Below are 144,179 nucleotides of genomic sequence, written 5' to 3' on the forward strand. Positions count from 1 at the left end.
TGGACCGAGTAAGGACATATTTCAGATAAGCCTTTCCAAATTTGGAGAATCAATTCTGAGTTAATCATCCTTTTAAGAGATTAAAAGACAAGTAAATGTTCCTTGTCTGTGACCCTTAGGAGCCAGATGCTGAATAGGTAAATACTTAACATCCTGGCAATGGTGAAAAATAGAGTTTACTCTTCTCGAGTGCTCATTCCTGGTTCTAATCCAGATCACTATATCAGCTTTTTTTTGTTGAAGATCAGTTTAGTTTCATTGTATAACTCATGTATACTTCTGCTGTGTTTGTCCCTTAATTATTTTTCTTCTAAACGGAACCAAAACAATGGAACAAAATCTTTGAATGTGGAGAGCTCCCATTGTGGCCCAGCAGGTTAAAAACTCAATCAGTATCCATGAGGATGCCGGGTTGATCCGTGAATTAAGGATCTGGCATTGCCATGAACTGTGATGTAGGTTACAGACTCGGCTCAGAGACCATACTGCTGTGGCTGTGGTATAGGCCAACAGCTACAGCTCTGATTCAATCCCTAGCCTGGGAACTTCCTTATGCCACAGATGCGGCATAAAAAAAAAAGAAAGAAAGAAAGAGAAAAGCTTTCAATGTGCATTCAGCATTTCTAGATAAGTTTTGATGCTTGGTGTGCTACAGGACCAATCTTGACCTAATAGGACAGAAACAGAACTGCTTTGGGACGCCATGCATTTTTTTCTTATACTTAGATCCTCTTGCTCAGGACACTGTCTTGGGTCTCCTGATAGATGGGAGATGGCCTCAATAAGCTCTTTTTGCACATCTTCCTCTTGACTATCTGTTCTATGTGGACAGACATGTGAAAGAAAAACACCCTGTGACTCATTAAATTGGGGAGCAGATTAGTCTTTATTAGAGAATATTAGCCTTTCCCCTAGCTGGTTGCTTACCGATTTTTACTTGCCCTGAATATCTATAAGAAGTATGCCCTCAGTTTCATGGAATTTAGCACATTACAGATTATGCTATTTTTTTCCGCATTTCAGTCATCATTTATCCCATGACTATACTGTAAGGCATTTTCTTTGTATTCCTTTCTTGGTTTCTCTGTTTCTTGATTTCGTTCTTTTTTATGAGGCTTATGTATCATTTTATTTATCGAAATGTGGATTCTCAAACACGTGTATTACTCTTTCAAAAGCAAATCTGTTTGCTTTTCTCAATACTTGACATTTATATCACCTAATGCTTAGTAAGTGATTTTCTATATATGCCTATTTAAATCCTGACTGTCTCGATCATTCTAGGTCTTGTTTTCATTTCCTTATCACTAGGAAGCTTTATCTTCCACTACTATACATTTGCCATCCCTAGGGAAATCTAAACATTAAAACCTACGGAATAAAATTACAGTATAGTAATTTCAAATCTTAATATAATTTCCCTGGACTCTGAATCGGGAAATCAATTTATTTCTTTCCTTGTGTCAACATCATGCTTTATGATTTTCAGTCTTGTTATGTTAGCTATATTTTGGAAAACTTTGTTAATGCTAGAATAATACTGCTTATTCATTTATCCATTTATCCATTCGTTCACTGTTTTCATAACATTTTATGTTCTAAGCATGTGTAAGATAGTGGGAATATGGTGTCCTTACCCTCTTGGAATTTTCAGTCGAGTAGTAATAAGTATGCATGAATATGATAAGAGGAATGGAGAGAAACAAAGTATCCTTGGCATACATTTGGCCTCCATAGACAATGGAAGTGTACTAGTTCAACTCAATTAATTAATTCAATAAGGGGATGTAGCACGAATAGAATAAAACCTAAAAGCAGTGGCCTGATCCTCTGATGAAATAATCATTCTTTTTAAAAATTCTTGTTCAGCACATTTCAACATAAACACACTTTAAATATTAAGGTTAAATTGGACATTTAGCAAAATTTACAATGATCTGTATCCTGCTATCAGACATAGAAAAACCTGCTTCTCATGTGGTAGGACAAAAATTTAAGCACCAACACTACATAGTCTTCTCTCTGAAGTTCTGCTTTTAATGAGTCAGGATCCAGTACATGAAAGTTGGAATCCTTTAATAGACACATTAAAGTCTATGCCAATTTGGAAATGTAGGCAGAACACAGCCACATTTTCAACTAAAAAAAGAAGAATGCATGTGTATGCCAGGTGAAATTAGATGGATAGTCAAAAAATACATTGTGCCAGACCATGCCATATATCTGCATATGTAGAACTCTCTTTAAATCTCACCAATAACACGTATTATCCATATCAAGTTCTGAGTTTAAAAACAGTGTGGAATGGTAAATGTACACGTAGAAAAAGAGGAACATTTAAGGTCTAACTCTGGACAACGGTTCTCGACCTAGACTGCCCATTAGAATCACTGGAGGAATTTCTTAAAATCCCCTGTTTTAGTCTCTGCCACAAAATACTTTGTCAGAAATTCTCTTTGATGAGGCACAGGCATCACCATTTTCCAAAACGTCTTAGATGATTCCAATGCTGGAGCAAGTTTGAGAATCCATGCTTTAAAATTCTTCACGCATCCCCTGCTCACCCCAGAGGTGGAAGATTGGAACGAGCAGACATCAGTGTGTATCGTGTATTGTTTTTCTTCCCTTTGCTCTCTTCAGGGATTGTCAGACTTTATCTGGCCTGGGAATTACTTCCTAGCACAGCAGACTTAACTTATAGTTAATTCATCATACACTTTGTTAATGGTGTATGAGGAAGAACACTTTATGCTTTCATCTGAGTTCTTTGGCTGGTCTAATAATTAAATCGACTTATGGCAGCTCAACCAGAGAAAAACGAATTTAATTCATATGTAGGGGAGCTCATAGAAATATGAGACTCAGAGAAGTAACCAAATAGGCAACTTTTATACTTTTTAGACAAAAAAAAAAAGTCTGTGAAAATTGACATATTTGGGGAATAATCTGATGATCAATTTTGAGTCTGCTATTTATATATTCCTGGGTTGCTGATACAGATTTTAAGGACTCAGAAAGTAGTTTCCAGGTATCTTGTAATTTTTTACTCAGTGTGATCTTAAAAATGTTAGGGGCATCTTATTCTACTTGCATAAATGGTAGTATGTGTGTATTTTAGAGGCCATATTTAAGAACAGATATGTAAATAACGCATTAAATGATTTCAAACAATGTTTTTGAGTTGGGAAGTGACTCTTCGGTAATTTCTAACTTAAAGTTAGAGAAAGCAGTAATGAACGTGCCTACAGAAAAGTGACGTTTGTAACTGTGCATAGATATCAGGAATTAGAGTGACTATTCATGTGATACAGTAATTAAATTCAAATGAATGATTTCAGAAAATAAAATTTTAAAATTATGATTTGTTTTCTGGTGTTGATTGTTATGAGAGATCCATCATTTCATAATGTGAAGTTGTTGATAATAGTTCCAAAGGATTTAGAAAAAAATTACTTATTTTTAACTTATTATAAGAGTGTCAACATAGGAGGGCAAATTTTAAAATTTACTCATGTAAGAAGATTATGGTGAAGTCTGATCCAATTTCCTAAAGATTAATCCTATTAATTCATATTTAGACATTTAATGGTGGATTCTGTTAGAGATGAAGGACTTGAAAGGAGAAATTTTACCTTGTGACCGTATCTTGTATATGCGTTTTCATGCATTTTTATCAGTGGGTTACAATAAAGATATGTTCTGAATCACAGAAGAAGGACAGATCACAGGCATTATGTACATTTCTTCATTTTAACAACCATGGGGTTTTTATTTTTATTATCTTTTATAAAGGTATTATTTAATTAGCCATTACATCCCCAAGCTGATAGACAGTGCCTTGAACTGTAAACTTACCAGTAAATGCTTATTGATTAAATTAACATAATTGCTTAGAAAACAAAACGTTGCTTGCATTTTGCCTGGTCTCGGAGATTTATAACTAATGGATTTTAATTTGGAATCTAAAGTAAGGCACAAATGAACCTATCCACAGAACAGAAACAGATTCACAGACATGGAGAACAGCCTTGCGGTTGCCAAGGGGGAGGGAATGGATGGGAAATTTGGGGTTAGTAGATGCAAACTATTATATTTAGAATGCATAAGCAATGAGGTCCTGCTGTATAACACAGGGAACTATATCCAATCACTTGTAATAGAACATTATGAATGATAACATGGGGGAAAAATGTATGTGTATGACTGGGTCACTTTGCTGTACAGCAGAAATTAACAGAACATTGTAAATCAACTACACTTAAAAAAAAAAAAAAAAAAAAAAAAAAAAAAAAAAAAAAGGCCTCTGGTTTCTCCTTCACAAAGCCATCCTTGAAAACCAGTGATTCTCCCAGAGCTAATGCCACCTCCTGGCCTGGGACTGTGGATCTCCTCAGGTCAAAGCAGTCATAGAAAAAAATGTAAGATTTCACCCCCACATGATGGACAACAGGGGCTCTTTCTTTAGTTCCTCTGTCCCCACCCCCACCCCCCAAAAAAAGGAACCCCTTTGGGACAAAGTTGCCCATGCCAAAGCTGTGCCAACCTGTCATTTTACTGTTGCCACTGTCTGCATCTCTGCAACTATGGCTAATCTTTGGGCAGGGCTGAAAGAGAAAAAGAAAATGAAAAAAGATAAAAAAGAAAAAATTGTGATTTCCTCCCACATTTTCCATTTGTGGGAACTTCTTTTTCTGGTCCTTTGACTAGAAATTGGATGTTTATGTTTGAGCTTTTGTTGGATGCTCATGCAGGTCAGAGAAATGAGTCTTCCTTCATTTTAGCCAAAGCCAGGAAAGAGAAAAGGAAAAATAATTCCACAAAACTATCCTCCCTTGTGGGCAATTATTCAAGTCTTAACTTCTGGCCTCATTTCACTTTCTATTTTAATTTTTCACCATCCTCACGTAGTTCCTTTTTATGGTCAGATCAGAGTTTTCGGTTGTAATCTGTAGGTAAGACGGACTATGGAGAATGTATTCCATTTCGGCCAGTGCTAGAGTTAATACAAAACTTTAACATAGGCAACAATTCTTGGATGCTTCCAGAGATGAGGGCATTCAATTGCTTTTTAATAATCCCTAAGCAAATATCTGAAAATCTAATTGTAGTGTCTTTTCTACTACAACTTCATAGAAATACATTTAATCCCCAGATTATCCCCTAACCAATTTTCTCTTTAAAGAGAGCAAAAGAGGAGAGATGGAGGGAGGGAGGTGGGGAGAGAAAGGTTGATTTAGATAGGTAGATAGATGATAGGTAATAGAGACATGGATATGAATATAGATACAGATTATATACATGTAAAAAATAGAAAAAGAAATTTTCCTTGTGATGAGATCTCTTAGAAACTGCTATTCTAACAACTTTCCTATTATCACGCAGTGGTGTTAATTATAGTTATGGGAGTGCCCGTCGTGGTGCAGTGGTTAACGAATCTGACTAGGAACCATGAGGTTGCGGGTTCGATCCCTGCCCTTGCTCAGTGGGTTAACGATCCGGCGTTGCCATGAGCTGTGGTGTAGGTTGCAGATGCAGCTCAGATCCCTTGTTGCTGTGGCTCTGGCATAGGCCGGTGGCTACAGCTCCGATTCGACCCCTAGCCTGGGAGCCTCCACATGCTGCGGGAGCAGCCCAAAGAAATTGCAAAAAAAAAAAAAAAAAAAATTATAGTTATGATGTGGGTCAATACATCCCTAAAGAGATTGATTTCAATGTCTGATTACTTTGCCAACTTTTAAGATCTAAGTCAGTAACACTCTTTGAAATGAAATTTGTTGATAACTTGGATGTTATGTGTGTTAAAAAAAAAACAAACAGGATTTGTTGTTCATCCTTGAAAAATGTATATTAAAGATCTTTTTGTTTTATGTATCTTCCTTAAAAATACTATAGTATCCAAACATCTAGGTCTTATTTTGTGGACCACAATAACTCTAATAAAATATGTGTAGATTCCCAGAATACTCTGTACATCAGTGAGAACTACTTACAGTAACACTGAGGAATCAGATCAGACACAATCTATATTTTATCAATTAAAATGAATTTCTGAGCCCTGGGCTGCTGAACAATAACTTAATTCACTTCTTTATTTAATATTTGTCATTGTTTTCTGAGCTACTGTGTCTACATTAAAGTAATATTTTTGGTTCTATAGCCTTTGCTTTTAAGAGTTTTCCTATATATTTGGTTTTTGTTCAAATATTTTTTGGATGTCTCCCATATCCTTAACCTGGTGTGTCATTCCTAGAAGAAAAGAAGCCCTAACTCTGTTGTGAGTTTTACAAAGGGAAAGAATAAACTGTTTTTGAAGTCACATTATAATTGACATAATAGGAGTCCCCACTGTGGCACAGTGGAAACGAATCTGGCTAGGAACCATGAGGTTGCGGGTTTGATCCCTGGCCTGGCTCAGTGGGTTAAGGATCCAGCATTGCTGTGAGCTGTGGTGTATGTTGCAGATGCAGCTCAGATCCTACGTTGCTGTGGCTGTGGCGTAGGCTGGCAGCTGTAGCTCCAATTTGACCCCTAGCCTGGGAGCCTCCATATGCCGTGAGTGTGGCCCTAAAAAGCAAAATAAATAAGTAGTAACAATTGACATCATAAAGTTTGGTAAACCGAGGACTAGGGGAGGAATAGGATTTCACCAGAAGAGTGAAGGAAGAAGAGAATTCTATACTGCCCTTGAGTTTTGACAAGGACTCTCTGGGAAGCTAATCCTCTAACATGGTGTTCATGATCTTGGCTGCATTTCCACACCCTTATATTCTTTTTGTCTCTAGCAAGTTCACAGAGCAAATGAAAAGTACATATATCCCACCCAATAAAATAAGAGGTTACTTTTATTTAAATAAAATACAAGTGACAAATGTACATCGTTAACATTATCACTACTTTAAAAAATAATGCAACCTTTATATCCCCTGGAGGTAAAATGACGTTAAACACAGTGAGGTATAACTCATTTTCCCTAGTCTAGAAGTCACCAGGATAAAAGCCTCCTCAGTTATTAGAATTTCCGTGACCCTGGTCAAGTATGTGACCTGGTCCTGATCATTTGGGTCCACGCCAAATGAAAGGTCTGAGAGGGAAAGAGAAAGAGCACGAGAGGAAATTACAAATGAGGGAACTTTTGGCAACATTAATAAAGCTTATTATGCCACATTCATAATCTAGAAACACCCCTATCCAGCCCTGGGGTCTTTGAATATAGTAGGGTAGCAGCGGAGACGTAGAAAAGAGATGGAAATTGTCATCCACTTTGACACAGAGAAGGAGAAAAATATCCTCTGAGTTAAGCAGCATATCATTCCTACTGGTCCAGGATTCCTTGCAAAGACCTATAATCCAATTACAAGAGACTCCCACATCCACCTCCCAGTAATGTTTGCCAGAGGTGAAGGTCTGAGCGCCCCAGGAAGGCGTATACTCTGAACTTGCTGGGTTCCGGGGCGTGTCTCCATGGTCAGGCCGGCATCGCAAACGTCTCATGTCTTCAATCAGAGCCACGTGACAGTTTTGTATTTTATCATCCAAAGTAACATCCACTTCAGTAAAAAGAAAACAGCAAAGTCATCCAACAGAGTTTAAAAGTTCTAAGGGGCAGACAAGGGTAGCGCTGCTCTGGAATGTGTAACAACCTCATCTCTGAAACAAAACAAAACTGGTTTGTTTTATTTGCTGGGAACAGGCCACCCCACCGGGACCACTTTCTAGGTGCCAGCCATTTAGTAATTGCTCACAAAATTCTGGAATTTAAAACAATTAGCTCTCATGAGTGAATCGGTACTAGCTAACTCCAGAATACTCTTTCATCACAGGTGACTATACAGAGTATGTTACTGGAAATACAGAGAAAGAACAGAAAGGGCCTCTTCTCTATCTAAAGAGCTAGAAAAATCTCTAATCCTACAACTAGATGAGGGGAAACTTTGAGACTACATAAAAGATGTAGGATGTTAGGTTCTGGCTTATTTTCACTAATGCATTGAAAATTTGGGAGCTTGCGCATAGATGTCAACAAAATAGCAAAGTGGTCCTTGATCCACTGAAATCCTCTTGTTAATTGTCACAAAAAATATAACAGTAATAAATATACTATACATTATATTTCAAATATGATATTGTTATATTTAGTCTTAAATAGTGATCACATTGCCCAAGATAATGAGGACTTAACATTTAAATAGCAAAAGTAAAATGAATGAAAAATCCGCAAGTGCCTTTTTTTTTTTTTTTTTTTGGGCTGTGCCCACGGCATGCAGAAGTTCCCAGGCCAGGAATTGAACCCATGTCATGGCAGTGACCTAAGCCACAGCAATGACAATGCCAGGTCCTTATCCACTAGGCCACCAGGGAACTCCTATGTACATTTCTTAAAAAGTGATTTCTCTCTCTCTCAGAATTCTACTGGAGCCACCACTGAATTAGAATCCAATTTATCCTATGTAAGGCCTGGCTTCTTTATGCACCAGGCTCACTCTCAAGTTTCATTTGCTTTAACTTACACTCTACACAGCAAATCATGGATTCAGTTTGTTTTGTGGTTAGACTTGTATATAAACATACTTTTAAGTTTTTTAAAAAATCTTGCAATTTTTCAAATATAATCATTACATTCAATATTCAGGAAACCGTTAAGATGAGTCTAAGAATGTGGTCATCTGTGTATAACCACAGTGAACAACGAACTGCAAATTGAAATACACTGAATGAATATGCAGTTTTATAAGCCAGACTGTTGCAGTTTTCTTCTTTAATTTTAACTTACTGAAAGTAATTATATAAGAAACCACTTGTCATAATTTCGGGGGGCTGGGCTCATGCCTTTTAGAAGTTCCCCAGCCAGAGGTCAAACCCTGGCTTTGGTTGCTGCTGGGAGAACACTGGATCCTTAAACCACTGCACCACGAGAGAACTCCCTGCTTGTTGTATTTGTTTGATTGTTTTTGATAGGCTTTCATTAGGTTTTTCTGACAGATGATCAACAATAAATTATAAAGTTAATTATGAAGGTTTGCACATTAACTTGCTTCCCTGTTTTCTGAAAAGAACAATAGAGCAATGACTAGAGATCATCAGCATTTGTCCATTCATGTAGGAAAAATGACTGCCTTCACACAGAGTGCTACCTCTCACCTTGGAAGTTGTTAAGTCTTTCCAGCATCCCGGGGATGCTCCAAGTACTGAGCTGTGGGTCCATAGGTTGGGGCACGTGCTGCTGCATTAACTGACTCCTGTAAAGAAAAAGACCCACTCACTAAAAGACCCATTAGCAGTCCACTGATGATGCTTCATCAGAATTCTCATAATTAGGTTTAAAGGGTTATGAACTTAACTCCACAAACGGAGCAATGCTACAGTGGCTGTTAGATTTTATAACCTGCTTCCCTGCCCTTAGCACATTAATCCTAGCAGGATAGGTCACTTCAATCATAATTGTGTCTGTTTCCTCCCTTCCAGCTTCCCTAGGGGATCCACACAGCAATTCTCGTTTAATTCCTAAAATCTAATATGTGCCAAAATGTTGGAACTTGCCGTCTGATAAGTATGGAGCATTGGCACTATAGTATGTTCTTGCATGAGGATTCTACATCACTTCTCAGCATCCTTCTACCTGCCGCTTCTCTGAGCTTATCTGCCTTTCCCATAGGAGACAATGAAAAATCCTCAAGTCATTAGGATATGGAAATTAAAGGCAGGAAAAATAGTTGTCTCGTTTGCAGCTTCTACATTAAGCCTTACAATTGAAACTACACTCCACTCAACCCTACTGTCACCTAAGGATAGACAATATAAATTGTTTTTTTGTATTGAAGCCTTTCAGAGAAGAAAGGAATAAATACAGAAAGAAATTTCTCATTAAAAAGGGAGGGTCCATCTCAACAGAAATAGCTTGTTCACTGTCACAATTACTGTGATTTGAATAGAGGAGCAATCTTACCTTTTCACTATGTCTCCTACATCCTATAAAGACAAAGAGAGGAAGGCTTAGTTTTCAGCACAAGGTGGCTCTCCTGTTTAACTTTTTTTCTTTCTTTTCATGGCTGCACCCAGGCTAAGGATCAAATTGGAGCTGCAGCTGGGGCCTACACCATAACTCGAGGCAACACCTCAACCCACTGAGTTAGGCCAGGGATCAAACCTGCACCCTCATGTACACTATGTCAGGTTCTTAACCTGCTGAGCCACAGCAGGAACTTCATGGCCCTCCTGTGTAGTCTAGTTTGAGGACATGAGATTATACTAAGAAATTCACCATCTCCAGTTTTTGTCATTGGGAAAAAATAATTTGTCATTTCCTTTATCCTTATAAAGATGAAACCCAGTCTCACATTTACATACAGTTGATAAAATCATAATCACGATAAAATTTAAAGATAGGAGATGTTCTTAGGGTGCACAAATGGCTGTGATTTGTTGTAACCTACAGCAGAATTCACGGACTCCAAATTTAGAAGTTCAAAATAAAAAGAAAGCATACATCTCACATTTACACCTGTTACTAAGTGCAGATACAAAGTTAAAGTACCTGTTCCCACGCTGCTCTCCTGCAGTTGGTCAAAAACTGTAGACCCAGTAGTTCCTTAGTGTATGAGGGAAATTCATTCCGATACCAAACTCTGCAGATGCTCAAATCCCTTATATAAAGTGGTATAGTAAGGAATTCCCTGGTAGCTCAGTGGGTTAAGGATCTGGCATTGTCACTGCTGTGGCCTGGGTCACTGCTATGGCACAGGAATTTTCACATGCCATGGGAATGGCTAAAAAAAAATGGTCCAGTATTTCCGCACACCATACATACATTTTCCTATATATTTTAAGCATCTCTAAATTACTTATAATATTTAATATAAGGTAAATGCTATGTAAAGAGTTGTTGGCATTGGAAAATTCAAGTTTTGCTTTCTGGAAATTTCTGGATTTTAAAAAATATATATTTTCCAGCAGCGATTGGTTAAATCCCTGGATGTGAAACCTGTAGAGATATAAACGGCTGACTGTATAGTATAAGAATTTAGCAGGAAGGTTTTTTTTTTTTGTCTTTTGTCTTTTTTGTTGTTGTTTTGTTGTTGTTGTTGTTGTTATTGTTGCTATTTCTTGGGCCGCTCCCGCGGCATATGGAGGTTCCCAGGCTAGGGGTTGAATCGGAGCTGTAGCCACCGGCCTACGCCAGAGCCACAGCAACGTGGGATCGGAGCTGTGTCTGCAACCTACACCACAGCTCATGGCAACGCCGGATCGTTAACCCACTGAGCAAGGGCAGGGACCGAACCCACAACCTCATGGTTCCTAGTCGGATTCGTTAACCACTGCGCCACGACGGGAACTCCAGGAAGGTTTTTTTTTGTTTTTTGTTTTTTTTTTTTTCCTGAATCTGTTACTTGAACCTTTCCACATGGTCATCTTTCTTCCACATAAGGCAAAAGTGATGTTTGGTCTCCATATTATACTGGAGGAGCAAAACCTACGGTCAGAGAGTCAGAAGAGTCAGAACCTGGACCTTGGAACCAGAAAAACAATGGAGACCAAAGAGGATATAACTTCACTGGATATAAATACTTTTCAAGCAGCCTGGTATTCAGCACCCTACTCCTTCCTTCGTCCTTACCTGGAGCATCTCCACATCTGCTTTAAGGCACATTTCCTTCAGCTCCCCATATATTCTTCTCAGGAGTTTCCCCATGTGAATCATTCTGGTTACATTCCCCCTGAGTCGCCGAAAAACAATCTTGCCTTCAGTTGCCAAGATCTCTAAATGTCTTCGCTTTTCTTCCTGGAGATATTGACATACTTTCGGGTATTCTGCCCTTATCATCATCATCCGGTGATTTACAAAACCCTGCAGGGACATTGGATGAATCAGATCATGTATCTGGATGGTGTTAGCCTTCCCTTATCTTTTACTGTCTATGTGTTCTGGATCACAGACTTGTCTTAATTCACTTGGGCTGCTATTGCAAAAGCACGAGAACAGCAGACATTTATTTCTCCCCAGTTCTTTAAGGTGGGAAATCCAAGATCAGCGCCGGCAGACTGGGTGTCTGGTGAGAGCCACTTGCTAGAAGGCCATCTTTTTGAGTGTTCTCACATGGCAGAAAAGGCAAGGGACCTCTCCAGGGCTTCTTGTATAAGGATACTAATCCCATTCATAAGGGCTCTGCCCTCATGACCTAATCACCTCCCGAAAGCCCCACCTCCTAACACCCTCACTTTGGGGGATGAGAATTTCAACATTTGAATTGGGAGGGGGCACCCAAACTGTTTTCTCTGTTCCAGAAGAATGTGTTCTCAGAGAGCTGCTGCTTCACTCTCTTTGCTCCTGTAGATCTCTACCCAATGTCACCTTCAGATGGGGCTTCCCTGACAGCATACATTCCCTTAACCTGTGTGACTTATATACACCCCTGATTTAATTGTCTCCCTCACACTTCACAGATATGATGTATTATAAATGGTACTCTTTTATTTGCTGTATGACTTCTCTTGCTAGATTATAACCTGTGGAGGTCAGCGGGTGTTCCTGTCCATCTATCTCTTTGTTGGCCTACAACAGTGAGGAACACACCATGCGCCCACCTTTGGATGAATGGTTCATTAGGAAATCATCCTAAATGATCGAGATAATTTTATTATCACCCTTTGGTATTCTCACAGCACTATATATAGATTTCTGCTTAATGAAATAGTATTCTCTAATATGGCCAGTTGATAGGTCGTCTTTAGAAGTGATTGTGTTCTTCAAAACTAAAATTAGAGCTTCCTTCTTCAATTTCAGGTTCTCAGTTCACATATATGAATCAATGAATGACACAACCCCAAATCCTTGGCTGGGCACTCACAATCTTGCAATGGCCCTAATTACATTTCTAGCCTGCCTTTTACCCTAGGTACTAATCAGTAGGAGCTACTTGCTGGCCCCAGACAATTCCATGATTTGTCTCACTTCCATCTTTCTTGTTCCTTAGGTCTCTGTGCCATGAATACCCATGGACTTATAGATTCTACTAGTACATTAGCATCGGAATGGTTTTCACTTGTTTGAGAAGATTTTCTTCACATTCAAAATTTACTAGGCTCCTACAGAACTCTATTTGAACCTCCATCTCAGTGACCATTGCTTTCTCTTTTGTGATACTGCATTTTCTCTTCCCTGCTGAATTATTAGTGATAAATATTGTTTTATCAAGAAAATCAGGAAAAATCTTTTAGTCACGTATTGGGTTCATCTGATATGAAATCCTACATTGAAGGTCATGTTTTCCCACATGTAGCTCTCTCTGATCACTCTCTCAGGGGACACGGTGGTTCAACTCAAGTTCTTCCACTGTAAGTTACCAGGATATTTGTCCCAAGCTGGTTCCCAGGGATACAGGGTCTACGGCTTACCTCCCATACTCTGAATATGCTGGTCACTTTTTTTATATTTCTCTGATTTTCCTGTTTCTTTTTCCAAATAGACTTCATATGAATCAGAAGGTTCTCCTGCAAAAGAACTATAATTTGGAGCACTAGAAAAGCAAATGTAGTACATTTCAGATACTCAAAAGAAGATATAAGGGAAGGGATATGGGACAAACAATAAAAGAGAACAAGGATGTCAGTGATTTTCCTTGGGAAAACTAACAGTCAAATCTGAGAGATCAACCAAAAATAGAGTTCCTGAATTTGGAAAATGTAATCTATTATCTGAGGAATCTAGCCCTGATATTATGGTAACCTGGTCCATTTTCAGAAGTGAATCTTACTTCATGTTTAATTTTGAAATAGGAACCCACAGTGGGTCTATGGTATTATTAGAAATCACTGGCCAGTGTTTCTAAATCTGCTATTGTTAGAACAAGATCGTTGTAATCATGATTGTAGTAGCCAATACCTGTTCTTGAAACTAGACACTTATCACCATGTTACTTACACCGAAATACCAGCACCCCAATCCTCATTCACTTTATCATCATTCCTCTCTTTCAGCCCAGCAGAATTTCAACCTCAGGAGAGCAAGGATGTGGTCTAGGATCTTCACCGTTTATCCCTAGATTTTAGAATAGTACCTTCCACATGTGTTCAGAAATTCTATTTGTGTATTGCATAAAATCATCATTATCCTCAATGTATTTTCCTCCTTGTCTGTCCAGTACAGGGTCCTCCCCATTTGAAAGTGCATTCAGAGATATCACTTACCCTGCAGTGCTCTGCAGCCTGCTGTATTGGATAGTGTACATGAGTGGCATGTTCTGGGGAATGAGAGCAGCATAAACACAGCAGGCTCTTGTTGGTTTGACAGAAGTAGTTCTTTATCACTTGGTGTTTCCGACACATCCACTTGGCAGAGCTAGGTAATTGGCAGACAACTGATTTTCTGGTAGGAAGAATATGTTCCTTAGCCAAAATAGTGCTCTTGAAGTCCATTGTTGGAGATATTGCCTTGCACACAGGGCAGCAAGTAGGTGTGTGGGCATCTTCCCACATGAGACAGAGACAGGGAGTACAAAAGCGGTGCCCACAGCTAATGGTGACAGGGTCTGTGAAACAGTCCTGGCAGATGGAACAGATGAACTCACTGGGAAAACACTGCACAGACGTAGATTTCATGTTTCTGAGAAAATAAAAGGAAAAGACATTCTTTACCCTGGGCATGTGAGTTGAGTTTAAGTCTTCTCTCACTCATACACATATGTACTATAGCAGGAGAGGTCATGTTTTGAATAGGATGGGGAGGCACAAAAAGAGCCCTACAGACTAATAAAAAGTGTTATTATTTTCCATCATTTCCAACATTCCATCAGTTCCATATTGGAAATTCACTATTTTTCACATGTGTTTTCTCTTTCACAAAGATAAAAGAATCAGAGGTTCTTGGCTCATTCATTGGCAATGGGTTATATTTTGTCTAAAACCATCACAATCTTTCCATTTTTTCTCTCTCAGATTGGTTAGCACAAGGTATTTGCCCCAATTCTGGCCAATGAAATAAATTAAGACTCCTGGGACAATACTATAGTTTTCTTGCTTGAAAAGAGATGCATTGAAGAAAAAACTGCTTTTTCTGCTTCTGGACATTTTTTGGATACAATACCCATCTGCAGAGCCATTGTGTGCTCACAACATGAACTAGCTTAAGGAGAAAAGCCAATATTCTAAGGATACCAAAAATATGAAAGAAAAAACAAAGGGTTCTGGATGACACTGAACAATAGTTAGCTACTTCTAGATAAGTCAGAGTTAAAAAAAAAAATCCAAGAGAATCCAATAACAGAAGGGGCCCTACAATTTGTATTTTACCTCCAGGAACTCTACCAGATATTCAAAGTAACTGTTGAGAAAACTCCATCCTGCTTTGGGGGTGGGTGGGGTGGGGGGAAACAACCATTTTGAAAAATGCCAGAGCATTCTTCTTAAAAAAGATAGAGATGAAAATTCTAAGAAAGTATCTTTTTTAAATTGTAGAGATAAAAACAGTGTAACAGAAATGTAGAATGGTTTTAATATGCTCCTTAGTAATCTAGACATACCTGAGCAAATTTTGATTTTAAGAATGTCTTCATAGAAATTTTCAAAATTTCAAACTTTTAAAGGAAAAAATGGGGAAAAAGAACAAAATATCCAAGAACCATGGGACAACTTTAAAAATAATAATATTTGCAATGAGAATGCCAGAAGGGGAAGAAGGAGAGAAAGGAATAAATATATATTTTATGATGCTAAGGAGAAGTTCACCAAATTAATTTGTAGCCAAACAACAGATCCAGAAAGCTCAGAGAACATCAAGTTAAAAAGAATAATAAATAAATAATAAAAGTTACATAAGAAATCAATGAAGATGAAAAGAGAACAGACAAACACAGAAAATAATTGAATCGAAAATCAGACAAAAACATTACAACAAAACTACATTATCCATCCTTCTTGAACATAGGGGGAAAAATCCTCAACAAAATATTAGCAATAAATTTAGAAATAAATAAAAAGATAATATATTATGACAAAGTTTGTTTATCCAAGAAATGTGACACTGCTTCAACATTTGAAATATAATCAATGTAAATGACCAGTATTAACTTACAAAAGAAAATCATATTGCAATATTAATAATGCAGAAATATTTAGCAAAATTCAACATTCATTCATGATAAAATTTCTCAGCAATCTAGGAATGGAGGGAAACTTACTTAACCCAATCAAGTGTTTCTATGGAAAATCTAAAGGTGACATCATTCTTAACAGAGAGAAAATTTTTTTCATTTAATAAAATAAGTTAAGATGTTCTCTCTCAGCCTCACCACTCCTAATTAATATTACACTGGAAGTGCTAGCTAGTGCAATAAGGTAAGACAAAGAAATTTTCAAACGTTTGTGAAGAAATAAAGTAAAAATATATGGACTCATTGATGGTACAACTGAGTGTGGAAAATCCCAAGGAATCTATTAAAAAAAAAAAACCAAAACTTGGAAGTAGTAACTTTAGCAAGATCAGAGAACAAAAAGTCAATATATAAAAGTTGATTTTATTCCCACATGTCTGTAATGAAAAACTTGTATTTAAAAATTTTTTATTTACTTATTTTTTTGGTCTTTTTGCCTTTTCTATGGCCGCTCCCACGGCATATGGAGGTTCCCAGGCTAGAGATCGAATCAGAGCTATAGCTGCAGGCCTACGCCAGAGCCATAGCAACACAGGGTCCAACCTGTGTCTGCAACTTACACCACAGCTCACAGGAACACCGGATCCTTAACCCACTGATTGAGGCCAGGGATCGAACCCACAAACTCATGGTTTCTAGTCGGATTTGTTAACCACTGAGCCATGATGGGAACTCCAGGGTGTGAGTTTTAATTGGTACATGGAGACCTGAAGCATAATCATCGCCTCGTGTTAGACTAGGAACAAAGGAGAATCAGGTAAGAAATGCAGTTCTGGCCAAAATCCAGAGTACAGTGAATCTGTAGGGTCTGTAGACTCACCTTGTGGTCATTCTCACGGCAACTGAGTATATACTGGAAACATGAAAGATTTCTCCTGTCACAAGTCTGGCAGGTGACACAAAGTCTAGGTTTCTTCAGCTGAGGTTGTGGTCTAAAGTGTCTTCATATGGCCTCTTCGTGTGGCTGCTTGGGCTTCCTCACAGCATGGTGATTAAGTTTCCTAGAGCAAGCATCCCAATATCGTCAGGTGGTAGTTTTGGGCAATACAGAATATTCTTCTGTTATGGTCACAACCCTACCCAGATTCAAAGGGATGGAGCACTCTCAGTGAGGAGCAGTATTGATATTAACCTGTAGGAAGAGAAGGAGGGATTGGATGCATTGTTGAATCTTTTTGGGGGTGGGGAGGGGGAGGAATAAAACCTGCTACATCTGTTCTTCCTAATAAGTTGACCTCAGGGATCTGGATCCAGAGACGGGGGGCCCCGGGTATAGTGGATTCGGTGAGCCTCTTATAGATCCACATTTCAAGTTCCAGATGTCTATTAAATGCCTCTTTAATTTTCTGAAAAATTGGCACAGTAAGTATTTTTCTCTTTTGGAGGGGTCCTTCAAGGATTTGGTGTCAACTGGACTCTGTAAACAACGTAGTAAAACAGTGTTGACACAGACACGCACAATACGGGAGTGAGAGGGATGGGAGTGAGGATCATTTCCTTATTGAGCCTCTGGAGCAGACTTGGTAGTTCCAGGGCAGTGGAGTGAAGAACCTCTCCTTGGCAGGAAGTCCCTTCTAATGTCTCCATATTTCACTGAAAAACCCCATTAATACAGCCCTTGTGGATTGCTGCCCACATAATTCTGAGGGTGACCACACCCTGCCTTTAATAACCAGATGTTCAAAAACCCATAGCTGAGTCATCCACTGGACTTTAGCAGCCAGCGTGGCCTGAGGAGATATAAACCTTGGCTCCAACCTCAGACAGAGGCTGTTCTATTCTCATAGCCCCTGTGCTTCTCTTATTCTGAAGGGACAGTCAGGCTAGTTCCTATTACCTCCCGCTCTTCTGGATTGGGGAAGTTTTTTGATGCTGGCTCAAGGACATGGCATCTCTTTGCTAAAATCTAATGTCTGTATTAGCATTATGCTGTGAAGGAATAGAGCCTGTCCTTGTTACCAGCTTATGACTGTTCCTCTATGCATCTCTACTCTGGCCCCATTGAGACGTGATGTCTGATAAAATCACTCTGAAATCCGTTTCCTTCTTCTTCAGTCTTCTCTCTGGTCCAGATTTCAGTACAGAGGTCTGGAATGTCTCTACCCACATACCAGGGCTCTGCTCTTGCTCTTCACCTTCACAGCATAAGATGGGTTGATCATCTAAATATCCCAGAATGAGAAATGGGGGCTGCTTGTTCTTACCTGAGACCCAGCAGTAAATTTGTAAGATCCTAAGGGAGGAGGTGGCAAAAGGTCCAGTTTCTCAGAATGCTCAGTCATATTTCTATGATGGGACTTCATTTCAAGAAGCTGATATGAAGGTTCTCCTGTCCTGACTGATCCCATGAATGTGTGAGGAGGTCATATGTCTAACAGGACAGGTAGTATTTGTGGTTATATAATAAGAAGAGCGAAAGAAGAAAATAAAGTCTAGGTACAGGATCAGAGATAAGGGTAGAACACAAGAAACATCAGGAGTAGAGAGGAATTTAGAGAAAGCAGTGCAAAATAAGAGATGCAGCTGTAGAGAAATTTGCAAAATAGGCTTACAGGGACCCTGTGGGCAGATGTAGAGAGAAAGAGGTTTAAAGAGTGCCTGGCCCAAAGTAAACTACCCCTACACTCACTGAATGCACCAATGAGTCCAATAAAAAATAATCCTTGGGGACTATCAGCCAAATTGTAGAGAATATGAGATACTGATAAAAGAGACAACAGGCAAAACTTCCTATGCATTTCAAAATTCTCAGTGGTGGAAAATCCCATTCCAAGGCACTGGCATGAATCTCCTGCTCTTAATTAACATCCAAAGTGAAGAGACAATGGATTTTGCATCCATTAACGTCAAATTCCCAATCCATCCCACTCCCTATGATGGAACATGGTAATATTAAAAAAGAATGTATACATGTATGTGTAACTGGGTCACCTTGCTGTACAGTAGAGAACTGACGGAACACTATAAACCAGCTATAATGGAAAAAATAAAAATCACTATAAATGTCAAAATAAAAAAAAAAAAGGAAAAAGAAAAAGACAGTGAAGAGTATCATGGCTTTGTGGTCAAGAGTATAGGCCCTGAAGCTAAACTGCTGAGTTTGATTCTCATTTCTCATTAGTCTGGTCAACTTAAGATGCATGCATGCCTCCACTTGCAAAACTATCTATTTCAAAGTTGGGGTAATTGGATCAGTGCCTTGCTGAAGCATTTTATTATTATTATTAAGTACATGAACAAAATGGCAGCAAAAGAGAGAAGGAGCTCACACATGAAAAAGGCAAAAATACAGGAATTGGAAGAAAGAGAGACTTAAGAAGTTAATAAAAACAGGGCAAGAGATAGAGAGAAAACCCAAATTTGAGACAGTAATTGGTGAAAGAGTCTGGAAGAGTAATTAAAAACTTTTCAAAATTTAAAAATTTATAATGCAAGAATAGCAGGAAAGCAGACACATTTATATATAACACAGGTTGGGGATTCCATCTCTTTCTCATACTCAGGACTCTAAGTCCCATCCCCTCACTCATGTCCTGACCCACGGTAATAACAGATCTCAAGTATCTGAAGGTCTTCAGTCTGGTTCAAAAGACACAGTAGGGGGAGTTCCCTGGTGGCACAGAGGGTTAAGGACCCAGTGTCATCATTGCTGTGGTGAGGGTTCAATCCCTGGACCCAGAACTTTTGCATGCCACAGGTGTGGCTGAAAAGGTGTGGCCGAGAAAAGAAGAGAAAAAGAAAAGACATATTTTAAAAAAAGAAAAAAAAAAGACAGAGTAGGAAATGGCTAGACGTCTCAGCTAAGGAATTCAGGAGTTGGGCTTTAGTTAGTTGGACCTTTGTTTAGTTTTCAATTTGGAGGGTAGGGGCAAAATGCTTTTGCATGCTCCCATACCCCCAAAATGAATCCCTTGACTATGCACTTGAACCTTCTGATCCTGCCCTTAGAGGTAGGTGACATCAGGTCCTCTTCAGGTTCACAAAGAGATGGGGGACTTACTGAAGGTGTGTGAGGACCCTAGCAAAGTATGAAGCAGTGAGCTCCTGTGTCCTGGGATCCTCTCTTCCCCCAAAGACTTGACTCAGCCCACAGCCAGAACTCAGCTTCCCCTTTGTTCCATGGCTCCCTAGCCTGTCAAATTGTGAATACAGCTCCCTTAGATCAGGCAGTACTGGATCTTAGTTCACATTCTAGCTCAGAGAACCAGCACCCCACTATTACACAGAGCAGAGCTTCTTAGAGCTTCTCCCCATTCCTCATTCTCTCAGAGATTTGGCCACTACTGCATAAATACAATATTCTAAGCCTCATCCTGGGTAATACTTGAAAAAAGACATTTAAGCAGCCTCCTGGTATCAGAGGTTCTAAGTGGGGCTCTTCTCCCCTCTGTTCCTTGGAAGTAAGCAATAAACTTTCAGAAATGGGGAAGAAATAACAACAAGAACAAAACGAATGAATTTCATCTTTTGTACAAACCAACTTAGTGAAAGATAACAATAAAAAGAATCATTTTTGCTATACCTTTCAAAGCCATTACATGGAATCTTTCTTCAATATTCACCTCTGCTTAATCTTTCATTTATCTGAAGCCAGCTTCTCACAATAAAAGAAAAAAATGCAGAAAAAAATTCCCAATTTCATTCATCCTTGAAAAACATGGCCTCTTTTTTCTTGCAATTTTTTTCTTTTTTTTTTCCAGAGACAAGATCCCCTCCAAGATTACAAAGGCTTTTGGAAAGGTAGGACTATCTGACTTTCTTCTCTCTTCTTATGTGCACAGGTGCCCGAAGCTTGTACACACGCATTCAGATACAGAAGTTTTTCAAAAATATACGGAGATTACTGTGTTTCGTGAAATATGTTTTAACACATTATTCAATCCCGAGAAGCTTTGTTCTGAATTTTTCCCAAGAAGGATATGAACACTGCAACTGATTTCACACCACGGGGATCTTTTTCTATTCTTCCAATCCTTTCAATAAATATAAAAGCAACTCTACTAGTCGATCCCAGTAAAAAAAATTTTTTTTTGGCCAATTTTCTTAATAAAATTTCCTCCAATGGAACACAAAATTAAAAAAAAACTTAACACCAAAAATATTAACAAGCATTAACAAAATCATTCGCAAAGTCTGTTTATGTATTATGGGTTAGTTTATTTTTGTTATTTTTATATTTTATAAATTTTTTGCAAGTAGCAAAAATATGAATGCAAGCCTTATCACATCCACAGACCTTTGAATGAACTATAATAAAGCCTCTTTCATTAACAGAAGCAAACTCAGAAGCTTCCAAGGTGTTCTGGAGGGGAGTCTCCAAGTGCAGAGGGCAGTTTTCCCTCCAAATCTACTTCTTGGAAGGTTTTCTGGAGAATCCCTGTTACCATCAGGGTGACCAGAGGTGGGGTTTTTCCATATGTTTGTTGGCTCCTGGTCCTGGTCTCATTTCTATTTTCACAGGGGCAAAGATGAGGCTGGAACTTTGATTAAAGGCTTTATTAAAGATAAGAAGCCTACAAGCAAAGACAAATGGTAACCAGAAGCAAGCTTGTTTCATACAACTCATTAGTCTCACCTTCCAGTTGGTGCATCTTCTCAAGGTACCTCCATTGTCTCTCTTTGTCTGCCCCCAGCACCAGGAACTGATTCTCGGTATCTCTGCCCAGACTGTCCACATTCAGGGAGGGGAGGGAATGCGAGAGGTCGGAAGAAGCTGCCCTTCCCTGCGGTGCTTTATTTCCAAGAAGGGATCCCAGACAGATTCAATGTTAATCATCAAAGACTGATTTAGCCTGGGAGGTTCATCAGAATCACTGCCCGGCTCGTTAGCACACAGATTGCTGGGTTCAACCACAGTGGTTCTTGATTGAGTACGTCTGGAATGGAGCCACAGAGTTTGCATATCTAACAAAGTCTGAAATGCTACTGCTGGTTCCTGGACCCTAATTTGAGAATCTCTGACTTAGCCCATGTCCATAAAAGGTGATACTTTGAGGTTGTACAAAGATGGACAAGTTTCGTCTTGTTCTGCTCTTTAGGGCCCCACCTGCAGCACATGGAAGTTCCCAGGCTCTGGGTTGAATCAGAGCTACAGCTGCCGGCCTACACTGTAGCCAAAGCAACGCGGGATCTGAGCTGCCTATGTGACCTACACCCCAGCTCAGGGCAACACCGGATCCTTAACCCACTGAGCGAGGCCAGGGATGGAACCTGCCTCCTCGTGGATCCTAGTCAGGTTCGTTACTGCTGAGCCAGGACGAGAACTCCCTCATTCTGTTTTTTAAATATTATCTGAAAGCACAAGGCTGGGACTACACACTGCAGACTTGCAGCTATAGCTCTGGTCTGCGGTGGGGAGAAGGAAGTGGGGGGAAGTGGGGGAAAGCGGCAGAGAGAACGCTCACACGTGTGAGGATACCTGGATAAGACAGCGCTCTGTGAGCCAAGAGGCAAGCCTTCACCAGACATCGAATATGCCAGCATGGTTGACCTTGGACTTTCCAGCCTCTAGAATGGTGAGAAATAAGTTTCTGGTATTTATTTTTATTTATTTTTGCTTTTTTTTAGGCCACACCTGCAGCATATGGAAGTTCTCAGGCTAGGGGTCACATGGGAGCCACAGCCACAGAAACACATGATCCAAGATGCATCTGCAACCAACACCGCAGCTCATGGCAACGGAGTGAGGCCAGGGATACTAGTCAGGTTCATAACGTGCTGAGCCACAACGGGAACTCCCAGTTTCTGGTGTTTATAAACAACTCAATCTATGGTATTTTTGTTATAGAAGCTAGAATACACAAAGGAAATGTCCTCATTTGCCATCCAGGTATCTTCTTTAGCGAAGTGCCTACTCAAGTCTTTAATATTTCATTGGATTATTTGTCTTATTGTTGAATTATAAGAGTTCTGTGGAGGCAAATCCCTTATCAGATGTATGTTTTACAATTTTTTTCTTCTCCCAGCCTATGGCTTATCTTTAAATTTTGTTAAATGTCTTACTTGAAAACTGAATTTTTTTTTTTTTTTTTTGGTCTTTTTAGGGCCACACCCATGGCATATGGAAGTTATCAGGCCAGGGCTTGAATCGGAGCTGTTGTTGCCAGCCTACGCCAGAGCCACAGCAACGTGGAATCGGAGCTGCGTCTGCAACCTACACCGCAGCTCAACACCGGATCCTTAACCCACTGAGTGAGGCCAGTTATTGAACCCACGTTCTCATGGATACTAGTCAGGTTTGTTACAGCTGAGCCACAATGGGAACTCCTTTTTCTTTTTGTGTGTATATCTGTTATGGATTTTTGATTTGTGATTATCATGAGGATTTCCTATTGCAGTCTGTATAGATGCATGATTGTTTTAAGCTGCTGATCTCTTAATTTCGAAGTCATTTTTAATACCGCATTTGTACTCTCCTCCCCTCGTGGTTATTAGTTTTGATATCATATTTTGCATCTAATTTTTGTGTGTCTCCTTTAACTGCTTATTGTAGATACAGGTGATTTTACTGCTTTCGCTTTTAACTTCCCTTCTAATTTGTGTGTGAATAATTTCTACCTTTAACGTATGTTTGCCTTTACCCATGAACTTTTCCATTTCGTAATTTTCTTGTTTCTAGACGTGGCCTTTGCTTTTCCACCTAAAGCAGTATCTTTTTTTCTTCCTTTTTTTTTTTTTTTTTTTTTTTGTCTTTTTAGGGTCACACCCTAAAAAGAAGTTTCTTTTTTTCTTTATTTTATTTTTTTTGTATTTTGTCTTTTTAGGGCCACACCTGCGGCACATGGAGGTTCCCAGGCTAGGGGTCTAATCAGAGCTGTAGCTGCTGGCCTGCGCCAGAGCCACAGCAATGCCAGATCTGAGCCGCGTCTTCAACCTACACCACAGCTCATGGCAACGTCATGACGGCAACTCCGTCCACCTAAAGAAGTTTCTTTAGCATTTGTTGTAAAAGGGGTTTGGTGGTGCTGAGTTCTTTTAGCTTTTGCTTGTCTGTAAACCTTTTGATTTCTTTGTCAAATCTGAATGAGAGCCTTGCTTGGTAGAGTATTCTTGGTTGTGGGTTTGTTCCTCTTGTCACTTTACATATGTTGTGCCACTCCCTTCTGGCCTGCTGAGTTTCTGCCAAAAAATCAGCTGATGGTATTGTGAGAGTTTCCTTGTATGTTATTTGTTGCTTTTCCCTTGCTGCTTTTAATCTTTAATTTTTGTCATTTTGATTACAATGTATCTTGGTATGGTCCTATTTGGGTGAATACTGTAGGGGACTCTGCTTCCTGGACTTGGGAGACTCTTTCCTTTTTCAAGTTAAGGGAATTGTTCAGCTATTGTCTTTTCAAATATTTACTCCGCCCGTTCTCTCTTTTTCTGGAAACCCTATGGTGTGACTATTATTACGCTTGATGTTGTCCCAGAGGTTGCTTAAACCATACTCATTTATTTTCATTCATTTTTCTTTTTTCTGTTTTCTGTTCTACAGCAGTGATTTCCACTTCTATGTCTCACAGATTACTGACCCATTCTTTTGTCTCATTTATACTATCAGTTCCTTCTAGAGTGTTTTTCATTTTAGTTATTGTATTCAACAACTATGGTTGTTCTTTATACTTAAACTCTTTGTTAAAAACTAACTTCTCACTCTGTGCATTGCTCTGAACTCTTCTTCAGGTAGCTTGCCAATTTCTACATCACTTACTTCTTCTAGGGATTTATCGTCTTCCTTGTCTAGACCATATACCTCTGGGACTTCATTTTGTCTAAATTTCTTTTTTCTTCTCTTTTTTTTTTTTTTTTTTGTCTTTTCTAGGGCCACACCCACAGCATATGGAGGTTCCAGGCTAGGGGTCTAATCCGAACTGTAGCCACCAACCTACACCACAGCCATAGCAACGAGGGATCCGAGCAGCATCTGCAACCTACACCGCAGCTCATGGCAACGCTGGATCCTTAACCCACTGAGCCAGGTCAAGGATTGAACCCACAACCTCATGGTTCCTAGTCAGATTTGTTAACCACTGAGCCACGATGGGAACTCCTAAATTTATTTCTATTTGTATTTTTATGTATGTAGTGTATTACCTAGGTATCTTGACCTTGGAGAAGAGGCCCTCTGTAGGGGACATCCTATGTGTCACAGCACTATACACCCCTCTTGTCACCCAAAGATGAGGGGCCACCTGGTCCCAGGGGAGGGTCTGTACTGCATTTGCAGACTCAGTTCCATAGGCTGTAGGATCATAATTTTCTAGCTACTAGTGTTTGCCCCCTGGTGGGTGTGGCTGGTTTAAAGGCTTGCAGGCTTCCTGGTGGGAAAGGCTAGTGCTTGCCCACTGGTGGGTGGAGCTGGGCCCTGGCCTTCTGGTGGACAGGCCCATGTCTAGGAGTGTATCTAGAGAAGATGGTGGACGTGGGAAGACTTTAGGCAGCCTGTTTACTAGTGGGTGGGGCTGTGTTCCCTCTCAGTCAGTTGATTGGCCTTGGGCATCCCAGCACTGGAGCCTAAAGGCTATTGGGTGGGGCCAGGTCTTGGTTCTAATAACCCAAGAGAGATAACAGCCTCCAGGGGAGTTCATGTTGAGGAATACTTCCTTGTAGCTGGCCACTAGCCTTTATGTTCCCAGAGTGAGCCACAACCACCTGCTGCCTCCCTAGGAGACATTCCAAGACTAGCAGGTAGGTCTGGCTCAGGCTCTGACGAAGTTTCTGCTTTGTTCCTTAGCCCTGGTGCTTGTGCGATTTTGTGTGTGATCTTTAAGGTAAATTGTATGTTTTTCCAGTTCTGTGGAGCTATTACAATTAAGCCCTGCTGGCCTTCAAAGCCAAATGAAGTTTTGGGCAGCTCCTCTTCTCAGTGCTGGATCCCCAGGCTGAGAAGCCTGATGTAGGGCTCAGAACTCTCACTCCTGTGGAGGCCCTCTACAATATAATTATTCTCCGGTTTGTGCGTTACCCATCCGGGGGGTATGAAGTTTGCTTATCTCATGAATGCATCCCTTCTACCATTTTGTTGTAGTTTCCTCTTTTTTTTTTCTTTAAGAGGTGCACTCATGGTCTATGGAGGTTCCCAGGCAGGGGGTTGAATCGTAGCTGTAGCTGCTGGCCTATGCCACAGCCACAGCAATGCCAGATCTGAGCTGTGTCTGTGACTTATACTACAGCTCATGGCAATGCTGGATCCTTAACCCACTGAGAAAGGCCAGGGATTGAACCCATGTGCTCATGGATACTAGTCAGGTTCATCAACCACTGAGCCATGAAGGGAACTCTTCTGTGGTTTCTTCTTTATGTCTTTAGTTGTAGAGCTTTCTTTGCAGGTTCCAATATTTTTTATTGATGGTTATTCAGCGGGTCATTGTGATTTTGGTGTGTTTATGTGATGGGGTGAGCTCAAGGTCTTTCTGTTCCACCATCTTGGCCTAATCCCCTTCATCTTGTCACATCCATTAAGTTTATGGCTTCTAGATTTAGCTTCCTAAAGTAACCTACAATCATGTCTCCTTTCTGTTCAAAAGTGTTCTGTGACTTCCTTATCCTTTTTTTTTTTTTTTTGTCTTTTTAGAGCTGCACCCATGGCATACGGAGGTTCCCAGGCTAGGGGTCAAATTGGAGCTGTAGCCACTGGCCTACACCACAGCCACAGCAACATGCAATCCAAGCTGCATCTGTAACCAATGTTACTTCTCACAGCAATGCCAGATCCTTAACCCACTGAGAGGCCAGGGATCAAACCTGTGTCCTTATGCATGCCAGGCAGATTCATTTCTGCTGAGCCACTACGGGAACTCCTCCTTATCCCTTTAGTTTTCAGCAGTTCAGCAGCTTCTCTGGTTTAAAGAGATGACCTTTGAGGAGTTCCTGTCGTGGCGCAGAGGTTAACGAATCCGACTAGGAACCATGAGGATGTGGGTTCAATCCCTGGCCTTGCTCAGTGGGTTAAGGATCTGGGGTTGCCGTGAGCTGTGGTGTAGGTTGAAGACATGGCTCGGATCCTGCGTTGCTGTGGCTGTGGTGTAGGCCAGTGGCTACAGCTCCGATTTGACCCCTAGCCTGGGAACCTCCATATGCCCCAGGAGCGGCCAAGAAATGGCAAAAAAAAAAAAAAAAAAAAAAAAAAAATGATCTTTGAATGTTTTCATCCTGCCCAGTACTCTGTATCAGGTGCAAAATCATTGTGCTTGTACCATGAGAGCCCCTTGTCTCAGTGGCAGTCACATTGCCTTCTAGCCAGAACCATCAAGTCTGTACCATCTGGCTGACTCCCTTTGTGATGCACTGGAGCCTGTACTTATTGTGGAGACGCTGTTGAGAGGGGCACAGTCACATGCAGGCCCTTCCATAAGGCTGCCTCCACACAGGTGCAGGCCCTAGAGCCTGACTGTCTCAGCTTAAGCCCAGCTTTGTCCATGACCCATCTTGTGACTTTCGATAAGAATCTTCATTTCTTGTCCTGGAGATCAGTTCAAAATGGATCTCACTGGGCTAAAACCAAGGGAGGTCTGCAGTCTTTCCTAGAGGTTCTAGGGGGGAAAAAATCTGTTTTCTTGCTTTTTCCAGCCTCTAGACACTAACCCTTTCTCCCTAGCTTCAAAGCAAGAAATGGCCCTTCTCACAAGACACCACCATAACATTCAGTTTATTGATTGTCTATTGATCCACAGGTTTTGGTATGATTTTCTCAATTGTTTTTGTTGTGTCAATTGTTTTCTCAGTTGCTGTGTTTTGGAAATCACTGATTTGGGCTCAGATTATGGTTTTGGTGCTTCTTTGGGCTTAATTTCTATTTTTCTAGATTTTTAGGGTGGGATATGAAGTCATTTTCTTTACTAGTATAGAGTCTTTTAATACTCTGATTTCCCCCACTAAGTACTGCTTTACTAGCATCCCATATATTTTGATGTTATATTTTCATTGAGTTTAAATCTTTCTAAATTCCCTTTTATTTCTTATTTGAATCATAGGTTATTTAGAAGTACATTAGTTTTCAAGCACTTGGGGATTTTCCAGATCTTTCCGTTATTGATTTTTAATTTAATTTCATTAAGCTCAGAAAACGTATTTCATGTGGATTTTCATCATTTCAAACTGGTTAAGATCAGTTTTATGGCCTAAAACATGAGCAATCTTGTTAAATGTCTATGCACAATTGAAAAGAATGTATAATTGGCTGCTGTTGGGTGGTGTGTCCTGTAAGGATTAATTAGCTCAGGTTGGTTGATAGTGATCCTCCATCTCTATACCTTCATTGATTGCTCATCTATTTGTTCTGTCAATAATTAGTGGAGGAGTATCAAAATCTCCTATAGTTGTGGATTTGTTATTTCTTCTTGAAGTTCTGTCAGTGTTTGATTCATGCATTTGGAAGGTCTATTAGTGGCGCATAAGTGCTTAGGATCACTGTGTCTTCTTAATGAAGTGACCCTTTTATTTTTCTAAGATGACTGCTTAATCACAATAAAAGAATTGGGGAATTTTTAAAAATTGAAATAGCAGAAAATGTAATAAGATAAAAATTAAAAATTTCGAAAAAAAATTCAATAATTTTTTTACCTTAGTGCAAAATATAAAGTATACATACTAAAATAAACATAAATAAAAATAAAATGACCTGCCTATCCCTGCTAATATGCTTTGCTTTTAAATATACTTTCTCTGATATAGTACAAACCAATCTTGCTATTTCTCTGCTTAGTTTTATCGTTACATCTTTTTTTCATCCTTTTGCTCTTAACTAAAGTACCCTTATGTTTCGTGTTCTTCTTATAGGATGCACATAAGCCTGTTTTTGTATATCATTTTTTATTATTTTAAAAATTTTTATTTATTTTTATTATTTATGTATTGTGCTGCAGTGTGCAGCAGCTTGATGTGACAGCTTAGGTCCCAGATAAGGGGCTGAACTCAGGCCACAGCAGTGAATACGCTGACTCCTAATCCCTAGACTAGCAGGGAATGCCCAAAACCAATTTTTGGAGTGGACAGTATACAGCAGTCACCCCACTCTAAATTCTGTATTTATAGATCTGATTAAATTTGATTTCACCAAAATTAACCAAATAGTAAAGGCAGGAAATTTAGAAAAGCTGATTGCCCATGAAGGTTGAGTCTATGGCCTTGGCTGTATTTTGTAGGGGTGGGGCTAAAGGTTCCTTCAGGCCAATAAACTGCAAGGATAGACTCTTTCTTCTATAAGCAATACAGAAAACACAATGTTTTGATATAAGATGCTGGCTTTATAGCATGCCTTCCACCACACAGATGACAACAAAAATTACCAGGATATTGGTCCTAGATTTATCTACCTTTCCAAGTTGATTGGAGTTGATGCTTTTTAAATATTTTTGATGAAGAACTTATGACAATGCCTAATGTCTGTAGTTGGCTATAATCATCCTTTGATTTTTTTTTTCCTTCTTTTTTTTTTTTTTTTTTTGGATGTACTTGCAGCATATGGAAGTTCCTGGGCTAGGGGTTAAATGGGAGTTGCAGCTGCTGGCCTACATCACAGCCATAGCAACACTGGATCCAGGCAGCATCTGTGACCTACACTGCAGCTTGCAGCAATACTGGATCTTTAACCCACTGAGCTAGGTAGGCCAGGGATCGAACCTATATCCTCACAGACACCATCTCAAGTTCTTAACCTGCTAAGCCACATGGGAACTCCTTTTGATTTTTTTTGACACATTTAAAGTCCAGCTTTACATATTTACTTTGTTCTAGTTTTTTTTTTTTTTTTAATCCTATTTTCAATATGCAAGCTATGGTAAGGTATTCCATTCCAGTTTAAAGGAGTTTTATAAAATATGCTAATAACATTCTTATTTGTAAAAAAAAGAATTTCAGGAGAAATAAATAAATTGTCTATGTTGGTTAGACGTTTAATTTTGCTGTGGAAAGACGAGTATTTTCAGAAATGGTATAGACTAGTTGTTAAAATTTTATGCTAATAACATTCTTATTTGTACAAAAAGAATTTCAGGAGAAATAAATTATCTATGTTCGTTAGAGATTTAATTTTGTTGTGGAAAGATGACAAGTATTTTCAGAAATGGTATAGACTAGTTGTTAAATTTTAGAAAGGCAGAGAGCATTACTTGAGCATTATTTCACATCCCCGTGCACCACACCATGAATCTCTTATCCTCTGTTTCTACTTTCCTTGATTTTTTTAATCCCCTTTCTCTGTATGAACCAGAGTCTACAATAACTTCACCACTCGATTATCTGAAAACCTTTTTCACTTACTCATGAATAGCCTTATTTGTCTGGATCTAAGAAAAAAGAAGAATTCTGCATGAAAGCTGCTGTTAGATGACTAGCAAAGGCCCGAAAGACTTTCTCAGGGTGGCCTGAGATTTAGCAGAGAATAAGCTCTGAATCATAAACATTGGCAATGCAGTTTGGGTAATTATAGGATCAATCCTCATTGTACATAGAGCTTTCAAAGTAGGAATTATATTGCTATTACTACAAATTATAGTATCCTTGGTCACTCTAGCTGGTCAAGAAAGGGTTTCAGTTAATTGAAGAGTCTCAGCTCCTTGGAGTAAAAACAAGAAATAATTTTAGCTTTTCCAATAAGTGCTTCCAATTATAAAACTGTTGAATACTTCTTTCTTGCTATTTTGTTTTATGAGCAAGCCTTGGACAACACTATGGAAGGCGGCCAGGGACTGTCTTGGCCATTGGCCATTTACCAATGCTGTCATCTGTAGGCATATGGCCATACTACACTAGCACTGGGAGAGCATAGTGCCACAGGCCTCCCTTTGGGATTGTCTGCTTCTTTGTGATGCTGGTGATTTCTGCTGATGTGGTTGTTTCCTGGTCTCTGTGCATTTGGTTTGCATGTGTGTCCTTAGGTCTTCCCTTGAAGGGAGGCAAGAATCAAAAGCCCGAGCAAGTAGGTTTGGTTGCCACTTTAGAGTCTGAATTTTGTTTTGAAGTTTAATGATGAAGCTTTGAAGGATTTTAATAACAAGATCTGAATGCTACTTTAGGAAGAAAGCTCTACTAAGTCAAAGATTATGGGTATAGGAGCAACAAAGGAGGAAGAGACCAGTTAGGAGGGCTGTTGCAGAAATCTAGATGAGAAGTAACTGTGGCAAGGATTAGATGAGTACTGGTGAAGCAGCTGGATTCATGGTATACTTTGCAGAGCCAATAGAACTTTCTGGTGGATTAGATGCAAGGTGTGAAAGAAGAGTAAAGGGCCAGAGGTGCACCAAGAATCTATAAGACAGCCAGTAACACCTTTGCAGAAGGTGGGAGAATATCGTGGTGCTCACCTGAGGACAGTGATGGGAATAAGAAGCAAATGATATAATCAGGGGGTAGCCACTTCAAGAGAACACTCAGTGAATAATGGGGGATGAGCAAAGTTCATCCTTCCTCTCTGACCCCATGAGGGACTCATTTCTACTTCTCCATGAAGTGGAAATTCTCCTGGTTTTAGGGAAAAGGGTATCATCGAGGAAAAATAGGTGTCGGGTAAAATGGACTAGAGAAAGAATTGGAAGATGAAAAATCTAGAGAAATATATTCAAAAATCTAATGATACTGAAGGCACACAGGGACCAAGGATGTAAATGAGGATAGAGTGTTGGAAGAAAAAGTATGAGGGGTCCCCTGATCTTCGCACTATTATGTAAAAACTATCATGGGTAATAGGCTGAGGTACATGTTAAGGATAAGGGATGGGAAATAGTAAATAGGAAAACATGGTATAAAGGCCAATAATGTAACTTACCAGAACCAAGGTTCTGCTTGGAATCTGAGCATCATGGTACCCACACCCTGTACCGATAGGAGGATGTGGTGGGAGTCCTCTCACTGTTTTACACTTTAACTTGTTGGGTCTTTTCTAATTTCTACATTCCTGTTGAGTAGAGTAATTGTGACATCAGAAGGAAGTCATCCAATCATGGTTTTCTGCTTTTCTTTTAAAATTTCTTCTCGCTTAGTTTTATTAGTCTTTTACACTTTTCACACGACACTCCTGTCTCACTTTTCACCTGCTCTATAGTTATGGTATACGCCACATGTATTAACGTTCTAACATTTTAAGCTTGAAACTGATTTTGGGTAGTTTTTGGACCCAGGATTTTAGAAATACTCAGTTGGAAGGTATCTCTTGTCAAGAATCTCAGCCATCATGACATGAACCTTTCGCTTTTTTGGAAAGTGAACTGCTGTCTGGATAACCAAATCATTATATTACCTTGTGCCAACATTAATGGCATAATATTTTTATCTGTACAGTGAGCATCTAGGCAATCCCTCTTTATGAAAGATAAAGCAACATTTTCAGACAAAACATGAAAGCTGACACTCAGCCTTATTTCTTCTTAACTAAATCTTAATTATTGGTATGTTTATTAAGAAACTTCCATATATTGCTTTATTAGTATTAGTATTGTTACACACATCACACTTTGTTTTCAAATCCTGCTGTGACCCATTTGATGGGATTTGAACTTTGAAGGTACAAGATGGCCTCTTCTAGGATATGAGAAGAGGGGGAAAAAAGATTACATGAGAACAAGTTGACTTTATAAATGGAGAAGACAGTGAGTTCTGCCATGTCAGAGGCTCTGAACACTGAGCAGATAAAATGTGCTAAATAGTTTTCCTGAGAGATTCAGAGTTCCTGTTGTGGTTCAGTGGCAATGAACCCAACTAATATCCACGAGGATGCAGGTTCGATCCCTGGCCTTGCTCAGTGGGTTAAAGATCTGGTGTTGCCGTGAGCGTGGTGTAGATTGCAGATGTAGCTTGGATCCAGCATTGCTGTGACTGTGGTGTAGGCCAGCAGCTGCAGCTTTGATTTGACCCCTAGCTTGGGAACTTCCATATGCTGTGGGTGTGGCCCTAAAAAAAAAAGACACACAAAAAATTGTTTTGCTGAGAGCTTGATTTTTCCAATACTAAAAGTTTCCTATGTTTTTTAGCTGTAAAGGAAAGACTGAAAGGGTGTTTGGGATTAACACATATGCATCACTACATATAAAATAAGTAACCAAAAAGGACCTACTGTATAGCATAGGGAATTGTATTTGATATTTTGTAATAACCTATAAGGAAAAAGGATCTGAAAAAAAATACACATATATGTATGTATAACTGAATCACTTTGCTCTACATTTGAAATCAACATTGTAAATGAACGATACTTTCATAAACAAATTAAAACAATGATGCTTTATTAAGTATGCTTTGTAAGGTGCATATATTGTCTAAAATGCTAATAACTAGTAACTGTGATGGCAGCCTTCTGTTATAAGCTTAATTAAGAAGGAATATTGACTCTGTATGTCCATTTTTTTAAAAAGGCCAAAGACTTCTGAACCAGCTAACTGGACTTTTTACAATGGATCAGCAAGATAAAGATTCCAGAAGCCACCTATTAAGGCAGCGACAACCTTCACATTTAAGGTAATACTGCTCCTTAGAACTTCTTACATTTAATTATGTGTTCAATATTTGCCTTCTCATTGTGGTGTAGACTCCTAAAGGCAAGGCAAGAACCATATCTTCAGAATTTTTCACAGTGTCTGGAGTACTACAGCCTCATTGAATGAAGGAATAATCTAATTTTAATTTGGGAAGATGAATCAAGTTGGGAAACTGCTAATTAATACACTGATTTTTCTATGAGTCAACATTAGCTACAGAAATTGAGATAGGAGCAGGAAAAAACAAAGTTCACAAATAACTTAGTTTTTTTTTTTTTTTAACATGAAAAAACCAAACAAAATGTAATAACATGCATACATAGGAGAGACCCAGAAGAACTGAGTAACTCCCCACAATGGCCAAAAACCTCACCTTAAATACACCTTTAGCTAAGGACGAAAGGGAATGTTGGGGATAGTGGCTTGGGACTTCAAAGGGGAGGAAGGGAATTCACATGGAGATAAAAAGCAAACTTTGGTTAAAAAATGTTTGCTGAGCCAGGCAGAGACAATGGGATACCGAATGGAATTTAACGGATTTTGCAGGTTCCTTCCTATCTACCACACCTAGTTCATGCTCTAGTTATCTATGGTGATATCTCCATTCCTGAAAAAGGTCCTCTATTACATTCTTTTAGGGGAGGTCAAAATTTATTCTTGATCTTTAGGGGCTGGATTGTTTCCAGTCACAGCCCAGAAGTTGAGTTGACAGATTGCTTTATCTCACTGAAGCAGTTTCTTCCTTCTGCCAATAGGTCAAATCAGTTACCCAGTTCAGGAGGCAGTGATGCCTGTGGGCTCTCAAAGTGAGACTGCTAGGGTGCAAGCCATCAGGTATTTAATAAAATGATTTCTATGGAGACAAAAGAAAAACAAGGGTAACAGTTGGAGGAAGTTACAAACCCAGTGTCTGAGTCCTGAGAGTTGCCATCGATCTTAAGGTCAAAGCATCTTCTGTAGTTTGAAATGTCTCTGATGATGTCATCAGGTTTTCAGGTAAACTTTCTGAGCAGCTTACAAAGCAAGAGGCATCGAGATTGTCTAAGCGTGGGCTATTGTAGTGATCTTTCTTGAGTTTATATCAGACTGTTCAGCTTCAGTTTGCAGGGCTTCAGGAAAAGGGCAGCTTTGGTTTTGAATGATTGCAAGTCAAAAGTGGGAGAAAAACTGGAAATGTTAGTTTGAAGAGTTGTTGCCAAATATGTGAGGAAAGTAAAATAGTTTGGGATCTATTCCAGTTTCCAGGTAGAAGAACAAACCTCAAAAATGACTAAGTATTCTAATGTGATATTTATAACAGTGTTTACAGTTTCTTCTGAAAGACATTTTTTCTCTCTCTAAAATCCTCATTTCTACCAAAGAAAGCCACATTAAAACTAATTTATTTGCAAAAATAAATTTCATTAAGATTGGCCTGATTATTTACATAAGTTCAGCAAGAATGGCAACTGAACACATAAACTTTTTTAAATCCTCTGGTGGGAATTTCCACAAGGACTCTCCAGACTGAATTTTTTTTTTTTTTTTTTTTTTTGTCTTTTGCCATTTCTTGGGCCGCTCCCGCGGCATACGGAGGTTCCCAGGCTAGGGGTTGAATCGGAGCTGTAGCCACCGGCCTACACCAGAGCCACAGCAACGCGGGATCCGAGCCGCGTCTGCAACCTACACCACAGCTCACGGCAACGCCAGATCTTAACCCACTGAGCAAGGGCAGGGACCGAACCCGCAACCTCATGGTTCCTAGTCGGATTCGATAACCGCTGCGCCACGACGGGAACTCCCAGACTGAATTTTTAATAGCCACCCAAAGGCAGCAAGCCAGGCCAAGAATTTGCCATCAGACTTGCATGTAATACCTATAGATTTGGGAACATTTCTCTCTTCTTGAGGTCCCCAAAATATTCTGAGGTTCTTGATCTGCCAGGAAGTGACCGTCCTTACTCACCTGGTAAGGCTGCTGGGAACTTTGTAAGTAAGCAAGATACCAGGCTGAATTTCCAAGGGCTTTATGGCTTTTACATCAATCTTAGTTCCTTAAAGATGTCTGGACATATCTGACTCAATGCCTATTCTCAAATACTGCATTCTAGTCAAAGACTTGGTAATGAAATCAATATTTCCAATTGTGTCCTGTTACAAGGAGAGCAGATTCTTAGTGAATTTATGTAAATAACTATATTGCCATAAAATAAAAATGCGCATTAAGAGTTTCCAAATTCTGGAGGGACCAGGTAGGGAAAAAAGTTTCAATTCTGCTTACAAAAATATAATTTACCAAATGGTTGTTATGTCATAGCCTAAGAAGAAAGGTTTCCTCATACCTGGAAAACAAAGATTAAAAAGCCAGTAATATTTCAAACAAAAAGTCATAAAAATTATCAATCTTATTCATCAGTTCAATCATTACTATAATTGATTTGTCGACTTAAAAACATGCACAACTTCAAAGTTGAGAGTTAAGTTTTATTTAGGGTAAAATGCGGACTATAGCCTGGGAGGCAGCATTTCAGATAGCTCTAAAATACTGCTCCAAAGAGGCAGGGAAAAATGCCAGTATACATGTGATTTTGGTGAAGGTGGAGGCACACGTAACTAAGCACCCACATTGCAGAATGTCGTTGCTAGTCTGGTGAAGGTCACTGTTAGTCACAAGGAGCAGCTGTCACCATGAAGGATTTTAGTGCTTTTCTAGATATGAGGAGATGCAAGCATTGGACTCATAAAATCTTCTGAAAATATCTCTCTGAAGACCTGTTCTGCCCGCTTTCCTAGAGGGAAGTGCCTCACTCCTGATCTCCTCTCTGAGCTCTTTCAGGGGGCATTCAGGGTCAGCAGCTGCAGTGGCTCATGATTCAATCTGTATGGAGGCAGATGGCAAGTGCCAATCTCCAGTTCACAGATTCTTGTTGATTCTTAATCTTTTGTTAGCAGTTTTAAGGAAGCACCTCGTTTTTCCATTAGAGTTCTATAATTTGTTATCCAGTTCAGTAGTATGGTCTGAAAGTTACCAGAAACCTACATTTCTTCTACATTACTTCTACAAGAGTCTTGAGGGGAAAAAACAAAATACATCTATCAACAACTACAGGGCAAGATAAAGAAGTTAGATTCTTCTGGCACCTTGTTAGGAGCAAAGAAAAGTGCCTTACCTAAGATTACCAAGGCCTCAGGCAATTCAGTGAAGATGGGGGTAAGCAGAGAGGTTCTCTCCTCTTCATCTTCCCCTCCGGAGGCACCTGTGCTGTGGCTGCAAAACTGCTTTTGGTTGGATAGGGGGAATCCAGTCATGAATTGCTAAAGACTTCCTCCTGGGGTAAACTGGGTGGATGCAGGTGTCCTATTTACAAAGCACTTTCATCCCTTTTAAAGAGAAACACTGGGCTTAATGGAATTTGTTGAGGAACCACCGTCGGTGATGGGGCAAGGCACTTTCAGTGGTGAATGTGATTCATCTGAATCTACATTTTAGTGAGGCAGGCAGAAATCCCAGTTACAGAAGAAGAAACCGACAACAGAAATTCAGAGACGGTTCAGGTAAAGGAAAACAAAAGCACCCAATCCCATCCGTGTCGATGTTGTATGTGGTTAAGAAACTGTGTTAGCATGGAGCAGCCAGGACCAGAAACGCCTCCCAAGTGTAGCCAGTTAGAAAGAAATTAGGGCAGAATTGGGAAGCGGTTCATCAACGGGGAAGAAAAAGCTGTAGTGAAATGCACTTGGCTGCCTCAATTCACAACTCCTGGAAAGAGGCCGGTAAGGAGCGTTCTTTAGGTAACACTTAGGGACACTTTCAGTAGACACCCTACCAAAAACAACAACGACAACAACAAAACAAAACAAAAAACAACAAAAAGCCAAAACCAAAAACCCCACCGCTGGCTGTCCAGGATCAACAGAATGGAAGTTGCCTGCCAACCCGAAGAATGTCTCCTCCCTTTGCAGGGGTTCCTCTCTCCCCTCGACGGCCCAGGGGGATCACAGGCGCCAGGACTTTGGGCCCCACTTCCCTTCCTCGCCGGACCCACCTGGAGAACAGAGGCGGGGCTTGGCGGAAGGTCAGCAGCCGTCAAGGTCTCCGGCAACTTGGGCGTTCCCCGCGTCCCCGGGCGCACTCCCTCCGCTCGCCCGCGTTCCAGAGGCTCCTGCCAGCAGCCGGCGCGGCTGGCTCAGTCCCGCGGAAACCATGGCCAAGTCCAGGGCTCGTCAGTACCTTTGGTTGTGCGTGGTTGCAGCGTTGGCATCTTTCCTGGGTGGATTTACGGTGGGTAAGTGAACCGACCCCTTCCCCGGATCCCAGGGCCGCGGCTTCTCCGCGGGGAAAAGCAGGAGAGCCCGGAGCTGAAGGGCTGGGCTGAGCGCTGGGCGCCCGTGCAGCTGAGCAACCAAGGCCAGGCGAGCTCCGCCAATTTCATCAAAATTCCAAATCGAACGGAACGCATTTCGGCCTTCCTAATAAACGGTGGCTGAAATTCAAGTTTATTAAATGCTCACCGAGTTCAGGGCAGTGTTAAGGGCTGCTGGAAAGGCAGTTTAGAATTGTCACTATTGGCAGGGGTGAAAAAGGTGATTTCATATTCAAGCACCATTAATGAGCGCAATGAATATGGCAGCGCTGCAAAAACTGGCCTTCTGTAATCATTTGTGACAAATATCTGTGGAATGCACCCCGTGTGTCAGGCTTTGTGCTTGAACCATACCCCCAGGAGATAACGAGATAGAGGTTCCTGCCATAATGCATAACACAGGGGAAAATGAAGAGACGCTCCCTCATCCAAAACTCGTGTAACCAGCTCGTCAGTACACATCAGAATTTGAAGCTTTTCTGCATTTATATGAACTTTTTTGGCTTTTAGTTTTTATAAAAGTCAAAAGCAACTTCATGTGTATGTAGTATGCCTATGTGTGTGTATTCTTCCCCCCCTCCCAGGCTGGTTTAGTAAACCTCTCAAAGTAGCAGTCACTTCAACGGACTCTCCCCAAAACTTAAGGTCGCAACTGTTATCTGAGATGAAAGCTGAAAATATTAAGTCATTTCTTCGGTAAGTTTGTTTTGCTCTTCGGTAAGTTTGTTTTGTTTGATCGTAAGTGTTTAAATATTGCAGAATGAGAATTGTATGAAAACTGATTATATTCAGGTGGGTAATCTGTGTGAAATTACATGGTATCACATTAACTCGTGGTGGTTTAAATGTCCCTTGATTAGGGGAAAATCTATTTGAGTGTTGCAGGAGTCTTTCTTTCCTAGCTTCATCTGCAGAAAAAATATGTGGTTGCTTTATTAAGAGATGTGTCAGCTTCATGCAACTTTGAACAGCCACTGAATGTTACTCTTTCTTCCCCATGCCCGGCTTTAATCAGGGATTTTATTTAACAGTCAGAATGACTAAGATGGTTGTAAATTCTGATGTAGAGGAAGGGAGATTAAAGTTGCAGATTCTGTCTGCCACAAATTAAACTTTATCTCATGTGGATAAGTAACACAAATAGGATGAAATGAAAAGGATCAGTGCAAACCCACCAGTCTCTTGGCAAGAGAAAGAGGACATTCTGGGGAGTGATTATGAACTCCTTGAAGGCAGTTGCTAGGATATTTATTTCCATATTCAGACTCTTTCAGAGGAGTATCATTAAAGTTTTATTGAAGTACAATTTACATAAAATAAGGTGTATCCATATAAAGTCTACAGTTTGAGAGTATGGATAGACGCCTAATGTACTCAGCAAACCTCCTCCTCAGGCAAGATACAGGAAATTTACATCAAGCCTTTTGCAATTTCTTCCTCCCTTTACCCCCTCACTGTGAACTCCTTTGTATTTTCTGGGCTTTTGCATAAATAGAATCATACGGTTTATGCTCTTTTGCGCCTTCTTTCACTCAGCGTAATGAATGATTTTGGAATTCATGCAGGTTGTTGCATGTATCTATTGCTTTTTATTGCTGAGTACTCTTCTGTTGTATGGATAGACTGTAGTGTAGTTGATGGCCGTTGAGTGTGTTCTAGTTTTTGATTATCATGAACAAAGTTGCCATGTATATATGTTTACAGGTTTTTATGTGGACTTAGGTTTTCATTTCTTTTGGAATGGCTATATGAGATGATAAGCGTATGTGTAACTTTTTAAAGAAAATGTCAAATAGATTTCAAGATTCGTTTCACTGTGCCAGGACGGAAACTCCCTAGGCGTTCTTCCTTTAAAAAATGTTTGTTTTTTATTTTCTGGCCACACCTGAGGCATAGAGAAGTTTCTGGGCCAGAGATTGAATTGCGCCACAGCTGCGACCTATCCCACAGCTGCCACAACGGAGGATCATTTAACCCACAGCACTCAGCTGGGGATCCAACCAGCAGCTATACAGCAACCCAAGCTACTGAGCTCAGATTCTTTTTTTTTTTTGTCTCTTTTTTTGCCATTTCTTGGGCCACTCCCGTTGCATATGGAGGTGCCCAGGCTAGGGGTCAAATCGGAGCTGTAGCCGCCGGCCTACGCCAGAGCCACAGCAACGCGGGATCCGAGCTGCGTCTGCAACCTACACCACAGCTCTGGCTAATGCCGGATCGTTAACCCACTGAGCAAGGGCAGGGATCGAACCCGCAACCTCATGATTTTTAGTCAGATTGGTTAACCACTGCGCCACGACAACTCCTGAAGTCAGATTCTTAACCCTCTGCACCACATAGGGAATTCAGGAGGTAGTTTTTTTTTTTTTTTTTTTTTTTAATACATTCTTTGTCAGACATGTATTGTACATATTTTCTTTTCTATGGTTGGCTTTTTTTGTTTGTTTTCTTAGCAGAGCTTTAGAAGGGCGGAGATTTTTTATTTCGATAAAGTCCAGCTGACCAATTTTTTTGCTTGATGTTTCGTACTCTGTATCCTATCTAACTTAGCCTATGAGAAGTTGTGAAGACTCTTCTGTATGCATTTATATATATATATTAGTTTTATAATTTTAGTTTGCACATTTAGGTTAATGATCCAATTCAGGTTAATTTTTGTGTGTGCTGTGATGAAGAGTTAATGTTTTTTTTTTAAATCCAAATAGTCAATTATTCCTGCAACATTTGTTAAAAAACTTTCCCCACTGAATTACCTTGGCATCTTTGTCCTAAATCACTTGACCATAAATGTGTGGCCTGTTTTTGGATTTTATGCAGTCTTCTATTGATCTGTTAACCTTTAAATCTCAGTACCATACCATCTCATTTCGTGTAGCTTGATTATTTTTTTTTAATTTTTTAAAAATTTTTTGCTTTTTAGGGTCGCACCCAGGGCATATGGAAGTTCCCAGGCTAAGGGTCCAGAGCTGCAGCTGCCAGCGTACGCCACAGCAACATCAGATCCAAGTTGCACCTGCAACCTACACCACAGAACACCAGATCCTTAACCCACTGAGCCAGGGATCGAACCACAACCTCATGGTTCCTAGTCGGATTCGTTTTTGCTGCACCACGATGGGAACTCCTGAAAATTAGTTTTTAATTCTACAAATTTTTCTTTTTAAAAATTGCTTTGACTATTTTAAGTCAACTTTTCAATTCCTACCAAAAAAAAAAAAGCCTTCTGGAATTTTGATTAAAATTGCATTGAATCTGTAGGTGAATTTGGAAGTCTTTCAATCTCTTAATTCATTCATCATAGAGAGGTACCACAGTTTAACTTTTGACCCACTTAAGGACATTTGTGTTGTTTTGAGTTTTTGGCTATTACGAATGTAACTGCTATTAATATTTGTGTACATGTTTTATATAATCATAGCTTTTCAGTTCTCTGGGATAAAACTCGAGAGGGAAAATTATCTGGTTGTAGGATAAATATATTTTTAGTTTTAGAAGAATCTGCCAAACTGCTTTATAGCATGGCTGTATTATGTCATATTTTGCATTGGCCTTATCACTGTTTTTAATTTTACCCATTCTGACAGATGCATAGAGACTTTATTACAGTTGTAATTTACATTCCCTTAGTGATTAGTGATACTGAACATCTTCTCCTTTGCTTGTTCACCATATGTATAGCATCTCCAGGAAATATCTGTTCATGTCTTTGACCAATTTTCTATTCGGAGAGTTCTAGGTATCTTATAGATGTAAGTCTTTTGTTGGCTTTGTGGTATAGAATTATTTTTCCCAGTCTGTTATTTGTCATTTCACCTTTTAACAGGGTTGTTTGCAGATCAAAGTGTTTAATTTTGCTTTATTTATTTTTTTTTAGGGTCACACTCACGGCATATGGAGGTTCCCAGGCTAGGGGTCCAATCGGAGCTTTGGCTGCTGGCCTATACCACAGCCACAGCAACGCAAGATCCAAGCGGTGTCTGCAGTTTACACCACAGCTCATGGCAACGCCAGATCCTTAACCCACTGAGCAAGGCCAGGGATCGAACCTGCATCCTGTGGATGCTAGTCAGATTCGTTAACTGCTCAGCCATGATGGAAACTCCAGATATGTTTAATTTTAATGAGATCTAATTTATCAGTTTTTCTTTCAATGGCTCATGCTTTTGGGTTTATGTCTAAGAACTCTGTTTAGCCCTAGATCTCTTTTGTCCTCTCTTCATCCCCGAATTTTATAGTTTACATTTTACATTCAAGTTTGTGATTCATTTTAGAGTTAATTTTTGCATAAGGTGTAATGTTTGGTTGAAGGTCATTCTTTGACCTTTGGATGATCAGTTGCTCTTCTGGCACCATTTGTGGAAAGGCTGTCCTTCCATTTAATTGCTTTTACTCCTTTGTTAGTAATAAGTTGACACATTTGCATGAATCTATTTCTGGCCTTTCTGATGCTCTACTGATTGATCTATGTGTCTGTTCTCTGCCTGTGCCACGCTATCTTGATTATTTAATTAATTAATTTATTTTTTTGTCTTTTTGCCATTTCTTGGACCCCTCGCACGGCATGTGGAAGTTCCCAGGCTAGAGGTCAAATCGGAGCTGTAGCCACCGGCCTACGCCAGAGCCACAGCAACACAGGATCCAAGCCTCATCTGCAACCTACACCACAGCTCACGGCAATGCTGGATCATTAACCCACTGAGCAAGGGCAGGGATCGAACCCACATCCTCATGGATACTATTGGTTCCTTAACCCACTGAGCCACAATGGGAACTCCTTTCCTAAGATTCTTGCACAGCATTCTTTCTTGTCTGTCCTTCTCAGACGCCAGTGAAACTCTAGAATCAAAAGAGCAAAGCAAAGTGTGTACAGTGTAGTATATTTCCTCCCCGTCTGTCCTGTGATTTGCTGGGATCCCAAAGTTCCATCTTACTTTTGGTGGATTAACGAGAGTGAGCTACAGTAAAGAGGAATGAAAACAGCTCTGCTGTGCTAATGAAATTTGAACTGACTTATACCTGAGGCACATCATATGTCAGGAAAGCTAAATCGAAATGTCTCTGCTTATTTGCAGATACAGGAAAAGAATCTGTAGCCAGTAGTATGAATGCTTTTTGAGAAAAGACTCTACATTTCTCATGCAGTACATTAAAATGGCCGATTGTCTTATCCAATGAGACAGACTTATGTTTTAAAATGTGTAAAAAGAGCAGGTAAAATGTCAACACTTTTGAACTCTGTATGCAACATCCCATAAAGTGTCCAGAAGTGTCAGAAGAAAAACTTGGTGATGCTGTTGATGAAACATTAAAATGTATGTCTCTTTTATCTCTACTTTGTTTTACTGTATAAACAGCATAAGGTGATAAGTAATATATGCATAGTTTGCATGATGTTGTCTTGTTAGAGTTGGCTTTTCTTTACATCTAACCTAAGACAGAAATTGCATCCCGAGAATGATGACAACGAGTTCCCTGGTGGCCTAGTGGCTAAGGATCTGGCATTGTCACCTTGTGGCTTGGAACCTGTGCTGCAGGTTCCATCCCTGGCCCAGGAATTTCTGCATGCCCTGGGCATGGCCAAAAATATGATGACAAGAATCGATGTAGAGGGAAATACATTGAATAAGAAGCCCAGGACTTTAGTGAATAAAGAGGAAGTGACCCACAGTTTTGACAGCACTGGGAGGCATAGTCAGTGGTGGCTGTTGGTATGAGTTTTTAAAAAGTTGTTATTTTTGAAGGGAAAAAAGAGAAACTATTTGAATGAGTCAGTGAGGGTGAAGACAGACTCTTCGCTGATCTTCTGGCCCTGAGGCGTGTGGGAGTGTGGGAAATGCTGCAGCTTGAGGATGAGCGGGGCCTCTGAGAAAACTGGTTAAGGCGAGGAGGTCAAGCAAACATTCAGGAATGAGCTGAGAATAGAATTGTTGATGGTAAGATACAGGCTTGTGACCAGTGCAAGAGTCTCCAAGGGAAAGGGGGGTTCAAGTTTGGCTCAAAGGGATTCATTTAACGGGAACGAGTTGATTTCTCCCCAACCACTTCCTTGTTGGCAGAGCCTCAGCTGATCATGGTTCCCCTCCTGCAGGAGGGCCTGTGTTCAGTGAGGGTTTCTTTCCAACCCCGGATCTCTGGATTGGTCCATAATCCAGTCATTGTAACTCTCTTCTGGCAGTGGTTAGTTGGAGAAGGGGTTCTTGACCTTCTTGTGTCTGAAGAAATGGGAGAAGAATTTAGCTGAGATCCCCTATAAAAAGTTTTTGTATTCAAAGAAATGCAAAAGAGCAGATAGTTGTTCTTGTTTGTGCTGGCTTCTCCTGAACATTACAGCCTGACTCTATGGTGCTTTGGACCATAAGGAGAAATTCAGTAAAGTCATACCCTGATGCTCTGTTTTTTTAACCCTTCGGTATTTCATGTCAGTGAGTTGCCTAAAAGATGGGAGGCAAAACTTCATGGTTAATCCTCCATCTTCATTTAAGAAAATATAGTTATTTTTCCTAATTGTATGAATATTATTTGCTCACTGTAGAAGACAAAACATCAATGAATTATGTAAAGTAGAATTTAAATAGCCCCAGCTCGTTTTCCGTGCATAGAAAATAACTTCTGTTGATAAACACATTAATGCTTTTTTTCTACAAATATTAGAAGATACTAGATATCGGTAATTTACACTTTTGACTTAATGATGTAGAAATGGAAAGCTTCACAGAGGTGAAGATGCTTGAGGAGACCTCATGGATGATTAAGAGCTTACAGGTGGGGGAGTTCCCATTGTGGCTCTGGACTAAGGACCTGACTAGTATCCATGAGGTTGCAGGTTCGCTCCCCAGCCTCACTTAGTGGCTTAAGGATCTGGCATTGCTGCAAGCTGTGGCATAGGTTGCAGATGTGGCTTGGATCTGGTATTGCGGTGGCTGTGGCGTAGGCTGGCAGCTACAGCTCTGATTGGACCCCTAGCCGGGGAACTTCCATGTGGCACAGGTGTATCCATAAAAATGTTTTAAAAATTTAAATTGAAAAGAGAGCTTACAGGTGGGAAAGGTGAATGACTAGGAGTGGTTATATAGGGAGATGCCTGCAAGAGGATGAGATTTATATCTAGGACCTTATGCAAAGACTACAAAAGGTGGTCATTTTAGGAGACAGATGAGTATAGTAAATGATACCGAGTGGGGAGGCTTGTGAGGGGTGGGAAGTGAAGCTGGAAAGGGGGACGCGTGGATCAGATGGAAAAGGGTCCAGATGCCATGCTCAGTGTGGATTTTATAATGCTGGGTATGGGGAGCCATGGAAGGATTTTAAGTAATTGATCGACATGATCCGATGAATGACTTTAAAATCTTATTTCTCAAGGTGACACAACGGCGACTTTCAGATTCTAGCCCTGGCACTTCATGGTTATGAAATTGTCTTTTTGTTTGTTTGTTTGCTGAGGGCCACACCCACAACATATGGAAGTTCCCAGACTAGAGGTCGAATCGGAGCTGTAGCTGCCAGCCACAGCCGCTCGGGATCCAAGCCATGTCTCCGACCACAGCTCACAGCAGTGGCGGATCCTTAACCTACCGAGCAAGGCCAGGGATCGAACCTGTGTCCTCGTGGATGCTAGTCAGATTTGTTTCCGCTGAGCCCGATGGGAACACCTCGTGGTTATAAGATTATGAACGCGTTACTTAACTCCTCTCTGTTTCCTCATTTGCAAAATGGGGACAACAAAGAAGAGCTGTGAGGATTAATGCGGTTGCCCATGTGAAACACCTGGTCAAGTTCCTGGCACATAGTGACTTTTCAGCAAGTACTGATTTCCCCAACTGCTAGTCTTTTTAATCTGTCCTGTGGTTGACTGAAATGTTCAATCTACAAAAGTATGATTGCCCTGCTTAGGGACAGGGAGGGTGTTTGGGAGACTGTTTAAAAATATTACTTACCTCAAACCAAGTGGATTGTATTCAGAACCCTTTGTGAAGTCACTTGACTCTTGCATATTCTTTAGACCAGAACCTTGCCCACATCTCATTCAACAAACCTGCATTGTGTAATTCCTGGATAACAGGCTAAGCCCCAGGGAATGTAAAAGGAACCATGCATGGACTTTAACTTCAATGAGATAAGTAAACATTTGCATATAGTAGGATGAAAACGGCAGTAGATGTTAAGAAGATGGCCTGACTGGTCTTCGGCAAAGGTTAACAATTTTCTTTTCAGAATGTCCTCATTTCCTGATAAGCAGCAAGAAGTTAACATCTGGAGGCGTACTCTCCTCCTGGGGCGTCTTCCCATATCGGAACCTCTGCTGATCGAATATGTTTATTACCATGGCACGTTGTCTTTTCTGAGGGGGCACAATATGAAAACTGCAGTTACGCCCAAATATTTAAAAATTGGCCTATCTAGAAATTGGTATCTCTAGCTGAGATGGGTGTTTCATTGTGTTTTGTGTGCTGTACCAGCAGCATTCAGAAGTTCCTGGGCAGGGATCAATGCCGAACCACAACAGGGACAACGCCCAGGTCCTGAACTTATTGAGCCACCAGGGAACTCCTGTAGCTGTTTTTTTTTAAATATCTGTTAATAGAAATGATAACTTATTGCCTAACGTATGAGTTTTGTTTCTTTTTAGTTTTCTTGCAGCAAAATCTAAAGGTTTAAGATAATTTCAAAGTTCAGTGTGGATTTCTTAGCTCAATAAGGGTTGTCAGCTATGAGAATTTGACAGAGTCAATAATAGTACGTTTCAAAATGGTACCACACAAAAATTTATTAAGTTTAAATGGGAATGTATGTTCATATTGCTGTTACAGTATAAAAGCCAACCAAGAAACCATGACACCAGCCAAGTAAGCATCTGATAGAGTAGGGGAGAAGGCTGCCTGGGCTTAGTTGTTAGAATTGATCTGAACATAGATTCCAGGATACGTGCTTCAAACCTACAGAAGAGACATCTGAACAGATATTTCTGTTATGTGTCTGTTAAGTACATTTGGATGTAAAAAGCCACTTCTCCAGTCAGGCACATTTTCTGAATATAGTCTTCGACTTCTACCTATGTTTTATTTTCATTTTAGTTCTTTTACAGAGCTCCCGCATCTGGCAGGGACAGAGCAAAATTTACTGCTTGCCAAGAAAATCCAAACCCAGTGGCAGAAATTTGGACTGGATTCAGCCAAGCTGGTTCACTATGATGTTCTTCTGTCTTATCCTAATAAGACAAATGCCAACTATATATCAGTCCTGGATGAACATGGAGTTGAGGTGATGTAGGATTATCAGTACTTTTCCCACTTTATAACTGTACCTTTTTATGTGAATTGGAATTTAGGGTCAGGTAAAACTAGGAATTTGCTAACATTTTACACAAAATTAATAAGTTGCAAATGAATTATGTGGTGTTTACTATCTGTTAGGCACAGTGCTAGGTCCTAGGGCTAGAATGAAGACTAGGGCGTGGTTTCTTTGCTTAAATAAGGCGAGGCAGACACAGGAACACATTTTAAATCAATAGAATAATGCTAATGAAGAATGTACCTGAGGCATATGGACATCCCAGTCTAGGGGTCGAATCGGAGCTGCAGTTGCCAGCCTACATCACAGCCACAGCAATGCGGGATCCGAGCTGTGTCTGCAGCCTATACCACAGCTCACCGCAACACTAGATCCTTAACCCACTGAGCAAGGTCAGGCCTCCAACTTGTGTCCTCATGGATCCTAGTCAGATTCGCTTCCCCTGAGCCATGATGGAAACTCCTAGAGTTCTTATGTAGAAAGGGTTCCTCAGCCCAGCCTGGGAGTTAGATATATCTTCCTGGAAGAGTTGATATGGGAGTCATGAAAAGTCCTAAGGGGTTAACCATATGAAAAAGCAAAGGTAGGGAGTTCCCTTTGTGGCTCAGTGGTTAACGAACCCTACTAGGTACCATGAGGATGTGGGTTCGATCCCTGGCCTTGCTCAGTGGGTTAAGGATCGGGCATTGCCATGAGCTGTGGTGCAGGCCAGCAGCTGTAGCTCCTAGCCTGAGAACTTCCATATGCTGCAGGTGCAGCCCTTAAAAAAGAAAAAGCAAAGTTAAGAGAATTCTGGGCAGAAGAGAAAATACTGGCAAAGACTTGGAAATAGATACTAGCTTGTTCTTACTAGGGGAACTTAAAGATTTTCTGTATTTCAAGAGTGTAAAATATAAAATGGGCTGTAACAAGAGAGAAGCCAGTATATATGTTTTAGGGATAAGTCATAGACGAGCTTATACACTGTCCTAAGTTGCTTAGAATTCAGCTTCAGTCAGTGGAAACCACCGACAAATTCTAAGCAACGGAAGGATGTGGCTAGAGAGGCATATTATGTCGTTTGGGCTGTCTGTAGATTAGACCTAGACTATGCAAGGAGCTGAAGTCGGAGTCTTCAGCCAATAGTCCAGGTAAAAGATGATGAAGTGCGAAACTAGGATGTTAGCAGGAATGAGGAAGAGCCATGGATTTGAGAAATAGTTAGGAAGCGGTGTTAGAGGGACGTAATTAGTGGTGGACTGGGTGAGAGGGCGTGAGGACAGAGTTCAGGATGACTCCTAAGGGACTGGTGTGGCTGGCTGGCTCATGATGCTGTTAATAGCGGTGGGGAGTGCAGAACCAGAAGATACATCCAAATTGGGATGTTTTGAGTTTGGACGTACAAGCTGAAATGCCTCAGCTCTGAAACACACAAGTCTGGAATGCTGGGCGTCATGGGCATCTTGGCTATGGATCAAATTTTGAGAGTTAATGAAGTATCTTAAGAAGGGAATATAAAATGAGGGAAGCAGTAGACTGGGGATAAAACATAGGGAAACATTATTTGAATGCATTTGAAATAAAAGGGACCCACAAAGAAAGCTGAAAAAAAAGAGATGGAAAAAAGAAGAGAATCATGAGAGGCCCCCTTTGAAGCCCTGTTTTTATGCTTCAGAGGGGAACTTTTAGTTACCCAAGATGGCATGCATTTATAGAAGTTTCTGCTGTTTTGAAGACAATAATACTGATAAACCTCTTTCTCATTGCTGCCAGAAGTTAGTTTTTTTATTATGGAACCTAATTTCAATATACCTGGGGCAAAATGTATTATTCTTTTTAAACTATTTTTTTAATTATGATTTTTTTTTTTTTTTTTTTGGCTGTGTTCATGGCATGACAAAACCATGAGCCCAGGCCAGGGATCGAACCTGCACCACAGTAGTCACCTGAGCCATAGCAGTGACAATGCCAGATCCTTAACCTTCTCAGCCACCAATTTTTTTTTTTTTTTTTTTGCTGCAAATTATTTTTATTTATTTATTTAATAATTTTTTAAAATTTTCCCACTGTACAGCAAGGGGTCAGTTATCCTTACATGTATACATTACAATTATATTTTTTCCCCCACCCTTTGTTCTGTTGCAACATGAGTATCTAGACAAAGTTCTCAATGCTATTTAGCAGGATCTCCTTGTATATCTATTCTAAGTTGTGTCTGAACCAATTTTTTTTAATTGAAATATAGTTGATTTGCAATATTGTATGTTTCAGGTATACAGCAAAGTAATTCAGTTTTATATATTTTTTCAGATTATTTTCCATTATAGGTGATGATAAGATACTGAATATCATTCCCTGTGTTATACAGTAAATCTTTGTTGCTTTGTCTTTTTGTATATAGTGGTTGGTATCTATTAATTTCATACTACTAATTTATCCCTCCACTTCCTCTTTGATAATGATAAATTTATTTTCTATGTCTGTGAGTTTTATATATAGATTTGTTTTATTTTTTAGATTCCACATTTAAGTGATATCATGTAATATTTGTTTTTCTCTTTCCTTGTTCACTTAGTATAATAATCTCTAGGTTCACCCATGTTAATGCAAATGCCAATATTTCATTCTTTTTAATGGCTGAGTAGTATTCCACCACACACACACTACATCTTATTAAACTAATCATCTGTTGATGGGTATTTGGGTTGTTTCCATGTCTTGGCTATCGTAAGTAGTGCTGTTGTGAACATTGAGATGCACCTATCTTTTCAAATTAGAGTTTTTGCCTTTTCTGGATATATGCCTAGGACCGGGATTGCTGGCTCATATGTTTACTTTTTTTTTAAGGAGCATTCGTACGTTTTCCATAGTGGCTGCACCAATTTACATTCCCGCTAACAGTGTAGGAGGGTTGCCTTTTCTCCGCACCATCTCCAGCATTTATTGTTTGCAGTCATTCTGATGATGACCGTTCTGACCAGTGTGAGCTGGTATCTCACTGTGGTTCAATTTGCATTTCCCTCATGGTTAGTGATGTTGAGCATCTTTTCATGTGCCTTTTCGCCCTCTGTATGTCTTCCTTGGGCAAATGTCTATTTAGGTCTTCTGCCCACAAAATGCATTATTCTTTTTTTTTTTTTTCAATGGAGGATTTAAAATGTTCTTTTTTTGCTTGGACATCTAACCTCCTGCTTCCAAATTTTTCCAATCTAATAGTATAACCACTTTTAAGGATGAGATGATACCACATTTCTCTTAATCCATATGACTCAAGTGGTTCACAAAACAGAGGTCAATGTATCAATGTTTTTTGACCAAATATTTTAATTAAATCTCAGCAAGCTGCCAGATTGCCAGAATGGATGTAGAATATAAGAAATGGAAGGTGCATATTCTCTGAGAAAGCAATTATGTGGCCTGGATCATTTCACATATTACTTTTCTGAGGCTACAGGAAGACACAATTAGATGGCCCAGAAATAAAGGGAACTGAGTAAACACCTGGGATGCCCAAATTTAAGTGGGTCTGAAGTGGTATAGAAGAGTAGTTTAGAGCAGTGCTTCAATCGTGATATGCATTTGGATCATCTGAGAATCTTATTTAAACACTATGTGGAGTTCCTGCTGTAGCACAGTAGGTTAAGAACCTGACTGTGGCAGTTTGGGTTGCTGCAGAAGCATGGATTCAAGCCGTAGCCTGGCCTAGTGGGTTAAGGATCAGGCATTCCTGCCTGGTTCGATCCCTCATCCAGGAAGTTCCACAGGCCATGGTGTGGCCATAAAAAGATAAAAAAAATAAAAAATTTCAAAATGTAGACTCAGATTCAGTAATTCTGGAGTGGGCCTGAGAGTCTAAAGCTGCAGTGGTGCTGATGCTGCTGGTCTGAGGACGCTCCTTTTGAGCAGTGAGGATGTAAAGCACAGACTCTGCTCAGATTTGTGCTGTAGCTCCTCATACCCTACATGACTTTGATCTTGTTAGTTAAACGATCTTTGTATCAGATTTATTATTATTTTTCTTAATCTGTAAAATGAGGGTAAGCTCAGTAGCTAACCAAAACGGCTGACGTGAGGAGGACTAAATTGATTAATAAATCTAAAGCATTTAAAACAGTACCCTGTAGTGAGCGAGCACTCAATAAACAGAATTTATTTATGCATAAGTAAGGGCTTGGTATTATAAACATTTAGCCAACAACAGAGATGAACATCCTACAAATTTTAATTGAGTTTAATTCACCACAATTTATTTTAAGCCATTAAAAATGCATTATTCATAAGAACAATCTAATATTTCTAACTTCCTGTGTTTTAATTCCTACTAGATTTTCAAAACATCATACCTGGAGCCGCCACCAGAGGGTTATGAGAATGTTAAAAATGTTGTACCGCCATATAACGCTTTTTCACCCCAAGGCATGCCAGAGGTAAAATAAAAGACTTCTTTTATTCAACTCTTAAACCTTTCTTTGTTACATAAAACCTATGTAGTGGACTAAAACCTTAGGGGATTCGGTGGGTCATACATGCTGATTCATACTTTGAGGTTCATTGCTATGTATACCCTCCTTTAAAAATATTTTTTAAGAAAGAAAAAAAGGAAAGAAAATAAAGATGGGAAAATCAGACCCTGATGTAGCAGATGCCACTCTTTGAAATAACAAACAACCTGGGGAACATCGCTTTATTTCAGTAAGGGCAGTTGATATTTTTTAAGGGTTTTTTCCTTTGTTCGTAGTCTGACTTTGTTATATAGATTTATAGATCTGATTTTCACACCACAGAAGTTCTTAAATTAATACCATGGTTGAAGGTAAACATAATTAGGTTTGTTGAAATCATTTTGACTTATCCTTTTTCCTATGGCTTAGTATATACTAATTTCTGCAAAACAATGCATTGTTTAAAATGTTTTACATATTGCCTTTTTTAAACTTTCAGAATACTGAAATATTTTTTTAAAGATGTCTGCAGAATTAGCACAGATCTTTTCATTAAGCACAAGGCAGGAAAGATAACTTTTGATATTACATTATTGTGGGGGCAGACTTTGGTTTTCTTTTTATTACGGCAGTATTATATATGTTTTGTTTTTGTTTTCCTACAGGGAGAGCTTATATATGTGAACTATGCTCGTACAGAAGACTTTTTCAAGCTAGAGAGAGAGCTGAACATCAATTGCACTGGAAAGATTGTTATTGCAAGATATGGGAAAATCTTCAGAGGAAATAAAGTAGGTGTTATTTGCTTTTCTAGAGGGAAAATATAGGATATGACCTGTAAATATAAATAATCAGCTTGCATATACGGTTATATATAAATTTGCTCTTTTCCTGGTTGCACAAAAAATTCTTGGCTTTTTAGGATTATTATTTTTAATAATTTTTATTACCAGAAATGTTGCTTTTTACCTTTTTGTGTGTCTTTTTTTGTGTGTGTGTCTTTTTTAGGGCGTACCTGCGGCATATGGAGGTTCCCAGGCCAGGGCTTGAATCGGAGCTGTTGTTGCCAGCCTACGTCAGAGCCACAGCAATGTGGGATCGGAGCTGTGTCTGCAACCTACACCATAGCTCATGGCAATGCTGGATCCTTAACCCACTGAGCGAGGCCAGGGATTGAACCCGCAACCTCATGGTTCCTAGTCAGATTTGTCTCCACTGCACCACGATGGGAACTCCTGCTTTTTACTGTAATTGAAGAAAGTTTATATAAACTAAAAAATGAAAATCTCCCACATATTACTCAGTTTCATTGCCCAGACACAATAATAATAGCTCTTTCCAGTCCTAATTTTATGACGTGAATATGTCACTATATACTAATTTTACATAATGTTTCTTTTACAAAGAGAGCATCAGATACTATACGTAATATAACTTTATTTTTTACTCAGCAATGACTCCAGGATTTCTTCCATATCAACATGTTGAGAGTTGTGTAATGAAGGGGTTTAGAGTATAGGTCTCTACACCCATATGACTTGGGTTCTGATCTAGTCTGGGCCCCCTATACTCTAGATTTTTCATGGTAAGCAAGTTATTTAACTTCTCTGTGCTAGTGTTTCTTTATGAAATAGGAATGTGTAATAACACTAATCTCTTAGAATCCTCATAAGTTTTACTTTTGAGAACACTTAGAATAGTTGCTGGTACTTAGTAATTTCTTAGTAACTTTTTGTTTGTTTGTTTTTTGTTTTTTTGTTTTTTTACCATTTCTTGGGCCACTCCCGTGGCATATGGAGGTTCCCAGGCTAGGGGTCTAATAACACCTGTAGCCATGGCCTACGCCAGAGCCACAGCAACGTGGGATCCAAGCTGAGTCTGCAACCTACACCACAGCTCACGGCAACGCTGGATCCCCAACCCACTTAGCAAGGCTAGGGACCGAACCTGCAACCTCATCGTTCCTAGTCGGATTCATTAACCACTGAGCCATGACGGGAACTCCAGTAACTTCTTATTAAGTAAATACCTCATTATTTTAGATGGCTGCATAATGTTTCACAGAATTGATAAGCAATTTATTTAACCATTCCTCTGTTAACAGATGCTTGGCTTGTTTTAAGTTTGTTGCTACAAATAATTGTTTTGTGAATGTCTTTATCCATATGGACTTGAATATTTGTATCAAGATTTTTGTAGTATAGATTCATCCCTAGAAGTTGAGTGGCTAAATTATAGTGCACAGTTGGCTCTTGAACAGCACAGGTTTGAAATACATAGGTCCACTTATACATGGATACTTTTTTTTTTTTTGTCTTTTTGCTATTTCTTTGGGCCGCTCCTGCGGCATATGGAGGTTCCCAGGCTAGGGGTTGAATTGGAGCTGTAGCCACCGGCCTACGCCAGAGCCACAGCAACGCGGGATCCGAGCCGTGTCTGCAACCTACACCACAGCTCACGGCAACACCGGATGGTTAACCCACTGAGCAAGGGCAGGGACCGAACCCGCAACCTCGTGGTTCCTAGTCAGATTCGTTAACCACTGCACCACGACGGGAGCTCCTGATAATTTTCAGTAGTAAATGCTGCCATACTACATGGTTGGAAGTTGGTTAAATCTGCAGATGCAGATGAATGGCAGATATGTAGGGCAAACTATAAATTATTCTTGAATTAACCTTGCATTGGTCATTTAGTGATCAGTTGTATATTATTTGAAAAATTTGATAGGCATCATGGATTGTGCTTCAAGAGATTGTGACAGATTGTATTCTTTCTAATATTAGTGCTTTCAGAATATTGGAAAGTGTTTCACTTGATGAAGAAAGTTATCTATATTTTGCTACAAGACTTCTGATAATGAAGAATTCAGTATCTATCAGGATAGATTTTTCCTATTTGTAGTTTGTTTGGATTGTTCGGAAAATGCTTACAGAACCGTATGGGCAGTGTTTCATACACTGACTATTCTGTGTAGAATTTTAAATTCATTTAGTTCCACAAGTATTTGTAGAGTTCTTTCTCTATGGTTCATCAGATGTTGGAGGGTGGATAATTAGAAGTGAATGAGACAGACTACCTGTTCTCAAAAACACCCTCAGTATCATAGGAGAGAAACATATTTAAAAGACAGATTATAATGCTTTGGTCCACCCCATAATAGAAATCTATATAAAATATAGAAAGACGTGTGGAGAAGGGAGATATTAATTTTACAGTTTTAGGGACAGGGCAGTAGGAACGTTTCACAGAAAGAGCAGTAACTTGTTTGGAGTTAACATTGAATAAATGAGAATTGTTACACCAAGAGAGAAATTGTATTCAAGGCAGAGAGAAAAAAGTAATGTATAGGAGTTCCCATTGTAGCTCAGTGGTTAATGAACCTGACTAGTGTCCACGAGGACCCTTGTTTGATCCCTGACCTTGGCACTCAGTGGGTTAGGGATCTGGTGTTGCCATGAGCTGTGGTGTAGGTGGCAGTTCGGATCCTACCTTGCTGTGGCTCTGGTGTAGGCAGACAGCTACAGCTTCGATTTGACCCCTAGCTTGGAAACCTCCATGTGCCATGGATGCAGCCCTACAAAGACCAAAAAAGAAAGGCAGTGTGAAAATTTGCTAACATTATTAAGTTGATATTCTCTTAGATGGCCAAGTAAGTTATTTGCCGTTTCTGCATTATGGATTGCACATTGCTCCTACAGGTTAAAAATGCCATGTTAGCTGGAGCCAAAGGAATCATCTTATACTCAGATCCAGCTGACTACTCTGCCCCTGGGGTACAGCCGTATCCCAAAGGATGGAACCTTCCTGGAACGGGAGTCCAGAGAGGAAATGTGTTAAATTTAAATGGTGCTGGTGACCCGCTCACTCCAGGCTATCCAGCTAAAGGTAATAGATGAGCCGATATGGTCTATTAATTTTTGCAGAAATACTGCTTGCCCTCACAGAAGGCATTTATAGAATAACATTAAAACTGTGTCTGTTATATTTTGGATTTATGTTGCTAGGAATTCAAAAACATTTCCCTTTTAGTATTTCAGTTACTAAATTTTCATGAGGTGTGGACATGGGGAGGGAGGGGTCAATTCAGTTCTCTCTCTACCTTTAGTGGAGGTTCAGAAACACAGATCTTCCTGTCCAAAGTAACAGCACTCTTACCAAGCTAAAACTTAGGGTTTCTGAACTGCCTAGTGATGTTATGCTCTAGACCACACGTTTCTATTTTTAAAAGTACCAATGAGTTTGTTTGTGTTATTTAATATGTAAAGTGAAGAGTTCTGACATTCGTGTAACCATCTCCACATTTAAGTAATGAACGTACCCATTACCCCCCCAAATGTCCTCAGACCTTTTTGTATTGCCATCCTCTCAACTCTTCCTACCCCTCCCCTGCCTATCCCTAGGCAATTATCAATTTGCTTTCTCTCAGCATAACTATTTTGAGATTCATCTATGTTGATGTCTGTGTCCATATTGCTCCCTCCCTTCCTTCTTCTGTCTCTCTTTTTTCTGAGTAGTAGTCCAGTGAATGGATATTCTGCAGTTTGTCTATTCACTTGTTGGAAATTTGGATTCCTTTCCGTATGTGGGATATTACACATAGAACTGCCATGAACGGTTGTATGTAAGTCTTTTTCTACGTGTATGCTTTTGTTTTTCTTGAGTAAATACGTAGAAGTGGATTTGCTGGATAGTATGAGGATGTTTACTTTTTAAACACATTTTCAAATTGTTTTCTGAAGTGGTACCGTTTTACACTCTAGCAACAGTATGTGAGTGTCCCGTTTGCTGCCTCCTTGTCAACACTTAGTGCGGTTGATCTTTTTTTTTTGTCTTTTTGTCTTTGTTGTTGTTGTTGTTGCTATTTCTTGGGCCGCTTCCACGGCATATGGAGGTTCCCAGGCTAGGGGTCCAATCGGAGCTGTAGCCACCGGCCTACACCAGAGCCACAGCAACGCGGGATCCGAGCCGCGTCTGCAACCTACACCACAGCTCACGGCAACGCCGGATCCTTAACCCACTGAGCAAGGGCAGGGACCGAACCCGCAACCTCATGGTTCCTAGTCGGATTCGTTAACCACTGCGCCATGACGCGAACTCCCGGTTGATCTTTTTAACTTTCATTCGAATAGTTATGTCAGTCCTCCAAGTTACAGTTCTTTTTCAGAGGTTTTGTGGATACAGTTGGATTCTTAACCCACTGTGCCATAGCGGTAACTCCCATGTGAATTTTAGAACCGACTCATCAATTTCTACTAAAAAGCCTTCTGCGAAGTTGATTGAAATTGAATTAAACCTATAGGTCACTTTGGGGAGAAATGACATCTTTAAAAACATTGGCTTTTCTGATCAGTTAACATGGTACAACTCTTCATTTACTAGGTATTCTTTTAATTTCTCTCAGCATGTTTGTAGTTTCACTGTACAGATCCTGCCTTTTTTTTCACATTTGTTCATAATCTTTTTGTAGTTTCATGCTATTTTAAATTTATGTATATATACATATATAAACACAAATATATATACACATAAATATATTTATATTTATACACATGCATAAATATATATATATTTTGTCTTTTTGCCTTTTCTAGGGCCGTTTCCCACGGCATATGGAGGTTCCCAGGCTAGGGGTCTAACCAGAGCTCTAGCCACCGGCCTACACCAGAGCCACAGCAACACGGGATCCGAGCTGCATTTGCAACCTACACCACAGCTCACGGCAACACTGGATCCTTAACCCACTGAGCAAGGCCAGAGACCAGACTCACAACTGTATGGTTCCTAGTCGGATTCGTTAACCACTGTGCCACGACAGGAACTCCTAAATTTATATTTTAAATTTCAATTTCCAATTGGCTATTGCCACTAAATAGACATTTTATTTCTAGAAGAAATATATTGATCTTGTATTCTAAGAACTTGTTACGCTCAATAATTTGTTCTACGAGGTTTTTTGGATTTTATCAGGGTTTTTGGATAGATGATAATCTCATTTTAAATACAGAATTTTATTTCTTTTTTTTTTTTTTTTTTTTTTTGCTATTTCTTGGGCCGCTCCAGTGGCATAATGGAGGTTCCCAGGCTAGGGGTCGAATCAGAGCTGTAGCCACCGGCCTACGCCAGAGCCACAGCAACACGGGATCCGAGCTGCATTTGCAACCTACACCACAGCAATGCCGGATCGTTAACCCACTGAGCAAGGGCAGGGACCGAACCCGCAACCTCATGGTTCCTAGTCGGATTCGTTAACCACTGCGCCACGATGGGAACTCCCCAGAGTTTTATTTCTTTGTTTCCAATCTGGTTGCTTTTTATTTTCTTATTGTACTGTCTCGTACCTTGAGGACATTGTTAAAAAAAGTTGTTAGAGCAGATATGCTTACCTTGTCCCTGTCCCAAAGGCTGTTCCAGTCTTTCTCTATTAAGAAGAGTGTTAGCTGTGGGTTTTTATAGATTCTTTGTATCAGATTGAAGAGGTTCACCTCTATCCTAAAGTGCTATGACGTTTTAATCTTAATATATTTATCTAGCAATATACATTGAATTTTGTCAAATATTTTTACTGCAGCTATTGAAATGATCATAAGTTATTTACTTTTTTAAAGTTATACAGATTGATTTTTGAATGGTAGACCCAAACCTGGGATAAACTCTACATTATTATTATATATATGTTAGTATATAATAATATTATTATATCGTATATTGTTGATATATTGTTAGATTTGTGCTAAAAGCATTTTAAGAATTTGTCTTTAGACATAAGAGAAGTTATACTCTTGGTTTATTCTCTTGTAATATCTCTGTCTCATTTTGATATTAGAATGTTGGCCTCATGAAATGAGTTGGAAACTATTGTATCTCCTTTATTTTTTGCAGGTGTTTATATAGAATGGGTTAGATTTTTTTGTCTGTAAATGTTTGGTAGAATTCTTCAGTGAATCTATATGGGCCTGACATTTTGTTGGTAGGAATGTTTTTAATTGAAAATTAAATTTCATATATATATATAGGCAGTTTAGGTTATCTGTTTATTCTTGAGTGTGCTTTGGTAGTTTGTGTCCTTCAAGGATTTTGTCCATTTCTTCTAAGTTGTTGAATTAATGGGCAAAGAGTTTTTCATAATAATCTCCCCCTTCTCTCTCTTGTCTGCAAGTACTGGAGTACTAGTCTCCTCTTTATTCCTGATGTTGGCAGTTATATCTTTTTTTCTTCTTTTCCTGATCTGTCTTGCTAGAGATTTATCAATTTTATTAATCCTCTCAGAACCAGCTTTGGATTTCATTGACAAACTCTGTTTTTCTATTTCCTATGTATTATATTTCTACTCTGATCTTTAATATATCCTATTTCCTGCTTATTTTTGCTGCATTTGCTCTTATCTAGTTTCTTAAAGTGGAATTGGATGTCATTTGTTTGAAACTTCCCTTTTTTCTAAGAGAGGTGTTTTAATGCTGTGCGGAACTCTATTTTGGCTGAAAGCAAAAGGCGCAATTAGGTTTTAAGCCTGACAGTACTTTTTCAGTTTCCTTTAGGAAGAATATTGTGTTACTGTTTGAATAAGATCACTTATTCTCAACAGCTTATAAATTCCCTTTTTTTTTATAGTTCTTTATAGTTCAGAATCTGGGACACATTTTCCAGGTAGTTTCTCTAAGAAGGATTCAAGATATCCTTGAGGAAATAAAATATTCTTATAAAATTCAGGAGAATTATGAGATGTCAAAGCAAGTTTGGGAGTCTATAATTTCTGTAGTTGTTTTTACCTTAGAATAGAAATGATTTGGGGTTCTCTTGTTAGGCTGAGGATCTGGCATTTTCGCAGCAGTGGCTTGGCTTGTGCTGTGGGTTTGATCCCTGACTCGGGCACAGCCAAAAAAAGAAAAAAAAAAAAAAAAAGACAATTTCTTACTATCAAATTAAATGGACCGTATTAGATAAACAATCATTGACTTTTGGGGAACTTTCAATTCTGAGTATAATTTCAAACAGGAAATCTGCAAAAGTAATAAAAGAAATTCCTTTATACCCTTTGCTCAGATTCTTCAATTGTTTTCCCTTTATGCAATTGATTTTTATAGAGTACACCTTCAGACTTGATGTTGAAGATGGAGTGGGAATCCCCCAAATCCCTGTGCATCCCATTGGATATAATGATGCAGAAATAATACTACGGTATAGTTTTCTAGTTGGGTTTGCGAATGCTTTACCTTCATATGTCCGTTTTCTCTTCTAAAACCAATGCGACCTAATTATGTTAAAACGAAAGTCTTTTATCATTTTATCAGAATGACTGCTGAAGTAGGAATCATAAAACACACCTTCTTTTTATTCCGTTAAGAGAAGAGCAGCCAGTTTAATGACTAAGAAAACATCACTTTGCTACAAATGAAAGTCTTGACAGCAAAAACTATATCCAAAGATAAAAATGCTGATTTGAGATTTTTCAAGTAGTTAGATTTTTTTGGGCCTTCATTTGGTCTTTGCATTTGACCAGCATTTAAAAAAAATGTGATAATGTCCACCACTCACTAGGTGTGTGAACTTGTGCCAGTTACTCAGTCTGTGTCTGATTCAGGCTCCTAAAATGAAGACAGAAATAGTTTCTCCCTTATGGAGTTACTATAAGAAGCAGATGAGCTCATGCATGTCAAGTGTCTATAATATGATAAACATTCAATTAATGTTTGTTTCATTTTCTAACTGCTGTTCCTTTTCAAGTCTTCCGACTTTAATTTTTTTTTTAATGTTTGTGCCAGTACAGTTTAATAATTGCTTTATGGGAGGCTACTGTGTAATCGCCTTCCCTAGCAGTTACTTTCTTCCCATTCACACAGTCATGAATTTCATAGGTTCAGGACTTCTTAGACTTAATGCTTTCCTAGATACATCATCAAAGTCCAAGTAAAGAGACTGATGCTTCCTGTTTCCGCTCACTCTTTTGGTTGTTTTCTCCTTAGCTCTTATCACTAACATATTCGGTATTTTTCTTTTTTTTTTTTTTTTTTTTTTTCTTTTTTTGTCTTTTTGCCTTTTTAGGGCCACTCCTGTGGCATATGGAGGTTTCCCAGGCTCGGGGTCGAATCAGAGCTGTAGCTACCAGCCTATGCCAGAGCCACAGCAACATGGGATCCGAGAAGCATCTGCAACCTACACCACAGCTCACAGCAACGCCGGATCCCTAACCCACCGAGCAAGGCCCCCAACCTCATGGCTCCCAGTCAGATTCATTAACCACTGCGCCATGACGGGAACTCCTCCGTATTTTTCTTATCTCAGTTATGGCTCTCTCACTAGACTGTATACTCCACAAAGGAAAGGAATTTTACAGTACCTTCCACCTAGTAAATCCTCAATATATATTTGTTAAATGAATGAATGAAATGTCTCATCAGCACACTTCATGGTTTCTTCTGAGAAAGCCTGATGTTCAGCCCTTTTCTGTCGCTTTCATTTTCCCTTGACAGCTACTTAGGAGGAACTGCTGCCCCAGATGAGAGCTGGAAGGGAAGTCTTAATGTGGATTACAATATCGGCCCTGGCTTTGCAGGGCATGATACTTTCAGGTAATTTTATGTTACTTTACTATCATAGAAAAAAATATATGCGTATATTTTTGCTTTTTAGGGCCACACCCGTGGCATATGGAGGTTCCCAGGCTAGGGGTCCAATCAGAGCTGCATCTGCCGGCCTACACCACAGCAACGCAGGATCCAAGCCGTGTCTGCAACCTACACTCCAGCTCATGGCAACACCAGATCTTTAACCCACTGAGCTTCCTCGTGGATGCTAGTCAGATTCATTTCCCCTGAGCCACAACGGGAACTCCAAGATTTATATGTTTAATGGAAAAATGTCAAGATGACTCTTCTGCTGTATGTATTTTGCTTATATTTTTCTCATATTTCATAACAAACTATTGATCATGTTATATCATTTAAGAGTTACTTATGGTGTGGTGTATTAAATTCTTCTTCCAATGGTAATATCACAGAATTTGATTTGTGAATATCACAGATTACTACCTTGGAGTTACAGGTTTAACATTTTAACCTCCCTTTTCACCTGTTTTTAAAACTGTTTCTCAGATAAGTGTCAAAATGCCTGTAAAGCACTGGGTTAAATTAAGGGATGGAGTGAAGAGAGGAAAGGAATCAACCTTTATTGATCCCTTCCTGTGTGGGTAGGTTAGATGAGTAAGTGTAACTGGTTTAAGGCTCAATATATTTATCATTTTGGTTATTACTGTTATGAATCCATGACAGCATTGTTGTAGAGAAGGAGCGATCCCAGAATGTGTGTTCATTGAGCTTCTTTTTACCGAAAGAGTAATGCTTTTTCCACTGGATCAAGATAGGAGGAAATGCCAGCTGCGGAGAACAGCTTGTACAGAGCGGAAAACAGCCTGGCATGATCAGAACGTTCAGTTCTTTGATTTGCTTGAAATGTGAGAGGGAAAGGGAAACGTAACACTGATGATTCAGATAAGATACGGCCGTTTTTCTTAAGTTAACATTATTAAACCAGTCTTGTTTGCTAACAATTTACCTTAATGTGAATTTAGATTCTTGGCATCCTTTTGAAGGTCTATAAGAGGTTTTTTTTTTTTTTTAATTTCAGAACTTTTGAAGTATTTAATTTTAGTTTACAGGAATTTTGCAAATATTTTAGATAAGTGCTTCTCTCGAACTCAATTAGAATGGAGTTCCTTTAATAGGAGACTTTATTATCTAATTGTTAATACCCTCTAGAGATACACCATGAAAGATGTAGACCTTTCTGATTTATAAACAGACACATACAGACACAGAGAAAGCAAAAATAAATAGCTTGAGTCACTGTTCAAGAGGAAACTCAGAAATTTTCCCCTAGTCAGGATATCCAAAAGATTTTCAGCTTTACCACGGGCACAAATTCCCATTTGATTTGAACTCAAAATGGACAGATACACACATTTTAAAAGAAAATTGCTAAAAATAAGACATTTCTCACCCAGCAGAAATCTTGATAATCTTTTGATCCATTTAGAGAGATTACCAAATGACCAGATATGAAACTAGTTTCCTCAGTGTTGCCACCACAGGTGGAGAATAACTTAACTTCTGTAAAGAAACTGGAAATGTAAACAAAACACAAAATCAGTAGAAAATAGTTAAGTTAGAGATACAGAGATTCAGCAAAGATAAAATTCTGTTACTTGGGATTTACATCTGTGAGGCAAAGGAAGGCATGTCTGGATTTAAGCTGCTTGTTCTTGGTTCTTCAAGAAGAATCCATTGTACATCTCAGTGGGACTTCTAAAAATGATAAAGGATTTTTTTTTTTTTTTTTTTGTCTTTTATCTTTTCAGGGCCGCACCTGTGGCATATGGAGGTTCCCAGGCTCAGGGTCTAATCGGAGCTGTAGCTGCTGGCCTACGCCAGAGCAACGCCAGATCTGAGCCGCGTATGTCATTACACCACAGCTCATGGCAACGCTGGATCCTTAACCCACTGAGTGAGGCCAGGGATCGAACCTGCAACCTCATAGTTCCTAGTCGGATTTGTTTCCGCTGTGCCATGTCGGGAACTCCTGGATTTTTTTTTTTTTTTAAAGTAAAACCATAATCCTCATACAAATACAAAATGAATGTGTGTAAAAATTTTATTTAATGCATGAATTTGTAAGGGGACTAGAAAGGAGTTCAAAGGAGAATTCAAAGAGGATACAAAAAATGAGCTCATTAGCTGAAAAGAGTGTGCTTAATAGCAGAAAAATAGATTTCTTCCACATTGGGGGAGGGAAGTCAATTGAACATTCACTGGACAAACTGTGCATTTCAGTGGACATGAATTGCTTGTCTAATTACATTTCTACAGAGTCGTAAAATAGTCAACGACAGTGACAGTGATCGGCACAGATAACTCTGCTGGATGAGCTAGGGTGGTTCTTAGTCTTTCTATACAGGAGTCTATTCATTCAATTTACAATTATTGATTATTTACTACACCCCTAGCATCCTTTTGGAGGGATTCAGCAGTGAACAAAATAGGTAAAAAAAAAAAAAAAAAAATCTCTTCCCTGTGAAGCCTGTATTCTAAAGTTCAGTTTATTCGGAACATGATAAATTTGAAGTGATAATGGAACAAATATAGTTGACCCCTAAACAACTCAGGGGTTGGGGGACTGCCCCCCCCACCCCATAAACAATCTGTGTGTTACTTTACAGGTAGCCGTCTGTTATGTGAGGCTTCATGTTTGTGTATTCAAACAACTGTTTGAATCTTAGGAACTATATATAGAATTTTATGGAACAGAGGATGCTTTTTTTTTTTTTCCTCTTCTTTTTAGGGCTGCACCTACAGCAACTGGAAGTTTCCGGGCTAGGGGTCAAATTGGAGCTACAGCAGCTGGCTGTGTCACAGCCACAGCAATATCAGATCTGAGCTGCATCAGAGACCTACACCACAGCTTATGGCAATGCTGAATCCTTAACCCACTGAGTGGGGCCAGGGATTGAACCTGCCTCCTCATGGATACTAGTCAAGTTCTTAACCCACCGAGCCCCAATGGGAACTCCAGAGGACACTTTCACTGCAGCCTGCCTGCTGACTGGAGAAGGCTGTTCTGAGTGGACTCAGCGAAGGAAAGGAAATCAGGCAGGGAAGGAAAGGTGCCCTTCTGAATTGAACTTTAGCTTTCAGGGCAAGTCTTATGGTGGTTGCAGATGGGAGGCTCTGTTTTTGGAAGGTTCAAATCCAGCACAGGGGTTCCATGTGCCTTTATGGCTACATCCCTGACTGATGTGCCATTAGGTAGGTCAGTGTCACTCAAATTCCTGGCCAGTCAGACTCCTGCAGCAAGGAATCTCAAATGGAGGATCAGGTTCTTCTGGAAGTAATTCCTTTTGCTTGGGAAGGGGTAGACACCCCAAAGCCAGTCTCCTAAGTTGTCTGGAATTTTGGGAACTTCAGTTGCCTAGCCCACACTGTTCACACCGACCTCACTGGAAGCCATAGCAGCACCTCCCTAGATAATTCTTTTAGACTCTTTTGGAGTCACTGGCACTAAAAACTAGAAAGATGCAAGGACTAAAGAAGTGGATGAGCTTCTTTGACAATCCAAGCAGACAGCCTATGTTTATTTTCATGTTTAGAATAAAAGGGATTTTTCCACATTCTGCATTGTTACATCATTCTTTTCTAATTTTCTTCATTTAATGGCTGAACATCAATGAAATTGGCTTTCTAACTAATAGATTGGACTTATATATTTAGAAATACATGCCAAACAGTATTTCTGCATTTTGCTATTTTTCTCTCAGCAACAAAAATAAATCTTATATTCAATGTCTTAAAGTGCAAAAAACACCCAAAGGCACTTTTAGCTGAATGTTGCACGTGAATTAAATATGTATTCGGAATGTACTTTTGGAGGGAAAAATCAGATCAGAATTTTCACCTAACAATATACAGGTTTTAACTTGTCAGTTCTTCTATTTTTATTTATTTATTTATTTCTCAATGAATTTATCACATCTGTAGTTGTATAATGATCATCACAATCCAATTTCACAGGATTTCCATCCAACCACCCAAGCACATCCCCCCACCCCCCCAAACCGTCTCCTCCGGAGACCATAATTTTTTCAAAGTCTGTGATTCAGCGTCTGTTCTGAAAAAAAGTTCATTCTGTCCTTTTTTCAGATTCCACATGTCAGTGAAAGCATTTGAGGTTGGTGTCTCATTATGTGGCTGACTTCACTCAGCATGATAATTTCTAGGTACATCCATGTTGTAAGAATGCTGGTATTTCATTCCTTTTAATGGCTGAGTAATACTCCATTGTGTATATGTACATCTTCTTTACCCACTCCTCTGTCGATGGACATTTAGGTTGTTTCCATGTCTTGGCTGCTGCAAACAGTGCTGCAATGAACATCAGAGTGCATGTGTCTTTGCGAGTCATGGTTTTCTCTGAATAGAGGCCTAGGAGTGGGATTGCTGGATCGAATGGTAGTTCTATTTTGAGTTGTCTGAGGCATCTCCATACTGCTTTCCACAGTGGTTGCACCAATTTACAATCCCACCAACAGTGTACTAGGGTTCCTTTTTCTCCACACCCTCTCCAGCACTTCTTGTTTGTAGACTTTGTGATGATGGCCATTCTGGCTGGTGTAAGGTGGTACCTCATCGTGGTTTTGATTTGCATTTCTCTACTAATGAGTGATGTTGAACATCTTTTCATGTGTGTTTTGGCCGTCTGTATGTCTTCTTTGGAGAACCGTCTGTTTAGATCTTCTGCCCATTTTTGGATGGGGTTGTTTGTTTTTTGGGTATGGAGCACAGAAGGTGTTTATAAATGTTGGAGGTTAATCCCTTGTCCGTTGATTCATTTGCAAAGATTTTTCTCCCATTCTGTGGGTTGTCTTTTTGTTTTGTTTAGGGTTTCCTTTGCTGTGCAGAAACTTTTAATTTTAATTAAGTCCCATTTGTTTGTTTTTGTTTTTGCTGTCATTCCTCTAAGAGGTGGATCTGAGAAGATGTTGCTGTCATTTATGTCAGAGAGTGTTTGGCCTATGTTTTGCTCTAAGAGTTTGATAGTGTCTGGGCTTATGTCTAGTTCTTTAATCCATTTGGAGTTTATTTCTGTGTCTGGTGTTAGGGAGTGTTCTCATTTCATTCTTTTCCATGTGGCTGTCCAGTTTGCCCAGCACCACTTATTGAACAAACTGTCCTTTCTCCATTGTATATTCTTGCCTCCTTTGTTATAGATGAGTTGGCTGTAGGTGCGTGGGTGTCAGTTCTTCTAAAATGAACTAAAAATGAGAACCTTCTGAGGTTCCCTGCCCACCTCTTGCAAGCCTGTCATAGGTAAAAAGTTACTTTGTTCCTTTATAAAAAAGGGGCTCAACGTATTCCCATTTTGGATTTATAAAATGTGAACGGCATTTTTTTTCTGTGTTTCTGAGTTTGATTATACGTCCCCATGAATTCTAATTTGGTTAATTGTAATTGATTAATGAATATTTTTATTACTCAATGAATTTATTACATTTATAGTTGTACAATGATCATCACAATCCAATTTTATAGGATTTCCATCCCACACCCCCAGCGCATCCCCCAACCCCCCAAACTGTCTCCTTTGGAAACTGTAAGTTTTTCAAAGTCTGTGAGTCAGTATCTGTTCTGCAAAGAAGTTCATTGTGTGCTTTTTTCAGATTTCACATGTCAGTGATAGCAATGAATGAATATTTAAAAGGCAAGCCCAAATCAGATCGATAGTGATGGCCTGGAAAAGTTTCATCATGTAGTTGTCATGTACATTGTAGCAGGTGCTTCCCAAATTGCCAGTTAACAGTAGAATTTGTGATGTTTCTAATGGGCAGCCCTCAGTCAGCTCTTTAACAATGCACTGGTAGACTACTTCAGTAATCTAGAAAAAAGTTGCCAAATTGTAGGAATTAATATAAATATAAAACACATGAAAAATAAGCTTCTTTGTCTTTTAATAGATAACGGGTTATCTTGCTTATTTTTGTAATTATGTAGAGTATATTTACAAATTTTAGAATGAATACCCAAGGCAAGTTGAATAATAGAATATTTTGAATTTTAAATAATTATCAACAATAGAGCTATGAGGGAGGAAAAATATAAAATCTTGGTATTTGGTTTTTAAAATTTAATTTTGAAATTTAAAAAAGGTGCACGCTTAATACCTGATGTCTGAACTTAGAGATGGCTCAACAATATTAGCAGTTGCTGAATTCAGCTGGTGGGTATATGGGAATTTATCATCCTGTCATGCAGTTATCTGTACTTTTGAGATTTTTTTATAATAAAACATTGGAAGAAAGCTATTAGACTTAAAAGCTCTCTATGAAGTAATTCATTCCCTTTGAAATTCTAGGAAGGTTAAAATGCATGTTCATAACATCAATCAAATCACAAGGATTTACAATGTGATTGGAACTATCAAAGGATCTGTGGAACCTGGTGAGTAAGTGAATTTTTAAAAACATTTTGTCTTTACAAAGATTAAAAGAGTAAGAGAAGATACATTTTAGTCAACGATTGATTTTTTTTTTTTCTGGCCGATGTGAAACAAATTGGAAAAAAAAAGTACGATTCTGAAGGAAGCCTCTGCCTTATAGTGTTGATTATTTTCTATAGGGAAACTCATGCAAGAGGAAGTTTAATTTAGAGATTTTTTTTCCTGCTTTTTAGGGCTTTGTTGGCAGCAGCATCTGGAAGTACCTAGGCTAGGGGTCAAATTGGAGCTGCAGCTGTTGACCTATGCCATAGCCACAACATTGCAGGATCTGAGGCACTTCAGTGACCTACACCACAGCTCATGGCAATGCCAGATCCTTAACCCACTGAGTGGGGCCAGGGATTGAACCCGCATCCTCATGGTTACTAGTCGGGTTCATTGCCACTGAGCCAAACAGGAACTCTTCATTTAAAAACATAATTTACTACTCTTTATAGTGCATTCAAAGCTATAGTTCATTTGAACACATTCCTTTCCAGACAGGTATATTATTCTGGGAGGTCATCGAGACTCCTGGGTATTTGGAGGTATTGACCCAACCAGTGGGGCTGCTGTTTTGCAAGAAGTTGCCCAGAGTTTTGGAAAACTGATGAGTAGAGGCAAGTAAGGTTTCTTTGATAGGTGATGACGAAAAGTGACTCACTGGGTTTTCCCTGGTTTTTAGGCAGGTGTACCTAACTGTGTATGTTAATAACAACGATTACAGGATGGAGACCAAGAAGAACCATCATTTTTGCCAGCTGGGATGCAGAAGAGTTTGGACTTCTGGGTTCCACAGAATGGGCTGAGGTAAATAAGACAGAAGTTCCTGTTTTCTTGCTCAACAGGGAACAAATATATGTATCTCAGGATAAGCACAAATAGTTTCCATTAAAATCGAATATGGCTTTAATTTGGATAAAAACCCAGGAACATTTCAGAAATGGTATTTGTTTTTACTTTCGTGTCAGATTGACAAAACAGAATGTCGTCTTAATTACTGGGCCTTAAACAAATGTATTTTTCATTGTCAAACTGTTTTAGTTTCTATTTGTATTTCTTTCCTGAAAATTCTGTAAGCTCAGAAAGTAGTCAGAACTAGCAAGCTGTTTCCGACAAGTGAATTAATTTATCGAAAAAGGTGATACAGATCCTTGGAGCTAATTTTCGAGTTTTGAAGTGTCCTTGGATTTCTTCTATCTAGGCCAACATAAAATGTTCTGTTACAGTGACTAGACTTTGATTATAATTTCACCTTTACAGGTTCCACATGTAACTGTAACCATAGGTATATTTGACCATTAACAAAAGTGCCTTATTGTTGAATATAAAGATGATAATTTTGTAAATTGAGTTACTGAAGCTTTATGATCTCAAGGGGTTACTTTTTTCCTTCAGATATGGGTTAATTTTCATTTGTCACTGGCTCGTAATGCTTTATCTTTAAGTGTTTCTCCTAGGCTCCCTTCTTTCATCTTCTTCCCTTAGCCTCTCTGTTGGGTAACTAAGTTCTTAAAAGTGCCAAGGTAAGCTCGTGCATTTTTATAAAGGCAGGTGCACCACAAAGCACCTTTTCTCCACTATCCTCTAACTTTTATTTTAATGCATATCCTGTTTCTTGCCATTGTCTGCTGTTTAAAATACTTTCCTTCTGACTCATTTCCTCTTACTTTACTTTAAAATAATAATACGAATTACATAAATATGGGAGTAAAATCATACACAGTTACTTGTATCACATATCATTTGATTCCACTTACATTACAAAGTTCTATAATTATGTTGGTATTATGAACATGCATTTTAGAATCGACTTAATGTAGATGAATTGAATTTCATTCAGGTCATTTACTTTTAGAAGTAGGTAATTTCTTATGACTACATATATAAATACATGTCTCTGTTTGTATAATTTCAATAGCTTAAAATAAAGATAAAATAAATCCAGGATTCAAGATAATATGCCTGTGGAGTTCCTGTTGTGGCTCAGCAGGTTACAAACCCAACTTGTATCCATGAGAATGTGGGTTCGATCCCTGGCTTCATTCAGTGGGTTAAGGATCCGGCGTTACTGTGAGCTGTGGTTTAGGTCGTGGACGCAGCTCGGATCCTGCGTTGCTGTGGCTGTGGTGTAGGCCAGCAGGTACAGCTCTGATTGGACCCCTAGCCTGGGACCTTGCATATGCCACGGGTGCAGCTCTAAAAAGCCAAAAAAAAAAAAAAAAAAAATCATATGCTTGTATTAGTTTAAATACATGTGTGTTAAAAGACCATTTCAATAATGTTTCCAGTTTTCTACAAGATGCTTGATGATATTCAGCAGCATACTTACCTTTTTTTTTTTTTTGTCTTTTTGCTATTTCTTTGGGCCGCTCCCTCGGCATATGGAGGTTCACAGGCTAGGGGTCTAATCGGAGCTGTAGCCACCGGCCTACACCAGAGCCACAGCAACGCCGGATCGTTAACCCACTGAGCAAGGGCAGGGACTGAACCCGCAACCTCATGGTTCCTAGTCGGATTCGTTAACCACTGCGCCACGACGAGAACTCCGACTTACCTTTTTAAAATATAGTTAATGACGCTTCTTTATTTCTACTGTAAATCTGTTACAATGGAAATGCTGATTATAGCAGAGTCAGCTGTCATTTTGCCTGTGTGGGCAAGTGCAGAGGCAAGAATCCTTATTTGTGCGATAACCACTCATAGCTTTTATGTAACGTGTTCATATAAGGTAGGAAGCTAGAGAGACAAAAGCAAAGAGCTCTCTCATCGTAGTACATCTCTAGGTGAGGACATTAGTCTTTCTCTGCTTTATCTTTCTAGGGTGTGTGTGTGAGAGAGAGAGAGAGAGAAAGAGAGACAGCACAGGAGTGAGAGGAAGGGAAGGAGAGGAGGGAGAGAGAGAGAATCTTCTTTGATCTGCTGTCCATCTTTCTCCTCCTCTAGTTTTTTTTCTCTATCCTCCTCTGCTTTTTATTTGTTGTTCTTTTTCTTCATCATATCTTTTATTAAATATTTAGAATAATGGAAATTTCCAGCTTCTTACTTGTAAAATGATTTACTTGGATATCCAAATCGGTAATCTCACACTTTAATGTATGTAGGGATTGCCGGGTATAGCTTTTTTTAAAAAAAATACAGATTTCCAGGCCTTGCTGTGAGCAATTCTTATTCAGTAGATCTGGGGTGGGGCTGAGAATCTGTGAGCCTTGCTCCTTCATATTCTGGTTCAGGCGAGCAAAGAACCACATTTTGAAAATGCTTTTTCTCTGGGGCTCCCTATTGTTCCTAAAAGCAGTAGCTACAGCAGTAATATTTTTATTTCTGGTCTTAATTGCATCAATATTGTCAACTAACCAGTTAATAGCATTTCCTCAGAAATAATGGTTGAAGGGATAGGTATTTATTTTATAAAGGTGTTTGCAGACTACTCATACTAAGTTAATTTTGTTTACATTTCCACAAATGTAAATAATATGAGTTAAGTAACAGCTTTGCTTCAACTACAGGAGAATGTAAAAACACTCCAGGAGAGAGGTGTTGCTTATATCAACTCAGATTCATCTGTAGAAGGTAAATTTCAGATTGTTATTAAATAGTGTACCATTGTGTAAGTCTACAAATTCAACTTGTAAACCATCTAAGATTATCCTTTTCCGATGAGATAGCTTAATAAAACCTTCATTATCCGTTTTACCAGTGAGAAAATCATTGTGATTCAAATGAATCAGTATGGTTAATAACTAAGCTATTGATCCTAATTTTTTTTTTAGTAATTTACCATTTGCTTATCTCGGATTATTACTTAAAACTCTAGTATTTTATCACAGTCTTCCTGTGTAGTTTTATTATTTTGCTTTTTGGGGCTGCACCTGCAGCATATAGAAGTTCCCAGGTTAGGGGTCAAATCAGAGCTACAGCCGCCGGCCTAGGCCACAGCTACAGCAACACTGGATCCAAGCTGTGTCTGCAACCTACACCACAGCTCACGGCACTGCCGGAGCCCCGACCCACTGAGCAAAGCCAGGGTTCAAACCCACATCCTTATGGATACTAGTTGGATTCATTTCCGCTGCACATGGCGGGAACTTCCTCTTCCTGTGTAGCTCTTTGAAGTGAGCACAAACTGCAGACTTCCTTTTGACCCTGACTTGTGACATTTGTATCTCTGGACTTTCACTGTATTAGGATTATTTCTGGATAAATGTCAGAGCACATTTAGTAGCTACTCACATGCTCTAGCCCAATGTCTTGATCTATACTCCCATTGAAATGAATGAATGAAGAAAGAATACTGTAGCCTTACCACTTCCTTTGCTAAAGTCCCCCTAAGTGATGCTGCCTTAATCAGAATGACCCTTGCTATTGCTATGGGAGCAGCAAAGTCCACCTATACCTTCTGTCCTCGTGTCCCTCTTGCTCCCAAAGAATTGTTTCCACCCTATTTTTAAATTCTGTGGAATGATGCCTTTAATTTGAAGTTTATTATGTCTTGTTTATAATTACCAAATACAGTGAGAATTAAATATAAATTGGAATTTCACTTGGGCCGATTAAAATACTCTGTGTCTCATTTATTTTTCAGGCAATTATACTCTCAGAGTTGACTGTACACCCCTTCTTTACCAACTGGTGTATAAACTAACAAAAGAGGTATATAAGTAGATCCGTTTTAATGTTTTCTGATGAATAGATGAATGAATAACTCCTGTTCTCTAAATTAGTGATACTTGTTTTTAAACTGGTGACAGACATAGCTGATTTGTATAAATAACACATCAGTACAAAATCTTTAACACGCCATATACTTATGCAACATAACTATGAAAGTAATAGTGCTACTCTCTGTTCTAATAATAGTTCTTGATGATTATATATATTTGTTGTAATGTATGGGGTCTTTTGTTTGATCTGGCAGAGGCATTTCGATATAACAGAAAGGATGCTGAGCTGGAATGGAAAAGCCTTGGCTTTGAAGATTGCCTTGGCTTCTCAGTTATTCTTTCAATAAGTATTTATTGTAAGTTTATTATGCATCAGACTTTGCAAATAAATTCTAGCAGCATCAGTGATAAAAGGACAAGGTTACTGCATCCAAATACTTTGTAATCTAGAGAGGATACAGAGCTGTCAATGAGGAATTATGGTTCACTAGAATATTAGATACCGTATACTATGGAGAACAATTGTGGAATAGAGACGCTGAAGTCCTGGGGTACCTGGGGAAGTTGGGAAGCATTAGAGGGTGTTTATAGAAGAATAAATGATTGGGCTTTAAAGGGAAGAATGTGAAAGTAAGGGAGAGGCTTTATCAGCAGAGGACCCAGTACTTAAAATAGATGCAGAGGAATGAAAGAACATATTTCCTGACCTGTAGGTAGCTCAGTATGTCCTAGGCAGAAGGTGTTGGTGAAAGACTGGTAAGAAATGGGGCATGACTTACAGGCCACGGAGTTCAGAAATCTGCCGATGGAGAAAAATATAAGAATCTTTAACAAGATTGTACATTGTCATATTTGTTCATTATAGAAATTACTTTGCATCCGTGTAGTCAAGAGGTTAAACTTTACATCTAAAAGCAAAAATGGAAATAATTCCACATACTAACTTAGCCCACAGGAATTTTATAAATATTATTGATATAAAAAGTACTTGGAAAACACTGATGTACTCTGGATCTCTAAAAATTATGTAATCTATTTGTTGAATATCTGTGTACTTCATTTGAATAATTACTTGATATATGTAGTTTTTAAAACTCATCAAATTCCAACTTTTTAAAAACATATAATTAGACTTTATAAAATCAGAGTTTTTCCTCACCCACCTGCCCTACAAAACCAGGACTTACATTGACAGTTTCAAGTTCAGCTTCTTAAATAGTGTATGTCTAAATTTCTTCCCCAGTGATTTCCTACTAAAAGAAATCTAAGCTGCCAGACGTTAAAGTTATGATACTTGTCATAACTGTGAGATGTTTTTAGAGAGTTTACCAGTATAAGCAGGAAATTTTTTCCTAGGGACATGGCAAAATTACAAGTAGGAAGAGATGGAGTTCCCATGTGGCACAGTGGAAATGAATCCGACTAGGAACCATGAGGTTGCGGTTTTGATCCCTGGCCTCGCTCTGTGGGTTAAGGATCTGGAGTTGCCATGAGCTGTGGCGTAGGCCGGCAGCAACAACTCTGATTAGACCCCTAGCCTGATAACCTCCAGATGTCGAGGTGCAGCCCTAAAAAGACAAAAGACAAAAAAAAAAAAAAAACCCAAAAACCAAAAACCAAGTAGGCGGAGATTATAAATGAACAAGAATTTGGGCTATAATTTTTTCCTACCATTTGTAAAAGCATATTTTTATATAAAGAATATGATTCACAAATGTACATAGAGATGAAAGTAGAAGTTGGTATTTGTTAACTAACACGTGGTTTTATGTTGGCATAAATTTAGTTGTTCTGCCTCTTATTCCCAGTATTTGATTTACCTTTCCAGATCTCCAGCCCTGATGATGGTTTTGAGAGCAAATCTCTTTTTGAAAGCTGGTTGAAAAAGGACCCTTCATCTGAAAATAAAAACCTGCCTAGGTAAATTACTTGTATGTATGGTTTCTCCTGCGGGATTAATCTTGAGTTCCTCCCTTTGTCCCTTGTTTCTCCAGACATGCCATTCTCAGATGCCTCAACAATTTGAGAGAGCAGATAAGTCTAGTTGGCAAATTTTTAGTAAAATTATTAAGCATTATTTTGCATTCTTGTGTAAAATTAATTCAGATATGTAATAAATGAATGAATAAGTACAACTTGAAGTGATAAGTATGCAGTGAAAATAATGATGGAGTATTTGTTTCTATACGTGTTAAGAAGTGTTATCAGTAACCACCAAATTATGTCTGTACCTGTAGTCAGTTTAGATTTTATGTAAGAATTTATATTTTCTCATTTATACAACAGCTTTACTGAAGTTATATGACGGATGTTTGTTTGCTACTGCAATAGTATTTCTAAAACCAGCAGCAGAGGGTAGCCGTTTATAGCTTTATTCCATATTCGAAATAAGTCTTGTGAAAGTTTAAGTGCATGTCTATTATAAGTTTTAAATGCTTATTTAAAAAAATACTAAGTGGAAAAAAAATTAAAAACATCCAAGATTTCAATTTCAAAAATATGTTTAATAGTTTGAAAGTATAGAGTTAATTCTTAGTGCATATGTAATTATATATTCTGTTTTACTGACTTACCATTGTTGTATGAAGATTTTCTGTGTCATTACATGATATATATGTAGATGTATACAATTATTTTATAAGTAATATAAACTGCATGTATATAGTAGCTTCCTAGTTATATGCAAAGAAATATTATACTTAGATTTATTCCTGAAATAAACTAAGACACATTTAGATTCTTAGGTCAGTTTTCTTGCTATAGTTCTCTGAGGGCAAGAGATGACATATTATTTGATTTTTCCTTGAAACAAATACCATAAATGCTGAAGATCTGGAAGAAAGCATAGTTACTAAGCTGCCATATTTGGTGTCCTTGCCTGATGCTGGTTGTAATCAATGCAGATTTATAGGTAATCATATTTATCTATAAATAGTTGTGTGCTAAAAAGCGCTTCAAGGGTGGTGTATACCTTTTCTTCATTTTCATAAATGTGCCATACAGGATTCATTGTCCCATCTATTTAATTTTACATTATTTATTTATCCAATTATTTCTTCAAGTGTGTATTATGTTCTGCCTTTAGAATCAGCAAGCTGGGATCTGGAAGTGATTTTGAAGCTTATTTTCAGAGACTTGGAATTGCTTCAGGCAGAATCCGTTACACTAAGAATAGGGTAAGCCATTTTATTAGTTTAGATAAGTAGCACTTCATCCACATTCTTTTGGTTAGGAATTCTGTCGTTTAGTTGTTGGGCATCAGGCTCCAGGTGGACATGTGGCCTGGGGAAGATTCTAGGAATAGAGTTAGACTGCAGGTCCCTTTGTAGATGGACTAGGAAATAATTGGGGTTACTCTGTAATGTTCACCCCCAGGGTTATTCACGGACGTGGTAGTTGACATTGTGTGCCAGGTACTTAGCTGGTTATCACTACCACGTGGCTTGTATCCTTTTCCTGATGCAGGCTGGTTGGAAGATCTGATTCTTCTTTTCTTTTTTTTTTTTTGGTCTTTTTGCTATTTCTTTGGGCCGCTCCTGCGGCATATGGAGGTTCCCAGGCTAGGGGTCTAATTGGAGCTGTAGCCACGGGCCTACACCAGAGCCACAGCAACGCGGGATCCGAGCCGCATCTGCAACCTACACCACAGCTCACAGCAACGCCGGATCGTTAACCCACTGAGCAAGGGCAGGGACCGAACCCACAACCTCATGGTTCCTAGTCGGATTCGTTAACCACTGTGCCACGACGGGAACTCCTGATTCTTCTTTTCTGATGTGCACTACCTGCTCTGCACCACGGCTGCTCAGATCCATTGATGATACGCGAGTACGTGGATATGTGAAGCTATACCATGCTTGCTTGTGTGTGTTATACACTATGTCATAAACCAAACTGAAAATTACGTCAGTAGGCTCAAATTTGTCACAGGTTTTAATAATTTTCAAATCATAATTGCAATGTGCCAACATCTGGCTTGTTTAGTATACGTATCCCATGCAAATTTGACCATCCAGAATACAACGAAGAAGAGAGAATGAAGCAAAAACAGATCCAAAATATCCCCCAAGTGCATAAATCTGTATACTAATTCTCATTAAACTTCATACATAAAGATGTGCATTACCTCTTTCAAGACATGTTTACTTTTATACTGTCATCATTCTGAGCAAAGTTACCTAGTATCTAAGACAGTGCAGACTCAAAGCAGAATATTATATAGAAGGAGAGAGACCAATACAAGGATTCCTTTTAGTGACATGAAAAGCACAGTAGCAGTTAGGAAAGGCAGACCTAAGACGTCAAAAATATTTTTGTGGAATACCGCTTGTGATCATGTTTATAATGGTAGTCCTTAATTTTGTACCAAGGGTTAAATGGCATTTGGCTATACACTGTTTGGAAAGGCAGGGAAGGGGGTTAAATAGACAGCTGGCCAACCCTTCCAGGGGTGGCAACCCTTCCAGGAGTTGACAATCTACATATAATGTTACATTCAGGATCGTGTAGTACTGTAGTACATATCGAAAAAAACCCACGAATAAGTGAACCCCTGCAGTTCCAACTCATGTTGTTCAAGTGTCAACTGAATAATCCTTAAGCTCTGTCCATACTTAGCTGCCTAGACCCTTTGATTCCCAATCAGTTGATGATTTTATTTACTTATATTTTTGGGCTGAGGTGTGCAGTAGCTTGATGTGGGATCTCAGTTATCAGACCAGGGGTGGAACCCAGGCTACAGCTGTGAAAGTGCAGAGTCCTAACCACTAGACCACCAGGGAACTGCCTCAATTGATAATTTAAAACTGTGTTGATATGCAGTTTGAGTATATATGCCTTAATATTAGTTACCAATAAACAATAAGGAAAATTTTCAAGGAGCAGTATTTTGAATGAAGATTACATGAAGTATAAAAGAAATAATGGTAAAATTTTAAATTGGTGAACATTTGGTGGTAGAGTTTTAGTTAATTAGACTTAACTTTTTTCCTTTTGTTGTGATAAAACTCAGTTTACCATATGGTTGTATTTTTTAATGGAGTCATTTTATGATTCCATAAAATATTACAATTTGAATACTTAATGTCTGTTCATACTCGAATCCCCTCTCCCGTCTCTTTTTTTCTTTCTTTCTTTTTTTTTTTAGAAAACAGATAATTACAGCAGCTATCCAGTGTACCATACAATTTATGAGACATTTGAATTGGTAGAGAACTTTTATGACCCCAAATTTAAAAAACAGCTTGCTGTGGCTCAATTGCGAGGAGCACTAGTTTATGAGCTTGCAGACTCTAAAATCATTCCTTTCAATATACAAGACTATGCAAAAGCTTTGGAAATCTATGCAACAAGTATCTACAAATTATCCAAGAAACATGACCAAGAATTTAGACACTATGGAGTATCATTTGGTAAGAAATGGCTGAGCAGGTATTTTATAATGGTTATCTCCTGTCATAATCAAGGTATACTATTTCATCTTAGAATTTATCCCTGCCTCATTTATTGATCTTGAAAAACAAACTTTAAACAACTATTAAAGAATGTGATTTAGGAGTTCCTGTCGTGGCTCAGGAGAAACCTGTGGTATAGGTTGAAGACATGGCTCAGATCTGGCCAGGCTGTGGCTGTGGTATAGGCCGGTGGCTACAGCTCCGATTTGACCCCCTAGCCTGGGAACCTTCAAATGCCACTGAGTGAAGCCTTAAAAAGCAAACAACAACAACAATAACAAAAAAGAATGTGATTTAGTTTGATATTTGTAGGATGAATCCATTTTGCCAAGTTAGTGCTACAAACATTGGGTTGATAATTACTTTCTCTGTATTGCTGCCTTTAAAAATACTTTTTTTTTTTTTTTTTTTTTTGTCTTTTTGTCTTTTTTGTTGTTGTTGTTGTTGTTGTTGCTATTTCTTGGGCCGCTCCCGCGGCATATGGAGGTTCCCAGGCTAGGGGTTGAATCGGAGCTGTAGCCACTGGCCTACGCCAGAGGCACAGCAACGCAGGATCCGAGCCGCGTCTGCAACCTACACCACAGCTCACGGCAACGCCAGATCCTTAACCCACTGAGCAAAGGCAGGGACCGAACCCACAACCTCATGGTTCCTAGTCGGATTCGTTAACCACTGCGCCACGACGGGAACTCCTAAAAATACTTTTTATTGTTATAAGAACAGTACTATTTAAATGTATCAGTATTACCCAGAGAAAGCTACCAATCCCACTACATATGTGCATTGTAATTATTAATTATCATTATATTTATTACTCCATATATATTTTAGTGTTTACATGGAGGATTTTTTATGTCATTTGTGCATTCTTTCATATTCAAAATATTTTGTGGTTGCTATTCCACACAATACATCTTCAGCAAAGCAGCAGTGAAATATAGTGCAGCATACGCAGGAGCACTGAGCTGCCGGGGTCCAGCCCCAGCAGCCAGGGAGTGCCGAAGGAGAGGATGGGCTACAAACGGCGCGGAAAGAATTGGAGCCAACTCCTCAGCTGCATGCTGCAGATGACCCAATTTATTAAATGAAAAGCATCAGCTTTTATACCATTTCACAATCAAGTTTTGTGTAAGATTTGACATTAACATTTGGTTTAAATCCCTTTCTGTTCCCGCCACCTGAGATACAAAAAAAAAAAAAAAAGGTTAATTAAAACATGTTCCTTTCAACTTTAGATTTTTCTTCAAGATTACAAACTTAAAGTTTCACACTGTATTTTTCTTAAAAGGTCAATAACAGTAGCTATTCTATTCTATATTAAGAACAAAGCTTTAATAAGTAATAAACGATAATACCTAACATTCTTTAACTAAAGGCATATGTAGTTAACAAAAATGCATGAAAGGCTTAGGCTCATGACATTCTTAAGGCTGCGGTTTATTTGGTGCCAGCAAGCTAAGGATTTAACCTATTGTCCTGACTTACGTAAGTTCCAAACCACCAATTTCAATAGAAAGGAGTATTATACCCCAAAATTATCAAGTGCCCCCACAAGGGATGAGAGTTACAGGTGACACTATTATTTAATAAAAAAATATATCTATTGTAAAAAATAGCAATTTGTAGGCCATATAACACTTTTCCCAGCCCCAAACTTCTTTTCATGTGAAGGGACTGAAATCATAAGTTTCCCCTGTATACTCTTACAAAATAGGTGCCATAAATTGTTACTCCAAAACAAAGGCTTTTTCCATTACATTGTTTAAATGACTTCACTCTGTTTTGGTTCAGGTGTTTTATGTACCCAGGGCAAATCCTTAGCTGTAAGAAAGCTGTGAATCAAAGATAGAAAAAGAAGGATAAACACAGAAAAAATAGATTAACATATTTTTTAGGGGATATCATTTTTATTTTTCAGGAAACTGATGTTTTTCAAGGAATTGCTCTGCAATCCTTCTTCTTTCTTCAGCTCGTCTGTAGCTCTGCTAACCAGACAAGCCTCATGCAGGTGCCGACTGTGGCTTTGTTTTCTTTACTGGAGCGCCCCATGGCTCCCGACACTGAGCCTTGGGTCTAGAAGCAGTTTCCTGGTTCAAATCCTGGCTTTAATATTTAGTCACTTAACCTTGGGGAATTTACCTAACCCCTTTATGTCAGGTTTGTTATGAGTGAAATGGTTTTAAAAAAATACAGCATTTCCAAGATTCCATTGGTTGATCTATAGAAACAGTGGTGACGGCCACTGAGTGCTCATAATGATAGCTGATACGATGTTTTATTGTAACCATTTCCTTTCAATATTTTGGGAATATATATTCTTAGTATGAACCAAAATTATCAAATATGTGCTGAGTGTCTGCTGTGTGTACTAAGTGCTGTGTTATTTCCTGAGAGATATAAGGAAGTTTAAGAAATAGTCATTGTCTGTGAAAAGCTGAAACTCTCCTATGGAGAAAGAGACGATGAAATCCTGGGATGCACTGTTACGGGTGCCCAGGGAGCAGAGGACGAAGGCAGGTGGTCAGCAGTGGCTTCCGAATAGCATTGCATAAGAACTAGTAACCTTCAGACAGGATGAGCTGCAGGTACTAAGATTTAGAAATAAAGTGAAGAAAAAGTTTAGAAAATTGTGCTTACATCAATATGATTGGAGAATTGCTGCAGTGATGGGAAAAGTGAAAGGATGAAAGGAAGAAACGAGGAGAGGCTACAGCAGGAGGGCAGTCCTAGTTCTGTGGCTGCCCAGTGTCCAGTTCTCTTCCCCAACTTTTCTTGCCCTGACTTCTTTTCTATTTTAAAAACCTTTCTTCTCCCTAATGTGCCCACTTCCTGCACAATCAAAATTGTTTACAGTCAGCAGAATAGTCCCTCAGAAAATGTTTTAGTGCAGGACAGATGAATGGAAGGATGGATAGATGGGTAGACAGGCTACACTCTGTCTCTAGTTGTTTACCTTGTACTAACCAATCCACTCTCTGTTTCATGTTCTTGTGGCTCAACCGAAACTGCTCTTTCCAAAGTTATCATGCACGTGTGACACAAAATACCAGGGACACGGTTTGATTCTTTTCTATTTTGACTTCTGTGCTTCATTTGAAATTTAAAATTCCTTTTTCAACATTCTTTTCCCTTAGCGTCCTTAATTTCCACTATTACATTATATGATTTGTACATGATTTTTACAAAAGCATTAATAGTTAAAGCTTAAAGAACCTCTAGGCCAAAAAAAGACCTTGTTTCTTATACTGAATGCACTACTTACTACCTTTGAGATCTAATAGAAATCCAGTGTCCGGAGCTGTAATGCTTTATCTATAAAATGAATATTGAATCCCCTGCATCACAGGATTAATGCAAGAAGCAAATCAGTAATGTAATGTAATGCCCAGTTTAGAAAAGATGGAAAATGACAAACAGGCTGTTGTATTAAAAACGATGTTATTTACCTAATGCCTTTCCTCAGAAATTTTGTAAACTAAAGATTAGCTAGAACAAACTGGATCCTAGTTCTCTGAGTTTAAATGTATCAGCCTGTCTGTCACAGGCTGTCCTTAAACAACATCTTTTTTTGTGTTGTGTTGTTACTTTTTTGCTTTTGGGGGGAGGGGGGCTGCACCTGCAGCACATGGACGTTCTCAGGCTAGAAGTCGAAAGGAGCTGCAGTTACTGGCCTATGCCACAGCCACAGCAACATGGAATTCATGCCAAGTCTGCAACCTATACCACAGCTCATGGCAACGCCAGATCCTTAATCCACTGAGCAAGGCCAGGTATCTAACCTGCATCCTCATGGATACTAGTTGGGTTCATAACCTGCTGAGCCACAGAAGGAACTCCTTAAACAAAATCTTAAAAGAACTGCTTAAAAACTAAAATTGGCATTATTTTATTCTGTAATGACAGGAACATTAGCTCATTTATAGCTGTATATTTCGAGTTGTCCCAATAAATATGTATTGAATGAATAAATGCTGAGATTTTGATAAATTGAGTTAAAAGGATAAAGCCCTATACTTTAAAAATTTATTGTTTCCTTAAGAACCAATTTTGCTATTTTTAATTTTATACATTATTCCTTTGTTATGATATTTTTAAAAAATAATTTCCATAGACCTGGAAGAAGGCTCAGTAGGAAAATGGTTTCAGTATCTCTTTAGTCATAGCAGCTTGGAATGGGGAGGGCAGGAAAGTGAACCTTTGAAGCAGGAAACACTCATGCTTACTAATTTCTTCTACTTTTTCATTTTTTAAAAAGATTCCTTATTTTCTGCTGTGAAAAACTTCTCAGAGGCTGCTTCAGATTTTCATAGAAGACTTTCACAAGTTGATCTTAATAAGTAAGTTTCCAACGTGAAGCTCCCTACTGCTTTGAAAAGCAATCTGGTTCTTGGAATGAACTGTGTACACTCGCAGAAGCATGCGACTCTAAATCATTGCTCCTCAAATTATGGTCCACCAGCCAGCAGCGTCAGCATCACCGGGGAGCTTGTTAGAAAGGCAGAGTATCAGACCCCACCCAAGACCTGCTTAGATTCTGCACTTTAGCAAAACTCTCCAGGTGGTTTGTAATCACGTTAGAGGATGAGGATCGTTATCTGTCGAATGGTAGACTAAAAACTCATCCCAAGACAAGGGCCAAAGAGACCTGTTTTCAGGAGTTTGCATACTAATTCTGATTATAGAAGGTAATTCATAATTCTCCAGGTTTCAATCCATTTGTAATATATTTCACCACAGTCCCATACTTCGAGGATCCGTGTAGATATATTTTATTGATAATTTTTTTGCATTTTATTTACCCCCTGCCACTTTTTTTTTTTTTACCACTTTTAGATAGAAAAATAATTTGTTATACGCACAGCTTTATGTAACAAGCATAAATTGTTCCATAGTACAGTGCATGGCGCATTTCTTAATTTTTTCAGATTCAAGCAGAATAAGCTTTCCTACCTCCCACGCAGGCAGAAAGCTGTATGTGTCCCTGAGAGAGGTCTCTCTCCCACTTGGGTTGTAAGGCAGTCTGGGAGACTTCTGCAGTGCAGAAGAGAGACGGCAGATGCCAAATGTGAAAGGGACTCCCTGCCCAGGGGGAGCTGTCTCCCTCCTTGTAGACTCTTGCAACTTCCCTTTCTCTTGTGTCCTTCCGCCTTTACTCTGCACCTTTCTTCCACAGTAGAACTAAATAGCTTATCAGGAGGAACACCTTGGTGGCCCACCCTGTCGGCCTTTGCAGGAGGCCTGGCTGTCCCCCTTCAAAGAATTAAAAATGTCTTTTACTTCTTTCTGATTAGTCTGTGGTCTTGAAAAATAGAACATAACATTTCCCCATTGGCCCTTCTGCTGTTACAAATATTACGAAGACGCCCCTGCTGTTATATGTAGCTTACAGGGTCTTACTGTGTATTTAATTTTCGTTTTCTTAAAAATCTGATTTCAGAACTTTATGTCCCCATGCCGTATCCTTATTTAATATTATTTTAAAATATGGTTTCATGGTAAGTGTTGTAATTATCTATTTCTTATTCTCCAAGCCCTGTTGCCGTGAGAATCATGAATGACCAGCTGATGCTCCTGGAAAGAGCGTTCATCGATCCTCTTGGTTTACCAGGCAGACCCTTCTACAGGTAAGGAGGCAACAGGTGTTCCGCAAAAGGACGCCGTATATGTCACTGTGACCAAAACCAGCATACTCGAGGTCTGCTTTAAACTCCTGCTACCAGATGAATGGAAAGTGGATATGTATCCTGAGAGAAATAGGGGTAAGATTATGCATAACAGTATAATTTGTAATATCAGAAAAATTAATTTTATATTGTGTTGTTTTGCTGCAGATGTATATGTAGTTGAAAAAGAACTCCTTGTAACAAAATCTCAAAGCTGTAGAATCTTTGAGGGGATCTGAGAGCTTCTGTAGTTCAGCCATCTACATGAATCTTTTCTGTAGAATCTCAGACAAGTAGTTATCCAGCCACTGTTTGCATCTTCCAGGGCTGGCAAGTTCTGCATGAGGAAGTTCATTCCATTTTAGGAAAGGTCTTCTTAACAGAAAGTTTTCCTCTTAAAGATGTATTTCCCTGAAATTTTCTCCCTCTGACTCTGTTCTGCTCTCAAGAACCAAATAGAAAAAGTCTAGATCTATTTTTATATAACATTTCAGGTTTTTGAAGACGGCTACCATAGCTTTCCCTAAAGAAATACCCTCTTTTTCTACCTCTCTCTCAGGGTTTCTTTCAGTATCTTGGCTGGTTTTGGATAACCTGCAGTTTTTTTTAAGGTACTTTTTAAACTGTGGTTCCTTGGTAGAAATTAGAAAGGTCCTAGCATTTAAGGTCTGAAAATCTGTGTTCTAGTTCATTTGCACATGTGTGCTTTAGAGCAAGTCCCATCTAGGGTTTCCTTATCTGAATTAGGATGGTGATAACTGTGGTTTTACAAGGATGTTTATCATCAAACAACAAACACAGAAGGTAGTTCTATATGTTACCTTTCTTACAGATAATTAGTGATCTGCATTATCATTTAATGAACTATAAGCACAGGCTCTTAGAGCTCAGCTCTGCCACATATGGGGCAAATTACTTCCCCAAAACTTGGGTTCCTCAGCTCTAGATGGAGATTATGATACTTTTACTCCTTAGGTTTATAGATTTAAGGCATGCAGACTATTTAGTTGAGAGAGAGATACACTCAGTGAATGGCTATTTGTATAAAATCATAATCACAAATAAGGTGAACATTGGTTATTGATACAAATGGAATGGCAGTAAGCAGTGAAGTATTTACATAGATAAAAAGTTGAATGCAAGTCTACATGTTAATCCTCTTTTGCCCATCATTACTCTGTCTTTACATATTTATTTTTAATTATTTTTTTGTCTCTTTAGGGCTGCACCCGCAGCATATGGAGGTTCTCAGGCTAGGGGTCGAATCAGAGCTGTAGCTGCCGGCCTACACCACAGCCACAACACCAGATCCGAGCCACATCTGTGACCTACACCACAGCTCACAGCAATGCCGGATCCTTAACCCACTGAGTGAGGTCAGGGATTGAACCTGTGGTCGGATTCGTTTCCACTGAGCCTCGATGGGAACTCCCTTATTTTTAACTTGTATGATTTAAAAGAAAACCATCTCTTGGTTTTCAAGTTTGGGCTCTGCAGCATAAAGAGTAAAAAGCAAAAGGGACAGTGATCACAACTAGACATTTCTGTTACTTTCTTCAGAAAAAGTCAGTGTTAAGCATTTGGAGTTAAATTTTGAATGTTATTATGTACATATGTACATACATGTATTTATTCATTTGTATTTACGTAAATGGGACCATGCATTGTTTTGCAGCTTTTTTCCCTTATTTTTATCTTCGAGGTCTTTGCATGTCAATATATATAGTTCTTTCTTCTCATCTGCTTTATAGTGTTCCATTGAATAACTTACATGTGTAATTTTTTTTTTTTAGTCCTTATTGGGCTTTTAATTAATTTGTTTTTTCCCCCTAATTATTTATTGTTATGAAAAGTACCTCTATAGGATGTCCCTGAGTCCCACTTAAACATAGGTTTTAATAATGGGTCCCTGAGATTTCAGGGTCAAAGGAAAAAAAAGTACATTTTAAATTTGATTAACTAACTGTCATCAGACTGTCCTCCAGAAAGGCTGCAGTATATATAAAAACTATATTTGGAACTGTTAATCGAAGATGAAAGCTGTATTTTTTAAAATTATTCAAACATTTTTTTTTTTGGCTGTGGCATGCACGAATTCCTGGGCTAGGCATCAAACTCAAGCCACAGCAGTGACAATGCTAGATCCTTAACTCACTAAACTGTAATTAAAATGTCAAAAAAGGAGTTCCCATCATGGTGCAGTGAAAATGGATCTGACTAGGAACCACGTGGTTTGCGGGTTCAATTCCTGGCCTTGCTCAGTGGGTTAAGGATCTGGCGTTGCTGTGAGCTGTGGTGTAGGTTGCAGATGCGGTTTGGATCTTGTATTGCTGTGGCTGTGGTGTAGGCCGGCAGCAACAGCTCTGATTAGACCCCTAGCCTAGGAACCTTCACATGCCTCAGGTACGACCCTAAAAAGAAAAAAAAAAAAGTCAAAAAAGTTAGAGGCAAGAAGAGAATCTTGAAGCAGCAAGAGAAAAACACTTTTTGAACAAGAGGACTCCCTTAAGACCATTAGCAGATATTTCAGCAGAAACTTTACAGCCCAGAAGGAAGTGGCATCATGTATTCAAAGTCTGAAAGTGAAAAATTTCTAACCAAAATGAAAAAATCGTATCTTCTCAATAGAAAAAATTTGGCAGAACTCAGCGTCCTCTTATGATAAAAAGTCTCAACAAACTGGACACAGAGGCGCTGGATCTCAACATAACAAGGGCATATGTGGCAGAACCACAGCTGCCACCATACTCAGAAACAGAAAGTATCTCTTTCCAATCAGGAACAAGTACGCCCACTCTCACTGCTTTTATTCAACGCAGTACTGGAAGTTCTAGCCGCAGCAATTAGGACAAAGAAGTCAATGACGTCAAATCAGAAAGAAGTAAAATTCACCATTTGCAGATGACATGGTCCTATCCTATATGTAGAAAATCCTAATGATTCCACACGCAAACTATGAGAATAAATTCAGTAAAGTTGCACAATACAAAATACACAGAAATCTATGGCATTTCTATACACTAATGATGATCAGAAATTAAGACAACCCCGTTTACAGTTTCATCTGGTTTACTTCATTCCTCTATCATAATATTGTATTATACTCTCACTTTACAGTTTTCCAGAAGAGGGGATGTGTACTAAGGAATACCTGTGACCTGTATCTGTAATATCTGTTTATATATAGATCAGAATATTAATGTTTATACACAGTTTAGCACATATACTTGTCTTCATAAGAAATACCCATTTGAGGCCAAACTAAAATTCCAAAGCCAAGAGCAATAAATTCTGATGTACTCTGGGGAATCTAAATGATTATAAATTTCTCTTTGCTAATTAATCCTGGCTTATAGAGTTCCATATTGTCTTGTACTTAGCTTTACATCTTGAAGCTCTAGGATTTGACTGTTAGACCTGGTTCCTGGTAAGAGTGTTCAGAAATTGTCTTTGTGAGCAACCATATACAGCCATTTCACCTTTGTGGAATGATCTTCATTACCCTTAACCATTTATGGTATTTTTGGAATACAGGCTTCTTTCATTATTGCTTTTTCATGTCTAAAAGTATTGGAAACAGCCATAATTGTTGCATAGCTAAAAAAGGCAATACAAAGATAATTTTTAAATTGTTTATTAAAAACATCCATAAGGCACCCATATTTTTTGTAGTCTGTTAACGGATGCCTAGGCAGTTAGACAACTAATGCACATTAACTCATAGGAAAGAATTTACTTCCAATTGTACGGGTTGGCAATGTGATACGATTTTTGAGTGACTTTACTCCTTTCCTTGCTTAAAATTCTAGCATTATTTAAGTATCTCAGACCAACTGTATGTTTTCATTTTGGAATACCAAAAGTAAATGCCAGGAGGAGACATAATATATTTAGTAAGACATGGTCTAACAAAAGGGAATGAATAAAGAAAAAGCATATAAAATATAATGTATGCATACTTTTTAGCTCACCCTGCATTCTTTGTATTTTTTTTTTTTTTTCTACTAGGCACATCATCTTTGCTCCAAGTAGCCACAACAAATATGCTGGAGAATCGTTTCCTGGCATCTATGATGCTATGTTTGATATTGACAATAAAGCAGATGCTCATTCAGCCTGGAAAGAAGTAAAGAAACACATTTCTGTTGCAGCTTTTACAATTCAAGCAGCAGCAGGGACTCTGAAAGAATTCTTATAGTAAGATCTTAGCCAATTGGCTGCCATTAAAAGTCAGAGAATAAAATCCATCTTTCTTTTTGATAATGCATGAAGCTGGAATATGCCAGAATCTTGCTTTTCATGTCATTTTGACCTGAAACTTCCATCTTGTTCATCTGCAAAGAGTTTTGGCTTTTTGAAAATTCTTAACTTCATCATCAAAGTGTGATGATCTAATAAAGCAAGAAAAAAACGCCAGTCATGTCAGAAAGAGGTAAGGTAAATGAAAATTCCTTAAAGTATAACATGGCAAGGAACCTGAATTCTTCAGATGGCAGAGATGGAAAAAGCTAGCACAACCACTTGGGAAAGCAGTCTGGCACTTTCTTATAAAGTGAATTATATACTTACATTATAGCTCCCAAATCCTACTTTCCAGTATTTACTAAGAAACAAAAATATGATCACCAGAAGACTCTTACATGCATGTTCATAGCAGCTTAAGGTGGAAATAATGCAAATATCCATCTACAAATGAATGGATAAACTGTGGTATGTACACAAGGGAGTCCTCAGAAGAAAAAAAAGAAATACTTGCCACTAGATGTAATATTATTTGCAGACATTGTTCCAGGAAGAAAGTCAGACGCAAAAGACTGCCTTAGTATGAGTCTATTTACATGAGGAAACAAAACTACAGATTAGACCAGTGATTGCCTGGGTCAGTTAGGGGGAAGGGAGATGTGCTGCAAGGAGGCATAAGGAACCTCTCTGGGGTGTGTTTGCTGGATCATGATCTGGGTGATGGTTATGCAAGTATATACAGTTGTAAAAACGCATCAAACTGTAAACTTAAAATGTGTAACAATAAATTAATAAATTTCATTACCAAAAAAAAAAAAGTCTGACAAGGAAACTGGACGAACGTAGCTTTTCTTGTGAAACCACTGTAGCATCCAAATGGTAAGAAAAAAGTGAATAATAGCTGTACTTTTGATAACTTCAATTCTACTGAATGATGTATGTTTAATAGGTGAAGAAAACACAGTTGATCTTTGAACAGAAGGGGGTTAGGGGTGCTGACCTTCTGTGCAGTTGAAGTTCCATGTGAAATTTTTACAGTGAGCCCCTCCGCAGCCTTGGTTCTGTACCCATGGATTCAGCCAACTGTGGATCACGATGTACTGTAGTACATGTTTAGTGAAGAAAATCTGTGTATAAATGGACCCATGCAGTTGAAACCTGTGTTGTTCACAGGTCCACAGTAGTTGCCACAATTCTTCATATCCTGACTCCTACTGAATGGAAGTATATCAGAATGTGCAAACTTTGAGCAGAGCCTAATGATTCAGAATTATGAGTAAACTAAGATGAAAGCTTCAAAAGCTTGGTTGTTGAATTACTTTGCCAAAGAGGTGAGAACCAAAGGTTAAACAAGCACTTAACAGGTAAGCACATTAAGTATAGTAAAAAGTGACAGCGCAAAGTCTGCAAAGAGAAACTACTCCACTACCCTTGCTCACTGGCCAACAATACATTTTAATAAAAGAGTGAGGGAGGGTACAGACATTCCCAGTGTATTTCAACATTACCAGGGAGTATCTCACTGATTCTCCACAATAAGTGGCATGCGCAGCAGTGACCTTAAGTCATCAGGATAAATTTTAAATGTGATCTGCTCATTTCACTTAAATAGGCAAAAGATTATTCTGCTTTTTAAAGGACAATAAAATATTTATGAAGTATACATTTATAAGGCTTTTAAAATTAGACTTTTATAAAAAAGTTTTAGCAAATCTAGGGATTTAGTTTTACTACCGTATTATATTATCTTAGCATGATACTTTATTTTAGAGGAATAATTGTATTTTAACTTCGTTAAAGCATTTTGTATGAGAGGGTATTTATTACGTTATGACCCACGAGAGTCTCACTTTTCTACTGTCCTGAGTAAATCACTAGATATTTTGGGGCATCAATTTCCTCATGAGTAATGATTATTAAGGCTACATCCACCTCAATTATATAATTTCTATAGAGGACAAAAATAGATGAAAAAGTTTATAAGTCTCTTTTATGTTTTTCTTATTGGCAGCTTCCCAGAAGACAGACATGTACTGCTAAAACAGCATGTGAGGTTGGAAGTATGAGTTTAGAGAAAAATAGTAAGCTTTGCAACATACCGTTTAACTGGTAATTTTTAAAATCATTTTTAATCACTAATTATTAGAATAGAACAATGGTTATGTGGCAGGCACTAAAATAAGCCCAGGACATTAGAGAAAATGTACTACCACATGTTCAAGACACAAAATATGTGCTTGAATGACTTTTTTTAAAATATATATTATTTATTTATTTATTACTCAAATGAATTTATCATGTCTGTAGTTATAATGATCATCACAATCCAGTTTCACAGGATTTCCATCCCATAACCCAGGCACATCCCCCTACTCCCCCAAACTGTCTCCTCTGGAGACCGTTAAGTTTTTCAATGTTTGTGAGTCAGCATCTGTTCTGCAAAGAAGTTCAGTCCGTCCTTTTTTTCAGATTCCACATGTCAGTGAAAGCATTTGATGTTGGTGTCTCATCGTGTGGCTGACTTCACTCAGCATGATAATTTCTAGGTCCATCCATGTTGCTGAAAATGCCAGTATTTCATTCCTTTTAATGGCTGGGTAATATTCCATTGTGTATATATGTACAATATCTTCTTGAGCCACTCCTCTGTCAATGGACATGTGGGTTGTTTCCATGTCTTGGCTGTTGCAAACAGTGCTGCAATGAACATCGGAATACATGTGTCTTTGCGAGTCATGGTTTTCTCTGGATAGATGCCCAGGAGTGGGATTGCTGGATCGAATGGTAGTTCTATTTTGAGTTGTCTGAGGCATCTCCATACTGTTTTGCACAGTGGTTGCACCAATGTACAATCCCACCAACAGTGTACTAGGGTTCCTTTTTCTCCACACCTTCTCCAGCACTTCTTCTTTGTAGACTTTGTGATGATGGCCATTCTGGCTGGTGTAAGGTGGTACCTCATCGTGGTTTTGATGTGCCTTTCTCTAATCATAAGTGATGTTGAACATCTTTTCATGTTTTTTGGCCATCTGTATGTCTTCTTTGGAGAATTGTCTGTGTAGATCTTCTGCCCATTTTTGGATGGGGTTGTTTGTTTTTTGGGTATGGAGCACAGAAGGTGTTTATAAATGTTGGAGGTTAATCCCTTGCCCATCGATTCACTTGCAAAGATTTTCTCCCATTCTGTGGGTTGTCTTTTTGTTTTGTTTAGGGTTTCCTTTGCAGAAACTTTTCAGTTTGATTAGGTCCCATTTGTTTCTTTTTGTTTTTGCTGTCATTCCTCTAAGAGGTGGATCTGAGAAGGTGTTGCTGTCGTTTATGTCAGAGAGTGTTTGGCCTATGTTTTGCTCTAAGAGTTTGATAGTGTCTGGGCTTATGTCTAGGTCTTTAATCCATTTGGAGTTTATTTTTGTGTCTGTTGTTAGGGAGTGTTCTCATTTCATTCTTTTCCATGTGGCTGTCCATTTTTTCCAGCACCACTTATTGAACAGGCTGTCTTTTCTCCATGGTATGTTCTTGCCTCCTTTGTTATAGATTAGTTGGCTGTAGGTGCATGGGTTGAATTCTGGGCTTTCTATCCTGTTCCATTGATCTATATTTCTGTCTTTGCACCAGTACCTTATAGTTTTGATGATTTTTGCTTTGTAGTATATATAGTCTGAAGTCTGGGAGCCTGATTCCTTCAGCTCCATTTTTCTTTTTCAGGATGTCTTTGGCTATTCTGGGTCTTTTGTGCTTCCAAACAAACTTTAAAATATTTTGTTCGAGTTCTGTGAAGAATGTCCTTGGTAATTTGATAGGGATTGCAATGAATCTGTAGATTGCCTTAGGTAGTATAGCCATTTTGATAACATTAACTCTTCCAATCCATGAGCATGGTATATCTTTCCATCTATTTGTGTCATCTTTGATTGCTTTCATCAGTGTCTTATAGTTTTCAGAGTACGGGTCTTTTGTCTCTTTAGGTAGGTTTACTCCTGGGAATTTCATTCTTTTGGATGTGATATTAGTAAATGGGATTGCTTCCCTAGTTTCTTTTTCTAATCTTTCATTGTTAGTGTATAGAAATGCTGTTGATTTCTGTGTATTGATTTTGTATCCTGCAACTTTGCCAAATTCGTGGATGAGCTCTAAGTGTTTTCTGGTAGAGTCTTTAGGATTCTCTAGGTATAGTATCATGTCATCTGCCAACAGTGATAGTTTTACTTCTTCCTTTCCAATTTGGATTCCTTTTATTTCTTTTACTTCTCTGATTGCCGTGGCTAGGACTTCCAGAACTGTTGAAGAGTAGTGGCGAGAGTGGACATCCTTGTCTTGTTCCTGATCTCAGCAGGAATTCTTTAAGCATTTTACCATTGAGAATGATGTTCACTGTGGGTTTGTCATATATGGCCTTTATTATGTGGAGGTAGGTTACACTATGCCCACTTTCTGAAGGGTTTTTATCAGAGATGGGTGTTGGATTTTGTCAAAGGCTTTTTCCACATCTATTGAGGATCGTATGGTTTTTATTCTTCAGTTTGTTAATGTGTTGTATCACACTGATGAATTTGCGGATATTGAAGAACCCTTGCATCCCTGGGATAAATCCCACTTGATCATGATGTACAATCGTTTTAATGTATTGTTGGACGTGGTGTGCTAGTATTTTGTTGAGGATTTTCGCATCAATGTTCATCAGTGAAATTGGCCTGGAGTTTTCTTTTTTTGTGATATCTTTGTCTGCTTTTGGTATCAGGGTAATGGTGGCCTCACAGAATGAGTTTGGGAGTATCCCTTCCTCTGCAATTTCTTGAAATAGTTTCAGAAGGAGAGGTGTTAGCTCTTCCAAAATGTTTGATAGAATTTGCCTGTGAAGCCATCTGGTCCTGGACTTTTGTGTGTTGGAAGTTTTTTAATCACAGTTTCAATTTCACTTCTTGTGATAGGTCCATTCATCTTTTCAATTTCACTTCTTGTGATAGGTCCATTCATCTTTTCTATTTCATCTTGGTTTAGTCTTGGAAGATCATACTTTTCTAAGAATTTGTCCATTTCTTCTAGGTTTTCCATTTTATTGGCATATAGTTGCATATAGTAGTCTCTTATGATCCTTTGTATTTCTGTGATGTCCGTTGTTACTTCTCCTTTTTCATTTCTAATTTTATTGATTTGAATCCTCTCTCTTTTTTTTCTTGATAAGTCTGGCTAAGGGTTTATCAATTTTGTTGATCTTTCAAAGAACCAGCTTTCGTTTCATTGATCTTTTCCATGGTTTTCTTTGTTTCTATTTCTTTGATTTCTGCTCTGATCTTTATGATTTCTTTCCTTCAACTAACTTTAGGTCTTGTCTGTTCTTCTCTCTCGAGCTGCTTTAGCTATAAAGTTAGCTTGTTTATTTGAGCTTTTTCTTGTTTCCTGAGGTGGGCTTGTATTGCTATAAACTTCCCTCTTAGAATGGCTTTTGCTGCATCCCATAGGTTTTGGAGTGTAGTATCTTTGTTGTCATTTGCCTCTAGGTATTTTTTAATTTCCTCTGACTTCTTCAGTGATCCATTGGTTGTTTAGTAACATGTTATTTAGTCTCCACGTGTTTGTGTTTTTTTTTTGCCGATTTCTTCTTGTTTTTGATTTCCAGTCATATAGTGTTGTGGTCAGAAAAGATGCTTGATATGATTTCAAATTTCTTAAAGTACTGAGGTTGGATTTGTAGCCCAGGATGTGATCAATCTTAGAGAATGTTCCATGTGCACTTGAGAAGAATGTGTATTCTGCTGCTTTTGGATGGAATGTCCTATAAATATCTGTTAAGTCCATCTGGTTTAATGCATCATTCAGGGCCTGTGTTTCCTTATTGGTTTTCTGTCTGGTTGATCTGTCCGTTGCTGTAAGTGGGATGTTAAAGTCCCCCACTGTTATTGTGTTATTGTTGAGTTGACCTTTTAAGGTTGTAAGCAGTTGCCTTATATAATGTGGTGAACCTAGGTTGGGTCCATAGATATTTAAAATTGTTATATCTTCTTCTTGGATTGATCCTTTGATCATTATGTAATGACCTTCTTTGTCCCTTAAAATATACTTCATTTTAAAGTCTATTTTTTTCTGATATGATTATTGCTACTCCAGCTTTCTTTTGATCCCCGTTTGCATGAAATATTTTCTTCCATCCACTCACTCTCAATTTGTATGTGTCCCTAGAAGTGAAGTGGGTCTCTTGAAGACAGCATATATATAGGTGTTTTTGTATCCATTCAGCCAGTCTATGTCTTTTGGTTGGGGCGTTTAGCCCATCAACATTAAAGGTAATTATTGATATGTATGTTCTTATTGTGATTTTATTAATTGCTTTGGATTTGTTTTTCTTGCTCTTTTTTCTTTCCTTCTTCTCTTGTTCTTTTCTGCCTAGAGAAGTTCCTTTAGTATTTGTTGTAAGGCTGGTTTAGTGTTGCTGAATTCTCTCAGCTTTTGCTTATCTGTGAAGGTTTTGATTTCTCCTTCAAATCTGAATGAGAGCCTTGCTGGGGAAAGGAATCTTGGTTGGAGGTTTTTTCTTTTCATCACATTATTGTATCATGCCAGTCCCTTCTGGCCTGCAGAGTTTCAGCTGAAAAATCTGCTGATAACTTTATCGAGGTTCCCTTGTATGTTATTTGTTTCTTTTCCCTAGCTGCTTTCAAGATTTTCTCTGTCTTTAATTTTGGTCAGTTTGATTAATATGTGTCTCGGGGTGTTCCTCCTTGGGTATAGTTTATATGGTACTCATTGTGCTTCCTGGATTTGAGTGAGTGGTTCCTTTCCCATGTTAGGGGAAGTTTTCAGCTGTTATCTCTTGGAATATTTTTTCTGTCTCCTTTTCTCTCTCTTATTCTGGCACCCCTATAATACAGATGTTGGTGCATTTAACATTGTCCCAGAGTTCTGAGACTCTCTTGTTTTCAATCTTTTTTCTCTTTTCTGTTCTGCATCCATAATTTCCACTAATCTGTCCTCCACCTCGCTTATTCATTCTTCCGCCTCCTGTGTTCTGCTGTTAGCTGCTTCTAGTGAATTTATTTCAGTTATTGTATTTTGCATCTCGTTTAAGTTTTATATCTTGTATCTCTTTGCTCAATGTTTCCTGTAAGTTATCCATATTTGCCTCCAATTTATTTCCAATGTCTTGCATCATCTTCAGCATCAACAATCTAAAGTCTTTTTCCTGGAGGCTGAGAATCTCCTCATCGCTTAGCTGATTTTCTGGGGTTTTTCCTTTCTCTCTCATATGAGTTATGGTTCTCTCTCTTTTCATTATTATGGGTTTTTGGTGTGGTGACCTTTTTACAGATAATAGAGTTGTAGCCTCTCTTACTTCTGGTGTCTGCCCCTTGTTGCTGAAGTTGGTATGGGGGCTTGCTGTAGGCTTCCTGATGGGAGGGGCTGATGCCTGCCCCCTGGTGGGTGGAGCTGATTCTAATTCCTCTGGTGGGTAGGCTTAGTCTCTGGATGGGATTAGAGGCAGCTCTGTGCCTGAGGGGTCTTTAGTTAGCCTGTTTACTGAGGGACAGGGCTGTGATCCCAACATGGATTATTGTTTGCCCTGGGGCTTCTCAGAGCTGACTGATAGGTGGGGCCAGGTTTTCCCAAAATGGCCACCTCCAGAGAAAGGCAAGCTGCTGAATATTCCCGAGAGCTTTTCTTCCAATGTCCTTCCCTCACAACAAGCCACAGTCACCCTTGTTTTTCCAGGATGTTCTCCAAGAACTGCAGTCAGGTTTGACCCAGATTCCTATGGAGACTTTGCTTTGCCTTGGGTCCCAGTGCACGTGAAAGTCTGTGTGCGCCTTTTAAGAAGGGGGTCTCCGTTTCCCTCAGTTCCGTGGTGCTCCTGCACACAAGCCCCTCTGGCCTTCAATGCCAGATGCTCCAGGGGCTCTTTCTCCCAGTGCCAGATCCCCACACGTGAGAGTTTGATGTATGGCTCAGAACTCTCACTCCTATAGGTGAGTATTTGTGAACCAGTTAGTTTCCAGTCTGTGGGGCTTCCCACCCGGGCAGTATGGGGTTGTTTATACCAAGAAATCGCCCCTCCTACCTCTTGATATGTCGTCCTCTTTGTCTTCTGGAGTAGGATATCTTTTTTAAGGTTTCCAGTCCATTTGGGTGAAGATTGCTCATCCTTTAGTTGTGAATTTTGTTGTTTTTAGAGAAGTTGAGCTCCAGTCCTTGTATTTCCACCATCTTAATCCCATCTCCACGATTTTGTTTAGAGTTTTTATCCTAGGATTATTTCATCTATAAGAAGTTTTATGTAAGCCACTTGGTAACCACATAGCAAAAATCTATGTTAGTCATGAAACGTGACAAATAGGGAGACTGGTGAAATCACCATGGAAAACCACTTTACAAAGGTAGACAGAAACAGGCGGAAATGCAAAGAAAGGACATCAAAGCCATGTGAAAGCAAATGATAAAATGGTAATATTAAGTCTTACATATTAATATTCACTTTAAATAGAAATTAACTGAATTCAGCAATCAAAGGCACAGAGTGCCTGGATGGATATTAAAAAGCCCTAATGATGTAATTTCAGTTCTGAAGATACACATAGGTCAGGGTGAAGATCTGACTGGAAGAGGATATTCTATGCAACTGGAAACCAAAAGAGCAGTATAGCCATACTTCCATCAGACAAAATAGACCATGTAAAAATGACAGCAGGAGACAAAAGGATATTAATGATAAAAAAGGTTAATATATCAATAAGATGTAACAATCAAATATATATATACCCAACATTGGCATGCTGAAATACATTAAGCAAGTTTTAACAGCTCTAAAGGGAGAGAGAGACAATAATGCAGTATTAATAGGGGACTTCAGTAGCCCACTGACAGTAATGACCAGATTGTCCACACATAAAATCCATTAGAAATGTTGGAATTTAACTACACACTAGAGTAATTAACTTTAACAGACATATATAGAACATTCCATCCAAAAGCAGGAGAATACACATACATGTCATATGCACACAGAACATTATCTAGAATAGACTATATGAAAACATAACAGAAATGAATACTGAAATCATTCTATCTTTTTGGATAACGATGGTGTGGAACTAGAATCAATAAGCAGAAAGCTGGAAAATCTACAAATATGTGGAAACTAAAGACACTTGTAAACACCAGTGAGTCAGGAAAAAAGAGATATTCTCTAAATAAATGAAAATGCAAATATCACCTATCAAATCTTAGGGAATGCAGCAAAAGCAGTTCTGAGAGGAAGGTCTACAGCAATAAAATCATATATTAGGAAATTTCGAATGATTAAAAAAACCCAACTTTATACCTCAAGAAACTAGGAAAAGAACAAATTAAGCCCAGAGTTAGCAGGAGGAAGAAAGTAATAAAGATCAGAGTGGAAATACATAAACTAGAGACAGGAATTGGGGTGGGGAGTAGAATTAACAAACTTAAAGATGGCTTTTCAAAAGATAATAAATTTACTAACCTTTGGTCAGACTAGGAGAGAAGACTCAAAATCAGAAATGAAAAAAAGACATTACAGATGATACCACGAAAATAGAGAAAACCATCTGAGACTATGATGAACAATTATATGCCAACAAGATAACCTTGAAGAAATGGATAAATTTCTATTAAAAAAAACTTCTAAGACTGAATCAGGAAGAAATAGAAAGTCTGAACAGACCAATAATGAGCAAGGAGACTCAATCAGTAATCAAAAACCTCCCAACACTGAAAACCCCAGGACCAGATGGCTTCACAGGCAAATTACATCAAACATTCAAAAGAGAATTAACACTAGTCCTTATCAAACTTATCCAAAAACCTGAGAAGGGAATACTTCTAAACTCATTTTATGATACCAGCATTACCCTGATTCTAAAGCCAAATAAGGACAGTATAAGGAAGCAATAGAGTACTGTCCCTGATGAATATAGCTGCAAAAATTTTCAAAATCTAAGCCAGCCAAATTCAAGAACACATAAAAAGTGTTACATGTCATGACCAAGTGGGATTTATCCCTTGGATGCAAAGATGGTTCAACATGCAAATCAATAATTTAATAAAATAAAATTACACGATCATCTCAGTAGATACAGAAAAGCACCTGATAAAATACAACGTCCTTTCATGATTAAAACACCCTTGGCAGACTGGGTACAGGGAAACTCAACATAATAAAGTCCATATAAAACAAACCCAGCTAACATGATACTCAATGGAGAAAAATTGAAAGCTATTGGTCTAAAATCAGGACCAAGACAAGAATGCTCAGAGTTCCTGCTGTGACACAGTGGGTTAAGTATCTGCCATTGCCACAGCTGCAGCTTAGATTCAGTCTCTGGCCTGGGAACGTCTATATTCCCTGAGTGGGGGAGGGGGAGACAACAATGTCCAATTTCACCACTCTTATTCAAGATAGCACTGAAATACTAAATTGCTCAATATAGAGCAATACAAATATAGACAAGACAAATAAAAGACCAAAAAAAAGGCATCCAATTGAGAAGATGTATAAGTGTTGATACAACTTAGTATATTGAAAAATCCCAACTCACCCCCCAAAAATACTGGAACTAATTGATTTCAGTAAAATTGCAGAATACAAAATCAATACACAGAAATCAATTACATTTCTGTATGCTAAGAATGAAGCATTTGAAAACTATCCCAATCATATCAGCGTCAAAAACAATAAAATACCTAGGTGTAAGTTTAACCAAGGAAGTGACCAATCTATACAATGAAAACTACAAGACAATGCTGAAAGAAACCGAAAATGAAACAACTGAATGGAAAGACATCCTGTGTTTATGGATCAGAAGAATTAATATTCTATGTCCATACTACCCAAGTCGCCTATAGATTCAACACAATCCCCCTCAAAGTACCAATGGCAGGCATTCTTTACAGAAATAAAAAAAATCCTATAATCTGTATGGAACCAGAAAAGACTCCCAAGAGTGGAAGAAATACTGAGGAAAAAGAACCAAGGTGGAGGTATCACACTTCCTGATTTCAAACTATACCACAGTATTAAAAATGTATTATTTAAAAAAAATCTAGGACTTCCCATGTGGCTCACAACATAACTACTTGGCGTTGCTTCTACAGTGGCTGTGGCTTGACCCCTAGCCTGGGAACTTCCACATGCTGCAGGTGCCGCCACTTGTTTAGAGAAAAAAAAATCTAAACTTATACCTACAGAAGCTAGAAAAAGAACAACAACAACAAAAAATCCCAAAGTTGGTAGAAGTAAAGAAATATACTGAATCAAAAGAGACTATTACAAACAACTATATGCCCTTCTTTTTCCTAGAAGAAATAGAAAATTCCTAGACATGTACAATCTCTTAAGACTGAACTAGAAAGAAACAAAATATGAAAAGACCAATTACTAGTAATGAAAGTCAATCGGTGATAAGAAAAACTCCCAATAAACAAAAGTTCAGAACCAGATTTCTTCAAAGGTGAATGCTACCAAACATTTAAAAAAAAAGAGTTAACACTTGCTCTCAAACTGTTCCAAATAGCTGCAGAGGATGGAACACTAATTTACAAGGCCAGTCTCACCTTGATATCAAAACCAAAGATATCATACAAAAAAATTACAGGCCAATTATCACTGATACATACAGATGCAAAAATCCTCAACAAAATATTATCAGACTAAATCTGACAATATATTAAAAGAATCATACACCATGATCGGGTGCAATTTACCCCAAGAACGCAAAGATTTTTCAGTAACCAAAACTCAATCAGTGTTACACATAACATTAACAAACTGAAGGATAAAAACCATGTAATCATCTCAACAGATGCAGAAAAACTTTTACCAAATTTAACATACATTTATGATAAAAACTCTCCAGAAAGTGGGCATTGGGGGAAACTACCTCAACATGATAAAAGGCCATATGACAAACCCAAAGCTAACATCATGCTTAATGGTGAAAAGCTGAAGGCATTGCCACTAAGATCAGGAACAAGAATGCCTACTCTTGCTACTTTTATTCAACATAGTATTGGAAGTCCTCCCCAGGACAATCAAAAAGAAAAATAAAAGGGATCCAAACTGGAAAAGAAGTAAAACTGTCACTGTTGGCAGATGACACGATACTATACGTAGAAAATCCTAAAGACACAACTAGAAAACTACTAGCGCTCATCAATGAATTTGGTAAACTTCAAGAATACAAAATTAATATACAAAAATCTGTTGCATTTTTATACACTAACAAAGAACTATCAGAAATTAAGGAAACAATCTCATGTACTATCACATCAAAAAGAATAAAATATCTAGGAATAATATACCTAGGAATAAAATACCTCCTTCCTAAGGAGGTAAAAGACCTGTACTTGGAAAACTGTAAGAAACTGAAAATAATACAAACAGATGGAAAGCTACAATAAGTTCATGGATTGGAAGAATTAATATTGTTAAATAAGCATACTACCCAAGACAATCTACAGATTCATAGATATACATAATCTATGTATATAATACATACATAATCCCTATCAAAACACCATAGGCATTTTCCACAGAAATAGAAAAAATTTAAAATTTATATAGCAACACTAAAGACCCCAAACTGCCAAAACAATCTTGAGAAGAACAGAGCTAAAGGAATCACCCTCTGACTTCAGGCTATACAACAAAGCCACAGTAATCAAAACAGTATGGTACTGTCACAAAAACAGACACATAGATTAATGGAACTAGACAGAAAACCCAGAAATAAAGTTATGCTCTTATCATCAATTAATCTATGACAAAGATGGCAAGAATATACAGTGGAGAATTCAGTGGTACAGTACAACATACCACTTCAATAAATGGTGCTGGAAAACAGGACAGCTACATGTAAAATAATAAAAACATTTTCTAATATTTAAAGAAAACTCAATTGGGAGTTGTCTGGTGGCTGACTGGGTTAAAGATATAGTGTTACTACTGTGGCTCTGGTTATTGCTATGGTGTATGTTCAATTTCTGGCCTGGGAACATACTGTGGACACAGCCAGAAAAGAAACCAAACTCAAAAGGGATTAAAGACCTAATTATAAGGCCAGAAACCATAAAACTCCTAGAGGAAAACATAGGCAGAACACTCTGACATAAATCATAGCAATATTATTTTGGATCTGTTCCTAAAGCAAAGGAAATAAAAGCAAAAATAAATGGGACCTAATTAAAAGCTTTTGCACAGCAAAAGAAACCATTAACAAAATGAAAAGAGAATGTACTGAATGAGAAAATATTTGCAAACGATATGACCTGTAAGGGGTTAAGATAAAAAAATATACAAACATCATAAAAAAAATGTGGCTAAAAAATGGGCAGGACAGACACTTTTCCAAAGACATATAGATGGTCAAAAGGCGCATGAAAACATGCTCAACACTGTTAATCACCTAAGAAATGTAAATTAAAAACACAATGAAGTATCACCTCAGTTCTGTCAGAACGGCTATCATTGAAAAGAACACAAATAACAAATGTTGGCCAGGACATGCAGAAAATGTTGGTGGGAATGTAAATTGGTTCAGCCATATGGAAAACAGAGAGGTTTTCTCAAAAAACTAAAAACAGCTACTATAGCAACTAAACAGTTCTGCTCTTGGGTGTCTCTCTGAAATTAAAAAAAAGACAACACCAATCTTGAAAGATACAAGCACCTCAGTGTTCACAGCAACATTACTTTATCAGATAAAGAAGCAACCTAAGTGTCCATTAACAGACAAATGGATAAAGAAGATGCAGTACACACACGCACACAGGAATACTACTTAGCCATAAAAAAGAAAAGTTTGCCACCTTCTAACAACATGGATGGACTTGGAGGGTATTATGCTAAATGAAATAAGTCAGAAAGACAAATACTGTATGATGTCACATATGTGGAATATAAAAATACAGCAAACTAGTGAATAAAACAAAAAAAGTTTTAGATGTAGAGCAAAAACTAGTGGGGAGAAGGGGAAGTCAGGAGGGGCAATACAGCGGTACAGGATTTAAAAAAAAAGGGGGGGGGAGCTCCTGTCATGGCACAGTGGTTAACGAATTTGACTAGGAACCATGAGGTTGCAGGTTTGATCCTTGGCCTTGCTTAGTGGGTTAAGGATCTTGCGTTGCCATGAGCTGTGGTGTAGGTCGCAGACATGGCTCAGATCCTGCGTTGCTGTGGCTCTGGTGTAGGCTGGCGGCTACAGCTCCGATTGGACCCCTAGCCTGGGAACCTCCATATGCTGCAGGAGCCGCCTTAGAAAAGGCAAAAAAACAAAATAAATAAATAAATTTTTAAAAAGGGTTATTATGGGATTATATGAAGTCATGTGAAACTTTTGAAAAATGTAAAGCTCTATAGAATTTAAAGAATCTTAAAAAGAAACTAAAATGAAAAATAAAATGAATTAGTGAACATAACTAAAAAGAAACAGACACATGGATACAAAGAACAAGCTAGTGGTTTGAAAATAGGGAAAGGGGAAGGAGCAAAACAGGGTTAGGGGATTAAGGGCTACAAACCACTATATAAGCTTACACAAGCTTATAAAATACATAAGCTGCAAGGATTGTACAATACAGGGACCACAGCCAGTATTTTATAATAAATATAAATGGAATATAACCTTTAAAAATTATGAATCACTGTCTCATACCTGGAACTTAATATTGTATATCAACTATACCTTAATTTTAAGAAAAAGTATTACACTGGCACAAAAACAGACACATAGACCAGTGGAATACATTGGAGCGCCTAGGATTAACCCCTGCCTATATGGTCAACTAATATTGGATGAGGGAGCCATGGGCACCAAATGGGAAAAAGAACAGTATCTTCAACAAATTGTGTTGAATAAACTAGATAAACACATGCAGAGCAATGAGAATGGACCATTACCTTACACCACTCACAAAAATTAACTTGAAATAGATCAAAGACTTAAACATAGGCCCAATACTTTAAAATTCTTAAAGAATGCACACAACCCAGAAACAAAAATCCAAACAATCTGAGTAAAAAATGGGTAGAAGGCCTAAAAGATATTTTTCCAGAGAAGACATATGGATGGCTCACAGGTACATGAAAAGATGCTCAGTATCACTAATCATAAGCGAAATGGAAATTAAAGCCACAATTAGTTATCTCATACATGTTAAAATGACTAACATCAAAAGAGAGGAGTTCCCATCGTGGCATAGTGGAAACGAATCCGACGAGGAACCATGAGGTTGTGGGTTTAATCCCTGGCCTTGCTCAGTGGGTTAAGGATCCGGCGTTGCCATGAGCCGTGGGGTTGGTAGCAGACGCAGCTTGGATTCTGCATTGCTGCGGCCATGGTGTAGGTTGACAATGTGGCTTGGATCCGGCATTGCTGTGGCTATGGTGTAGGCTGGTGGCTACAGCACTGATTCAGCCCCTACCCTAGAAACCTCCATATGCCGTGAGTGTGGCCCTAAAAAGCATAAAAAAAATAAAATAAAAATAGATAAGTGCTTGTGAGGATGGGAAAAAGAGGGGGAACCCTTGGTACACTGTAGGAATGTAAATTGGTGCAAGCACTATAAAAAAAAAAAAAAAACAGCAAAGGGGGGAGTTCCCATCGTGGCTCAGCAGAAATGAATCCGATCAGGAACCATGAGGTTGTGGCTTCAATCCCTGGCCTCGCTCAGTGAATAGTTAAGGATCTGGCATTGCCATGAGCTGTGGTGTAGGTCACAGACTCGGCTTGGATCTGGTGTTGCTGTGGCTGTGGTGTGGGCTGGCAGCTCTAGATCCGATTAGACCCCTAGCCTGGGAACGTCCATATGCCATGAGTGTGGCCCTAAAAAGCAAAAAAATAAAATAAATAAGTAACTCTCAAAAAACAAACAAAAACAGTAAAGGGGTTCCTCAAGAAATTAAAAATAGAACTACCCCAGTATTCATTGCATTATTTATAATAGCCAAGATGTGGGAAAAAAATTCAGTGTTCATCAATGGATGAATGAAGAAAATATGGTACATACAATGGAAAATTATTTAGCCACAAAAAAGGAAGGTATCCTGACATTCGTGGAAACGTGGATGGCCTTGCACATTATGCTAAGTGAGGTAAGACAGAAGAAGACAAATACTGAATGCTATCATTTATATCATTTATATTTGGAATTTTAAAAAGCCAAACTTGCATAAACAGAATAAAATGGTGGTTACCAGGGGCCATGGGTACGAGTAATGTTATTTAGAATAGAAATTTACAATAAAAACAGTAAGTAGTAAAAAAGCTGTAGAGATACAATGCACAGTACAGGGAATACAGACAACAGTACTGTATTAAATCATCAAGCTTATTAAGAAAACTTATTCCAACTGACTATGTAAGTTAATAGAGGTACTAATTATCACTGCAGTGGCAATCATGTTACAATATACAAATATATACAATTAACATGTTTTCCACTTTCACTCTACGTGTTACATGACAAATATATTTAATCCAAAACAAGAAAAAAAATCATTCTGGGAGAGGGATTGTAACTGATTTGAGTCCTTTACACCACAGCTGTTGAGCCTCTCCATTGTCTCATTAAGTCTTTGAGAAGATAGAATAAACTCTCATTTATTCATCACTCAACTCAAAAGAATCATCCCTCAAAAAAGAAAAAAACATTTTTACCTCCTATATATGTCCTATTCCTTGGTCCACAGCCTGAGTAAGGGGTTATCTCTCAAAAGGATATTTGTGAAATAATAAAGAAATACTGGAGTTCCTGTCATGGCGCAGTGGTTAACGAATCCGACTAGGAATCATGAGGTTGCAGGTTTGATCCCTGCCCTTGCTCAGTGGGTTGAGGATCAGGTGTTGCCGTGAGCTGTGGTGTAGGTTGTAGACGTGGCTTGGATCCTGAGTTGCTGTGGCTCTGGCGTAGGCCGGGTGGCTACAGCTCCAATTGGACCCTAGCCTGGGAACCTCCACATGCCGTGGGAAGCGGCCCTAGAAAAGGCAAAAAAAAAAAAAAAAGACGAATAAAAAAAAATTTTGCTAGACGCATATGTCTTGGCTGTTTTACTATTGATCTTAAAATTTAAGGAAGCCATGAATTTCTATTATAATGCAATAATTTAGTCATTGCAAATCTAAACATACTGCTTACGTTGTCTAATTTAAAGGTAAACTAATAAAAAGCATGTGAAATATAATGTAGGCATATACTTTAATTTAGAAATTCCAAACATTTATTCTAGAGAAAATTGGAAAGAATGCCAATGTATGTATTAAGGATGCTTACTCAAACATTTTTTCATGGTAAAAAGGTAGAATACATCCTCACACGCTGCACAAAAATAAACTCAAAAATGGCTTAAAGACTGTGGAAGCAGAGGCCTGTGTGTTTGGGCCAATCCCCAGCACATAGGAAATAACTAAAAAATGTTTTCTTGAATGAGATGAAATAATTAAGCAAAGGGATGGCTACAATATAGACGATGCTCACAAACTTATCAAAAATATTAAATAAAATCTGTACATTTTACATTTACTACTTCAGAAAACTTCCTCTGGGAGAAAAAAAAGTATTAAGAAATCTAGGAGCTTCCTGGTGGCCTAATGGTTAAGGATCCAGTGTTGTCACTACTATGGAAGGGTTTCCACTGATCCTTGGTCCAGGAACTTCAACATGTGATGGGTCCAGATCCCACCACCCCCAAAAAGATGCATAAACCTCAGCTGGTCTCAAGATCATCTGGCAAAGCGTAACATATAAAAAGGTCACCAATGCAGGCCACAGATCTCTTTTTTTTAGACGTGTCCTATAATTTATAACAATAATTTTACATGTGGTTCTTGATTCATTAAAACACTCTAAAGCTCAGGTTTTAGTGTCTTCCCTAATTGTTCACAAATGAAAACCTAGTTAGTTTTACATGATTGAAAAGAGTGAATATTTGCCTAATACACTCGTACTTAATTTTAAGGCATGGCTTCTTTCACCCCATGACAGTGACATGTTATTTGCCTGTGCACATGGCCTTCCAATCATCCATGTCTAAGAATACAGAGAAGCAGATTCCAAAGGACAGTAAGGCCCAGGCTCTTCACATGCACAAGCCTTTAGAACACACTGCCTGCAAAGCATAAATTCACCTCCATGGGCCTTTCACTTTCACTGAGACCATCTCTAATTCTTGTCAACTGTCCATCAGCCCTACAGAGGTCCTTACCAAGGTGGATGGCTCAATTAACCACTGCAAAAATTGACAGCATTATCTTTTCATGATAATTCAGTCATTTGATACTAAGGAAGACGAAACACTAATAAGTAAATGGTAGTTCTAGGAGTTCCCATCGTGGCACAGTGGTTAATGAATCTGACTAGGAACTATAAGGTTGTGGGTTCGATCCCTGGCCTTGCTCAGTGGATTAAGGATCCAGCGTTGCTGTGAGCTGTGGAACGTTGCTGTGGCTCTGGCTACGAAGGCTACAGCTCCGATTCAACCCCTAGCCTGGGAAGCTCCATATGCCACGGGAAGTGGCCCTAGAAAAGGCAAAAAGACAAAAAAAAAAAAAAAAAAAAAAGGCAGTTCCAGTTTTAGTTTTTGCATGGTGACATGCGTTCAATATCATGCCTTCAATATCATAGTGGAGAGTTTGAACAGGACTTCGAAGTCCTTCATTTTAAAATTAATTTCAACATTTGCTTTCTGTGTGACTTGGGGTAAGTTACTTTGCCTATTTCTCTAACCACAAAATACAGAGAATAAGTTATAATCGTGGGGGTGTTCTGAAGGTACATGAAAAACTATCAATGCACTTAGCAGAGAGCTGAGCACACAAATTGCCAAGCTATGAATAAAAAAATGTCTATGGTTTTGATTTACTTGTAACTAATATTTCCTAAATTCCTAAGCTGAAATAAAAATCTGTGAAGATTCTAATCGCATCAAGCAAATTATAAAATCCTATTATTACACATCTATCTAAATAGGACTAGAATTACACTTAACTGGTATCTTTCAATTTTGACTTTTTTTAAATGACCACACCCACAGCATATGAAAGTTCCGGATCAGGGGTTGAATCAGAGCTGCAGCTGCCAGCCACAGCCACGCCAGATCCAAGCCACATCTGCGACCTACACCCAGGTTGCGGCAACACTGGATCTTTAACCCACTGAGAGGCCCGGGATCCAACCCACATCCTTGCAGAGATGCCTGGTCCTTAACCCACTGAGCCACAACAGGTACCCGCAATTCTGATTTTCATTATCCTGACACTGGCTTTCTGCTCCTTTTAAATTTGTTCCCCTCCTTTACCTACAGCTCAGCCTTTTTCAGATGATAAATTCCAGTAGTGTTATGGATGGGAAGGTGGGCTGGAAGAAATCGTTAAAGTATGAAAACAGTCTAACTTGAGCTCTACTGCAAAGTCCAGTCTGGGATCAGTCTTACTGGAATCCAGCTTCCATTATTGCAGAGCCTTTTAAAGCTTTACATGAAAATCATAAGGAAACCATCAATTCCAATAAGCCTAACGTAGCAAACATTTAAAACTTGTAGACCTTGTTGACCCATCATCTGTACATTTTCCTCCACCCTAAGACTGCATCATGCTTAATACTAAAGCTGTTTAATGATCACAGTGAGACTCAAGGAGCTGCGGTGAATTTGTGCTGTTTCTGTCTACCCAGCCTTCTGTCTTCTTCTGGTATAGACCTTTTCCTTCACTTAGGGGACCCATTATAGCGGTTTATGTGGAACACCCCGCATTTTCAGGGTGTAGGTCTCAACAATCCTTTTTCAACCTACTTATTTCAGTGCCTGTGTATTCTTGCATGATACGAAAGACAGGGATTGTCACTGTTTTTTTTTTTTTTTTTTTTTTTTTTGTCTTTTTGCCATTTCTTGGGCTGCTCCTGCAGCATATGGAGTTTCCAGGCTAGGGGTCTAATTGGAGCTGTAGCTGCCAGCCTATGGCAGAGCCACAGCAGCACAGGATCCGAGCCGCGTCTGCGACCTACACCACAGCTCACGGCAATGCCGGATCGTTAACCCACTGAGCAAGGGCAGGGATCGAACCCGCAACTTCATGGTTCCTAGTTGGATTCGTTAACCACTGCGCCACGATGGGAACTCCCTGTCACTGTTTTTGAATTAAGGCAAGATACCCTCAGAGGTTTAGAACAGAATCAACTTCGCAACTTCAACGTTAGCTAAATGGTGTATTTATATTTATTTACTTACGATTTCCAAATCCCGAGAGCCAGATAAGGCCTTATGTTCAGAACTCACCAATAGCTTGCACTTCTTCAACTGGATATAGACTGTACAGAGTCCTCTGTGAAAATGCTCTTCTTCCAAAACTTTTTTTTTATATATTCCCCATCTTGTTTAGGTGCTCCTCCTGTCTCAAAACCTAGGGGTTACCCTAAACATTTCACTTTCTAATCACTACTTCCTTTCAGTTTAAAATAAATCTCATTTATCCCCTTCTCTTCCTACTGCTTCTATTGTATTTCATGCCTTCATCCTAACTGGTCTTTCTCTTTAAACCACTTCTAATTTCACCTTCCATCAAATGGATCTAAAATAAAATAAAAGCCTTATTACAAATACCTGAAACAACCTCAGTGAAAAAAGTGAAGGGAAAAGGTGCTAAACTAATTCTGAGACTATATGAGTCTAGAGATAAGTAAGACTACAGGCAAAAAACTACCTGAGCACTGCTCCAGTTGATGAATCTGTTTCTTATGGGAGATTCGGTCAATAATTCTGATACTGCTGTACATGTATAATAAAATTGAATAAATGGATAGCATATGATAGAAACCAGGTCTTTTTTTTTTTTTGGTCTTTTTAGGGCTGCACCTGTGGCATTTGAAGATTCCCAGTCTAGGGGTCGAATCAGCTGCCGGCCTTCCCCACAGCTCCTGGCAACGCTGGATCCCTAACCCACCGAGTGAGGCCAGGAATCCAAACTGTGTCCCGTGGATACTAGTCAGATTTGCTTCCACTGAGCCATGGCGGGTACTCCAAAACCAGGTTGTTTACTGTAGGAGTGGGAAGTTACAGAAAAGCCAGGGGAGGACATTGAAGTGATCTGTGTGGTAATGGATTAAGGTTGGAGAAATAAGTATGAATTCATATTTACCATAGATAGTTACTTAAAGAAATAGCTATAGCTATGTGCACAGACAGGTTAGCACATGCACGTATCTCCTTGCTGTCGGTTCGCGCATTCCTAGACACAGAGGCGTGTCAGCAATGAGTACACCCAACATCCACATGTCGATTTCTAAGACCATTTTCCAAGAGAAAGATCCTAGAATCCTTGGAGAAATGACTGACTGGCGCCATCTTGAAGTGCCAGAAAGTGCTAAAAAACAAAAACCAAACAAAACCAAAATCAAATCCACAATGACAGGCCGGGGTATGACAAAGGAACAGAGAGTCAACTAAAAGGCCACAATAACCAGCGCTGCAACCATCTGGGAAACGAAACAGAGTAACAGTGGGTTATAATTTAAAGCATAAAAACAAGTCTACATTGGTATAAGAAAACGATTAAATAAATAACTCGGGAGAAGAGACGAATCTGCCATACACAAAATTTCCATTTAGTTTATGTAGATACCTTACCCTTCAGAGGTGCAACATAACTCCTTCGTCCTTTTTACGAGTGGGCTGCACATATAGGAACTGAAGGAGGACAGAAGACAGGACGAAGAGGAACCTGACTGTTAAAAAATCGACAGAGTAACCACCTCCGCCAGGAGATGAAATGGGAAGCCGTGCCGACAGTAAACACCCTTGCCAACCCCAGCGGGACTGGCACTTTACCTGTGATTTTCTTTCTCAAAACACCTATATTTAAATCTGAGATAAATCCCAACTGGGAGACGTTCTACAAAATACCTGGCCAGTACCTCTCAAAATTGTCAGGGTTTTGAAGTCTGAGAAACTGTCAAAACCAAGAGACCAAGGGCACATGATGATTAAATGTAACGTGGTGTCCCAGATGGGATCCTGGAATAGAAAAAAGACATTAGGTACAAACTAAGGAAACCTGATTAGGTATGTACTTAAGCTAATACTAACTTACCAATACCAGTTCATTAATTTTAACAAATGTGCCATACTAATGTAAGATGTTAAAAGGGGAAACTCGGTGTAGAAGTATATGGGAACTCTGTACTATTTTCACAATTTTTCTTTAAATACAAAACTGCTCTAAACAGAAAATCAACTTAAATTAAGTTGATAAAAAGAAAAAAATGCAAGCCTAATAAGGTTTCCATGCTGCTGTTATTTTCTAAACTTTACAACAGAAAAAGATGGAAAATTTTCTGCAAACTTCTGGGCACCATTCCCAGAGATTCTGATTTAGTAGGTCTGACAAATTGGGAACCAAGAATTTACATTTCTAACGGATTCCTGGATGTTGACACTGCTGGTCTAGAATTCGTATTCTGATAACCAATGGCCTGGCCTAGAAGATGAAAGCCAACGATTCGAACGTTCCTTTGCTATCTGTCCATATGTTTATAATTTCATGTTTTTCCTATGCAGGTATCTTATGCTGCAGACGTAAGGCTGCTTTAACCTGATCTCATATTAATGGGGTGAACAAAGATAAGTTTGATGCTGTTTCATTACATTATATCTAACACACATTGGTAAGAATTCTTGTCTCAAGCTATATACAAAATAAATATTCGTATCAAAATAGCAATGGAAACTTTTTTTGAACTGAGATTTCTGAAACTTCTTTGGAAGCTGTTGAGAGAAGCTAGAGACCATAAGCATTGTCAAATCACAAATGTTTTTAATTCAGCTATTATTATAACCAAAACCATACAGACAAAAAGACTACGTATTTTATAAATTTATTGTCTGACAAAACATATCAAAGTAAAATTTGTTCTTGGTAACTAAACACAGTGTTACTAGTTTTCATGCTATGTACCAGTGTTTTTGTCCATTAATTCAACTGACAGACATAAGCAGCATAAACTAGTAAAGAGCATAAAACACAAAGCCAGGGTGCCTGAGTTGGAAAGTTCTACTCCACAAACTACGAATTTCGATGCTGCGCAAGTTACTTAACCTGTTCCATCAATCAGTTTCCTTGCCTGTGATCACAGAAACTACCTCACAGGGTTGTCTTGAGGATTAGGTCCGTATCCATAAAGTCCTCAGAACAGTGACTGGCCCATAACATGTCTTGGTATTTACAAGAGCCAACCAACACAGCAAGTATCACAGTAGAAAAGGGGGAGATAATGGTTGGCCAAAACATAGTCAAGGTTATAATGTGGCCTATAAAAGGATACCAACATTAACACATTAATCATACAAATAAATATTAATAAATACGGAACTGCACACTGAAATGAGCACTATGAAGAAAAGGACCATGTTCCCAAAAATAATACCTACTCATCTAGTCTCATTTTTGGAAGAGGAGGGTAAAGCACTACCGGTTCAGGGAGATTTCCCTTTCCCAGGCTCAATCAATGATCCTTCTTCAATTGTCAGCCTTAAAAAAGATAATTCAACAAGCCAATCATTTGGACACTGTATCTGCTTAGACAAAAAGGATTTGACACAATCTTTAAGCAACATAAAACTGTTCAAGGCTGGAAGTTTTATTTCACTTCAGTACAAAATAAAGGGGACCTACTAAACTGGAAAACTAAAAAAAAGTCACTAATTAGCATTTAATAAAAACATGCTCTTTCAAAAAACCGTTTTTGAAGGTTAGAGATAATGTCAAATGTATTCAGCACCAGGCATCTATGCTTAAAAATAAAACAGAAAGCCATGCAACATGAGTTTAAGTTGTAAAATTCTTGGGCAGTAAGGAAGCAGTCAGGTAAGAAACCAACTTCCCACCTACCCAACAAACATATGCAATATATGAAGCACCTATTACCAAAACTTAAAAGCAAGCTGGGCTTAGCTTGCATTCCAGAACTGAGGCTAACAACCTAAAAAGCACCTGGCCATTAAAAAAAAAAAAAAAAAAAGTCCAGACCCAAGCACTCTAGAACTGACACCAGACCTCATAAGCAATCTTTTAAGAATTTATTTATAGTAAGCGTATGTATGACATGCATTTTCAGGCGGAGCAATGACTATTTTTTTTTTAAAAAACCAAGGGGTGGTAGAGCAATAAACCAAAGTCACCTTAAAATATTGGCAAGAACTCTTTAAGGTTCTCTTCACCCTTAGGTGGTTGAAGAACTAACTAAAGAAAACCAAACAAAACAAGATTTACTTAATGAGAATTAAAATCTCTGGCATAAATTATAAATTTTAATATAATGGATCATTGCAGAACTATGCCAGCATATGGTTACAAGAAGTTACATCACTGACCTGTATCAACATTTCAAATCATACTTTTAATGGTAGATAAATTACTGGCTTTAGTTATTACCAAAATACTAAGATAGGTCCCTAGAACTCCTCTTAAAATAGTATTCCACTGAAAAGAAATGGTCAAAATTTATGTCAAACTTTAACAGTATTGTACCAAGCTAATTCTTATTTCTGTAAATGTTCTCTGGTTATGCAAGATTTTAACTGACAAGAGAAAATTAACATAGGATATAAAAAAACTCCATACTTCTGTACATTCAAAATTATCTCAAAATCAGAGATAAAACAACATAAAAGTTCAACTTCCTAGGACTTTTCTTCCTTTATACAGGTAAATGTGCCAAGCAAGAAAAACAGTATTTTCCATGTTGAATTAGCTGTCAGCTCAACAATAAGCCTACCTACCTTTGACTGTTTTGCTATAGTAATTCCTTTGAATGCTAAGAAAGATAAAGCATTTCTAGAGAAACAACTTTAACAAGCATTTAAAAATTGTTTTGACAGACTGATAAATCAAAACTTCTTCTACTTAAAACTGTGTCCGGGTACGTATGAGCCTAAGAAAACTGTCATTTAGATTTTTATTTGGGCAACAAATTCAGAGGGGTCATAGGAATAAGAAAGGAAACAGATGGTGACTAGTATAGCTAGGCTAAATAAATAAGTTGTTTATACATAAAGCATCAGTGCTTTATAACTAACTCTTAGGTGAATATACTTGCTTTAAGGAATAGTTCAAGGGCACATAAGATATTGTTTAGGGGAAAAAGCCCTAAGAAGGAATCATTAAAAAGTATCTATTAATAATTAAATCAAATCAATATCATTCTCCTAAACAATAAACAAGATTTCACGCCTCCAAATGAACCCAGGTTCTCAAGATTATGACATAACTTTAAAAAATTTAAATACAACCCCCCCAAAACTAGAAACTTTCTATATTCTTTTTGGGTCCAATCTTCACTAAAGTTTTCTTGTCATGGTATTTTAGTGTCATGAAAACTGGCCAATTTTTCTGTCTTTATTTGTAAGGGAGCTAAACTGTTTAATAATCACATAACTACACCTGACAGTTACTTGCTAAGGGTAGTGGGCTGAAAATACTATTAACTGAAATTGTACTTCTGCAAATTTTTAAGTCCATGAATACTAAGAAAAGAAAAACACTCAAGGAGCTTAAGAAATAATTATTTTTAATCTATATAAACATAATTCATACCCAAACATGAAGTTCTGCCAGAGTTTTGGCCATCATAACACGTCTTAATTTTAGTTTTCTATGAGAGCTCTGCACTGCCTCAAAAAGTAACTATCTTTTAATGGGTCCAGTTAGCATAAACAAGCTAATTCTGTGATACCTACATTTAATCAAGTACAATATATAATCAACATTTTATCACCCAGAATTGTCAAGTTGTTCATGAAAGCTTTAAAAAAAAAAATTAGCTATTTTGTTTAATGTGTAATAGCTGTCATAAAGCAAAACTTAAATATTTACTTTTCTGCTACCTTAATGCATTTCCATAAACCTTTAAGTCTACAACTTTAATAAGGGAGGCCAGGTTAAGACTAACAATTCCGCTTTGTAGCTAAGACAAGATTCTAAGAGAGTGAAGGCTATAAATAAGGTACAATTCAGTCGTAACACCATACCAACGCCTTATAAATAATCAGCAAAGAGATGTTTAACATGATTGCTTAGTCGTATAAAATGGTGAATTTTAACCAAGTTGACACCTTCATATCCTTATTTATGTTTCCTACACTCTTAAATTATACTGCTTGACAAGCAAGTAGGTACTGATGTAAGTTTTAAGTCCAATTAGTTTTAAGCAATTCTAACTGGTTAAGCAATGCCTATATTCCCCATTACCTACTCAGCACACGATCTTGAGTTAATCCCCCTACTTGTAACTGGTAATTGCTGCATGGAAAAAGCAATGCAGAGCTGCATCTCTTCCGTAAAGATTTTCAAGTATCATAGGAACACAAACTCATGAAAAACGAATTAAAAATGTGACATTCCATCTTGCTTTACTAATTAGATGAAGAAAGATGTAAAAACAAATGCTCTTTTACATTTCTCAGATTAACAAAATATCACACTAAGAAATACTGTAACCGTTATGAGCTATTTTCTAGCTTCTTCAAGTATAGGACACGACTACAGTTCTAATAGTGAGGAGAAATGAACATCAATCTTAGGTAACTCAAAAGGGATATGGGAGGCACAAAAAGATAAAATGACTTTGGCTTCAACCTACTACAGACCCTGAAATGCCAGATTCGATAACAACAACAACAACAAGAAAACAAGAGTACAGCAGCAAGTCACCACTTGACCACACATTAACAATTCGGAAACAGGCAATAACTGGTTTTTTTCCTCCTCAACTCATTCTGCTGTATCTTCTTTTTGTTTTTCCTGGTTTTTGGCTGCAGGCAGTTCAAGGCTTGCCCACTGCATAGGTTCAGCTTTTCTCATGGTGATCTCAATCTTTGTTGCCGTCATAGTTACATAGCTTCGCTTTACATCAATCACCTGCAACGTATCAAAGAGAATTACTGTACACCTGGGTGGTTTTATTAAAGCCAAGTATGCCCAAACAATAAACAAGATTTCATGTCTATGCCTTTGGGCTATTCTAAATCCAAATTTCAAGCTTCTAAGGCCATTTCTAGATTTAAACTTCTTGGCAAGAAATGATATGTTACACATCTACTTTGCATCAATGCTTACTAAAGTACTTTTGTTGTACAAATGGTATTTTAAATTTTAGGGAAAATATTTGCTGGATTCTTAATACTTACACCCCATAATTTCACATTTTGATGAAATTCCTTCTCTCCTTCAAATACGATGTGTACATTTAACTGAAAAACATGAAGTTGATTAAGTGATCCAAACAAAAGACTTATACTGATAATAAAAAGATAATGACAAGTAAAGACTTATACTGATAATAAAAAGATAATGACAAAAATCACTTAAATTATTTTAAGGAACTGGAAATATTGTGCCTTTTATTTCAAAAAAACCATTAATGGTAAAGAACATTGAAATAATTTCTATACTCTTAAATCTGTTGAGGTTAGATTCGTGCCCCAGTATGTGGTCAATCTTTGAGAATGTTCCATATGCGCTTGAAAAGAATGTACATTCTGGTTTTTTTGGATGTCCTGAAAATATCAATTAAGTCTTTTCTATTGTCATTTAGGATCTCTGTTGCCTGATTTTTTTTGTCTAGAGGATCTGTCCACTGATGTGAGTGGGGTGTTCAAAGTCTCCCACTATTACTGTACTCCCATCACTTTCTCCTTTTATGTCTGTTAGCATCTGTTCTATGTATCTGGTGCACCTGTACTGGGGCATATGTACTGATGACTGTACTATCCTCTTCTTGAATGGATCCTTTTGTCATTAAATAATGTCCTTTTTCTTTACAGCCTATGTTTTAAACTCTATTTTGTCTGATACGAGTATTGCAAATTCTGCCTTCTTGTCTTTTCCATTGGCATGAAATTATCTCTTCCCATCCCCTTTCAACTTATGTGTCCTTTGCCCTAATGTGAGTCTCTTAAAAGGCAGCGTATTGTAGGCTCTTCTTTTTTTTATTCAGTCTGCCACTCTTTTGATTGGGGCAGTCCACTGACATTTAAGATAATTATTGATAAATATGTATTTATTGCCATTTTAAACCTTGTTTTTCAGTTAATTCTATGTTTCTCCTTTGTTCTTTTTTTTTTTTTGGTTGGTTGAGTTCCTTTTATTTTATGCTTGTGTCCTCTTTTTAGTTTTTGCGAATGTACTGTTTGCTTTTCATTTGTGGTTTCCTTGTTTTTCAAGTATGCTAACACCTTCCTATATCTGCTTGCTTTAGCCTGATAGTCACATACATTCAAACACATTAAAAAAAAAAAAAAGAAACTAGATTTTCTTACTTTCCTTTCCCACATTTTATGATTTTGATGTTCTTTTTAAAATATCTTCACATTCATCTTTTTGCTGTTCCTCGTGTTTACTGTCGCTTTCACATTAGGAGCTTTTCCCCCTTTCAGATCCGTATACTGGCTGATTTAAGTGATTGCTTTACAACTGTGATTTCCTCCATCCTATTACTTTTTTATTTAGAAGAGCCCTTTTAGTATTTTTTTTAAAAGACTAGGTTTAGGATCGCTGTACTTTCAGCTTTTGTTTGTTGGATAAATAATTTCTATTTTAAATAGTATTCTTGCAAGGTAGAGTATTCGCAGCTGCAATTTTTCCCTTTTAGAACTGAATAATCTTGCCACTCCCTCCTGGCCTGTAGCGTTTCTGTAATCAGCTGATAGCCTCATGGGGGTTCCCTTATAATTGCTGCCTTTAGGATCTTCTCTTTCACTTTTGCCATTTTTATTACAGTATGTCTCGGTGTGGGCTTGTTTGGGTTCAACTTGTTTGGGGCCCTCTGTGCTTCCTGGATATCAACATACCTGTTTCCTTTAGACTTGGAAAGTTTTCAGCCATAATTCCTTCAAATGTATTTTCAATCCCCTTTTCTTTTTCTTCTCCTTCTGGGATCCCTATTATGCATAAATTGGCCTGCTTTATATTATCCCACAGATCTCTTATATTGCTTTCATGTTTTTTCATTTGGTTTTCTGTCTGCTGTCCTGATTGGGTGACTTCCATTATTCTATCATCCAAGTCACTAATTTGCTCCTCTGCAATATTCACTTTACTCTTCAGTGCCTTTAACTCAGCTTGTGTCTCTGCACATGAATTTTCTAACTTTTCTTGGCTCCTCCTTGTACTTTCTAGTTTCTTTCTAAAGTAATCTGCATTACTGTTCACATCTGCTCTTAATTCCCTCACAGTCACCCTTAATTCCTTCAGTATTTTCACCATAAGCTTTTTGAACTCAGTGTCTGTTAGAATGCGGAAGTCTGTTTCTTGGTTTGCTCCTTCAGGTAAATTCTCCTGTTCTAACTGGGAAAGGTTCCTGGTTTTTTCATCTTGCTTACATTTTTCTTATTCTGTGAGTTTAGGGAAAACAACTACTGTAGTTTTGGAGGGTTACTTACATGCGAGAGCACCCCTGGGTATTTTGAGGTCTTACTATTTATTTTTGCCATGAGGACCACTTTTGATTTGGATGCTTGCTGTCTCTTTCTTCAGTGTGTGCAGGCTATTATTCTCTTGATAGCACTTGCTTCCAGAGAGAGGGCAGCAACAGGCAGGGCTAGTACCAGTGCCTGGTTGCTGAGTCCTTGCCAGTAGCAAGGATGCACCAGAAGGTGGCGCCAACTAATCCTGGCTGCAGGGCCCTGGGAGGTGGTAGTAACCCTCAGACAGGTCTAGGTGGTGCCCAGAGCATTTGGCAGTGGCAGCTTCAGGGCATGTGTGTTCCCAGGGGAGTGACAGCAACAACACATGTGCTCAGCTGCAGTGCCCTCCTCTGTGCCGACATCTAAGGTGAATGGGGCCACAAGTGGTGCCTGTTCACGGATCCCTAGTGGTGGCAGGTCACACCCACCTCTGGAGTCATAGATGAGATGACTGGTGGTTTGCCCCCACTTCCTACAGACCAGCAAGATGTACCCTGTCATGCTTAGCCTGCTCAGGAGGTGCCACCACCCACAGCTGACGCAAGAGGAGGCTGTCACCTGTAGCCCCTGCAAGAGGTACTTTACTGCCCATGGCCCTGCCCTCTAAGAGTCTGTGTGTGCATGGAGAAAGATATTACCATGGCCATCTACCCCTCCTCCTCTTGCCCTCCTCAACCATGGTGCCTTGCTTCTCCTGCAGCCCCAGACCTCCTCCCAGGTTCTCTGGGCTGTGCTGCTCCACTCACCAGCCTCTCAGGCTGTCTCCACACAGCCAACCCTAGTCCTCTTCCCTGGAACTGACCTCTGGAGCCTGAATCTCAGTGCCCAGCCCCCTTCCACCTGTCTCAGGCTGTGGTGTTCTGGGAGGTGGTACTGACAGTCTTGCGTGATTCTCTGCTTTGCCCTCCTCAGTTCAGCTGCTGTGCTTTTCTCTGAGGCTTTGAGGTCCCTCCATCCCAGCTGAACTCGTCAGTTAGGTGGCTTCCTGGGTATGGGTTCCTTTTCTCTTTCCCAGCTCCCTCTTAGGAGTGCTAGTCCATCCTGATTCCTTTTTTGGAGGTTTAAGGTCTTCTGCCAGTCTTCAGTAGATGTTCTGTGTGAGTTGTTCTACATGTAGTGTTTTTTTTTGTTTTGGTCTTTTTGTCTTTTTAGGGCCACACCTGTGGCATATGGAGGTTCCCAGGCTAGGGGTCTAACTGGAGCTGTTGCTGCTGGCCTACACCAGAGCCACAGCAGTGTCAGATCTGAGCCGCATCTGCAACCAACACCACAGTTCACGGCAATGCCGGATCCTCAACCCACTGAGCAAGGGCAGGGATCGAACCCGCAACCTCATGGTTCCTGGTCGGATTCGTTTCCACTGTGCCATGACGGGAACTCCCTAGATTTTTTTTTTTTTTTTTTTTTTTTTTTTATGTATTTGTAGGAGAAAGTGAGCCCCACATCTTACTCCTCCACCATCTTGACCCCACCTCAAGAAAAATTAACTTGGAATTTCATATTGAGAACGAAGTATCATTACTATTTGATAAATCATTTAGCTACTATATCTCCAGAACACTTCAGATATAACTTTACTATGCAGAAACTTTCATTTAAAATAGTTTCAAATGGGGAGGATGAAACGATCTTTTTGAAATGAAAGATGAAAAGATCTTAAAAACAGCTCAAAGAAGATCAATATTTTGTAATACATTAATGTAAAGAATAATGTATAAAGACAATTTTCACTCAAAGATATTTAGTGTACTTACCAACGTACTATTTGCCACTACCTGACTAAGTTCTGGAAGTGAATTTTTAGCATATACTGAAATGGTGACTTCACCCCCAGTCTGATGCCAGTCGTGTCTACATGGAACCACCTTTTTCCCCTGTAATGTAAGAGACACCTTATGAATTTACAAAGTGCCATACAATTAACCTCTTTAAAAGAGGAACTGACACATCTCAATTGATAAAGAGCAATACACAACTGAGTCCTTAATATTTTTATGCAAACAACTTCTAAAGCTCTCATCAGGAAGTTTAAACAATGAAATCACAATACAAAGAATCTTCATAGTTTTATGATTTGAAGTGAGACAGTTGTTTGCTTATTAGCAGGATAAAGCAGACCATCTTAACCTCATGCATAGGAACTTAACATTTTCTACAAATTGAAATTTGGGAAAAAATAATTGACTAGTTATAACCATCTCTGTTACTGAATTTGTACAAGTAATTTGTACAGGAGAATTTGTACAAGTAATCTTTTGATTACTATTATGGAAATAATTACTACCTATGAGTGGTACACTGCTATATCAACTATTTTAAAGAGACAAATTGTGATTTGTTCTATAACTGAGGGCAATTTAATGCAGGAAACTGTGAGACACTACTGTTTTAAAAAACAGTATTTGTATTTTCATACAAGTATACTAACTTAAATTATTTACATCACTTAGACTTTTTGCTGTTAGCTATTAACTTAGGCAATTAAGACTTGATAACTACATGCATTAAAAAAAAACAGTTTGTTTCACCAAGGGTCACACCCTGAAAACTTTTGCGTAATATAACATTTTATTTTTTTCAAAGCAAAACTTTCAAACTTCTGGCCCTTGGGAAAACACAAGGGGATTTGACTTTTTACTAATTCCTAGAGGTTTTGTGGTAGATAAATTACTATAATCTAATGGAAACTTTTATAATACCTAATCCATGTGCTATTGAAACTCAGAAACTATAAAATATGCAAATGTGGACTAAAAGAATTTCTGAAGTAACTTGAACATAAAGACACATACAGTGAAAAGCTTCACTGTCTTGGTTATTAGTGCCAATACAGCACGTAAAGCTAATATATTAATAATAGCTAACAAACTTATTTGGCAATAAATTCCTTCCCTTCTTACAATTGAATGGGATTTGGGGGAATTATTTGCACAGTCACAAGTTTTTTAAAATGCTGTCGGGGAATTCTCTTGTGGCACAGTGTATTTACTCCCTGGCCTAAGAGCTTCCACATGCCATAGGCACAGCCAAAAAAATTAAAAAAAAAAAAAAAAAAAAAAAAAAAAAGCCTCCAGGGAAGAAGGAACCAAGGATTTCTCTTTTATTTTTTTATTTTGATAAATTTCCTGGTAGCAAGCAGGTTTTCTCAAAACTATACCAATGAAACAAATCTGCAATACTCCTCTTTGGCCACTAGATAGTTTGTATCTGTAAGTGACTCGACAGTAAGTGGCTAACAGAGAATCAGAGGTTAAAATTATTAACACCAAATGAGTAGAAAAGTGACTTTTAAAAAACAAAAAGCAGGAACAAGGAATTATAGCAAAATATTCTTCAATTCAGGCAGGCCTAAGTATTTCATAAAAATGTATATACTTGTATCAATATACATAATGGCTATTTTGATCAAAGACTGATGCTCTGGGAGTTTGACTCAGATTAGTTTTTAGACTCATCAAACTTTACTGTGTGATGGAGAGAAAAACTTTTTTCTTTTAATCTGAAGAATAATCTCAAATCTCTTCAAACTCTTCAAAATGACTCAGATAAATATACTCCAATGTGCTATTTTGAAAAGGCTACTTACAGCATCCTTTTTAGTCCATGCGTGTTTCCCTGTCGTACAGCCCTCCTGGGCTAAGAATGTATTAAAATCAGAAGTTTTTCTTCTACAACAGCTCCAGTATTTCATCCTTTAAATTATTATAGAAAAATTTCAGAAGTAAAACCTCACAATCAATTAAGTTTAGACGTTACAGCTGTAAATATGACTTAAAAATCAATAAATAAGCATGCAGCTTTAGTGTCTTATAAGTGTCTAAGTTACTAAACAGTTAAAACTACCAGAAGACTCAAGTTTTAAAATCACAATGCCGTTTACTGTAACAATTTTGGAGTTCCTAAGTGAAGATGCTTAAAACCATCACAAAATTCAAAATCAGCCTTTCACTGATAGTTGCATTCTGGTTTCCTCATGAAGCTACCACGTCGTGGTATGACCAAAGACTGAAAACCTTCATATTTCAATAAACCAGGGAAGTGAGAACATACAAACTAAAAACTCATGTTTACACAACCTCTGATGGTCAACCCCCAAATTAGGCAAAATCCACTCTTACTTACTTGAGAAAAATCTAACACCAGAACACAAAAATTACAGTAAAACTCTGGGTTTAAGTCCCAAAGAATATGGCAACAGTGGACGATTTTAGCACAGTACTAGGTTCCTTTAACTACAGTGTAAAGTATTAAGAGAGGCCCTCAACTGAGGCCTGTGGAAAAGAATAGGTTTTCCCAGATGCCAAAATGTTGGTGCCTTAGTGCCTCAGGACCACAATTCTAAATGTCCTACAATGCACAGGACAACCTTTCCACAAAAAACCCATTCAACTCAAAAAGAAAGAGTATCACACTGCAATATAAGAGAACAAGGAAAAACATGAGGTTTGAATCACAATGGCCACTTAACCATAATCTTGTTTCAGCTTCCCACATGTAAAAAGAAGACAAACCTACATTTTTAGGTTATTGTAAAGATCATATGACAATATAAGTAAAATACCTAACAGTGCTACGTAGCAAATAATGTTTGAAGGCATATGAACATTTTTAACATCTACCATAAAGGTTCAATTAATCAGATGTAAGTTACCCTTCATGGAAAATAGGTACTCCAGAATGATATACACAGACTTCTTCTAGACTCTGTGGACCCTGATATGTCTAAAAAAGAAAAAAGATAAATAAAATTAGTTTCATATCTCAATGTTAAATTTCACATACATCTGCACTGGTGACCTCTATGAACTATGAAAATGCCCAAGAGATAACAATTACCTAGAACATTTATAAATGCACCCCACGCCATTCCAATAAGGAATGAAAAGTGATTCCTTTTTGGATATGTTTTAAGTTTCAGTTTCCTGTGAAAAAGGCAAATAGAAAAGTCGGCAATAGGATGTATTAAGATACTCTCAGACTTCTGGGTATGAGAACACATCCCAATGTATTCAGTAGTTCTACGAATTTTCGGAACAATATTGAAGCCACAAGATTAGTACTCTCAACAGGAATACAGTTATAGCATGACTTATGTGCACAGTAAACTCAGTGTGAACATTATGAATTAATACGGAAAATCTAATAAGCAATTTTGGAAATTCTAGAGTGATGACTTCTTATCCCTACAAAGGGTAAAATGAGCTGCAGACCTATATATATATCCAGGGTTTGTCTGGAAGATCCGGGCCCAATTGCTGCTGTAGATGAAGGCTCTACAGATGAATTCACAAAAAGTTAAGTTAATAAAACACAGATGCAGCCAGTAGTATATTCTCTATTTTGGTATTTATAGCAACCATTCTACAAGCACAGAAAATGAAATTCTGTATGTTTACTTTTTGTAAATTCAAATTACTGGATGTGTATACCCTAAAGGTATTCCATGGACACACAAAACTCGGCATGTATGAACTTAAATCACTATTGTTCCCCAAACCTCCTTGATGGCAGCATATCCACACAGTCTCTCAAAGCAAAAATTCGAAGTCCTATTCAAGTTCTTTCTACCATCTACTCATTAGTAGTCTACCACAAAATCCTGTCAATCTGACTTAAAAACATCTAAGAGTTTAATTTGCTAAATTTCCTCATGATCACTAGCAGATTTTGGGCAATGAAACTATGCTAACAGATGTGAATTCCTTTCTCTGCCTTCAATTTCTGGACTCCATTATCTAATTAAAACACTTATCACTCTCCTGTTTAAAGACCTTTAATTACATCGACCTCACACAATAATAATCAGTTCCAGGTGGACTGGACACTTAAATGTGTCTCTACAAATGAGAAAAAAAAAACTTCTTAGCCCTAAAATTTCAGGTTCCTTAAACAGGACACAGAAAGCCCTGGTCAGAAAACAACAAACTGAATTTCATAGCCTGTTTATCAAAAGCATTATTAGGACAACGAGAAGTTCAAGTGTCTCTCTCTGACAAAGTACTTATAGCCAAAGCATACCAAGAATTCCTACGATCCTTAAGAAGAAAATCAACTTAACAGAAAAACCAAAGATTCTGGACATTTCACAGAAGAGGATATCCAAATGGCCACTGAACATACACAAGAGTAGTCAACATCATTAACGGGAAAGTGCAAATTAAAACCACAATGGGAACATTCCATATCCGCCAGAATGGCTACAATATAAAAGACTGATATTACAAAATGTCACCATGGTGCAGAACAAAGGGAACCAGCCTCATACACTGTAAAACTGTGTGTGAGTATCCATTAAAGCTGAACACATCTCTATACGCCACAAACGAGCAACCCCATTTCTAGTCAGATATCTAAAGAAATGCATACGTGTTCAAAGTCATGCACAAAAATGTGTATAGTAGCATTAATCAAAAAACGTTAAAAGACTGCATTTGGAGTAGATAAGCAATGAGGTCCTGCTGTGTAGCATAGGGAACTGTATCTAGTCACCTGCGATGGAACAGGATGGAGGATAATATGAGAAAATGTGCGTGTGTGTGTGTACATATGTGTATATGAATGGGTCACTTTGCTGTACAGCAAAATTTGATAGGACGTTGTTAATCAACTATAATAAAAAAAAAACCTTTAAAAGACAATAGAAAGGATAAACTGGCACATTCAAACAATGGTATGTTTTAAAGCAATGACAATGAACAAATTACAGCTCCATGCAACCAAGATAACCAACAAACGTTGTATTAAACCAAAGAAGACAGACACGAGGACATGTTCTATGATTCTTCCACGTTACACGCAGAAGGAGGCAAAACTTATCTACGCTGACGGAAAAAAGGGGTTACCTTTGGAAGAGGAAATAATGAGAGGAGGTAGAAGGAGGGCCCTGCTTTGTGAAAATCCCTTACTCTTACATAAGTTTATCTTTACATGTGGTTAATGTTATATTTTAATGAAAAAACTTTAACAAATGTCTTCAGCAGCTACCGTGACCTAAGGAAAGGGCTGCCTTTCGAGCACCATCAAAGCCCTTCAGCATCCAGCTCCTCCTCTCTTTTAATCTCAACCTGACATCAGCAGTTTTTACAGCATCATCACTGAATATTTTCTGTATATTATGGGTATCACCTCTGCCTGGGGTATCTTTTCCTTTTTGTTTATTTATAAGACGGTCATTCACTTCTCAAATTCATCTGGGATACTGTCTCTCTGATCTTCCTACCACTAAGCACTATCTCCCTCATCCCAAGAACGAGCACTCTCTTGGATCTGCTACTTCCACCTTGTACGTGTGTGGATGCACTCACACTTTCAGCTCTAAATGAGCAAGGTGATGTGGGACTTAACATGGAAAAAACCGCAAACCTGCCCCCAACCTCAACCCCATTTTCTCCTTCTCAGTTAACAGTGTACCAATCACCGAGATGCCTCACTTCCAGTTCATTAGCATGTCCTGCTAATCCTTGCAAATATCCTTCTACACACACTTGTCACGTGCCAGACACTGTTCTAAGCATTCAAAAGACAGCAGAGACAACAAACAGAATTCTTTCCTTACATAAGTGGAAGAAGGGGAGGGAAGGTTAGAGGGGACAGAGTATAAGCAAAATAAACATGTAAACAGCAAGTAGTATTAGGTGCTAAGTGCCATGGAGAAAAAAAGGAGAGTATGGACGTGTCGGAGCGTGTACAGTATCACAGAGACCAAGCAAAAAGAAGTCTCACTGACAAGTCTGATTACATCCTACATGTAACCACTTCTCAAAAATATATCCCAAGAGCTGATTTCCTTCCTCTGATTCCACTCCTACCCCCTTCATCTTGCCACTTATCCGCCTTTATGAAAAACTCCTCCTTTATGAAAACAATGGCTCTCTAGTACCCTTAGAATAAAGCGCAAACCCCTCATTGGGGCTGGGAAGGACCCCCATAATCTTGACTACTTCTCTTACCCCTCCTCTCACTCCTTCCGACGGTCTCACCGACCTTTCCCGTAATTTCTTGAGTAGCCAAGCTCTGGAGCCTCTACACCTAATACTCTCACATCTCCTCCAAGGACTACATAACTCATTTGCTACGCTATTCGGATTTCCGATTTAGTGTTACCGCTTCAAAAAGGACTAACTACCCTGGCAGGCGTATTGAAATAGCTTTGAGCTCCTTGTGTGCTTTCCTCAGAGACGGAGCCTCCCAACCATGCTCACAGCCCTGCTCCACGGCACAGTGCCCAGCACCCAACAGGCACGCAAATGTTTGTTCAACTGAGTCAGTAAATTATACTCTTTTCTCAAAATTAAAATCACAACACAACACAAATTTTACAACATATACCTTTGAGCATCCTCCATTTTTACATGAGGTTCCAACTTTAATTTCATCACTGTCTTCCTCTAAAACATAGAAAAAAAAACTGAATTAGAAGCATTAAAACACAACATTTTGTTGGTCAGAAAACACTGAATACATTTTACATCATGCACAACGAAACAGTGAAGAAATTTAACTGTTAGAAAGCAATGAGTCATAAAAGAAAAAAAATTTAACAAGTTCCCATTTTTAATAGACCCAGAATAATCCACATATTCATTCTGTGGTATTAATGACATTTAATAAACAAAAACAAGTTCTTTACTACAATGTCCTACTTTTTATATTTATATACAGTAAATTATACTGCTGTCTCCTTTAGATAATTAGTTAACTGAAAGAAAAATACGATGCAAAACAAAACCTTACCTTTCTTATTTTCTTCATTCCCTGATGACAGTTTAAGTTTATCGAGTGCTTGTTTTAGGGAGGCAGATATTTTTAATTCCAAATTTGTCATTGGTTCATCTGGGCTGGAGAATTTGGAAACTTTATTACTACCACCATTGATGTACCAGAATACTTCTTTGTACTAAAGATAAATATACTTAAGCGCCTACTTATGAAATAAAGCTAAATACCTTGTGCATGAAGTTGTTCTTATTAGAATATATTTTCCAAATAACTAATAATATATATTTTGAAGTTTTAACAGAAAAAGTTCTGATATTAAGTCTCAAATAATCATATTATTGTCAACACATTAAATTATTAATCAATGGAGTTCTTGTTGTGGCACAGCGGAAAAGAATCCAACTAGGAACCATGAGGTTGCAGGTTTGATCCCTGGCCTCGCTTAGTGGGTTAAGGATCCTGCATTGCCATGAGCTGTGGTGCAGGTCGAAGATGCGGCTAGGATCTGGTGTTGCTGAGGCTGTGGCATAGGCCTGCAGATGTAGCTCCAATTGGACCCCTAGCCTGGGAACCTCCATTTGGCTGCGGGTGCGGCCCTAAGAAGCAAAATAAATAAATATAATAAATAAATAATCATAGGGCTAATGGGAAGGAAGTTAAGACAAAGAATCCAAATTTGCCAAGATGACAAAGGAGGGGACCATGAAGTACCTTTACATTCCATGCCTAAGCAAAACACTGAGCACGTAAACAGACAATAAATATGTCCTAAGTGAATCCGTATCCCTACTGACGGGGAGAGTTCCCTTTATGTGGACATTAGCACATGCATCTATAAATTCAGATACAAATAGATCACAAGGCAATTTCAGTAGGGCTAATAAAAGTTATAACAATCTCCCCTAATATTTCATAATGGTTAAATGTTGTATGTATAATTTAAGGCACTCAGTATTAAGAATGTTAATAAATTCAGCAATGAAACTAAAAATGCTAGCTTATTCATTCTACATCCTTAATGAAAAAAATGACTGACACAGGAGGCATTAACAAAATACATAAAACTTATATCCTTATAATCTGTACAATGCTAGCCAATGAATTTAGGATAAACTAATTTCCCTCATGTTCTTTTATGTGAACTTCTTTTAAAAAGTATGAACTCATACTGACAATTACAGTAGATGCCACCGAGATATTCTCTCTCATGGTTATGAATAAGGTGGATATAGAATAAAAGCGTTCTATATAGTTTGGTTAAATAAACAAAACTAACATCAAAAAGTTTCTTATATTCTTATCTTGGTCGAGTATTATTTAAGACACTATAAACTGATTTATATAAGATCAATAAAGAAAGGAGTTATAAAAAGCCTATGCCTATCATGTGAATAAAAATATCAACAAAGGCCATGTTTAAGGCCAAAAACCATCTGTGTTTTAAGTCCCGGATATTGGTTCTAGGACAACTCAGTACTCAAGGGCAACGTGATGAAGACCAACATGCTTGTGCGGCTCTGTAGTAGAGTCTGGTGGATCAGAAGGTGAATGTGAAGATTCTGTACAATTCTACTGTAAAACAAGCAAAAGGAATTTTAACTTCTTTTTCAACACAAACTGATTCCCTGACAAGGACAATTCCTTTACAGAATCCCATTATACCACAGTGAAAAAGATACACACCAAGGCACAAGAAAGATGTGTGGCTCCCCAACCTTGAGCATGATAACTGTGATGGTACAGTGAGCAAAGCTGCAATGAAACTGTACTGTGTATATGTCCTCGAGTTGAGGGTGAATAAAAGTGAAAGGTGTCATCTAAGAGAAAACCAAATGGTTCAAAAGTTGGTGACCTACGTAATAACTACAAATGATACGCAAAATCATAAAATGAAACAAATGCTGTTATTCAAGTGTCACAAAAGCGTACAACTGTGCAAAGTGTACCTTGGCCTTTTTATTGCTTCTACTGGTTTAGGGGCTTGAATGATGTGTTCCTGAAATCTGGGTTTCAACTCAGATAGTTCTTTCTTCTCGGTAGTCTTGACTTCAGGTTTGACTGGTTCTGGTGGCTTCTCACTGTTATGCCTTCCTTTCGTACAGCCCTGTTGGTGAAAGATACTCATTCACTGACAGTTACCCTTTCATCTACTTCACGGGTCAGGATACAAATACTACTGTTCAAACTCTTTATTAATAAATTCAAATGTATATCCTCTCCACTTTTTATCACATTGACTTATTTTAAGAAACTAAAAGTTAAACTTCAAACTTGCTATATATGTAAGTTCTTAGATGTGAATTATGCATTTTATTTTAGCTTTTTTTTCTTCTCCCCAGGGCTGCACCCACAGCAGATGAAGATCCCAGGCTAGGGGTCGAATCAGAGCTGCAGCTGCTGGCTACAGCCACAGCCATGCTAGATACGAGCTGCACCTGCGACCTACACCACCTCTCACAGCAACACCAGATTCTTCACCCACTGAGGAGGCGAGGGGTCGAACCCTTACCCTCATGAATACTGGTCGGATTTGTTTCTACTGTGCCACAACAGAACTCCTAAATAATGCATTTTAAAAAAGGCAATTACACTTAAAAAATATCTTATTCTATTAAAGGTACAACATAAACCTGTTTATAGAAAACACATTCTGGTGATCTCCGACAGAAAATTCTACAAATTACTGATACCAAAGGGCCTCCATTTGAGCTTCAGTTCCTACCTCCTTGTATGACCTTGGGAAAGTTAATTAATCTCTTTAAACCTCAACTTCTTCATCAGTAAAACGGAGGCAACGGCAATTACGCATTTGTTGAAGGGATTAATAAAGCAATAGAATACTTCCCACATCTAACAGATGGTGAGCATACAATAAATGTGCACCTTTTCCATTTTCCATTGAGTTATACATACATGTTACCATCCCTAAAATCATAAGGTCAACGATACGTCTTAATTAACAACTTCAGTTTTCTTTCTTAAGAGCGCAAAAATAATGATACATCTGGATCTCAGATATGATAAAAATTTATTGTTCCTAACTGAAAATTGTTGCCTGATGCTTCCTTCTTCCAGATGTTCTTTTAAGGCTATGAACATCTAACAAGGACCAACAATATAGAATAAGGAACTATCATGAAATAACCTATAATGAAAAAGAATCTAAAAAAACATAAATATTTACAAATACATATAAATAAAACAGAATCACCTTGTTATGTTCCTGAAACACAATGCTGTAAATCAACTATACTTCAATTAAAAAACTGAAGGAAAAATAAGTTATAGGAAAAATTCTAGGCTGTAATTTTTGGATGTAAAGGAATAAAGTACACTGAAAATGAAAAAAAAAAGATTACTAACATCAAAAACAAACTTAAACTGACAAGTGGTTAATTAATATCTGAATACTTTAATCTCTAAAACAGATAAATTCCTTATTTTAAAGGCCAGAGAAGGGAAGTGAGCTCCATTTTGAAAGAAAGGTACTTTCTGTAAGTTAGCAAGGACTAGTCGACAGATGTCCAAAGTCAGATTCCTCAAAACTAGAGTTCCCCATAATGTGTACTTTGGGAGAGAGTCTAGAAAAAAAACAAAAACCATTAAATACTTACCGCAATGCTTAAAAAATCAGAAAAATCAGTTGTTCTTCTCTTACAGCAAGACCAACCCTAAGGAACATAAGAGGGAAAAAAAATGAAAACTATTTGCACAAAGAAGCATAATCTACTAAAACACCCTACCTGCATTCATTTCCTTGAATCCTAAAGTGACCTATATATATAATTTCATAGTTTTAAAATGCCTTAGTCAAATGAAATGATTTTTAGTCTCTGATTTAAAAAAATGAATTAAGCAATGTTACAAGTGATCTGTGTTGTGATCCATCATGAATGGAAGCACCTTAAAATATGGAAACAGAAATTGCTTCTGTTTTTTCAAGATTTTATTTTCAGAAGAAAAACATTTTATAATTTCTAAAAACATTGGATACTTTAAAGGATCTAGGGAGTACGTGAAGTGCTTTACTTTAAAAATCCAGTTAAGTTAAAGATACTAATTCCATTTCCCAACAAACTCAGCATACCTGTTTCTCAACGTAAGTATTCTACTTCCAGAAAAACATAGATCAATTAATGTAGCAGCTTAAGCATTGTTAGCTCTTTTAAGGTTAAATGATCTTTTCAGTTGGAGGCATACAAATATAGAAACTGTAAGGCAGTTGTGAGATTTCTGAACAATGAACAAAGTATCAAGTAGCTAGCCAAAAAAAATAGCTTTAGGTTGTCACCTGCAACTCCAATGTAGTAGAGAAAAGGAAATACAAATGTGCAGTCTCCAGCTTAGGATGTCTCAAATTCAGACGAAGGGCCACCTTGCATACATCCATCGGGGCCTCACTATTTTTCTCAGTATGTGCATGAAAAATTTGATAGCGACTTTTTTCACAATATATAAAGTTTTTTAAAGAAAATGTTAGATATTCCATAATTAAATGCTCCTTTATTTTGAAATTTAATTCTCTTTTACTCTGAATGGAGATATAGATGAAATATTACTACAAAATTAAATATAAGATTTAATTAGCATTGATAATACAGTCACCAGAAAAGTTATTGTATATGAAAAAAGGCTTTATTGTCTTAAGTTTATAGGAAGAATTACATCAGATATTCTGGGAATATTGGGATACACATATGACATGGACCAGCTGTCCCTAAATGCCAATCTGGGATCTATGGCAACGCTCAGTAAAACGTGAAAAGGAAGGATAAATGTAAATACAAGCACAAGGCTGAAAACTGTCTTTTCTTAGGGACTGTCCTTTTCCCTGAATATGCCTCTCCTAACGTGAACATTAAAATGCATATTCTTTTGTCAATGCGATGTTTAACTTCTTACTTGGCTAGATAGAAAACTGGCCACAGCAGACACTATATTGATTTACATATTTTGCCTGAAATCTACTAGGCGGTGAAATTCAGTTGTTTTACAAAGTCTAGGTCTTCAACAAATATTTTTAGAGACAGTAATAAAGAGTAGAATTGGAGCAGAGAAACAAAAATACTGCAAAGTAAAACACTGTTTAATTAATCAGAGTAATTAACAGTTGGGCATAAAAAGCAGCAATGGACTAAATGACTAGAGAGTCAGTGATATCATTCCCAGCAGCAGCCAACTTGGAAGGCGGGCTATTTTTGGAATAAGAGTTCACTTGAGAAATCCTCTGTGGTTCCCGATGACCCACACAAACGAAAATATGTTGTAGAAGTCACTGGCACAGAGGTGACATGAATGAGTTAAGGACAAGAATGAATGAAATGAATGAGAGAAACAGGAAGCCAAAGACTGAGCAGTGAAGCATGCCCGTGGTTAGAAGACAAGAAGAAAACGTCATGGGGAAAAAAAAGGAAAAAGAAAAACGTACAATAAGAGAATCAAACATAGGCAGTCCAGGAAAGATAAAATCCCCTCATCCCCAGCAAAAATAAATATTCCACAAACCCATAGTTCCATCCCCATAAAAGTTTGTAAAGAGGCTAAAAAGACAGAATAAATGTTCAGTAGGGCAAATTGTGACCTAACTCCCACTTATATCTATTTATTCTGGTTACTTAGAACCAGATTAACATAAACTTGCTATCTGCTTATATTATTTACACTTGGCTAACACTTAAACACCAAAAAAGGTTCAACTACTCCTGACAGGTAAAATCAGAAATTCAAAGGGCATCAACAATATTTAAACACAGGACTAAAACCATGGAAGCCACACTGGAACATTTTCTTTTGCGATATACGGAAACGTACCACATTACAAATTTTAAAAGATCAATAAACCCAATACAAAAAACCTGGTCAAACAACGTTCTATTATTTCTCTAATTCTTTAGGACATCAAGGAAAACAGGTAGCATCTCTCTTCTGTACAATTTTACTCTAAACTTGCCTGTCTTGAGAGAGGCCCCATTAAGTGTTTATAACAATCTTTCCTAAAATTTCTAGGGCTGCTCTTTTTAGACAGCAACTTTCAATATACTGAAAAATTAAGACTCATTACAACTGCTTTCTTTTCCTCTCAAAATTGAGAAAGTGAAGAAGTGAGGGGCACAGAAAATGAGAGTTGGGATAGAAATAACAATTTTATAATTGGAAAAGCTCTTAAGATCACCATCTACTGTCTTCTTTGCCTTTAGTGGAGCACTTGCTTAAAGCAACCCAAAATGGTCATTAAGAAAGCAGAGTCACAAGATGAAGGAGAAAATGAGAAAGTAAAGATTTAGTATCACAGCTCAAATTTACCACACAAATGTGAAAAGAACTGAAATGTATCAAGCTCCTACCTTTAATGCATCATGAAAGACTGGAACACCTGGGTGGTATGTGCAAGCATCTGGCCAAAAACAAAGAAGGAAAAAAAAAACACTTTATAATGAAGAAAAATCATTATTTCCTCAGTGTTAACATATAATTCTTTTTCTGTATGCAGGTAGTACTTTTCCTTCAAAATTTATTAATGCTCAAGTTTGATGCATGACACACACTGCTTAATATAACATTGTATAAAAACAGTAAATTTGAGTATAATAGCTATAAATAAAAATACAGATTATATCAAGTATAACAAACTATATTTTGTATTCCTCTACTCTTAGGAGTAAAATTTGTTTAGTACCAAAACTTCAAACTCCAAGATTTTGATCATCTTAATTGTTTTTACAAAAATACTATCAAACTTAAGTGTTCTTATGTGCGATGATCCATAAAGGTTGCCCAAGAGAGTCCCTAAAAAGATATCCTGTTGTAAGTCAACTGTACTTCAATTACAAAATAATAGTAAATAAAAAATAAAATACCTGTTGGGGGCCTCTGGAAGTCAAAAAAAAAAAAAAAAAAGGAGAGATATTCTGGAAGAATAGGTTCAAATTTAAAAAACTGATATAATAACTAATTGCTAATTAAGGTAGGTGTCAATTCCTAGATGTAACTCTCATTAAAAAGTTTAAATTCTATAATCTATTTTTTGGCTTGTCACTGATTGTTAGTCTGTATTTCCCTACCCCTTCTCCACTGTATCATCAATTTTTACTTACCTCTCTTAAGAAAAAGGACTTAGTATAGTTTGTAATATGGAGTATTACATCTTTTAAAAACCTAGATAATAGACACACTTATTCCTTAGCTAGATAGAACTATGAGTTTAGGAAAAAAAAAAAAAAAGGTCAGCTCCACACCTGTGCAGTTTTCTTATAAGGCTACTTTGTTCAACCTTTCATGTCTGCTTAGCTCTCAACTGTCTACCGTCTGATTCTGGGTGCTGCCTTAAAATGATTATTCCTAGTACTCAGAGAAATCTCCCCATAGCTGTATGGTTCCCTCAGGACCAGATACTACATTAATACTACACTAGCTAGTGACGTAAGAAACTGCTAAGTATTTTCTTGGTACAGTAAGTAAACCGCAGTTTAGAAAGACACAGTTAATTAAGTGTAGTAGGGGAACTGAGGGCTGAAAAGAGAGGTTCAAAGAAGAGATGGCTATGCAGAGGAATATGAAATTGAGAAGGGAATCAAAGTAGGGAACAGATAAAGTATTTCCAAATATCTAATTTACATACAGTCAGGCATAAAACGCAAAATGTCTGACACAGGAAGAAGCATAATCATAATGGACAGTTTTGGCAGAAGGGCAGCAAGAGTGAGTCAGATCCTGGCCAATCAGCTAATACAAACAAATTTGAAAATCACTGGTAAATAACAAGCAGATGGACATTTTCCTCTCTAGCCTTTTTTTTTTTTTCCCTCTAAATCATATTTGTCAGTTTTGCTCCCCCCATCTCTAACCTCCTTCCTAGGCACTGTACCATCTCACATGCTCAGAGCTGACCTCCAAAAATTGGCTATATCTGCCCTTAGAATTAGGCTGGTACCTAACACCCTATAACCATATTGTCCAACTCAACAAAGTAGCAATCGGCCCTTTCAATATTAAAGCAAACTATGTACAGACACTAAAGGCAACTTACTTTTTACACAGGCTACCAAAGGGCTTTTCTTCATCCAGTTAAGTCTCATAATTTTCCCCCTAAACAACTCCGTATTAATATCACAAAAATGTGACCTACCTTTCCCTATGTATCCAGCCAAGGGTCTTATCATTTTAAGCATTTCAGGCATTTCGAAGGTAGAAAAGATTTTTTTCAAGTATCAATTTTATTCTTCTACCTAACAAGTAACCATTTGCCCCGATGCTGAACTATGCTTCTCTATTAAATGAGTACAATGCACACTCTACAGGGTTGTTGTGAAGACCAAACGAACTAGGTAAGTGTCGGAACACCGTCTAGCATATCGAAGACATACAATAAATCCTAATCGAATTTGATAAGGCGTCACTGCCTACATTACTCACGGTATTAACTCACTTCTTTATCCTACTCACCAAAAAGTCAAATCCATTGGTCAGTTTCTAGTCATCTAGTCGAATCACTAACTTTCTCTTTACATCCTCACATCCTTTACTCTATACCTAGAACCTGTAAAGGACATTTAATCGCTTAACCCTGAAAAACCGCAGAACACTAAAATGCGAAGGCCAATGCAAAAATACCCAACACCGCTACCAAGTAAAGGATGAATGCTATGCTTGGGCTGATGTACCAAAACTTAACAGCGTAAAGATACCGAATAATTTTCTTCATCAAGAACACCTTTTTAAAAAGACTGAAACAGCGAGTGGGTCAACTGTGCCAACAGCGGATCTCGAACAAATAAACTTCTGTATTAATATAACGAGGCCGAACTTAAACGCTAGGATAACCCGACCGCTGCCCAATTCTCCCCCTCCTGCTTCTGTCCTCTTGTCCTCCTCCTGCGCCAGCGACACACACACACACGCGCGCGCGCTTCTGTCCTCTTTGCCTCTTCCTTCGACCCACTCAATTACAAAGTGAGCCCAGTAGCATCTCGTTAACTCGGATTCCGCTAAGAGACGCAGGTGGGGGGTAGGGATAAAGCTGTTCCAAATGCCAGGTGAATTAGCGAGCCGACGACTCTGGGAAACACGTGCGCGGGTTGGGGGGGTGGGGACGGGAGGCAGAGGGGGGCAGGGGGGCAGTGGGCTCGGCGGCCCCAGAAAGAGGGATTCAGATGCCGCTGCCAGGGCGCCTGCCGAGCCGCCCGGGGCTCTCGGGGGGGGGGGGGAGGCGGGCTGGGCGGCCCGGGAGGGCCCCGGAGCGGGGTGCAGCGCAGCCACAGCTTGCGGGAAGACCCGAGATGCCCTCGGGCCCAAGGGCGTCCCCGTGGAAGAGGTGGAGGGAAGGGAGGGCCGGCAGCGCGCTTCTCTTACCGTCGGAATTCGTCTCGGGGTCGAAGCGCTGGCCGCAGCCCCGGTTGTAGCACAGCAGGGCCATTTTCTCTTCCCACCGTTACGGGTCAGGCCCAAACACGGGGAACCGCCAGAAGCTGCCTTTCCAACTCCCCGATCTCAGACACCGGTCTGCGGGCTGGGGCGGCTGCCGGCTTCCGGAAACGGCCAGTTCCGTTTCAGGAACCTTCGCGAATTTTCCGGTCGCGCAGGCGCAGAGGCGATGGAAAGAGGTGCCGGCAGCGGCGGCAGGCCGGGCGCAGGCCGGGGCTCCTCTAGGTGGGACTCCAGCGGGTGGCTGCTGGAGTCAGAGACGCACCCGGGTGTTTGCAGAAGAGAAACCTTAAAGGATGGAGATGAAGGCATCGGAGGCACTGACGCGCTCTCCCCGCGTCTCCTCACTCCTGATTGGCCGAGGGTATCTCGCGCTGCAGAGGGTCTACCCAGCCCCCTCGCGCATCCTTCTTACCTTTCAGATTATAATTACGAGCAAAGCACGGTCGATAGCTCCTTAGCTGCCTGAGAAAGAAGTGTGCAGTCATGCAGTATTTGCTGATCTTCTGCCTGGAACGTGATGGCTTAGTAAATGATGAGACAAATGGTGGACTCATCTCCTGTGTCTCCAGTGTCCGGATCCCAGAAGCATTGAAGAAATGTAGGCATCGGGAGCAGTTTTAATAACGGAGTAATTGAGAGGAAATCACGTTGAAATTACAAAGCACTTGAAAATCAGAAAATAAAGTGTTGATCAGATAATGCTGGAAATGATCACTATTGCGTTAAGACGCCGGGATAATTGTTACTCTTTCATGTTAGCTTCCGTTTAATTAGTTTTCAATGATTAATTCTCCAATCCTGGACTCTCTAGTAAGATTTGTATCAAGTTGCATCATAAAAAGTATAGTGATAACACTAACCGGAACTCGCAAACAGCTCTCGCCTCAATGTATATATTTACCAAACTTGCTGCATTTGAAATAAAAGTGGATGCTTCCCGATAACACTTATAGCGATCAGTACTGTCAGTATTTCTTAGGAAGGGAAAAAAGCTATGCAATGTTTCTAGGGATCCCAAGTCTGTTATTGAGCAATGAGCTGAGTTCTCTCACCCCCAAGTAAAGAAGACTTTTACATATCCGGTTGCTCCATACTTGAAGTATTAGATTTTTACGTAGTAATCCCAACGTAGATATATACAGTGTTGTATTCGCCTTTATTTTAAAGGACCATTTTTTGTTTTGTTTCATAGTCACGAATAAATGCACTATAACCATTCTTCCTTTCATCTCACCGTTATTATACATAAACTTCAATAATCTATACAATGCAGTACAATAATTGTTGTTTTTCTTATTTTAGATTTTTGAGAAGTGGCAGTAAAATATATGGACTGAAAACAAAATAACATAAGAGCTGTGAGTTGAGTTTTATTCAGGGTCTTACAGAGGACCATAGAGTCCAGGGGACTGCCTCTCAGCTCTGAGGAGGTAGGGAGAGCAGCCAGTATACATGTGTTTTTGTACAGGGAATACATACAGTCAAACACACAGTTCAGCAAAAGACTACTGCTTAGCCAGGAGGAACCGGTATCTCAGTTAATGAACTTAGTGATTTTCTTCCCCATGTAAGGGAAGATGCAAGAATTTGGTTTCATAAAAATTCTTCCTGAGATAGGCCTGTTTTTGCAAAGCACAGAGTGTCTCATCCTGTTCTTCATCCTTAATTCTTTTCAGGGTGTACTGTGGGTCATTGACAACAGTGGCTATTTACTTACAGACCTGGACTGGGGGCAAAGTTCTTTGGTTTACGAGGGCTTAAGCCTTTTAAAATAACTTTAAGATTTTATAGAATGTATTGTCAGTCGTTTCCAAAAAGTGGTGTCAGTTTGCTATGTGACCAGCCATGGATATGAGGAGGAGAGACGAAGAGATTTGGAAAGTTTGGGTTGTGGCCAAATCCATTTTTTTTGAGTATCCTAGCATCATTGTAACATTGCTAGGTTTATTAGTAAGCTAACTCATTTAAGGTTTTAATTATTTACTGTCAGTTTTTTCCCAACTACAGCATTTTACAAGCAAAAAAATACATGCTTATAGTAGATAATTTGAAAATACAGAAATGTATTAAAAACAAATCAATACTCGTCAATAAGGACTGAAATCACTAAGATAATTGATAAATTTATTTCTAGGTTTTTTTTTTTAGCAAGTTCTGGTGTGAATGTTAAAAAAAAGAATTAGAATCATAGTGCATATGAAGTTTATGCTCCTCTTTTAGGTATTTTAATAAGCTATAAAATTAAATTATTCTTAGCAAGAAAAGAAAGTACAGCAACAGTTCATTCTGATCCACTCCCAATCACACTTCCACCTCCATTCCCACATTCAGTGCTGGCTACCAGGAGCTGTTTGAGAAACTTTGTGGTGTAATATGCATCATTATATACAGCCTTTAAATTCAGCTCCCATCTTTTCCCTGCAGAGACACACATACTCTTAGTTAGACTCTTGAGATTTTTCCCATGCTACGGAAGCAGTGCTATAGAATAGTTAAAAGTCAGAGTTCCTGCTGTGGCTCAGTGGTAACAAACTCAACTAGTATCCAGGAGGATGTCGGTTCAATCCCTGGTCTCACTCAGTGGATTAAGGATCCAGTGTTTCTGTGTAGGTCACAGACGTGGGTCCTGCATTGCTATGGCTACGGCGTAGGCCAGCAGCTGTAACTGATTTGACCCCTAGCCTGGGAACTTCAATGTGCTATGGGTGCAGCTCTAAAAAGCAAAAATAAATAAATAAATAAATAAATACTATAACTGAATTGTATTCAATCCTGTTGCCACAAATACCAATATTTTCTTTGACAGTAATAGGCATTTTTTATACATCGATGTGGTTTCTAATATTCTTCTGTACGTAACGACTAACATCTTTATATACAAATATTTGTATCTCCTATTTTCTCTGCCTAGGTTCTTGAAAGTGGAATTTCTAGGCAAAAGAATATGAGCATATTTAAGACTAAATAAATAGATTTACCCTCCCAACAGCAATTGATCAAATCCTAGGCTCTCAGCATCCTTCCAGCCTTAAATACTATAACATCTAATAATTTTTTCTTTGTGTTTTGTGAATTGACTCCTCATATCCTTTTCTCATTCATCTGTTGGAGAAATGAAGATTTTTGTTTTGGTTTTGAAGAGGTTCTTATAATTTTAAAATACGAAAATAGGCATTTTTGAAATATTTATTTCATACTTGACCTTTTTTCTTATCATTTTTTATATGTAGAAATATGTAATTTTATGCAATCAAATATATGCATGTTTTACTTTATGTCATTTTTTTCCTAGTGCTTTTTTACTTAGGACCATTGAGACAGCTGCTTCCATCATTCTATGTAGCGTACACATACTGCATACTCTGGTTTATTTCTGGGTTTTCTATTTGATTCTATGAAATTATTATCTCTTCTGTTTCTCTTATTACTTCACCTGTTTTCTCTAATTTTATTGTTCTTTTTCCCTTTTTTTAGGTTAAAATCTTTTTTTTTTTTTTTTTTTTTTTTTTTTGTCTTTTTGGCATTTCTTGGGCCGTTCCCGCAGCATATGGAGGTTCCCAGGGTAGGGGTCTAATTGGAGCTGTAGCCAGCGGCCTACGCCAGAGGCACAGCAACGTGGGATCCAAGCCGCATCTGCTGACCCACACCACAGCTCACGGCAATGCCAGATCCTTAACCCACTGATTGAGGCCAGGGATCGAACCTGCAACCTCATGGTTCCTAGTCGGATTCGTTAACCACTGCGCCACGACGGGAACTACAGGTTAAAGTCTTAATTTCTTTTTTCCCTTCTTCACAGATGCAATGATAGCTAAGGCTGTAAATTTGCCTTAGCCTACTTTAGTTTCATTTCACGAATTACATATTATCCTTTTGCTATTTTACTTACTAGCCTAAAGTTGTGGTTATATATATTTTTTTCATTGATCTAATAGGTTTTTAATGAGTGAACTTTTAAATTTACAAGTAGTTAATGTATTTATTTTCTTGTTTAAACTTTTGTTATTATTGTCTTGGTTTTATTTCATTTTCTTATTTAAACTTTTGTTATTATTGTCTTGGTTTTATTTCATTGTAGACTTTGACTACTTTTATGTCTACTTTTATTTATTTCTATTATTGCCTTTGTTTTATTTCATTGTAGTCAAAGAAGAAATATATATATTATTTCTACTTTTGTAGGCCGTTTTGAATAATTCTGTGTTACATGATATGTTTACTTGGGGTAAATTTTTTGTAAGGTTGAACTCTACCTATTTTCTACATTAAATTTATGACCGCTGTTGTTCTTGAGAGGGTAGGAAATAATAAGTTTGAAAGTTGGAAACACCAAAAGGTAATTTATGCAGAGAAAACCATGACTTGCAAAGACACATGTACTCCAATGTTCATTGCAGCACTATTTGCAATAGCCAAGACATGGAAACAACCTAAATGTCCATCAACAGAGGAGTGGATCAAGAAGATGTGGTACATATACACAATGGAATATTACTCACCATTAAAAAGAACGAAATACTGGCATTTTTAGCAACATGGATGGACCTAGAAATTTCATGCTCGGTGAAGTCAGCCATATAATTAGACACCAACATCAAATGCTTTCACTGACATGTGGAATCTGAAAAAAGGACAGACTGAACTTCTTTGTAGAACAGATGCTGACTCACAGACATTGAAAAACTTATGGTCTCCAGAGGAGACAATTTGGGGGGTGGGGGGATGTGCTTGGGTTGTTGGATAGAAATCCTGTGAAATCAGATTGTTATGATTATACAACTACAGATGTGATAATTTCACTTGAGTAATAAAAAATATATAAATTTTAAAAAAGGTAATTTAATTTTATCTTATCTGTTATTTATTATTTGTTATAGGCTGAATATTTCCCAGAACTCATTATGTTGAAATCCTTGTATCACCCCAATGTGATGCTATTAAAAGATGCGGCCTTTGGGAGATATTAAGGCATGAGTATGGAGCCCTCATGAAGAGATTAGTGCCCTTATGAATGATACCTCCAAGAGCTCTCTAGCTCTTTTCTGCCAAGTGAGGACACAGAAAGAAGATAACCATCTCTGAATAAGGAAATGGGCCTGGCTTTCACCATCTTCTGGTATCTTAATCTGTGCTTTGATCTATGAGTCACCAGCCTCCAGAATAGTGAGAAATATGTTTGATGTTTATGCCAAGCAGTCCATGGTATTTTGCTATATTAGCCTAAACAAACTAAAACATAAACAAAAGATTTAAATATATTAACATAATACAATTGTCAATTACTCTTCATAAGAAATAGATGTTTATTATATTACTCTCATTACTTTTCTGCATTTTAAAATATTCCTCAAAATAAAAAATAAATTTTGGTAAGGTACAAAATTGTATTTATCTAAAAAATGAATTTAACTTAATTATTATTTAAAATTTTTAACAGTATTTTGCAAACAATTAAGGTTTTCATCTATAGGGAAATTATCACCATGGAATTGTTCTTTTTTCTTTTTTTTTTTTTTTTTGTCTTTTTTTGTTGTTGTTGTTGTTGTTGCTATTTCTTGGGCCACTCCCGCGGCATATGGAGGTTCCCAGGCTAGGGGTTGAATTGGAGCTGTAGCCACCGGCCTACGCCAGAGCCACAGCAATGCGGGATCCGAGCCGCGTCTGCAACCTACACCACAGCTCACGGCAACGCCGGATCGTTAACCCACTGAGCAAGGGCAGGGACCGAACCTGCAACCTCATGGTTCCTAGTCGGATTCGTTAACCACTGTGCCACGACGGGAACTCCCGGAATTGTTCTTTATATTGTTTTATTTTTCTTCAAAGCACACATACCATCTAATGTATTTACATATGTTTGTGTATGCATGTGGTTTTACATTTATTGTTTGTATTTTTCAGGCTACAATAGCAGCTTCTTGAAAGATAGACTGTTGATCCATGTCTAGATCTCTATGGACTAGAACAGAGCTATTAAATATCAATAGTCTATGAGACACAAACGTGAAGACATATATAATTTAAAATTTTCTAATAGCCACAATAAAAAAAGTAAAAAGAAAGAGGTGAAATTAATTTTGACAGTATCTTTTATTTATCCAAATGTATCTAAAGGGTGAAGAGGAGCATAATCTATCACCCAGCAGCTGCATTCCTTTATACTCATGTTAACGCATGCACAAGATGTCAAGAACTATGTTGGGAGTTCCCGTCATGGCTCAGTGGAAATGAATCTGACTAGTATCCATGAGGACACAGGTTTGATCTCTGGCCTCGCTCAGTGGGCTAAGGATCCGGCATTGCCATGAGCTGTGGAGTAGGTTGAAATGTGGCTTGGATCTGGTGTTGCTGTGGCTGTGGTGTAGGCCAGGGGTTGCACATCATTTAGAGTTGGAGTTTCCTGGTGGCCTAGCACTTAAGAACTCAATGTTGTCACTGCTATGGCTTGCGGGGGAGGTACTGCTGTGGCTTGGGTTTAATTTCTAGCCTGAGAACTTCCATATACCATAGGCACAGCCAAACAAACAAACAAACAAACAAAAAGGATGGTAGCATTATTTAGACAAGTCAAAAATTAGAAATAATCCAGATATTAACTATGAAAAGGTATGCGCATTTGTTTATTTTTCTTTTTATTTTCATTACTCTAGGAGGTGGATCTGAGAAGATATTGCTGCAGTTTATGTCAGAGAGTGTTTGGCCTATGTTTTCCTCCAAGAGTTTAATAGTATCTGGTCTTACATTTAGGTCTTTAATCCACTTTGAGTTCATTTTTGTGTGTGGTGTTCTAATTTCATTTTTTTGCATGTAGCTGTCCAGTTTTCCCAGTACCCTTATTGAAGAGACTGTCTTTTCTCCATTATATATTCTTGCCTCCTTTTTCATATATTAGTTGACCATAGGTGCATGGGTTTATGTCTTAACTTTCTATCCTATTCCATTTATCTATGTTTCCTTTTTTTTTTTTGTCTTTTTACTTTTTTTTCTAGGGCCACTCCAGTGGCATATGCAGGCTCCCAGGCTAGGGGTCTAACTGGAACCGTAGCCACCGGCCTATGCCAGAGCCACAAAAACACGGGATCCAAGCTGCGTCTTTGACCTACACCACAGCTCACGGCAACGCCAGATCCTTAACCCACTAAGCAAGGCCAGGGATCGAACCTGCAACCCCATGGTTCCTAGTCAGATTCGTCAACCACTGAGCCTTGGTGGGAACTCTATATTTCTGTTTTTGTACTAGTACCACACTGTTTTGATGACATAGCTTAGTAAAGTCTGAAGTCAGGGAGCTTGATTCCTCCAGCTCCATTTTTCTTTCTCAGGATGGCTTTGGCTCTTTGGGATCTTTTGTGTTTCCATACAAATTTAAAAATTTTTTGTTCTAATTCCGTGAAAAATGCCATTGGTAATTTGATAGGGATTGCATTGAAATGGCTTAAGAGTTTTTGCACAGCAAAGGAAGTCATGAATAAAACGAAAAGACAGCCCACAGAATGGGAGAATATATTTGCAATTGAAGCAACTGACAAGGGATTAATCTCCAAAATATGCAAACACCTCCTGCAGCTCAATATATTAAAAAAAAAAATCAAGTGGGCAGAAGATCTAAATAGACATTTATCCAGAGAAGACACAGATGGCCAAAAAACACATGAAAATATGCTCAACATCATTACTTATTAGATAAATGCAAATCAGATCTACTATGGGGTACTAACTTACACCAGCCAGAATGGCCATCATCAAAATGTCTACAACAAACAAATGCTGGAGAAGTTTCAGAGAAAAGAGAACCCATTACATGTTGGTGGGAATGTAAATTGTTAACAACCTCTATGCAAAACAGTATGGAGGTTCCTCAAAAAACTAAAAATAGAACTACCATATGACCCAGCAATCCTACTCCTGGGCATTTGTCTGGAGAACACCATAATTAAAAAGACACATGTGGGATCCTGTTGTGACTCAGCAGTTAATGAACCTGACTAGCATCCATGAGGATGTGGGTTCAATCCCTGGCCACACTCAGTGGGGTTGAAGATCCGGCATTGCCATAAGCTGTGGTGTAGGTCACAGATGTGGCTCAGGTCCTTTGTTGCTGTGGCTCAAGTGTAGGCCAGCGACTGCAGCTCCGATTGGACCCCTGGCCTGGGAACCTCCATATGCTGTGGGTACAGCCCTAAAAAGACCAAAAAAAAAAAAAAAAAAGAGAGAGAGAGAGAGACGCATGTATCCCAATGTTCATTGCAGTGCTATTTAGAATAGCCAAGACATGGAAGCAAACTGAATGTCCATTGACAGAGGAAAAGATAATGAAGATATGATACCTACATACAATGGAATATTACTCAGCCATAAAAAATAAAATAATGCCATTTGCAGCAAGAAGGATGGACCTAGAAATTATCATGCTAAAGGAAGTTAGTCAGATAGTGAAAGAAAAATACCATGTGATATTACTTATGCATGTGGAATCTAAAAGAAGGTTACCAATGAACTTACTTGCAAAACAGAACAGACTCACAGACTTTGAAAAACTTATGGTTACCAAAGGGGACAGCTGAGGGGTGGGGAGAGGATGGACTGAGGGGTTGGGATTAGCATATGCATGCTGAGGTATATGGAATGATTGGCCAATGGGGGACTTCTCTAAAGCACAGAGAACTCTACCCAATATTCTGTGAATATCTATGTGAAAAAAGAATCCAAAAGAGAATGGATGTGTGTACTTTTATAACCGAATCACTTTGTTGTACAGCAGAAATTAACACAACCTTGTAAATCAACTGTACTTCAATAAAAATTAAAAAAATTTGTGTAAACTGTGGTATAGACATACCACGTACTAGTATGCAAAACTGTGAATGAACGAATTGCAGATACGAGGAAATGGATGAATT

The 144,179-nt window shown here is 38.4% G+C and overlaps 3 protein-coding genes and 1 long non-coding RNA gene across 6 annotated transcripts; 1 reads left to right on the plus strand and 3 right to left on the minus strand.

Annotated features, from left to right (window-relative positions):
• Positions 6,856 to 22,205, minus strand: LOC106504145 (tripartite motif-containing protein 77-like). 2 transcript variants are annotated; one of them, XM_021062626.1, is made up of 8 exons: positions 21,718 to 22,205; positions 16,963 to 17,274; positions 14,182 to 14,596; positions 13,390 to 13,485; positions 11,612 to 11,842; positions 9,944 to 9,966; positions 9,139 to 9,236; positions 6,856 to 7,547 (listed from the first exon to the last, which is right to left on the minus strand). In XM_021062626.1, exons 2-8 carry the CDS (start codon positions 16,971 to 16,973, stop codon positions 7,054 to 7,056), a joined length of 1,368 nt encoding a protein of 455 aa, XP_020918285.1. In that variant the 5' UTR covers positions 16,974 to 17,274; positions 21,718 to 22,205; the 3' UTR covers positions 6,856 to 7,053. The 2 variants fall into 2 exon arrangements, with proteins under 2 accessions (XP_020918285.1, XP_020918286.1); XM_021062627.1 differs by lacking the exon at positions 16,963 to 17,274.
• NAALAD2 (N-acetylated alpha-linked acidic dipeptidase 2) lies at positions 33,471 to 88,501 on the plus strand. Of its 2 annotated transcripts, XM_013979258.2 has the most exons (20): positions 33,471 to 33,572; positions 37,535 to 37,857; positions 38,520 to 38,631; positions 47,004 to 47,190; positions 51,525 to 51,626; positions 52,307 to 52,432; positions 55,343 to 55,529; positions 59,726 to 59,819; positions 61,112 to 61,210; positions 67,539 to 67,624; positions 68,162 to 68,281; positions 68,389 to 68,471; positions 71,171 to 71,234; positions 72,247 to 72,314; positions 74,154 to 74,245; positions 75,411 to 75,501; positions 77,472 to 77,736; positions 82,034 to 82,115; positions 83,310 to 83,402; positions 87,450 to 88,501. In XM_013979258.2, exons 1-20 carry the CDS (start codon positions 33,508 to 33,510, stop codon positions 87,637 to 87,639), a joined length of 2,529 nt encoding a protein of 842 aa, XP_013834712.2. In that variant the 5' UTR covers positions 33,471 to 33,507; the 3' UTR covers positions 87,640 to 88,501. The 2 variants fall into 2 exon arrangements, with proteins under 2 accessions (XP_013834712.2, XP_020918288.1); XM_021062629.1 differs by lacking the exon at positions 68,162 to 68,281 and having other exon boundaries at positions 33,478 to 33,572.
• On the minus strand, positions 33,857 to 37,697 carry LOC110255413. Its single transcript, XR_002335571.1, has 3 exons — positions 37,618 to 37,697; positions 36,742 to 36,952; positions 33,857 to 34,445 (listed from the first exon to the last, which is right to left on the minus strand). It is a non-coding gene; the product is annotated as an uncharacterized LOC110255413 (long non-coding RNA).
• On the minus strand, positions 114,446 to 135,268 carry CHORDC1 (cysteine and histidine-rich domain (CHORD) containing 1). The gene is given in 11 exon segments (NM_001113446.1): positions 114,446 to 114,592; positions 114,862 to 114,924; positions 118,893 to 119,012; positions 120,725 to 120,830; positions 121,790 to 121,860; positions 125,467 to 125,525; positions 125,872 to 125,975; positions 127,803 to 127,960; positions 129,471 to 129,527; positions 132,201 to 132,250; positions 135,205 to 135,268. Coding segments are annotated over 11 exon segments (999 nt in total).

The sequence above is a fragment of the Sus scrofa genome, chromosome 9 (assembly GCF_000003025.6).
Source record: "Sus scrofa isolate TJ Tabasco breed Duroc chromosome 9, Sscrofa11.1, whole genome shotgun sequence".
Taxonomy (NCBI): domain Eukaryota; kingdom Metazoa; phylum Chordata; class Mammalia; order Artiodactyla; family Suidae; genus Sus; species Sus scrofa.

Coding starts and splice junctions, on each gene's coding strand:
- LOC106504145 (XM_021062626.1), bottom strand. Junction 13,486..14,181: donor AGGCTGCAGAGCACTGCAGG/GTAAGTGATATC, acceptor GTTCTTTTGCAG/GAGAACCTTCTGATTCATAT. Junction 9,237..9,943: donor GTAGGAGACATAGTGAAAAG/GTAAGATTGCTC, acceptor TTTTCTTTACAG/GAGTCAGTTAATGCAGCAGC.
- NAALAD2 (XM_013979258.2), top strand. CDS start 33,508: ATGGATCAGCAAGATAAAGATTCCAGAAGCCACCTATTAAGGCAGCGA. Junction 33,573..37,534: donor CGACAACCTTCACATTTAAG/GTAATACTGCTC, acceptor CTCCCTTTGCAG/GGGTTCCTCTCTCCCCTCGA. Junction 55,530..59,725: donor TCCAGGCTATCCAGCTAAAG/GTAATAGATGAG, acceptor TGATTTTTATAG/AGTACACCTTCAGACTTGAT.